Source organism: Nycticebus coucang, chromosome X (genome assembly GCF_027406575.1).
Source record: "Nycticebus coucang isolate mNycCou1 chromosome X, mNycCou1.pri, whole genome shotgun sequence".
Classification (NCBI taxonomy): domain Eukaryota; kingdom Metazoa; phylum Chordata; class Mammalia; order Primates; family Lorisidae; genus Nycticebus; species Nycticebus coucang.
In genome coordinates, this window is record NC_069804.1 from 14,871,058 (window position 1) to 14,992,953 (window position 121,896).

The following is a 121,896-nucleotide window of genomic DNA, read 5'->3' on the forward strand; positions in this document are numbered from 1 at the left end:
TAACTATGTTATCGGTAAGGCTTCTGGTCCACAGTAGGCTCTTAGTAGTTAAGTTTGAGGGAGTCAAAAGTGGTACACAGATTTTCAACTGCTTGCAGGAATGACACTCCTAATCCCTGAGTTGTTCAAAGGTTATCTGTATTTCCACATATTTATTAGATTTTTAGCTGTATTTCTAAGACTGTGTCACTGGTGTTTAGCTAAAGAATTTAATTTTAATCTGGTTTATTGTTTTAACTTATTTTTTCACAAAATTGGCTGCAGTTTTCTTTAAAGTTGCATTTTTGTGGTTGATGATTTAAAATTGTCAACACATCAATCAACTATCTCCAAACCATCATTTTTTTTTTTTTGTCAGTTTTTGGCTAGGGTTGGGTTTGAACCCGCCGCCTCCAGCACATGGGGCTGGTGCCCTACTCCTTTGAGCCACAGGCACCACCCAACCATCATATTTTTAAAGGAAAATTTACTCTACAGATTTTGAGCAAATTCTGCTAACTGGGGAATATTTTCATCTATAATGTGTAAGTATTTAAGCCCAAATAATTTTTTATATATAGTATCACTTTGCCTCCAACTAGCTCTCTTCAGCAACTTTACATGACAAAATTCATCCAAAAATGGTCTCTTATTATTTTGAATGCATCACCAAATTTAGATGCTGCAAAATTAGACTTTATCAATTTCAATCCATGAAAAAACATAGGAATGTATCCAAGTAGTAGTGTCATCCAAAGGTTCTCTTCACAAGTCAAGATATCCTAAAGCACAGTAATAGAAAGTCAAAATTAAATCACGTATGTATATGATTTGAGTTCTAATCATTTATTTTGTTTGGTTTCTGTCTTACATTTGCATAGATATGATTTAATGATCCATCTGTAGACTGTATTTCATTACAATTGGTATTAAAAGCTTAAATATTTTAGTTCTCTATTTGTTGAATATATTGACTAAAGATGTTCAATAGGTTTGGGGGAAATGCAACCAAAATTGAGAGGACTCTGTACACAAAGAAAAATCCTATACCCTAGGAAGACTCAAAAGCTCAAACATTCCTACAGTTTGATAGATGAAGGTAGCAAAGAAAGAAATCATGTGCTGCCAGGCTGACTTTGTTTTTGCATTCAACATTGTTTTTTTCACAAAAAATGTTGTAGTTCAGTTACTCTGAGTATAAGTAATGATAGAAACATAGCTGAAATTTTGACCACTTCAGCTTTTATTTTGATTGTTGAAGAATTCCTGCTTGTTTGAGCACGATCATGAACAACGTATGTAGCAAGCCAATTCCAAGAACACACCTTCTCAACACACTTCCTAGTGAAAGAATTCTATAACTTGTACCACATCACTGTCCTCCATGAAACATATATATGAACTATATGTCAAATATTTACATATTCACATAAAACCAAATTATCCTCCAAGTTGAACTTTATAATCAAATTTGCAATAACATGCACAATATCATGTGTTTCACTTGCACCAAAAGCTTTACTTTGATCTCATGAAACAGATGGAGAAATAAAATCATGGTTGGTATTAGCTGACTTTCCATGTTAAATATCTAAAATCTTTTGATATAAATCTAGCTTCTTTTAACTGTCTGTGAACTTCTCTGTTAATTGACCTGACACATGAACTGAAACGCTATGTGCATCAAAACATTTGGAATTGGAAATGAGGAAATGAAGAGTAGTTACTTGGTCAGAATAAATAGCCTTGCTCAGCCTTTATACCTTTGGCAGCTGTTTGTGTAACGAACATTGATATCTTTGACTACAGACTTAAAAATAACAACTAAACTTTGAAATAGATACATATCTTCATTAGCTTTCGTCTTCTGGTTGATGTAATGGTCTAATTAGAATGTATATATAATTGTAACTTAAATCTATATAACCTAAATATAATTATTATTTCATTATAATTTTAGTGAAATAATGTCATTGTTTATTCCACGAGGCTAATATAATTGTATTAAAATAACAAGAGCTTTGATGCCATCATACGAGAAGCAGAGGAGATATTCAATTTTAACTCAGCACAAAAGATCCTTTCTTTTTTCTCTCTTCTTTTTTGCCTGTTATCTTTAGAGAGCAGGTTTGGATGTTATGTCATTATGTTTATTACATTTCTCATTCCTTCCCACTATGCTCAAGGAAAGTTTCTCACTCCTGAGTACCTGAAGGCTCTTCTTGTGATGATTGCTAAGGATACTTGCCCTTGGCTGCTGAAGACCCTGTAGCTTCCTTTCCCAAGTGTTCACCCCAGGTTTGATCCACTCAACCTGATTATTTGGATCAAGCCCTGCATTGGCAAAGCCGATTACAGAAAGCCAACAGCTGTTCCTTACATTCCTTCTTTCTTTCTTCTCCCTCTCCCAGCCCCTGCCCTTCCAATGATGTACCACAGTAAGCTAAAAAGCAATGAAACCTTTTTGTCATTGAATTATAAATAGGAAAATGTCCTTAAATATTTAGTGGTTTTTGAGCCGAAATTTTTTACAGTCACTTTGGTTATTATCTGTGTTTGTTCTTATGGAGGCCCCCCTTCAATTCTTTCCCAGCAAGTGGATAGCTGCTGCATAGTATTTTGTAAATGGTCTGGCACAGATCACTAAAATGGAAAAAGCCAGGGATGCCTTCATGCTTTCAATGTTTCTATTTTTACTATTACTGTTACTAATATTTCTATCTTCTTACTATTGTAATGATCATTTATACATTTCTATCGTTTCAGTTCTAGACTGTTTCCATTTTCTATGCAATGCCTTAGTGAGGGCAACACTCGTTGCCCTGAAATCTGAGTGGTTTAAACAATCAAAGTCGATTGCTCTCTAAAATAAAGTCCAGTAGGCTGGGCATTGAGGAAGTGGATTGCTTCTCTGCTCCATAGAGTATGCCAGGGACCCAGGCTAACTGAAACTTTGCCACCTTAGAGGATCATGGAGCACCAGAAGACTTTGACCTGCATGCTATTAGCCAGTGTTGAGCTACACCTAACTGTACTTAACTGCAAGCAAAGCTGGGAAATGTAGCCCAGCTGTGCAGAAAGGACTGGAAACAAGTGTGGTAGATAGCCCAATAATCTTCACTGCAAACTAATTACACGTAGTCACTGGGCTTGCAAAACAGTCTGAATGAAAGCCTTCTGGAGAACAAATCTTAAAGTGTAAATTCACTGCCAAATACACATTGCAAGTGCTTGTTAAGTGCTTCAAATTGCCTTCAATTACTAGAGAAAATGGTAATTCCATTTTAAGAAGTAGGAACAAAACTTGCAAATTACGTTGAGAGACTAAAGAATTTTGTCTCTTAAAAGAAGGTATGATTCAGATAGATTCTCCATTGTCTTACTACTTTTGAGCATTTATTTGGGTAAGCCTATATATCTTGACAGCCCATTTGAAAGCAATTGGCAAGGCCAGGCATTGTGACTCATGCCTGTAATCCTAGCACTCTGGGAGGCCAAGGCAGGAGAATCCCTTAAGCTTGGGAATTGGAGACCAACCTGAGCAATAGTGAGACCACTGTCTCTATTAAAAAAAAATTTAAAAACTAGCCAGATGTGGTGGCCAGCGTCTGTATTCTCAGCTACTCAGGTAGCTGAGGCAAGAGGATTGCTCGAGCCCAAGAGTTTGAGGTTGCTGGGAGCTACAAGGACATGATGCCAATACACTCTACCCAGGGCATGGAGTGAGACTCTGTTTCCCCCCCCCCAAAAAAAAAAAAAAACAGAAAAGAAAAGAATTGGCAAGCTTATGAACCAACGCATCAGCCTTGCTGAACTTGAACTTCTGGAACAAATTCTAGCTTCAAAATCTGGTGCTCTTTGGAATTATTTATCTACAACTCCACAGCAAAATGGAGTTCTTTAACATAAGTTTGAAACTGCTTGCTGCTGCCATGATCATTTCACAGCATCTATTTGTATAGATGGAAGAGCCAGTCATAGCTCTTCCCTCACAATCTTTGACAGTTTCCAGTCTCATCGTACAAGTGAGGCCGCAAACAGAGGCCATTTATTTGCAGTCCTAAGCAGGCCTCTTGCCTCCAAGTCTGCATCTGCAGTTTCATCACAGATGAACATGTATTAAGCTACATTCTAAGTGGCATTTAAAAATTAATAGCATTTGTTTTCATCAATCTCTGTTCTAATAAATGATAATCATATTGGTGAGCATATTTCCAAAACTGTCTTCATAAAAGCTCCACATGATGGCAAAGGAAAATCATATTACCCAAACACTCTTTTAAAATTAATTTCTTAGCCAAGTTTATTTACCTGCTTATTAGCCCATTTGCTCCTTCATTTTTTTCACTCTTCCATTCATTCCTTCAGTCAGTCATTCTCAAATATAATCAATTTTATCCTTTTAGTTAACTTGAAAATAGCTACATGGTGTTCTTTGCAGAGGGCACATTTTGAGGAACATGATAGGATTCAAGATCCACGGCCACAAAGCCATAAGCAGAGAGCCCTTGTGACTCTTTGAGTAGTTGTATTCATGATGTATACTTGCACATGCTGCTGACATATTCCAGTTCATTCATTCATTTATGGATCCATTTTTCACGTAATTGTCAAACATGTACCACGTACTGAGCACTGTCTTAGGTCCTGAGGATCCTGTGATGGATAAGATACACAAATTCTCTCCCCTTGGGAACTAACATTCCAGTGGAACAGACACTCAGTAAGCAGGCAAATATGTACAATGAGATACATTTTATCACTGCGGCAAAAGCCAATTTTGTGATTTTTCCTGCCTCAACGGTAACCCTATGCAAACGCTTGCACACTACCATCACCCTTGTGATATTTGGCAGTTTGGAAAACTCCTACTGTGGGTGGACAAAAAAGGCTGTAAAAGAGTAAAAAGTAAGAAAGATAAAGCTGACTAATGATTGGGACACCAATCCAAGCATTGCATTTTGCCATTATTTTATTGTATTATCTTATTTTAACATTGCATGCCTCCTCATCTCCCTGATCGAAATAAGACTCGGGGTCCCAGGTTGTGGCTATCAAGTTATTTCTTCTCTTCCCAGTACACGAACACAAATTTTTAGAATCCTAAAGGCCCAGAGATATTATCTTCCTTAGCCCCATAATTTTATGAATGAGGTGAGTTAGGTTTAGAAAGAAAATTTGCAGATTGCAGAAGTAGTTGGGGGAAGGGCTGGAACTGGATTCCAGTTCAAGTTTTGTATCCTCAGGAAAGCACAACAGAGAACTCCAGCAGACTTGGGTACACGTAAAGCACAACTTTGAAGTTGTAAACTAAAAGTTGAAAAGTCTATTTGCAAGTCCTTTTTGTTCTTTCTCTCCAAGCTTCTTTTAAAGAAGGAGTTAGGTTTTCCTCATGAGGTCGAATATCTTTCTGACATCTGAACTGAATTGGAAAAGCAAGGCACCTGAAAAACAGAAATTCAAATCAGTGCCATCCCCTAAACACAGGTCAGCTAACACCTTTTTAAACACTGCTTTCATAAGATGAAAACATCCAACAATCTACAAGTTAGGGAAGAAGAAATAAACAAAAAGAAATCTAAATTTGCCAGCAACACATGGGAACATGTTACTGAAGATCAAAATGCAAATTAAAATTTCAGGATATCATTTTTTAAAACCTGTATACACACCTGGAGTTTTTCTAAGGATAATCCACATAGCTTATGAGAGTTGATAACATAGGAATACCCATGCACTACTGGCTAGTGGGCATGTATATTTGTACAACCATTCCAGAAGGCATTTTGTCAGAAAAATATTCCAGGAGCCCTGCGATGTTCATGTCTTTTGACTCAGAAATGCACATCTAGGAATTGGTCTTAAGGAAGTAATCAAAGATTCGATCAGTTGAAAAACCAGTTGAGATGAATAAAACAGGGTACAATACCATGAATGTAGATTGATCTCAAATTTTAAGGGAGAAAAACAAGGGTGTCACTTGGTGATAGGATTATGGACGATATTTGTTTTCTTCTTTATACTTTCCTAAATATTCTACCATTAAACATGTGTTATTTGTATAGTTGATTTGAAAATTTTTTAAATAATCCTTCAAAAGCTCTCTGCAGCTTCCTGCACCATATGAAACTCCTTACCTCCGCCCTCGGGATCCTGAGGGTCTGACCTATGAAATCTTTACTCTTCCCTACTTTGCATCAAGAACTCTCCACTTTAATTAAACCAACCTCTCCTGTATCCCTGAGCACACTCTTGCTCATTTGCTCATCTTCTTGATTATCTGTGACACAAGGATAATTGCCCATCTTACTGGATTGTTGAGAGTCAAATGAGGTAAAATGTGCAATAGTTAATAACTGCCACGTCCACAAATGTCAGTTGCCACTCTCTGTGGCCATGCCTACCTTTTCTCCAGCTGAACTAAACCTACCCATGATTCAACTCCTAACCCAGAATCTCTTTTTCTATGAAGTCCATCCTGACTTTGGGGGGACCAGTGAACCCTACAACTCTAATAAGAGAAAGGCTGAGGTTGAAGCACAGGTTTCTTTGGAACACCAATTCCATGTAATATTAGATCAAAGTTATGCCAGGAAAAAAATAGTGTATATGAATTGGGCAATTCAAGGAAAGTTTAATAATGGGCCATTCACAAAGAGGTGGGCACAGTGTAGGGAAATCACAACAGACAGTGCAGTACTCCAGGTGTACATGGTTACCATCCCTGAGCCTGAAGGAGAACCCAGAACCAAGAAGTAAAGAATCCTAAGGAGATGGCTCCAGATAAGAACTATGACTTTGGTCCACAGACACAGCCAATCATGGATGACCTAGCAGAGTGTAACCCGGGGAATAAATACCCTAACTCCTTCCTCCTTCTGATAATAAGATCAGATCCCACTGGCCAAACTAACCCAGAAGTTAAAGAATATATCACTTAGGGTTCTCCAGAGAAAAGGAACCAATATTTACAGAAAGAAAGGCAGGAAGATGGGAGAAGGGGAGAATGAAAAAGATTTTAAAGGGTTGGCTCATTTGGTTGGGGGAGGCTGGGTAAGGAGCTGACAAGTCCAAAATCCATAGGGCAGGCCAACAGGCTAAAAACTCAGGCAGAAGTTGATGTTGCCTTCTTGAACTTGAACAGTTCTCAAGATTGAAAACTGAGGAAACCTTAGTTTTCACTCTTAAGGCCTTCAAATAATTGAATGTGGCTCATCCACATGATGAAAGGTAATCTGCTTTACTTCAAGTGTATTGAGTATAGATGTTAACCACATCTACAACATACCTTCACGGTAACATCTAGATTAGTGTTTGATTAAATAACTGGGTAATGTAGCTAGTCGAGTTGACACATAAAACTAACCATGACAGAAGTCAAGGGGAACCCGTGGATGTGGTCCTTATGGGTCTGCCTCCCTCACAAGGTACAGAGCAGAATGGAAGAGGGGTGAGAGTAGGGCAAAGAGAAGACAGAAGGTATCCAGTACACTTTCAATCGCTATCTTGTGAGTAAGTGTTCTGTGGTAAAATAAATTTCAGAGGGTGGCACCTGTGGCTCAAAGGAGTAAGGTGCCGGCCCCATATACCAGAGATGGCGGGTTCAAACCCAGCCCCAGCCAAAAAAAGAAAAAAAAAATTTTTTTGAGAAATAGTGAGTTAAACAAAGTTAAACCAATGATTTTCCTAGTAAAATGAAGAGGGGAGGCATTCTGAACAAGAAAGGTATGATGTTCAAAGGCTTTCTTACAGGTTCATTGGCAGGCAGCATTGGTGGACTTATGGAGCCTGGAGTAAGATTACCAAGTACAGTGGAGGCAAGAAGGCCATTAAGTGAAGGAAGTTCCAGGCTAAGAGTATATAATTAGGAGGTTAAATTTTATTCTAGAGGTAAGTGAGAGTTATTCTAGGCCTCTAAGAATGGGAGTGGCCTGCTCCAAGTAATAAAGAAAGTATTCAAGCTGCTATGTGTAGGATGCATTGGAATAAAGATAAGAAAAGGAGAAGCCAGAGAGAAGACAGACGATGCACTGTGGGTCTAAGATGGCCATGAATTATTATGAGATGAGGGTGGGAAACAAAAGGAATCCTGAGAGCCAAGAAAAGTTGGAGAGGAAGAAATGCTTAGTGGCAGGCTAGAAGTAGAAAGTGAATATTTATTTCATCATAATTAAGGATCTACGGTATTGGGCAGCGCCTGTGGCTCAGTGAGTAGGGTGCCGGCCCCATATACCAAGGGTGGCAGGATCGAACCCAGCCCTGGCCAAACTGCAACAACAACAACAAAAAAAACAGGATCTACAGTACTTATTCAGTCCATGTAACTCTAATCAGCAACCAACTTTTTCATCCCAAACAAAAATTAGAGGATGCTTTATGTGAGAGATCTAAATGACATAATCCCCATCCATTCCATTGTACCACTAGAGGGCCACTTATTTCAATCATATAGTAATAGGAGATGAAATTGCAAATGCTTCTCAAGGAAAAGGCTCAGAAAAGAAGAAATTCATAATGGTAAATAATCAGTGTCATTGAAGAAAACTGTAGAGGGGCTATGTTAATAGGTGTAATAAAAGAACGTCTTTCATTACCACAATCAACACACTCCAGTAAGCAAAGAATCAGGAATCATGGAAGAAATACCATGTACATTTTCTTCCAGGAAGTGTTAGTCTCCCATCTTGGCAACCAAGCCCTTCATGGAAACACATACGGCTGTGTCCTGGCCTCCATTATAGCCTCCAAAAAGGACATGGGTAAAATCTTGTTCTCTCCAACCACGCAATCTGCCACAGTGGATGGAGCACACCATCTAACACATACCATGGACCAAAACAATGGCCACTGGGCTTAAAGAGTTGGATGATACAGGCACTGACCCTGCCACTTGACCCTAGCAAACAGTTTCACCTTTCTGAATATGCTTCCTCACCTTTAGAATGGAGACAACTTATCTTAGAGCAAAGTTAACATGAATGAAATTATGTTAATAAAAACATTTTGTGAACTAGAAAATATAACCCAAATCTATGGTTTTATTATTCCTAGGAGCAGTCACTGTCAGCTCTGCCTTGGGTAGAAAGGGTTGTACAGAGCCCTAAATATGGGATTGGCTGAGAACGATGGCAAGGATATCTCCAGCCAACCCCATACCTGAACCTCAAATATGGGAACCCCTAGAGTCCCCAGGAAGTGGGAAAAAAGCACCTAAATCCCATATCACATTCTCTTCCACCATCCTGTTGCCATGCAAACCTCTAGACATTCTTTTAAGGATTCTTTTGGCCTGCCATTTTGACTGCATTAGAGACAGAAAATGTGGCTTTAATATAGTTTCCCATGAATTGCTTTAAGAGAAGAATGTTTCTGCCATTTAATGAAGAAGAAAGCAAACAACAGTGAATTTCCCAAAAGGTCAGGGAATGGGAACATACAGGTAATTTCTCCTCTCAGAATAGCTTGGTCTTACCTAAAAAAATTACATCTCTCCTGAGTAATAAGTTACTGTTCTCCCAGATGTGGCAGAAAATTGGAAAACGCCGGCTGAGATGGCAGTTCCCTTTACAGAGAGCCTGAAATTAACAAGGAATTGTTAGCCATGGCCACCTGCCACATCAGTTATTAAAGATCAGCAGGGATCCAAGACCCAGAAATTACTAAAACTATTAAGGTAATCTGGTCAGTGGACCATGTTAGCAATCCAAGGATTCTGTGAAATGGATAGTATATACTTCAAAGACTATGCATATGACAATGACACAATGATAGCGCCCATTTATTGAGCACTTACCATATAGGCTGAGCACTAGGCATCAGCCCATTAAAGCCCCTCACAAAATCTTATAATGTACATACTACTATTTCTGCATTCATTGGGTTAAACAGCCCAAGCCCACTAAGAGAAGAAAAAGCAAAACCACCATACTTTTAAAGAAAAATCCAAAATAGTAGGAAGAATTATAGAGAAGAAAGACCTTTTCCTGAAAGGGTGGCATTTCTAATCTTTGTACTTCTGTATCAGACCAGGGATTAACAGTTTTGGCAGCAGCAGCAGCGGTTTTTTTTTTTTTTTTGTCACATACACAATAGATCAGAAGAAATAATTCAATGCTGAAATGGTCTCGTGTTCCATGAAAACTTAAAGAAGGATATGAGAGTGGCTCAAACACAATCTTTTGTGACAATAAGCAGCCAACCGCTCTTAGCAGAAGCCGAAGGACTTACAGGTTAACTCTGGGTGTTCCATTACAGCTACTAGTTCATCGATATCAGTTTCTGGAAAGCTACTTGGGCAAAGGAAGACAAGGGTTAACCTACGGTGTGAAAGAGAGGTCTAATAAAAATAATAAAAACCACAGAGCTCCCCAGATTTCAACATACTGATTTCTTATATTCAGGTATAAAGTTATCTTGATAAGAGGGGTTCCCCCCTTTATTCTTTACTTTTTCTTTCTTTATAAAAAATATTTGCTGATTTTAGAAAATTGTTTCCTGTGAATGAAACTCTGTGCTTTAGGGCTGATATGTTGTGACTTATGAAAATTTGAAATACCTGTTATGGATCAGCTCTCACTTAGCAAAGCTGTATTTCTCAGGTGATGATTGAAGTTGTAAATCAGTATTCTTGGATCTGGATTTCCTATAGTGAAGCAAATCGCCACAAACATCAGCTATAAGAATAAAATAAAATGAAACAAGCAGTAATAATAATAATTTAAAAAACCTTGACAGGCAAAAAAAAAAAAAAAACATCATACTGGTGTGTACAGAAGTAACAAGACTTCCAAGGCCTCAGCCTATGGACTTGAATTCAAGGTGATCATCACCAGCATCTCAGACTTTTGGCATTTAACTCTTCCTGCCTCACACAGGCCTTCCAAAGATTCCCCTAACCCAAAATAGTATTAAAAGTCTTCCAAGGATGCTTCTCCTGTGCCCATGGACCAGCTTGTTAGCTACAGTCACTATGTGACATCTTCACTGTCCTTTCTCCCCCTCCCGCTCCTCCTGTTCATGCAGCCACTTGGAGGAGCCACAGGGAATACTTTTGATCATGTTTCCTCACGGTCCCAGAGTTCCCAGTTTTGAAAATTCCGGACTGGTCCTGGACGCCACAGAGAAGCAGAGACACTGGCTCTCATCCTTTCACACTGACATCCATTGTCACCTGAATCCTCAAGCAGCTCGTTCAGTGTCTGCTTCTGCCTTCCCTCGTGAAGGCTCAAAATGTGACCCTCCTTTCCTAGTTTTCCCTGGTCCTCCTCCCCTTGCCTCAGTTTATGCCAGAGTATTTTGTGGAACACTTTTCACGATTCAAAATTTATATATTTATATATATATATATATTTTTTTTTTAAGAGACAGTCTCACTTTGTCACCCTCAGTAGAGTGCTGTAGCATCACAGCTCACAGCAACCCCCAACTCTTGGGCTTAAGCGATTCTCTTGCCTCAGTCTCCCGAGTACCTGGGACTACAGGTGCCCACCACAACACCCGGCTATTTTTTTATTGCAGTTTGGCCAGGGCTGGGTTCAAACCTACCACCCTCGGTATATGAGGCCAGCACCCTACCCACTGAGCCTCAGGTGCAGCCCCAAAATTGATATAATTTAAGAATAATTTTCCCAGAAGACTGACAAAGAATAGTAGCAGGTAGTTTTGCTTATCAGCTACCATAGCAATGGCACAAATAGAGTTTCTAATTCACTCAGTCCACCAGCTTTGAACATACGTGATATCAGTGATCTGCTTTCTCATTTGAGGAGATTCATATTATTCTAAATTTTATTTCAGAAAAGATACTTCACTAGCATTTATATTACATTATTTCATATTTATATGATCCAAATTCACATAAGGTTATATTAACATATGACTACATCAGCCCTTTCCACCTCAGCCCCCATTTCTTCTTTTTTTTTTTTAACACTCAAAAACCCCAGCCCCCATTTCTAAGGGGGAATGAATCTTACTTGAGAGATTCTATGGCGCATGGAATCTGGATAATGAGATGATTCTCAGGGAAATGAAACCAGATTACCCACCGCACCCAGAGGCCTGAGTATATCACAGAGGACCAAATGCCAGGAGCACTCACTCTGAGAAGGGAGCACCCTGCAGGAACAACATGGGGATAGAAAAGAGGAAGCAAATGACAGAGTGTCATGGTGCTGAGTGGGGAGTTTAGCTAAGAGGAAAAAGAAAGGTTTTTAGTGATATGCTCAAGTGGGCATGATGGTCAAGAGACAGAACAGCCATGCATTTTGGTTTCAGGGAAGACTTTACTTTTGATCAAGAGACAATGGGACGACATTTCATATTTTCATGAGCCTCTTCCAGAGAGAGAGTTTTCAGAAGTGCCACTCCTGGGCATCCTAGAAAGACTGAGAATAATAAAGATGTCTAAAGGGGATGCTCTGTTCAGTTTCACTGGCATTGAGAATGTACTTCCCCGTTGGCTTTTTTTTTTTTCCAAGAGACAGAGTACAGATGGGGATGGCTGTCAATTCTGTTTTCTGCCACAATGTCGCTTCTTTGAGAGCGACACTTTCCAGAGACTGCACTGAAGTTATACAAAGGACCTCAGACACATTCAACCTATGAACAGATAACCTAGTGAGGTCACCGACCTCTCAATCTTTGTTTCAGCTGAACTGGCATATAGTGCCACAAAAGTTGAGTGCTGCTAGAATCAGGGCTGTCTTCCTCCGTGTTGGGGGGCATATTCAAAATATGAACACCAACAGCCGGAAGGAATTCCGAGGAGCAAGCAGCCATCAGAGGTGAAAAACTAGGGACCGATGGGGATGATTGTCAAGAAAGAGGCTTTCCTTAAAAAAGGCACGAGGGGGATGCAAAGTTCCTCCCACTACTCACAGAGTGGCAAAACCAGTACTGGTAGCCTCAGAAGGTCTCTAAAAAGGTCTAACCTTGTATTCTGGGTGGTTTTAAACAGTGACTTAGCTGGGTAATGTTTTTAAACAGAAGCTTCTTTGAATAATATTTTGCATAGCCCTTTGACTACTTAGTGTATTCCCTCCAAAATGTGTCTGTCATATTCATATTTGTGTCATCCACAACCTCAACAACATTGTCCCTCTGTGACAGAGTAAGAAGACCATATATAGCTTGCAGGCTCTCTTAGAAACAGAGATGAGAAGTGTCAAAATTTTACAAGGTAAAACTTGTAGCCGTTATTTTCTTCCTCTGCCTATGCAATGTAATGACATTATAAAAATACCATGACATACACAGTGCCATCCAAAGTTAATTTAAATAAATGGGATATTGTTCATTTAATTACACAGCAGTCCCACATCTGACTTTGGATTGAGAATCCACTTGATTTAGTCTGAAATTATATATTTTAGAAATAGTTATTCCAAACTTACATCAAAGTAAAGAAATTAATGAAATTGACTTTTTTTAAAATGTAAAACCTGCCCATCTTGTATTGCCCTTCTGCAGATTCTACCATTGATAGTACAATTTATTATTTTATTTCAATTCAATATTCAAGGAAAGCTTTTGAAAACATTTTGATTACTCTGACAGCTGAAATGAAAGTTTTACAAAGACAGCATATCTGGAGCCAAAGATCTGGTTGACACAGTGAATGTGATGATGAAAATAATTTTACATCAGCCCAGCTTAGCATATTGGCTTCATTTAAAATTTATATCAGACAGGTTTTTAACACTTTTTTCCTAAAAGAAAACAGTAGCTTTCAACTCCTTCTGTTGGCCAAGAAAAGTTCTAAAGCTTTAGAGATTTGGATAGTTCTGAGTCCCAGAAACCTATTTCTCAGCATCTTATCTTAGAATGTTTTTCAGAGTTTTTGGAAAGGAAAGAAATACTAAGAGCTACCAATTAAGAAATTAATCCATTTTCAAAATAACAGTATACCCCTGCAGAGACTTAGGAAGTTGTGCTTGAACATGTGAAAAATGCTGGTGATAAAATATCCACCCTCTCAAAACTGTGTTATTAATAATTTAACACAGCAGTGGTTATAGATTCAAACTGGCAAGCCAATTCATGACCTATTACTGGCTTTAATTTCCCTTCACTTGGCTTTGTGGACAGAGAACAGGAAATTGTATACTTCATTTTTCCAAGACAATTGTAGTAGGCAGAATCATGATCCCCCAAAGATACCCACACCCTGATCCCCAGAACCTGTGAATATGTTACATTATATAGCAAAGGGTAATTAAGGTTACAGATAGAATTATAGCTGACAAATCAGCTGGCCTTAAAATAGGGAAATTATTCTGGATTATCCAGATGGGCCTAAAGTAATCACAAGCATCCTTAAAAGTAGAAGAAGGGCCAGGCACCGTGACTCATGCCTGTAATCCCAGCACTTTGGGAGGCGAAAGCAGGAGGAATGCTTCAGACGATGAGTTTGAGACCAGCCTGGGCAACATGGCAAGATCTCATCACTACAAAAAATGTCAAAATTAGCTGGGCATGGTGGCATGTGCCTGTGGTCCCAGATCCTCAGGAGGCTAAGGCACGAGGATCATTTGAGCCTAGGAATTCAAGATTATAATGAGCTATGATTGGGCCATTGCATTGCAGCCTAGGTGACAGAGTGAGAAAGCCTGTCTCAAACAAACAAACAAACAAAATGGGTATAGAGGGAAGTGGGAGGCAGAAGAGGAGGCCAGAGTGATACAATGTGAGAAGCACTCAATCCACCATTGCTGGCTTTGACAATGGAGGAAGGTGCCACGAGTCAAGGGTATGGCTGCACCTAGAGGCCAGAAAAGCCAAGGGAACAGATTCTCCTGGAGAGCCACAGAAAGGAACATAGCCCTGCTGACACCTTGACCCTAGCTTGGTGAGGCTATGTCGAGACTTTTGTCCCTCAGAACTATAAAGTGATAATTCTATGTTGCTTTAAGCCACTACGTTTGTGGTGGTTTGTTACAGCAGTGACAGGAAACTAACACAACACCCAACAGCTTCCCATGTGCAGAGCTTCTTTTGCCCCTGCACCCATGCACGAAATGCCAGACTGCCACAGGATGGCACCCAAGGTGTGGGGGAATCACTTGACATTGAGAAGACACAGCTTCCCAACAATCTTTTATATGGTTGTGGTGACACGAGCCCAAAACCTGCGTGCCAGCCCCAGCACCCTCAGCCTAGGAACAGTCCCACAGAGCAGGCTTCAAAGCCAATAGACCAGGTATAACATTCCATTCCTGCTGATCGCTGCAGTTTCCAGAGAAACAGGACTCTGTGGTCAGCCCAGATCAGCCCAATGCCAAGGACGGACCCTTAACTCACAGTTGTAATCCCAATGTCATAATACCTAGAGATGCACGTTATACATTTGAGGAATCAATCATTGTTTGAATCTTGGGTGCAAGAAGGCTCCCTCCCCATAGAAGCCAAAGGCCAAGTACTGGCACTGTGGGTCCAACTGCTTCTCTCACAGGGCACTCACATACCCAAATCCCCAAACTCCACTGAACCTTGGTTTTCAGCTCAAACCATTCTTCCTCCCCTGTCTGGTGAGAAGACCTTATCTGAAGACCCCATAACTCTCTTTCCTTGTAAGAGTTACCTTACACAAGGAAAACTATATTAATTCACAGTCCTTGAGCCCCCAGGGAAAGGAAAACCAGGCAGAGCCTTAAAGAAGGACCCTGAAATTCTTCACAAAAATATATTGGGAATCTTCTTCCTACTCTGTCCCAAAGAGACATATGACTATTTACCAAAGAAACAGTGTATTAGACAAAGGGAAATGCCCAGCCTTTTCGTAGATTATTGAACACCAGATCTGAGTAAACAACACTGCCACTCACTAATCAGAGTAGAGATTTACAGGATTCAAGCAATAAATGAACTTGAAGTCCAAGTCCAAGTTTGATTTAAAGTGGATATGACACTCTGAACTCAACCCATGATAGTTTATCTGTTTTCTGAGGATTTACGTCAACTAGCTAAGCATAGCCACTGGTAGAATTCCCACATTGTCTCTGATCCACAGGTAAAATGAGATAAATAGAAGCCCCCAATGTTAACCCCTTTCATTCAAAATGAAAAAGAAAAAGCAATACCATATCTGAAGGAATTATAGCAATCAGTGTCACCATGAAAACCTTAAGGAATGCATTTCTACTTAACTTTCCAGTTTGTCCAGTGCAGAAGATGGGGGGTTTCTTGGAGAATGATGGTGGATAGGCATAAGCCTTATCAAGGAGTGATTTCACTTGCAGACGCATTTCCAGATGTGGCTTACTTACCATGGCAACTGAAATGGCTTCTGGCATTTATTCGTTCTTCAGTGAATTGAGCACCTACTGTGTTCTAGGTGCTGCAGTGTATGAAATAAACAAAAATGTCTATCCTTGTAGTTATATGTCTGCCAAATGTCTTTGTCTCTTGTCAGATAAATACCATAAGCATTTTGCTTTTACCTGGCAGGGAAAGAACGTGTCACAGGACTTTTCTAGTTCTGTTCCATAATTTGGTACACAAGAACCTTGACTTTCCCTGGTCCCACAAAGCATTCCTGAATACTATTAATATATCAAACTGAGAGAATATGGAAAGTAGGAGCCAGGTTGGCTGGGTTCTAATCCTATCTCTATCACTTTATGTGATTGCAAACAGGTTACTTAATCTCTCTGTGCTTCTTTTTCCCTGTCTGTAATATGTAAAATCTCGTAGTATTTGGGGGAGGATTAAAGGAGTTAATATCTGTAAAATATTTTAGTCCCTAAAGAAGTAAAATTTCCCCAACAACGGTTTGCATTTAGTGAGAAGCCAAGACTTCACATTACCATGTCAACTTCTACTTTCCCCTAAGAACAAAAGGTTAAAAAAGAGAAAGAAAGGAAGGGGCAGGGTTGAAGTTGAGTTGATGCTACTCAATATGGGCAGGGATAAGTATGAAAAAAATTGTGCATGTCCCATGGTCCCTCCTGTTACCATGTTCGGTAATAAAAGTTAATGAAATGTTAATACAGGACAATCCAGGCAGGACCACTAAAGGTTTAATTTCCTTAGGAATGAAAAACGGGTAGCTCTACTAAGTAAAATACATTGAGCCTCTGAGGTACAGGCTGCAGAAGAAGGAAGCCTAGAACATGTAGGAGAGGACTGGAGTTATAAATACCAGCTATTGCCTTGTGGACAGAAGTATTAATGAGGACAGCAGACTACACATTTCCTTAATTGTTGTGACATAAAAATATGAGAGGATAAGTACATGTAGATATTGAATAGCCAATCGATTCTTTTAGGAGGGGCCTCTCAGGATCTGGATGTCATCCCAGATTTGGAGAATTTGCCATTGTATGAGCCTTGTAGGAAGCAGGTCCTCCCTCCTGCTAAAGAAGAGAAAAGGTCAGATCCTGGCTTCTCCTGAGTGCTGGCTGCTGGGCCAGATTACACAGTCTAAGCGTGGCCAAACAGATTCTCCTACCCAGCTCTTTGAATTTTGAGTTAGCAATGCAAAAGAGCAAGATCAGGTGAAATTCGTTCTGGTGGTGCTGAAAGGGCTTCCGGTATCCAGTGCAACAGCATTTATGTCCCATAGTGACAACAGAGAAGCCCAAATCAGATTGCTCCACTAGAGGGCCTTCGAAAGAAATTCTGTTCTCCCAGTTTAAAATGGATTCATTCCAAGTCAGGTTCTCCAAGATTCTCATATTGGACTCTAGAGATGACTGCAATAAGAAAGAGTAGAAGGTACCTACCATTTGAGCCTGCAATCCCATTACCAGGCATCTACTCAAAAGAATAAATTACATTTTACCACAAGGACATTTGCACTTAAATGTTTCTAGCAGCTCAGTTCACAATTGCAAAGATGTGGAAACAAACCAAGTGCCTTTCAACACCTGAATGGAATATGCATATGTATATGTATTCCATGGTACATGTAGATGTATACCATGGAATACTATTCAGCCATATAAAAGAAAGAGATTTTGCATCTTTTGTAACAACCTGGATGGGGACTTGGAGAACATCCTCCTAAGGAAAGTATCACAGGAATGGAAAGACAACCATCACATGTACTCAGTACTACATTGAAACTAGTAGATTAACAACTACAGGCTCATACAAAAGAAAAACTCAGTTGGATTCAACTAAAGGAAAGAGAGGTAGGGGTACAATACACAGAAATACGGCACACTTCCTGGATGAAGGACACAGCTACAACTCAGCCTTTCACCTTACAAAGGCAAACTATGTGACCTAATTGTATGTTCCCTCATATTAATATAAAATTTTAAAAAAGAAGTGTGAAGAAAAAAGAAAAGAGTAGAAGGTGGTAAAGTCTGATGGCAAGAGGTACGAGGCTACAGAATTTTGGGAGGGAGGAAGAAATTTCTGGAAAAAAATCAATGAGAAGCGATTAAAGAATCAATGAGAATTAATATCAGAAATGTGAGACACCAAGGGTAGGTTTGTGAAAGAAATCTTTTCTTGGTTCTTGACTGGTATTAAACCTCAGCATGGTATTCATCACCCCTCCTCCTCCCTGGCGTGGGAGCCCTAATTCTCCCCTCCCCACACAGCTACAGTAGCAGGTCAACTCGCCTCTATACCTCCACATTTGAGGAAAGAAAAGAACAGCAGCACAGTATGGAAGCATAATTCTGCTTTACAATTCAATATATTACAAAACGTAAATCCATTTTCCTTTGCTGTTTCTACATAAACACTTCTATTATGCCCATAGAGGACAAAGGTTACCTTTTGAGGGAAATTATTCATGAGGGAAAAAAAATCTAGAATTTTGAACAAGCCATTTAGGTGACCTGTAGAGATATATGAAAATAGGACTTCAATCTGTGTCTGATGACTAATCTGAAAAGATGAAAACATAATCAAACCGTGTTAGAACTCCTCGGTTTAATTTAACCTTTGAGGGGCCTGGTTAATGTTTTATTTCTTTCTTTTCTTTTCTTTTTTTTTTTTTTGAGACAGTCTCATTATGTCGCCCTCGGTAGAGTGTCGTAGCCATCACAGCTCACAGCAACCTCCAACTCTTGAGCTCAAGCCATTCTCTTGCTTCAGCCTCCCAAGTAGCTGGGATTACAGGTGCCTGCCACATGCCCAGATATTTTCTTCTCACAGTTGTCATTGTTGTTTTAGCTGGCCAGCGCTGGGCTCGAACCTGCCAGCCTCAGTGCATGTGGCTGGTGCCCTAACCACTGTGCTACAGGCACCCAGCCAATGTTTTCTTAAAATTAATTTCATCTAGTAACTCTCCAGGGAATAGAGAGAAATAAAACTCATAACTAAATATATAATACACATTTATAAACAACTGTAGTTTATTTACCTTTATGTTTTTTCTCCCAACAAAGAGTTATAGATTGCTTATTAAGGCTTCTAGCCTTAAGAAAAAAAAAAACTTTGAAAAAGAGACCCCATTCTGAAAAACTCAAGGATTAATGCACCATCTTGAAGTATATCTGAAAAAGAAAATTGACAAAAAATGTAAAATTTGCTCTGCCCTCATAATTAAGCTAACTTACAATGAGTTTTCTTTAGGGTTTTCACAATTATGAGATTATGAGATTCTTGATCAGCAATTCACCAAAAAAGTAATATACAATAAGTTAAAAAAAATTCAGAACTTGCTTCTCCACACTTATTTTGGGTTTATCCCTTCATTCCTTTTAAACTATTAAAGAAGTAGAAATTAAATAACATACTGGCTTGATAAGACCTTTACACCTTTAGGAACAGGAAAAATGTAATAGATTATCAGCACTAGCAAGAAATGATTGAATATATAATTTGCCTAAAGTTTAATGGAATAGCTGGGGGAAAGAGAGGTGTTTTATTAAGAAAAAAATAGACTAATTCATATAAGAATTATTTTAAAGACAATACTTGAAACTGCTGCTTGATTAAGGTTAAGAAAGAGAATATTGCCATAGCTGGCAAAGTAGAGGGAAGCAGGCACTCTTGTGTACAGCCGGCAGCAATATAAGTCAGGTTTAACTTTCTGGAAGGCAATTTGGCAATATATATCAAAAGCCATAATAATAGATGCCCCCATTGACCAAGACTTTCACTTTTCTTGGAATATATCTCTAGAAAATAAATGAAGGATGTAACAGAATTTTGCACAACACTGATTATTCCATTGTTTAAAATTTAAGAAAACTGGGACCTTACCTGACAAACACAAAGATTGTAACCTAATCATTTGTACCCTCATATTAATCTGAAATTAAAAAATCAAAGTAAACTGGAGACAATGAAAATGCTTAACAATAAAGAATCATTGAAATAAATGGGCTTTCCTTCTCCCATCCTCACCCTTCAGTGTATTCTTAATGCAGTGGCCAGTGTTATCCAATTGACAAGCAATAACTTGATAGTTACATCACTTCCGTGCTCAAAGCTGAATCTTTATCATGGTCTAGAGCCATATTTTGCATGGTATAGAGTTGCCATTTAAGTGGCTCTTCCATACAAGTGTACATGATCCAGGAGACTCGTGGTCTCCACTTTAGACACAGAAGAACCTGGAATTTTAAAAAGTAGCTCCCTCTCAAAGGACATTCCATATGATATTAGCCTTGACAGACACCCTCCTACATAAATTCTTATACTTTCTCCAAAATTGTGATTATATTTGAGATATTGGACAGAAAGCTGTTTTTCCCAGTCACCATCAAGTGACTTTCTGTCCAATATCTCAAATATAATTCACAATTTTGGAGAAAGTATAAAAATTTATGTAGGAGCCAATAACCAACAACCAGATGGAAAGATAACATTAGTCACTAGAAAATAAATGCCACTTCACAACCATTGGAATGGTTATAATTAAAAAGACAATAACAAGTGTAGGTGAGACTATGAAGAAACTGGAAATCTTTGTACATCACTGGTATGGTTGTGCAATGATATACCAGCTTTGAAAAACAGTCTTGCAGTTTCTCAAAATATTAAACAGAGAGTCACCTTATGACCCAAAAATTTCACTCCTGGGTATCTACCTTAGAGAAATGAATGAAGATGTATGTTTAGATAAGAGAGATGTTTCCACAAGACTGGTAGAAGCAACCCAAATGTTCTTCAATGAATAAACAAAATGTGTTTAAGCCATACAATCCAATACCTCTCAGCAACAAAAAGGAGCAAAGTACTGAAACACGCTACAACATACGTGAACCTCAGAAACACTATGCTAAGTAAAAGCCAGACACAAAAGACTACTTTTAGGTCAGTGGCTTACTCGTGAGCCCAGCTCCACTAATCACTATCCATATGACCTTGACCAGCTGCTATACCCTTCTAAGATTGTACCATCCTTGCAGAAGTCAGTTGAATAACTGCCCTTTCAAGCTTGCCAAGCAACCCTGCACATCAAGACAGGCAGCATATTCTTAAGAACATTCTCTTCAAATGGCTTTCATCAAAAACATAAAAGGGAAAAAGTGTTGCTGAGGATGTGGAGAAAAGGGAATCCTTGCATATTTTTGGAAGAAATGTTAACTAGTATAGCCATCATGGAAAACCATATGGAGGTTCCTCAAAAAGCCAGAACTATAACTACCATATGATCCAGCAATTCATTGCTGGGTATATATCCAAAGGAATTGAAATCAATATGCCCAAGGGATATCTGCACTCCCATATTTACTGCAGTGCTATTCACACTATCCAAGATAGGGAACCAACCTAAGTGTTCATCAAGGACTGAATGGACAAAGAAAATGTGATGCATATACATAATGGAATACTATTCAGCCATAAAAAAGAAATTCTGCCATTTGTGACAATGTAGATAAACTGGGGGGACATTACTCTAAGCAAAAGAATACCACATGGTCTCCCTTATATGTAGCATCTAAAGGGAGAGAATGGTGCTCACCAGGGGTAGGGGAAAAGAAGGGAAGGGAGAGTTGTTGGTCAAAAGATACAATGCTTCAGATACAAATGAGGTCTAAGTTTTGAGAACTATTGCACATCAGAATGACCATAGTCAGCAATAATATATTATGTTTCAAAATAAGAATAAATTTCAAATGTGTCACTACAAAAATTAAGTGAGGCAATGGATATGTAATTAGCTTGATTTAATCATTCCACATTGCATAAATGTATCAAAACATCACATTGTACCCCATAAATACTATGTTTACAATTATGATCTGTCCACTAAAAAATATTCATTTTATAATAATAATTTTTAGAAGAACGTTCTCTTTGGTTAAAAATGTTCCATGGGTCAGGAGTTGCCAGTCATCACTTTCCTTTCTGGTTTTCTTTTGCACTTTGCCCTAGTGTTTAATTTAGTCCATTGGTATCTGCAAATTATCCCCCCTTTGCTGTAGGTCAAGGAACTACTTGATCCCTTTCAATTCAATTGAAGAAATGTACACTGAGCAGAGTCTATATAAAGCGCTCCACATGACTGAGCACTTGGTATATTTATTTCCTGAGTATCTTGAATGACCTTTCTCCAACAACTGATCATAGTAGCCTGATTTAAAATGTGTTATTGCTGAAGTTGACACAAAATCTAAGGAATGACATTTATTCTCTTCTTTATAGTATTTTTTCTCAATTTTCTACAAAGAACATACATTGCTATTATATGTAGAGGAGACTGGTGTTCAAAAAGAAAAAACTTGAATGCTGATTCTATTTTTAGACCAGCCATATATCACCAGTACTTTCTTTTTTTTTTTTTTTTTTTTTGTAGAGACAGAGTTTCACTTTATTGCCCTTGGCAGAGTGCTGTGGCATCACACAGCTCACAGCAATCTCCAGCTCCTGGGCTTAGGTGATTCTCTTGCCTCAGCTTCCCCAGTAGCTGGGACTACAGGCGCCCGCCACAACACCCGGCTATTTTTTGTTGCAGTTTGGCCGGGGCTGGGTTTGAACCCGGCACCCTCGGTATATGGGGTCGGCACCCTACTCACTGAGCCACAGGCGCTGCCCCCAGTACTTTCAAAATACTTACAAAGCAGTAGGCTCTATTGTAAGAAATATGTATATACTAATCACCTCAACAATTCTACAAGGTAAGTACTATGATTACTCCTTTTTGAGGTAGAGACACAAAGAACCTACTAGAGGCACGTGTCTAGTAAGTGATGGATTTGAACCCAAGTACTTTGGTTTCCACATTCATGCTTTTAACTAGTATTCCATGGAATTGGGGGGGTGGTGAGTGACTGCTATTACTGTCTAGTGTCAACATGAATAATGAGATTCAGGCAATATGATTAAAGATTTAGTCTATTTGAGTGCAAAGTTTGAGGATGGCCTCCTAGGAGGACAAAAAGTCCAAAAAGATGAGGTCAGTGCTCTGAAGTCTTATCAGACTGGGGGATCCTGAAGGCAAGAACTATGTCTTAGCCATTTGCATTTGTTAGCGGTGCCCCACAACAAACCACCCTAAAACTTGGTTTCCTAAAAACTACAACCATCTACATCATCCACATTTCTATGGGTTGCAGTTTTGGCTCGGCTCTTCTTTTGCTGGTCTTTTGCTGTACTTAGCTGAGCTGTGTCAGCTGCTGATAGTTAGCTGGCTAACATCTGGGCAATAATATGTATAGATCAATCACCTCAACAATTCTACAATGTAGGTAGACCTGGGCCACAGGTCTCTCTCATCATCCAGCAGGTTATCCTGGGCTTCTTCACATGACAGCAGTGGCAGGCTCCCAAGAACCTCAAGAGTGGATAAGCCCCAATGAGCAAGAGCTTTTCAGGTGTCTGCTTACATGGCTTTTGCTATGGATCCATTGGCCAAAGCAAATCACACGGCTGTGCCCAGACTCAGTGTGGAAGGTGAGATACCCAAAGGCACAGATACACAGGTAAATCACTGTGGCCATTATGCTATCTACCAATACCCTCAACCAAACACAGAACTTAGAAACAGACACAAGGTGAATGCTTATGGAACTGAATGCTATTTGCTCTTCATGAAAAAACAAGATACAACCAATCTCTTCTCTCTCTGAATTAAGAGCACCACATCAAGCAGACAGATGACACTGACTGACCCACCCTCATAGAGGGACATCTCACCCTGGGGGTGATGGAGTCTATCACTTGACGGTCAGTCGCCTGATAACCATGGTCTAATCAGCTCCTGGGTGAGGGCTATGTTCTTACCCATAGCTATTTCCCTAAAGCTCTTAGAATGACAGGACTTGCTCTTATCAATAGTTCCATCAGGCTCTCAAGGGAACCTCTTCTCCCCCAGCTTCTGCCAGGTTCCCTGTGACACCTCTATAGAGCTCAAATTATCAGCCCTGTTCGCCCTCTAGTGACTTCTTAAGGCTGTGCAGCCCTGTGAAGAAAAGTGTTCGAGCCCTTGTACATCTTCACCAGAAGCAGCAATTGTGTGTGCTTTATGTTAGTGGTTTTCAACAAAGGGTGATATTTTCCCTCAGTGGACATTTGACAGTGTCTGGAGACATTTGTGGATGTCACCACTAGGGGAAGATGTTGGCATCTAATGGGTAGTGGCCAGGAATGCTGCTAAACATCCTACATTGCACAGAACAGCCCCCTCATGAAACAAAATTATCTGGTCCAAAATGTCAACAGTGTCACAGTTGAGAAACCCTGCCTTAGATTCAGAGTGACACCTCCTTTATGCCAAGGATGCACCCAAAGGCCCACTCGAGGTTGTTAGCTGGATGGATCACTCCCTCTGGAGTGAGTCAATCTTTAGGAAACAACCCTAAATTCTCAATGTACAACTTACATCTCAGGAACACTTTCGGGAGCATCCCACAATTCCCCAAACTGAGCTCTAAATGGGAGCTTGGTTACATGCAAGATGATCTTATTCTCTCTTTCTGTTATCTCTGCTCAATCCTGCTGATTATGAGAGTAATTTTCTCAGGAAGGAGAAGTGCTTAAAAGTTTTTGTTGTAAGCCAATTAACAGCCCCAGGAAATAAAAATGGCTTCCAATGGAGCTTTATGGGACTTCCGTGAGAGGCCTCAGAAACCTTGAATTAAATGCGTATTAGTCACAAAGAATAAATGACAAGCATCCAGTTTTAACAAAATAACACTTGTTCCATAGACCAAGAGAATTTCTTAATGTCAGGGAGAACACCAAGAGCACAGGGAATGAAATCCAGGCAGACGTTGATTGCCGCGACAGCTCCGTGTACAAAAGCGTGTACAAAGCGACAGGAAATGAAAGCCTTCACTCTAGGCTTTTAGCAATGCTAATTAGAGGAGAGTGGCTGACATTTCTCTAGCATGCAAGATAAACTAAAATTTGCCCAAGAATTTTACTTCTGAAATTTTTTGAGAACAATTCAATGGTAAAGGTGTATTTTATTAACCCCGGCCTTTATTCCTTACCTGCTCACTTTCTTTAGCTGCTTTATGCTACTAGCTAGGAAATCCTCCTTGCTCATTACTTTGAGTTCCTCATTCAAGAGTGGGCCTGGGCGGGTGGGAAGGAAACAAAGGGCCTATGGCTCCTCCGGCTCTTTGCTTTACTACTTGATACCCTTTCTCCACTCCTTGCCAGGTCCCGAGGCTTCTGAATACCCCTCCCCCTCACCTCCCTGCTGTCCATTTCCATCTCCTTTCTTCCTCCTGTTTTCCTCACCCTTGCTGCTGGACCCCAGAGCTCCTAGGCAGACTGATGAGGAATGGCAGGAACCCACTGCATGGCATGGAGATAGGGTCTGCCTTGGAGGGAAAGGTACATGGCTACCTCCACACGCCCCAGGGTTTGTTGTGTGGCCCCAAATAAGATTTGGGGCAAAAAGTCCTCTGCTGTGGTCATTCTCCCGATGCAAGACCATTTCTGGGATTTGGACCCCTCCAAGGAAGATCTAGGAGTCTGTCCCTAGCTCCTGATATTATGAGCCTAGCTTCCTATATGCCACCCACCCTCTAGTATCTGCTTGTGACCAGTGAAACTTCTACAAGGTTTTCCAGACTTTGCCAAAGTAAGCCAAGGAGCAGCGGAAAAGTAGCACCCGGGATCAGACCTTAGGGGGGGAATTTCTCAAGAAAATGTCCCTATTTCATCTTGATTCGGATACCTCTACTACTGGTTCTTATTACAGAGGCTTCCTACTTGAAAGATTTTAAGAGAACAGCTAGACTGTTTGGGTGAACCACCTTTGGGTGAAGGTCATTAATTTCCAGGCTGTGTGAGTGGTAGCTATGGAGTGGAAAGGATAAAAACAGCTGACATGCTCAGATAAAAGAGTGACCTGAATGTACACTGAAAACAACAGGAGCTTTTGAGTCATAAAAAGCTCTTTATTAAGAGCTTATTCTGTACTAGACCCTGCACTGAGCACTTGATAAACATTTTCTCTTTATAAACCATGTGACCTTTGGCAAAGTGGTTAGCCTCTCTGTTTCTGTTTCCTTTACCAGGTAGAATTGCAGAGCTGTTCTGAGAATTAGTTGAAACAACATATGGAAAGTTCCTGGCACAGGATAGGTGGCATAATCAATTGGGCTGCCATAATAAAATACTGTAGACTGGGTGGCTTCAACATCAGAAATATATTTTCTCATAGTTTGGAAGCTGAATGTCCAAGATCAAGGTGCCATTCGATTCAGTTCCTAGTGAGGTCTCTCTCCTTGGGGTGCAGACAGCCACCTTCTTGCTGTATCCTCACATATGTTTCCCTCAGTGCATGCTTGGGGAAAGAGGTATCTCTACACCTCTTCCTATAAGGACATTCCATCTTGAGGGCCCCACCCTCATGACTTCATCCAACCCTAATTACCACTCAAAGGCTCCCATCTCCAAATATCACTATGATGGGGGTCAGGCCTTTAACATGTGAATTTCAGAGGATGCAAACATTCAGTCCATAATAGAAGATGGTAAGCAAATAGTAGCTATCATTACTACTAATTTTTCAATCATCTTTTCCCTGATTTTCAAAAATATATTTCCTCATGGAAAGATAAGAGGCTGTAATATTTTAAGAAATTTAGTTAAAGAGGAATAAACATCCTCATCTGTTTTTCTCATGGAATGTAGAATTTGGTTTTTCATACAATATGGGCTCTTTTAGGCTCTTTGAGGCCATCTAATCTGTACATCTCATCTGTACCCAGATGAAATATTAAGTTTTCTTTCTCTCAGTCAATTACACCCTTTGCCCCACCATGTGCCAGCAGCATGTTTTGCGAAAAGAATATCAAGTTAGGCCTCAGGAGATCTGAGCTCTGGACCAAACTCACTTGCTATTTGGGGTTTCAGCTTCTCTATCTCTAAGGCTCCTTCCACCCTTAACATTCTATATTGCTTTAAGTAACAAGATCAGGAACTCCAAAGTGGTTGCAACATTCCTCTTAACATGGTATCTATTCTAGAGTGAGCCCCCTTTCCAAATGTCCATCATAGTTCAAAGGGTAGCAAGACCCATCGCTAACCACTGAGTCCAGCAAACACCGATAGAACTCCAGCAGTGTTCAACTATTTCAAAATTCCTTGAGCACTCATTGGTTTGTGCCTTTAACCAAGCTTATGTATTATTATATACATTCCTCTCATTTACCACTGCTTCTTAGGCCTGCGTCTTAGCACTATTGAACCACACAGGAAAAGGGATAAAATTTCATCATAAGTAGGGCAGCGCCTGGGGCTCAGTCGGTAAGGTGCCAGCCGCATATACCAAGGGTGGCGGGTTCAAATCCGGCCCTGGCCAAACTGCAACAAAAAAAAAGCCGGGCATTGTGGCGGGCGCCTGTAGTCCCAGCTACTCTGGAGGCTGAGGCAAGAGAATCGCTTAAGCCCAGGAGTTGGAGGTTGCTGTGAGCTGTGTGATGCCATAGCACTCTACCAAGGGCCATAAAGTGAGACTCTGTCTTTACCAAAAAAAAAAAAAAAAAATAGCTGGGCGTTGTGGCGGGCGCCTGTGGTCCCAGCTACTTGGGAGGCTGAGGCAGGAGAAGTGCCTAAGCCCAAGACCTGGAGGTTGCTGTGAGCTGTGATGCCACAACACTCTACCGAGGGTGGCAAAGTGAAACTCTGTCTCTAAAAAAAAAAAAAAAAAATTTAATCAGAAGTAGATGGAAGTCTGCTTCCTTAGAGCCAAATATGACCTCTCATTTATTACTCAGACATAATATATCATTTTTGTGCTGAAAAGCAAAAACAAGACACAAAAGAGAAAGTCGCGTGGCTGAAATAAGCCTTGTGCATTCACGCTTATATTAATATAATGTATAAAGAAAAGATGATATCTGAAATAAACCTTCTAACACCTCTCCTGCAAGATGCAAGAATCTGGGGAGAAGTATAGCTCTTCAGGGTCTCAGTTTTCAGATCTGGAAAATGGGGATAAAATTGTGGGCCTCAAAAGGAAGATGTAAAAACTACAGATACATTTGAATCAAAAGTATTTGCTGAGCACCTAGCCTGTGTCCCAACAAGCTGGGCCAAGAAAGAGCCAAAAAAGCCCTGTGTCCAGTGTCACAGATGGCAGCCTCTGTCCTCTCACCACAAGCAGGACTTTGCAATCTTTTCAGACACCATCGCAAATCCATTTGCACCAGAGGATTTGTGAAAATTTACTGACCGTGTGCTGAAGAGACAAATGAGGAATTTACATGGCACAGCACACATGTCTCAAAAAAATTCATATAGCCTGGAGTCCCAGCTACTCGGGAGGCTGAGGCAAGAAAATCGCCTAAGCCCAGGAGTTGGAGGTTGCTGTGAGCTGTAACGCCACGGCACTCTACCCAGGGCAATAAAGTGAGACTCTGTCTCTACAAAAAAAAAAAAAAAAAAAAAATCCATATAAATCCCTCTCCTCAAGTCTTTGCTCTGAGCCTTGCAAGTCCCCACTCTTTTTTTTTTATAGTTTTTGGCCGGAGCTAGGTTTGAACCTGCCACCTCTGGCATATGGGACCGGCACCCTACTCCTTGAGCCACAGGCACCGTCCAAATTTTTTTTTTTTTTTTCAGTTTTTGACCGGAGCTGGGTTTGAACCCACTACCTCCAGTATATGGGGCCGGTGCCCTACTCCTTGAGCCACAGGCGCCACCCCCCCCACTCCCTTTTTATATTCCACCTCAGATGCTACCTCCCACCCTGCTTTATGGGGAAGGTTTTCACCCCGTCCTGACTTCTGGCATCATTCTTGTGGAGCCCCACCCAATAATGAGATCAGAAGCTTCTTGAAAGGAGGAATCATGTTTTATATGTAAGAAGCACAACAAAAAGTACCTTTACAAAAATCCTGCATCCTGTCTGTAACAGCAGACTGCGGTGGGAGATGCAGAGCGGGGGGCACCCCATGCCTTGCCCTCGGCACTGTGGCATCTAAGGAAGGCTGTTTAGTATACAGGACTGGAGAAAGAGGCTGGAACAAGGCTGAAATCTTCCCCAGAAGGGAGGGGAGGAGGCTGGAGAGATAAGTGGGGGCTGGGCTAAAGCTGGGGAATTGAGCGGCTGAGAGGGAAAGAGGCCTTATAGAGATTTTTAGAGAGACACAAGTGTGTCACATGATGCACTTAAGGCCTGCCATAGAGTGCAGATTTTACATACAATGAGAGGTAGCAGAAGTGACAGCACTTGCCAAAATGTGAATGGTGAGGACCTACACAAGGGTGGCAGCAGGCAGGAGTCTGAAATAAGGTGTCACTTTTCAAATGTCTTTTTGAACATGACTGGATAACAATTCATAAATGTTCCCATTCTTGAACAACTCTCACCCCACCCCCCAAAAAGCCTGTGCCCCTTTCAAGGCTCAAATCATTCTCCCCTCCACGAAGCCAACTCAGACCTTCTGGCCACAGTGACACTTACCCTGTCTCAATTTCCAGGTATAATCTGCATGGCGGAAGTGCCATCACTGGGTTCTCCACTCCTACCACCCATTCAGTAAGCACCATGCATAGTGCCACGATGGCGATGCATGCTGCCAACTGTGTCATTAGGCAACCTTGTGGCTGAGGGAACATGGCAGAGTGTACTTGCACAAGCCTGGACAGCACAGCCTACTGCACACCTAAGCTGTATGACTGTAGGGTACAGCCTGAAAGCTCCTTCCTAGATTATGCGCCTGGACAGCATGTGACTGTACTGAATACTGGTAAAGCATACCAGGATGGTGAGTGCTCCTGCACCTAAACACAGAGAAGGCACAGCAGAAACATGGCATGATGACCTCATGGCACCACTGTATGTGAGGTTCATCGTCGACTGAAACATTATGAGGCATGTGGTTGCCATTATTATCAAAGTAATCGTTAACAGTTTTCATCACATCATACCTCTACTCAAAAAATTTGACTGGCTCCTCTCTGCCAACAGGATTTTTTTTTATTGAAAGAAATATGTCATTTCTGAGCATGAAATGTATTTGGCAGATACTGGCTCAGTACCTCCCCTGTAAATGCATTTTCCCAGAGGGGGAGTGAAATTGGCAAGCTGTCACACTTCACGCCTTCTTTCTACTCTTTCACAGCTTTGGGTGCCAATTCAGTGCAGCTTCCAAAACTCCAGAGCCACAGGGGCAAAAACTTCAGGCTACATATTAGCCTTTTTCAAAGCCTAATATACACCTGCAATCAACCACATAAGTACACAAATGTTATGAACAGTATTCTAAACCCTCTTTGGAAGGAATGGTTCTGTAGCTTCCATTGTTGGACCTCTATAACTGCCATTTCAACCTTCCCAAACCTGTTGACTCAATCTAGTCACACACTCCCAACATAAGGTTTTCCTGAAAGTTTATCCTAACATTGGGTGAAAATTCAAAGGGGCTAGAACCAAATTACAACTGATTAAATAATTGGGATATTTTTTGAGACAGTCTCACTCTGTCACCCTGGGTAGAGTGTCGTGGCATCATAGCTCACAGCAACCTCAAACCCTCGGGCTTAAGTGATCCTCCTGCCTCAGTCTTCCAAGTAGCTGGGACTATAGGCATGCACCAAAATGCCCAGCTAGTTTTTTCTATTTTTTAGTAGAGACAGTGTCTCACTTTTGCTAGGGCCAGTCTTAAACTCCTGAGTTCAAGTGATCCATCTACCTCAGCCTCCCAGAGTGCTAGGATTACAGGGGTGAGCCACCACTCCTGGCCTAAAACAATAATTTTTAACCCTAACTGTACATCAGAATCTCCAGTGCCCTCTCTGGGGCAGTTCAGGATCTCTGGGAATGGGCCTGGACATCAGCATTCAGATTCTAAAGTGCAGCCAGGGTTGGAAATGCTTGCATTAAAGCAGCTGCTTCTTGCTGTCTCAGTAGAAAGAAGGCATACCCAGGCCAACTGGAGGGACTTTGTCAGCCATGTAAGCATACCAGGTCCTGAGAGAGCTGGCAAGAGCAAGAAAGGATGCCAGCCCCAAAGAATCCAAGCACCACACCTTGAGGACTGAAACAGGGACACACCATGTGCACCTGCAGGAATGCAGGCACCCCAGCCACACACACTGCCTCCTGGAGGAGCCCACATTTCTACAGTGAGATAAACACTCCGATTCTTTGTGATGTGAAGAGAATCAGGCAACAGCAAGGGGAATTGATTACACTTCCCTACAACATAATCTTGCTCAAAAGAAAAATCTATATAATCTGTAATTCTGCAGGGAAGCCCTGGTGTTCTCTGACCTAATTTAAACCATTATTAAATTATTTCTTCTCAATTGAGGTTGAAAACAGGAAAGACTTTGCTGAATGGCCATGTCTTAGCATTGATTTTTTTTATACCAACCACTCCTGACTCTGGGGCCAAGTTCCCAGCCTGCATTTTCAAGGAGATGCTGGGCAAACATCAAAGAACAAACACAACCCTAAATGGTGATATTGAAACTATTTGTCAAGCTTTAGCTTAGCTCAATACTCTAGGTGACATTAGGCAGGAGACCAAAGATGACTCAGCTCTGAGAATTAAAAACAGCTGCAATTGTCAGAAAACAGTATATTTTAATCCCATTATAGTAACACTCTCTTTTTCCAACATTTAAATAGTTTTTACATCATACAGAGATTTCTAAAACTTGAATCCAGTTGTTGACAAAGTACAATGGAACCTTTATATTACTGAGGGCTATGAATCTTCAAATGGTTAAACACTACACGAATTCTAATTTTCTTCATAACATACAACAAAAAACGCCTGGGTGATGTTAAACATACTGGCTTCCATGCCTAAGAGAGAAAAACAAAATATTGTGGTTCGCCTTGTCCTTCAAACTTGGGGTCTGGGACCATCAATCTCTTTTATTTCTGTCCTATTCTCTTAAACACCAGGAACACACCCCACATGCTCACTGTGCTAGCGTGTCCTCTCCACTCAGCTAGAAGTCCATCCTGGAGCACAACCTGCCTCCCACATTATCCCTGATTTTCTTGCTCTCATATTTAACTATATTCTCCCAAATGGTGAAATGCCCCTTTTCCTTTTCGGCTCTTCAGAGGAGATCAGCATTGGGCATTTGAAATAGGGGTGTGCCATACTTCACAGGGCCACTTTGTCACATCTACTCTCTCACTGTGTCCATTCTCTTGCCTACCGGCTGCAGAACAAACATTAGATATTCATATATATACATCACATACCTGCACGTAGGTATGTACAGATACACCTGTGTGCATGTGTATGTATGTGCATCACCATGGTTGGTGAAGGAAAATAGAGGCTCCTCCTTCCCCACAGCTTTTCCATCCCCTCAACCCATCACTAGTGCATGGTTGTGACAAAAAGTTAACAGGAACAAACATATGTTCACAAACAAAACAGGACACCACATTCCAGTACCATGCATCAACTAACTAGCCAATGGCTTTTGAAACCCCAAGACACCAGAGACAAATAATTTGAACTCTTATGGCCCCAAACACTAGATTGTCAGCTCCCCATTGTGCAGAACATGCAAGGGTGACTGGCAAGTATGCAGGAAACAAGTCCCAGAAACCCAAAGCAGAAGGCAATCCCCTCTCTGCCTCCACTGGCCTTAGCAGGCAAAAGATGGACAGTTTGTCCATAGCTTTCCTCAATTTATGTGATTCTCCTGCTTGGAACCTCAGCATTACCAGATCAAACTTTTCACATTGCTATCTTGAAAATGAATGTTGGGATTAGGGACAAAGTTGAGGTGAGCCCAGAGAGAAAGAAAAAAGGTCCTTCCTCAGGACTCAGTGACATTAAGGCAAAAGGTGCTTAATGGATTTTTGTGGTTCACAAAGACCTCAAATAAGTGGATAGTCACCCTACTATCAATGCCTTCTGAAGCAGCCCATTCTATTTTATGACAATTTTAATCATCAGACACTTGAAGAAAAGTCTCTAGAGGGCTGTGCCTGTGGCTCAAAGGAGTAAGGCACCGGCCCCATATGCCGGAGGTGGCGGGTTCAAACCCAGCCCTGGCCAAAAACTGCAAAAAAAAAAAAAAAGTCTTTAGACTGTAAGCTCCGCAAAGGCAAGGATCTTAGCCTGTGTTGTTTACGGCTCCATGTCAAAAACCCAAACGGTACCTGGCACAGTAACCACTCCAAAAAATTGTCAAATGAATAAGTGCTTCCCAGGGGCTTCCCACAATGATTCTATTTCTACTCTAGAAAAGTCAAAAGAAATCTGCTTTTCTTCACTATGACAGCCCAACAAGTATTTTAAGACAGCTATCACGTTCACCCCTCTCCAAACCTCACTGTAAGTGTTTTCTTTTTTCTTTTCTGAGTTTAACATCTGTGGTACATTCAACCATTTCTTACAGAATGGATCTCCAATCCTCCCAGCCAAGATTTACTGGATGTCTGTTATATAGTCCCACTGGGGAGAGGTGAGACCATCTAAGACTTCTAGGTAATGTCTACTCCATTTATCAGAGCCTGGTTCTGTCATCCACTGCACTGTCCTAATTTGTCCACCAGGACAGTTATGAAAGGCTTTGGCAAATGGCTGGCAGAAATCCAGGTGAATGCTAGCTACTATTTTGCCCCCAACAAAGTCGTGGGGCTACCTCATCCAAAAGGAGGAGGAGGAGGAAGAGAAGGGTGAGAAAAGGGAAGGAAAGAAGGGGTAAGGGGGGGGCAGGGAATAACAGCTGGAAAGGTCAGAATTATTTTTTAAAAAACAGGGAACATATAAACAATAGTGCCTTGATTCTTTAAGAGAAAAGTCATGAATTTCCCAAACTACAGACTGATGAATGTAATATTGATTCCAAGCCAGAGGTCAGCAAACTTTTTCTCTAAAATGCCAGAAAGTAACTGTTAGAGGGGCTTTTCAGGGGAAAGAAATAAGGCTAACCTGGCACTACTCCATTGCGAGTGACCCTTGTCTTCACATCCTAATCACGTAGGGATCCTCTAGAAAAGATGAACTCCTGGGGCCCTGCCCCAGGGATCAGTTATAATTGGTCTGGGATGTAGAGTGGGCACCAGAATCTTTCAAGTTGCCCCAAGTGATTCTAATGTGCAGTCAGGGCTGAGGACCACCACAATCATGCACATTTCTCGGGAATCAACACATCTCTTTCTAAGGGCTCACAATCTTTTTCTTTCTTTTAAGCCCACCCTAGAATATTGCATCTGGCCCTTCATTCATTTTTGAAAATCCAGTTTTGTTGGCACACAGCCACGCTAGTTCACCTACATACTGTCTAGGGCTGCATTAGCACTTCTGCAGCAGCACGGAGTGTCAGGGCGGAAACCACATGGCGTGCAAAGGCTCTAACAGTTACTCTCTGGCACAATCAAGAAAAAGGTTGCCGACCTCTAGCTTAGAATCAATATCAAATTCACTAGCCTATAGTTTGGGGAATTCATGGCCTTTCTCTTAAAGAAGCAAGGCACAATTGTTTTTAGATGTTAGTTTTTTGAATATTTATACCTTCCCACCTTTTATCCTCCTTGACCCACTCTTTCTCCCCATGATTACTTTAAAAACCCTGGCAATTAACTTCAAGAACTTGCCACCATGTGCTTACATTTACAGCACTGTACAAACAACTCCATAAGGTTTCATAATCTTAGTACACCAGACCCTCACAGCTGTGTTCATGTCGATGTGGGGCAGTGTCTTGCTGAGTGGCATTCATTACTGTTGTCGTGAGTCTTTGTGTGCCAAACAATGACACTTATAATACATACACTCCTTCTGGTCAATAATCTTATGTACTTGACAATTATTAGATGCCATTGTAGGCAACCTTAAAAAGTTTTCTGTTACATGCGAGATTGGACAATTAAGTTCACAAACCATCCTGGAAAAAGTGCTACATACCTAATTGCTGAGTATTACTATGGTGCCAGTGCCTAGTCCACCCTTCAAAGCAATTTGGGAACTCTTTTTCTGTAATGACCATGAGAGCTGTCCTATAAAAATGAATGGAGGGTCAGATGCAATATTCTAGGATAGGATTAAAAGAAAAGAAAAAGATTGTGAGCCTTATAAAGAGATGTGTTGATCCCCAAGAAATGTGCATGATTGTGGTGGTCCTCAGCCCTGACTACACATTACAATCACTTGAAAGATTCTAGTGCCCAGCCTACATCCCAGACCAATTATATCTGATCCCTGGAGTGGGACCTCAGGAATTCATCTTTTCTAGAGGATCCCTAACTGATTAGGATGTGAAGACAAGATTGCCACATATAACACATAGGATTTGTATGTATTATGTCTACTGTTTAGTATATACTATATGGTATTGCTATAGTTTGGATGCTTGTCCTCTCCAGATTTCATGCTGAAAATCTAATCCCTAATGTTGGAGGTGGGGCCAAGTAGGAGGTGTTTGGGTCATGGGGAGGGAGGGGTGTTGTGGATCCCTCATGAATTGCTTTGTGCCCTCCCTGGAGTAATGAGTGAGTTCTCCCTCTATTAGTCACTCAAAACCTGGTTGTTTATCATTCATGTGAATGTATCAGTGTTTATATATTGGTTTCATAATAGCATGAAGTACACTGGATACTTTTTTCCCCATTCTTGAGATACTTTACTAAGAAAAATATGTTCAAAAGAAACAGGACAGAGGAGGGGGAGGGGAGGGGAAAGGGGAGGGCAGGTGGAGGGAGAGTATTTGGTGGGATCTCACCTAAAACACAATGCAAGGGTACATTTAAATCAGCTAACACTATAATATAAATGTCTTACCACAAAAATAGGTAAGTGAGGCAGTGCCTGTAGCTCAGTGGGTAGGGTGCCAGCCACATACACCCAGGCTGGCGAGTTCAAAGCTGGCATGGGCCAGCTAAAACAACAATGACAACTGCAACAACAACAAAAAAATAGCCAGGCATTCTGGAGGGCGGCTATAGTCCCAACTACTTCGGAGGCTGAGGCAAGAGAATCGCTTAAGCCCAGGAATTTGAGGTTGCTGTGAGCTATGATGCCACAGCTCTCTACCCAGGACGACAGCTTGAGACTCTATCTCCAAAAATAAATAAATAATAAATAAATAAATAAGGTGATCGTTATGTTAGTTTGATTTAAGCATTCCACATTGTATATCAAATCATCACAGTATACCCCACAAATGTATATAATTATGATTTAATAAAAATTAAGTTAAAAAATAAAAAGGGCTGGGCGAAGTGGTTCACGTCTGTAAATCCTAGCACTTGGGAGGCCGAGGTGGGTAGATTGCCTGAGCGGACGGGTTCGAAACCAGCCTCAGCCAGAGTACACCTCATTTATAAAAAATAGCCAAGCAACAGAGGAGCAGGATGGTGGCCGAATAACAGCTTCCCTGCAACTGGGCACCGTGAGTCTGGGGAGATAAGACTCTAGGCATCTCTGGCTGGTCAGATCTGCCTATAATCATCCCTTTGAGGATACAGGAAGTCAGCAAGAGACTTCTGGACCCCAAGAGGAGGACAAAAAAAACAACAAGTGGTTGCATGTGTTCTATCAGTCTACTTGCACAGGCAGCTGTAAGTACAGCAGCAGCGAGACTGCAAACCAGAAAGACCTTACCTGTGAACTGTTTTGGTGTTGTTGGACTTGGCACTCAGTTGAACTGCCTTGGGGAGAGCTTGAGCAGGAGTGCAGAGAACTTTGGGCGCTGTCTAGGGCCCCAGATTGAGCCACTGAGCTGGATGGAGCTAATAGCGTTTGGCTGTGGGCCGCAGAGAGCCATTGTGAGAGAACTGCCCTGGCAAGCTCCGCACTCAGGGATAGAGCAGGAGACAGTAACCTAGTCTGAGCAGCCTAAAGTGGGGACTGAGCTGCCTTACAGCCTTAACCCTTAGGGGCAGAGTGAGACAGGTTTTGGCACACTGGGTAAGTGGATTGCCACTTCAGCAGTGATCCCTGCGACAAGCACTTTCCTGGGAAAGCTTCTGCTTAGCCAAATTTAGAAGTTTAAAGTGCCTTTTAAGAGGGCTGAGGAGAGATTTAGGGTCTCCACCTCTGGGGTTTGAGAAATCAGCAGAGGCATCCAGTCATATCAGCATTGTGATTAACATCTCATACCCCAGAAGACCACCTATTGCCCAGACAATATTCAACAAGATATATATACTGCTTTGTTTTTGGTTGGGTTTTTGTTTGTTTTTTTGCTGTTATTGTTGTTTCGTTTTTTAATTTCAACCTTTTCTGTACAGATTTTTTCTTTTCTTTTTTTCTTTCTTTTCTTTCTCCATTTTTCTAGTTTAAATACAATTTCCCATTGCTGCCTTTTTCAATAATTACAACTTCATTTATGGTAGTGTTTCTACCCCTATTATTTGGTTTTTCACCCAATTTTATCCCGTAAAGTTTTCTGTTTGCTTGTTTTGGTTTGATTTATAGCATTTTTGTCTTTCCTCTCTACTTGGTGGAGGTGGGATACTGTGTCTCATCAAGTTAGCAAAGAGCTGCTGACCTCAAGGGAACCACCCAAGTCAGCACCGCCAGAGGTTGGGGTTTTTTTTAAGGTTGGGTCAAAGTACCCTACTGTACACCTATACTGCTCCTATCTCCCTCTTTCTGTGCCTCTCTTCCTTTGCTCAATACTCCCTTTTACACACCCCCTCTCCTTTCTCTATTTTCTTTTCATTCTTTCTTTTTTTTTCTTTCTTTTATCCCTTCTTGCTCTTCAACCGTCTCATCCTTCTGGTCCTATAACCAAAAGGACTCATAAAAACCTTCGTGCACAAGCATGGGAACTTAAAGAGCAAGAGGAAGTGAAAGGAAAATTAGGGCAAGGAAACAGATACAAGAAATCACTTGTGAGGAAGAATCAGCAGAAAACTCCTGGAAACATGAAGAACCAGTCCAGAGCAACCCCTCCAAGGGACCAAGAGGTAGCTACTGTAGAGGATTCCATCTATAAGGAAATGTTAGGAATGACAGAAAGGGAATTTAGAATATACATGACGAAAACAATGAAGGAAATGATGGAAACAATGAAGGAAACTGCTAATAAAGTGGAAAATAACCAAAAGGAAATCCAAAAACAGAATCAAATAAGAGATGAACGATATGAAGAATATAGAAAGGATATAGCAGAGCAGAAGGAACTCAAGCAGTCAATTAGGGAACTTAAAGATGCAATGGAAAGTATCAGCAACAGGTTAGACCATGCAGAAGAAAGAATTTCGGAGGTAAAGGACAAAGTTCTTGAGATAACTCAGATAGTTAAAGAGGCAGAAAAGAAGAGAGAGAAAGCAGAACATTCACTGTCAGAATTATGGGACTTTATGAAGCGTTCCAACATACGAGTTATAGGAATTCCAGAAGGGGAAGAAGAATGCCCCAGAGAAATGGAAGCCATACTAGAGAATATTATAAATGAAAATTTCCCAAATATCACCAAAGATTCTGACACACTGCTTTCAGAAGGATATCGGACCCAGGTCGCCTCAACTCTAACCGAGCTTCTCCAAGACACATTGTGATGAACATGTCCAAAGTCAAGACAAAAGAAAAGATTCTGCAAGCTGGCAGGAGTAAGCGCCAATTGACCTACAGGGGCAAATTCATCAGAGTGACTGCAGACTTCTCTAATGAAACTTTCCAAGCAAGAAGACAATGGTCATCTATGTTTAATTTACTTAAACAGAACGATTTCCAGCCCAGAATTCTATACCCTGCTAAGCTAAGCTTTAAATTGATGGAGAAATAAAATCATTTACGGATATACAAACATTGAGGAAATTTGCCACAATAAGACTAGCTCTACAGGAAATACTTCAACCTGTTCTACACACTGACCATCACAATGGATCAGCAGCAAAGTAAGAATTCAGAAATTAAAGGACAGAACCTAACTTCCTGATGCTCTGATGCAAAAGATAAAACTAAGCAATGGTCTCTCACAAAATAAGATGAATAGAATACAACTACCACACTTATCAATTATCTCAATAAATGTTAATGGCTTGAATTCCCCACTGAAGAGACATAGATTGGCTGACTGGATTAAAAAACACAAGCCATCCATTTGTTGTCTGCAAGAAACAAACCTGGCTTCAAAAGACAAATTAAAACTCCAAGTCAAGGGTTGGAAGACAATTTTTCAGGCAAATGGAATTCAGAAGAAAAGAGGAGTTGCAATCTTATTTTCAGATACATATGGATTTAAAGCAACTAAAGTCAAAAAAGACAAAGAGGGTCACTTTATATTGGTCAAGGGAAAAATACAACAAGAAGACGTTTCGATTCTAAATATTTATGCACCCAATTTAAATGCTCCCAGATTCTTGAAACAGACCTTACTCAGTCTCAGCAATATGATATCCGATAATACCATAACAACAGGGGACTTTAACACTCCTCTTACAGAGCTGGACAGATCCTCTAAACAGAAATTAAACAGATGGTGAGAGACAAGATGGCGGACTGAAGCCAGCTTTCAACAAAGGCTCCCGTCCAGAAGGAGAGTTAAGGGACAGGAATTTAGTAAGTATCCTGGTGGACTTGAGCCTCACCAAGAGAGAAGGCTGAAGAACGCACATCAACACCGCTGAGGCAAGTTGTGATCACAAGGACGCAAACAAAAGGTACAAAATCCACCACCAAGCGGACGGGAGTCCCCCTCCCCCATGAGACCGGCTCTGTAGCCCCACAATTGAACAAGTGGGCAGAAATTAAAGCCCCTCCCACTACACTCCACGGGAGAGACCTTCTAAAAACTGGACCTACCTCCCCTACTGGGGTGCCGTGGCGTTCTCCTGCCGGACATAGGGCTGAATAAAACTTTGGGAATCCTTTGCCGGCAACCCTGAATCCCCGGCGCTCCCCTCCCGCCCACTGAGGTCTGGAGGCCTGTCCCCCAGGACTTCGGATCCTTGGGTGATTTCTCAAGGGGAGTGGACAGTCCCCGAGTTGCGTCTGGTCAGCATTGACTCTGAGGCGCGCCGAGTGAGGAGAGGGCACCGGGCTGAGGGGGAGTCACGCCTCGCGGCACTTCCCTGCGGTGCAGTGCACCAACCCTCCCCGGGCATACGGGGCCCAAGACTGAATCAGACTCTGGCCTCCCCGCTGAGAGCTGAGAACCCCTACTCTCACTCGGGATCTGAGGGCCTATCCCCCAGGAGTTCGGCTCCTTGGGTGATTTCTCGAGGGGAGTGCACAGTGCCTGAGCTGCGTCAGGTCAGCGCTGACTCTGGGATACGTGAGCGAGGAGAGGGCACTCCGCTGAGGGGAAATCAAGCCTTGGCGGCACTTCCCTGCAGTGCAGTGCAGGAGCCCTCCCCGGGCACAAGACTGAATAAGACTCTGGTCTCCCCGCTGAGAGCTGAGAGCCCCTACTCTCACTCGGGGTCTGAGGGCCTATCCCTCCGGAGTTCGGCTCCTTGGGTGATTTCTCGAGGGGAGTGCACAGTGCCTGAGCTGCGTCAGGTCAGCGCTGACTCTGGGACACGTGAGCGAGGAGAGGGCACTCCGCTGAGGGGAAATCAAGCCTTGGCGGCACTTCCCTGCGGTGCAGTGCAGGAGCCCTCCCCGGGCACAAGACTGAATAAGACTCTGGCCTCCCCGCTGAGAGCTGAGAGCCCCTACTCTCACTCGGGGTCTGAGGGCCTATCCCTCCGGAGTTCGGCTCCTTGGGTGATTTCTCGAGGGGAGTGCACAGTGCCGGAGCTGCGTCAGGTCAGCGCTGACTCTGGGATACGTGAGCGAGGAGAGGGCACTCCGCTGAGGGGAAATCAAGCCTTGGCGGCACTTCCCTGCGGTGCAGTGCAGGAGCCCTCCCCGGACCGTAGTATTGCGTGAAACTGAATGAAACTCTAGCTTCCCCCCGCCCCACTCCCAATCCGGGTCTGGGCGCCCATCCCCCAAGAGTTCTGATTTTTGGGGGATCTCTTAAGGGGTGTGGACCCAGCACAAACTGCGGCCGCTCAGTGCTGACTCTGGGGCGCGGGACAGAGGAGAAAAGGGTCGCCTGAGTGCCCACACCAGAGCAGCAGTTCCCTGGAGGTAGATCAACAGCCGTTTTTTCTTTAACGGCAGAACGCTCACTTCTGGATATTCTGAGGCCACACCCCCTGTCTCCCTGGGCAACCAGAGGAGGCCACCTGTGTCACGACTCACAAACCCAGAAGCCTCCAGGGCGGGGCCGACCCAGAGAGGTGTTCAGACGCAATTCTCCAGCAGCAAAGACGTTTGAACTCAAAACAGCCCGTCTCCTGTAGGCGACGACAGGAACAGAGACAGAACCTCACAAAGTTGTCTGTTCTGTTCTGTTCTGTTAGCAGCATCCATCAGGGACGGGGCTAAGCCTGAGTGAACACCTCCTTCCCATCACCTGCATCAAACACTCAAAGATGTCAGGCCCCATCTCCTCCTGCTAGATAGCGGCAGTCTGCGGGGGCCTGGCAGACTTCCTCGCGATTCAGGCAGGTGCAAACCCCTGGAGTGTCTGTTCACTGCAGGCAACTGGGTTAGCCATCTGCAGAGATACCAGTGACTGGGTCCGACGGAGGGGCAAAGTGGGGAAGGAGACGTCAACCTTCCCAGACTGCTCTGTTTGCGGGGTGGCTCCTCCTGACTCCACGCTGCACTGGAGTGAGCTGTCTCAGAGGAGTCACCAGGCCCCTGTGATCCAGTTCCCAGAGACCTCTTGAACCCTTCCACCTGAGACAAGTGCCGATTGAGACAGTTGATTCGGACCTTTTGAACTGGGCTAATAGACTGAGGACTTTTCAGGTGGTACCCTGGGTGTGCGATTGTAGGAAGGTTTGATTCTCCTTTTCCAACTGGGGCCAGAGGTGGGCAGGCGGGGTGACTTAATTGCTGATTTTTCCACACAGCTGAGACTTCAAGCCAGAGTAGAAGTTGCAATAGGATAGAACAGAAACCAGCTGAAAACAAGACAGAACCACTTTGCTCCACCACACCAGACAGGGCCCCAGTTTCTCAGGCCACAACACTGTACGGGCCCTCGATAAAACCCCAGGGGAAAAACCAAAGGGAGTAAACCATGGGGCGGAATCAGCGGAAAAACTCTGGTAACATGAATAACCAGAATAGATCAACCCCCCCAAGAAAAGATACGGCAGATGTGATTGAAGATCCCATTCATAAACAACTGGCTGAGATGTCAGAAGTCGAATTCAGAATTTGGTTTGCAGACAAGATTAATAAAATGGAATTAGGAATTCGTGGAGAAATTCAAAAACTGTCTCAAGAATTTAACGAATTTAAAGACAAAACCACCAAAGACTTAGACACACTGAAACAAGAACTTACAGCCCTCAAAGATATGAAAAATACAGTAGAATCCCTCAGTAACAGAATGGAGCAAGCAGAAGAAAGGATTTCTGACATTGAAGATAAAGTCTTCGAACGCTCCCAATCTCTCAAAGAGGAAGAGAAATGGAGAGCAAAAACGGATCACTCACTCAGAGAGCTCTCAGATAATTCGAAAAAACATAACATAAGGGTTATAGGAATTTCGGAGGCTGATGACGTGGCAGCCAAGGGCACAGAGGCCCTTCTACATGAAATTATGAAAGAAAATTTTCCAGACATGCCTAGAGAATCTGAAATTCAGATAGCAGACAGCTTCAGAACCCCAGCACGATTCAACCCCAAAAAGCCATCTCCCAGACATATCATAATTAGCTTCACTAAAGTTAACATGAAAGAGAAGATTCTCAAAGCAGCCCGGCGAAAGAAAACTATAACGTACAAAGGTAAGAATATTAGAATAACTGCAGATCTCTCTGCTGAAACTTTTCAAGCAAGAAGAGGCTGGTCATCAACTTTTAATCTCCTAAAGCAAAAAAACTTTCAACCCAGGATCTTGTATCCAGCTAAACTGAGTTTCATCTATGATGGAGAAATTAAATACTTCAATGACATTCATATGTTGAAAAAATTTGCCATAAGTAAACCAGCTCTTCAGGATGTTCTCAGACCTATCCTCCACAATGACCAACCCAATCCTATACCACAAAAGTAAACTCACTCAGAAACTTCGGATCAAACTCCAACTTCCACACTGGCGAAAGGATTAAAAATGTCCACTGGACCTTTGAAAAACTCGATACCCAAAATTCCACCAGACTTATCCTTACTCTCCATCAATGTGAATGGCTTAAACTGTCCTCTAAAGAGGCATAGGTTAGCTGACTGGATACAAAAACTTAAGCCAGATATTTGTTGCATACAAGAGTCACATCTCAACTTAAAAGACAAATACAGACTCAGGGTGAAAGGATGGTCATCCATATTTCAGGCAAATGGTAATCAGAAAAAAGCAGGTGTTGCAATTTTATTTGCAGATACAGTAGGCTTTAAACCATCAAAAGTAAGGAAGGACAAGAATGGTCACTTCATATTTGTTAAGGGTAATACTCAATATGACGAGATCTCAATTATTAATATCTATGCACCCAACCAGAATGCACCTCAATTTATAAGAGAAACTCTAACAGACATGAGTAACTTGATTTCCTCCAGCTCCATAATCGTTGGAGATTTCAACACTCCCTTGGCAGTGTTGGATCGATCCTCCAGAAAGAAGCTGAGCAAAGAAATCTTAGATTTAAACCTAACCATCCAATATTTAGATTTAGCAGACATCTACAGAACATTTCATCCCAACAAAACTGAATACACATACTTCTCATCAGCCCACGGAACTTACTCCAAAATTGATCACATTTTAGGTCACAAGTCTAACCTCAGTAAATTTAAAGGAATAGAAATTATTCCGTGCATCTTCTCGGACCATCATGGAATAAAACTTGAATTGAGTAACAACAGGAATCTGCATACCCATACAAAAACATGGAAGTTAAATAACCTTATGCTGAATGATAGCTGGGTCAGAGATGAGATTAAGAAAGAAATCACCAATTTTTTGGAACAAAATGACAATGAAGACACAAGCTATCAGAACCTCTGGGACACTGCAAAGGCAGTTCTAAGAGGGAAATTTATAGCACTGCAAGCCTTCCTCAAGAGAACGGAAAGAGAGGAAGTTAACAACTTAATGGGACATCTCACGCAACTGGAAAAGGAAGAACATTCCAACCCCAAACCCAGTAGAAGAAAAGAAATAACCAAAATTAGAGCAGAATTAAATGAAATTGAAAACAAAAGAATAATACAACAGATCAATAAATCAAAAAGCTGGTTTTTTGAAAAGGTCAATAAAATAGATAAACCTCTGGCCAACCTAATCAGGAAAAAAAGAGTAAAATCTCTAATATCATCAATCAGAAACAACAAAGACAAAATAACCACAGACTCATCAGAAATCCAAAAAATCCTTAATGAATATTACAAGAAACTTTATTCTCAGAAATATGAAAATCTGAAGGAAATAGACCGATACTTGGAAGCACGCCACCTTCCAAGACTTAACCAGAATCAAGTGGAAATGTTGAACAGACCCATATCAAGTTCAGAAATAGCATCAACTATACAAAACCTCCCTAAAAAGAAAAGCCCGGGACCAGATGGTTTCACGTCAGAATTCTACCAAACCTTTAAAGAGGAATTAGTACCTATATTACTCAACCTGTTCCAAAATGTAGAAAAAGAAGGAAGACTACCCAACACGTTCTATGAAGCAAATATCACCCTGATCCCCAAACCAGGAAAAGACCCAACAAGAAAAGAAAATTATAGACCAATATCACTAATGAATATAGATGCAAAAATATTCAACAAGATCCTAACAAACAGAATCCAGCAACACATCAAACAAATTATACATCATGACCAAGTTGGTTTTATCCCAGGGTCTCAAGGCTGGTTCAATATACGTAAATCTATAAATGTAATTCAGCACATAAACAAATTAAAAAACAAAGACCATATGATTCTCTCAATTGATGCAGAAAAAGCTTTTGATAATATCCAGCATCCCTTCATGATCAGAACACTCAAGAAAATTGGTCTAGAAGGGACTTTTCTTAAACTGATAGAGGCTATCTACAGCAAACCCACAGCCAATATCATATTGAATGGAGTTAAATTGGAATCATTTCCACTCAGATCAGGAACCAGACAAGGCTGCCCATTGTCTCCATTGCTTTTCAACATTGTAATGGAAGTTTTAGCCACCGCAATTAGGGAAGAAAAGGCGATCAAGGGTATCCATATAGGGTCAGAAGAGATCAAACTCTCGCTCTTCGCAGATGATATGATTGTGTATCTGGAAAACACTAGGGACTCTACTACAAAACTCCTAGAAGTGATCAAGGAATACAGCAGCGTCTCAGGTTACAAAATCAACATTCATAAATCGGTAGCCTTTATATACACCAACAACAGTCAAATTGAAAAAGCAGTTAAGGACTCTATCCCATTCACAGTAGTGCCAAAGAAGATGAAATATTTGGGAATTTACCTAACAAAAGACGTGAAAGATCTCTATAAAGAGAACTATGAAACTCTAAGAAAAGAAATAGCTGAAAATGTTAACAAATGGAAAAACATACCATGCTCATGGCTAGGAAGAATCAACATTATCAAAATGTCCATACTACCCAAAGCAATATATACTTTCAACGCACTCCCTATTAAAGCTCCACTGTCATATTTTAAAGATCTTGAAAAAACATTACTTCGTTTTATATGGAATCAGAAAAAACCTCGAATAGCCAAGACATTACTCAGAAATAAAAACAAAACAGGAGGAATCACACTACCAGACCTCAGACTTTACTACAAATCGATAGTGATCAAAACAGCATGGTATTGGCACAAAAACAGAGAAGTAGATATCTGGAATAGAATAGAGAACCAAGAGATGAATCCAGCTACTTACCGCTATTTGATTTTTGACAAGCCAATTAAAAACATTCAGTGGGGAAAAGATTCCCTATTTAACAAATGGTGCTGGGTGAACTGGCTGGCAACCTGCAGAAGACTGAAATTAGACCCACACCTTTCACCATTAACTAAGATAGACTCTCATTGGATTAAAGATTTAAACTTAAGACATGAAACTATAAAAATACTAGAGGAGAATGCAGGGAAAACCCTTGAAGAAATTGGTCTGGGTGAGTATTTCATGAGGAAAACCCCCCGGGCAATTGAAGCAGCTTCAAAAATACACTACTGGGACTTGATCAAACTAAAAAGCTTCTGCACAGCTAAGAACACAGTAAGCAGAGCAAGCAGACAGCCCTCAGAATGGGAGAAGATATTTGCAGGGTATAACTCTGACAAAGGTTTAATAACCAGAATCCACAGAGAACTCAAACGCATCAGCAAGAAAAAAACAAGGGATCCCATCGCAGGCTGGGCAAGGGATTTGAAGAGAAACTTCTCTGAAGAAGACAGGCGCACGGCCTTCAGACATATGAAAAAATGCTCATCATCTTTAATCATCAGAGAAATGCAAATCAAAACTACTTTGAGATATCATCTAACTCCAATGAGACTAGCCTATATCACAAAATCTCAAGACCAGAGATGTTGGCGTGGATGCGGAGAAAAGGGAACACTTCTGCACTGCTGGTGGGAATGCAAATTAATACATTCCTTTTGGAGGGATATATGGAGAACACTCAGAGATCTAAAAATAGATCTGCCATTCAATCCTGTAATTCCTCTGCTGGGCATATACCCAGAAGACCAAAAATCACAACATAACAAAGATATTTGTACCAGAATGTTTATTGCAGCCCAATTCATAATTGCTAAGTCATGGAAAAAGCCCAAGTGCCCATCGATCCACGAATGGATTAATAAATTGTGGTATATGTATACCATGGAATACTATGCAGCCTTAAAGAAAGATGGAGACTTTACCTCTTTCATGTTTACATGGATGGAGCTGGAACATATTCTTCTTAGTAAAGTATCCCAAGAATGGAAGAAAAAATATCCAATGTACACAGCCCTACTATGAAACTAATTTGGGACTCTCACATGAAAGCTATAACCCAGCTACAACTTAACAATAGGGGGAAGTGGGAAAGGGGGGGGTGGGTAGAGGGAGGGGAATCGGTGGGATCACACCTGTGGTGCATATTACAGGGGTATTTGCGAAACTTGGTAAATGTAGAATATAAATGTTTTGGCACAGTAACTGAGATAACGCCGGAAAGGCTATGTTAACCACTGGGATAAAAATGTGTCAAATGGTTTATGAAGTGAGTGTATGATGCCCCATAATCATATCATTGTATACACTTATGATTTAATAAAAAAATTAAAAAAAAAAAAAAAAAAAAAAAAAAAAAAAAAAAGAAATTAAACAAAGATATAAGGGATTTAAATGAGACCCTAGAACAACTGTGCTTGATAGATGCACATAGAACACTCCATCCCAAAGATAAAGAATATACATTCTTTTCATCACACCATGGAACATTCTCCAAAATTGATCATATCTTGGGACACAAAACAAATATCAACAGAATCAAAAGAATTGAAATTTTACATTGTATCTTCTCAGACTAAGGCACTAAAGATGGAACTCAACTCTAACGAAAATGTTCAACCCCACACAAAGGCATAGAAATTAAACAACCTTCTGTTGAATAACAGATGCGTGCAGGAAGAAATACAACAGGAAATCATTAACTTCCTTGAGCATAACAACAATGAAGACACAAGCTACCAAAACCTGTGGGATACTGCAAAAGCAGTTTTGGGGGAAAATTTATCACTTTAGATGCCTACATTCGAAAAATAGAAAGAGAGCGCATCAACCAACTCACAAGCCATCTTATGGAATTAGAAAAAGAAGAACAATCTAAGCAAACCCAGTAGAAGAAAAGATATATCCAAAATCAAATCAGAGATCAATGAAATTGAAAACAAAAGAATCATTCACAAAATTAATGAAACAAGGAGTCGGTTTTTTGAAAAAATAAATAAAATAGATAAACCATTGGCCAGACTAACGAGGAATAGAAAAGTAAAATCTCTAGTAACCTCAATCACAAATGATAAAGGAGAAATAACAATTGATCCCACAGAGATACAAGAGATCATCTCTGAATACTACCAGAAACTCTATGCCCAGAAATTTGACAATGTGAAGGAAATAGATCAATATTTGGAATCACACCCTCTCCCTAGACTTAGCCAGGAAGAAATAGAGCTCCTGAACAGACCAATTTCAAGCACTGAGATTAAAGAAACAATAAAAAAAGCTTCCAAGCAAAAAATGCCCTGGTCCACATGGCTTCACACCAGAATTCTATTAAACCTTCAAGGAAGAGCTTATTCCTGTACTGCAGAAATTATTCCAAAAAGTCGAGGAGGAAGGAATCTTCCCCTACATGTTCTATGAAGCGAACATCACCCTGATACCAAAACCAGGAAAAGACCTAACAAAAAGGAGAATTTCAGACCAATTTCACTCAGGAATATAGATGCAAAAATTCTCAGCAAAATACTAGACAATAGATTACAGCTTATCATCAAAAAAGTCATACATCACGATCAAGTAGGTTTCATCCCAGGGATGCAAGGCTGGTTTAACATATGCAACTCCATAAACGTTATCCACCGTATTAACAGAGGCAAAAATAAAGATCGTATGATCCTCTCAATAGATGCAGAAAAAGCATTTGGTAAAATCCAGCATCCTTTTCTAATTAGAACACTGAAGAGTATAGGCATAGGTGGCACATTTCTAAAACTGATTGAAGCTATCTATGACAAACCCACAGCCAATATTTTACTGAATGGAGTAAAACTGAAAGCTTTTCCTCTTAGAACTGGAACCAGACAAGGTTGTCCTCTGTCATCTTTACTCTCCAACATAGTGCTAGAAGTTCTAGCCAATATAATTAGGCAAGACAAGGAAATAAAGGGAATCCAAATGGGAGCAGAGGAGGTCAAACTCTCCCTCTTTGCTGATGACATGATCTTATACTTGGAGAATCCCAAAGACTCAACCACAAGACTCCTAGAAGTCATCAACAAATACAGTAATGTTTCAGGATATAAAATCAATGTCCACAAGTCAATAGCCTTTGTGTACACCAATAACAGTCAAGATGAGAAGCTAATTAAGGACACAACTCCCTTCACCATAGTTTCAAAGAAAATGAAATACCTAGGAGTATACCTAACGAAGGAGGTGAAGGACCTTTATAAAGAAAACTATGAAATCCTTAGAAAGGAAATAGCAGAGGATATTAACAAATGGAAGAACATACCATGCTCATGGCTTGGAAGAATCAACATTGTTAAAATGTCTATACTTCCCAAAGCAATCTACCTATTCAACGCCATTCCTATCAAAATACCAACATCGTACTTTCAAGATTTGGAAAAAATGATTCTGCGTTTTGTACGGCATCAGAAAAAAACCCGTATAGCTAAGGCAGCTCTTAGTAATAAAAATAAAGCTGGGGGCATCAGGATGCCAGATTTTAGTCTGTACTACAAAGCCATAGTGGTCAAGACAGCATGGCACTGGCACAAAAATAGAGACATAGATACTTGGAATCGAATAGAAAACCAAGAAATGAAACTGACATCTTACAACCACCTACTCTTCGATAAATCAAATAAGAACATACCTTGGGGGAAAGACTCCCTATTCAATAAATGGTGCTGGGACAACTGGATATCCACATGTAAAAGACTAAAACTGGACCCACACCTTTCCCCACTCACAAAAATTGATTCAAGATGGATAAAGGACTTAAATTTAAGGCATGAAACAATAAAAATCCTCAAAGAAAGCATAGGAAAAACACTGGAAGATATTGGCCTGGGGAAAGACTTCATGAAGAAGACTGCCATGGCAATTGCAACAACAACAAAAATAAACAAATGGGACTTCATTAAACTGAAAAGCTTCTGTACAGCCAAGGAGATAACAACCAAAGCAAAGAGACAACCTACACAATGGGAAAGGATATCTGCATATTTTGAATCAGACAAAAGCTTGATAACTGGGATCTATAGAGAACTCAAATTAATCCACATGAAAAAAGCCAATAATCCCATATATCAATGGGCAAGAGACATGAATAGAACCTTCTCTAAAGAAGACAGACGAATGGCTAACAAACATATGAAAAAATGTTCATCATCCCTATCAATTAGAGAAATGCAAATCAAAACCACCCTGAGATACCATCTAACCCCAGCGAGAATGGCCCACATCACAAAATCTCAAAACTGCAGATGCTGGCGTGGATGTGGAGAGAAGGGAACACTTTTACACTGCTGGTGGGACTGCAAACTAGTACAACCTTTTTGGAAGGAAGTATGGAGAAACCTCAAAGCACTCAAGCTAGACCTCCCATTTGATCCTGCAATCCCATTACTGGGCACCTACCCATAAGGAAAAAAATCCTTTTATCATAAGGACACTTGTACTAGACTGTTTATTGCAGCTCAATTTACAATCGCCAAAATGTGGAAACAGCCTAAATGCCCACCAACCCAGGAATAGATTAACAAACTGTGGTATATGTATACCACAGAATACTATTCAGCCATTAAAAAAAAAAAAATGGAGACTTTACATCCTTCGTATTAACCTGGATGGCAGTGGAAGACATTATTCTTAGTAAAGCATCACAAGAATGGAGAAGCATGAATCCTATGTACTCAATTTTTATATGAGGACAATTAACGACAATTAAGGTCACGGTGTGGGTGGGGAAAGGGGAGAGCAGAGAGAGAAAGAAGGAGGGAGGGGTGGGGAAAGGAAGAGCAGAGAGAGGGAAGGAGGGAGTGGGGTGGACCTTGGTGTGTGCCACACCTTTTGGGGGCAAGACACAATTGCAAGAGGGACTTTACCTAACAAATTCAATCAGTGTAACCTGGTTTATTGCACCCTCAATGAATCCCCAACAATAAAAATAAAAAAAATAGCCAAGCATTGTGGCAGGTGCCTATGGTCTCAGGTATTCGGGAGGCTGAGGCAAGAGAATTGCTTGAGGCCAAGAGTTTGAAGTTGCTGTGAGCTATGATGCCAGAGCACTCTACTGACAAAGTAAGACTGTTTCTAAAAATAAAAAAAGAGTTGGTTGTTGAAAAGAGTCTGGCACCTCCACCTGTCCCTCTTGTCCTCCTCTCTTGCCATGTGACACGCCTCCTCCCCTTCACCCCCAGCTATGAGCAGAGGCTTCCTGAGGCCCTCACCCGAGGCTGATGCTTATGCCATGCTTCTCATACTGCCCCAGAGCCATGCGCTAAATAAACCTCTTTTCTTTATAAATTACCCAGCCTCAGGTGTTCCTTTACAGGAATGAAAGCCAACTAAGACAGGTATATAAGAGGCATATGTTTATGAGGCAGATATTGTTATCGTCATACTGTCTCTGGGGCACTTTTGGATTTCCCTCTGCAAGTGTTTCTAAAGCTTATGATCGGGGTGGCACTTGTGGCTCAATGGATTAAGGCACCGGCCCCATATGCCAGAGGTGGTGGGTTCAAATCCAGCCCCAGCCAAAAACTGCAAAAAAACAATAATAATTAAATAAATAAAATAATAAAGCTTATGATCAATGATCCACGAAAAATGAACCCTAAGACAAACCTGTATTTTACTGACCCTTTAGCAATGACGAATATATGGGAAAACATCTGTGTGAATATCCACCCCACCTGCCTTTATCTAGATTGTTCCCATACTGCATAATAATCTGAATTTCTGAGATGATTCCATATGATCTGTTGGTAGCATAGACGGTGCAAATGGGTCAGATGTGTCCAGAGCATTTGTAATTATGTGTAATTCACACACGTGCACCTGTACCCCAGGTGAATGAGAACTAGTGATAGTTTTCTCTATCCCCTGCACAGTGCTGGCTTTGATATAGACTATTTTCCATGGGATGTTGATAAGCCCTAGAAATTTCCACAGCTGGAGAAACTGCATCAGAACATGGACCTGCTTCAATCACAGACTTGCTGGCTCCCAATAGCTTGCAGTTCAGAGGACAGAACACTGAGCGAGGCTGCTGAGAGCCCTCAGGTATGAAGTATGTGATTGTTCCTCCCAGGTGAGAATCACTCTCGTTTCAATCACCCTGTGAAGAAAATGGAATCATTAACTGGAATAGTAAAATTAGAAAAAGCATTTTAATGTATTTACTGTATGAAATGTTTTCACCATTAGAAAACCCTTTCATTGAGGGGAAGAAAATTGCTGAGAATTTACAAAGGCTAAATGACCTTCAGAGATAATGGCCTAAACCTTTTACTAGCTTGATTTAATCACAAGTAATGAATGACTATACAGTGGAGTCCAACGTAACATTTATGCAAGTTATTAATGTATATATTTTTTTGAGACAGAGTCGTATTTTGTCACCCTCGGTAGAGAGCTGTAGGGTCATAGCTCACAGCAACTTCAAACTCTTGAGCTCAAGTGATCTTCTTGTCTGGGACTACAGGTGCCCACCACAACACCCTGCTATTTTTAGCAACAGAGTCCTACTCTGGCTCAGGTTGGTCTCAAACTCTTGAGCTCAAGCAATCCACCCACCTCAGCCTCCCAGAGGGCTAGGATTACTGGTGTGAGTGACTTCGCCCTGCCCTGGAATTATTAATGTATGTTCTGACAAAAAGATATAGGAACCCATTTTGATTACCTGAAAGTCACAAATACAGGAGAACCTCCATAGTTGACCACCTCCTTACGTTGGTCTAATGTTCACAGACTGGACATGCAGCACATGTACGTATCAGTACAGTAGGCTTAGCTCCTTATGTAACCACCACAGTATGTAACTAACCCTAGTTATTTATAGTCCTTTGAGTGGTCAACTTACAGAGGTTCTGCTGTATTCAAAATACCCAATGGCACATGTGTCTGGTCTTGGTGGGGCTGAGAAGGCTTCTTTCAGCACCACTTCATCTCAATGTCCATCGCATTGAGTAGTGGTGTCTGCCCCGGCTTCCTGGTACCTCAAGTTGTAACAGACTACACATCATTGTCCACTTCTGGAAATCAACTTCAAATGATTACAAAAGGCTATTGATTGACTTGGTGTGGTGGCTCACGCCAAGGTGAGTGGATTGCTTGAGCTCACGAGTTTGAGACCAGCCTGAGCAAAAGTGAGACTCCGTCTCTACTAAAAATAGAAAAACTGAGGCAAGAAGATCACTTGAGCCCGAGTTAGAGGTTCCTGTGAGCTATGACACAACAGCACTCTACCCAGAGTGACAGCTTGAGAATCTGTCATGGGGTGGGGGGAAGGCTATTGATGTACTCTCATTGCTGAGTGAGCGTTTTTGTGATCAATTCTTTTCAAAATGAAAATCCATTCCTGGTGGATCTGTGGTATTTTTCTCTCAGCCAAAATATATAATTAACCAGAAACCCTATTTCCACATGTAGCACAACAAAGCTTAGTATATGAGTCACAGAAAAAGAATTGTTTTGATTCCATCCCTGAGCAGGGACAATCGTATTCTGTTCTCTCCCCTATCAGAATGTGTTATATCCAAGATGACAATGCTGATGGGAGGATTTGACCCAGCCCATCAGGTAAAATTGGCAAAGGTGGAATTTGACCTTGGCCTACCTGGCTCCAAAGCATACCTTATCTTCACTTCATAATAATGTTTCAGATTATGTTTTAAAAGCACCAAAGATGCTTACTAATTAAAATATGTCTGGGATACGTCTTTTAATAAAACAACCAATCACCTGATACTCTCTTCAGTCAAATCCAGAGTTAAACAGAGTCACCATGTGCCCCAGCAATTTCACTTAGGTTTATATCCAAGAGAAACGAAAACATACATCCATACCAAAACTTATAATAGCAGCATTATTCACAATAACCAAAAAAAGTGGAAATAACCCAAATTTCCATCAACTAATGAATGGATAAACAAAATTTGGGGGCTGGGCACAGTGGCCTATGCCTGTAATCCCAGGACTTTCAGAGGCCAAGGTAGCAGGATCACTTGCGGCCAAGAGTTCAAGACCAGCCTGGGCAACATATAAAAACCCTGTTTCTACAAAAAATATAAAATTGTAGTATATCCATACACTGGAGCATTTTTCAGCCACAAACAAGAATGCAATCTTTATATGTCCTACAACATGCATAAACCTTGAAAATATTATGCTAAGAGAAAGATGCCTGACACCAAAAAACCACATACTTATGACTACATTTACATGAACTGTCCAGAAAAGGTAAATCACTAGAGGCAGAAGTGGGTTAGTGGTTGTCAGGAGCTGGGGGTGACATGGAGGATGGGAAATGGGGAGTGACTACTAATGGATACAGGGTCTTTTTTTTGGACTGACGAAAAACTTCTAGATTACATTGTGGTGATAGTTGCACAATTTTGAGAATATACTAAAAAACACTGAATTGTAAACTTTGAAAGGGTAAATTTTATGGTATGTGAATTGCATCGCAAATAAGAAAAAGAGGAGGGAGAGAGAAAAAAGAAAGGAGAGAGAAAGAAAAGAAGGAGGGAGGGAAGAAGGAAGAGAGGGAGGGAGGGAAAGAGGAAGGGAAGGAAGGAAGGAAGGAAGGACAGCCCACCTGCCCTAGAGCTAAGGGAGAACATCTGAAGAAGAAATGAACTTAAAATGGAGTGGGGGAGAGGTCTTCCCAAGGCTAGGATTCAGCCCTCATTGGGAAGGGTGTGGCTGCAACCACTGGGTGGCAGAGAAATTTGCCAGATTGTCCAGGGATTGCCATGGACCAGAGTTCGTCTGCATACTGAGAGCCATGGACAGGAGCTGTGGGCCACAGGTAGAAAGCTGTAAATCCCCCCACAGGGGGCCAGAAGGCCAAGGATGGTGGGAAGGAAACTGCCCACTGGGGTACTAATGAAATTCAGTAGAAAGCTTCACTTGGGGGATACTGTTGAAATTTACTGGCAACCTGGCATGGCTGTACTCTGCAGAAAGCTGCAAGGGTGTCATTTGAAGGGGGTGCTGCTGAAGTCATAGAGAAACCAACCAAGGCACCCATGAAAGGGGTTGTGACTGAGCCCACCACAACTGGGGAACTTGCAAAACTTGCCACAAAGTCACCCATGAGGGGGATGCTGCTGAAACTTGCTGGGGTGAGCTCCACTGGGTGTCCCATATGCCCAAGAGCGAGGAGAAGCAAAGCACACCAACACTAGGAGAGAAAGGCCTCCCTCCAGAGTCTACCCAGCAGCCTCTGCCAGTAAGCTTAGCATTGTGCCAGCAGACAGCAGGGAAACATCCCAGCACCACAGCGCAACAAAGGCTGGATTTGGAGCTAAGGGGCAAGAGATTGATATTAACAGCTGTTCTGTAAATAAGAAATAAGTGTGTGTTGAAGGAATTTTGGAAAACCCTGTTTACACACACCCTCATAAGACATGTTGTTAGCAGTGCTAAGATGTCCACTGGAAATGAACCCTATTTATTTAACTCTACTCGGCATAGCATTTCTGAAACTCACTTGATCCTTCCTCCTGATCACTAACACACCACAGAATAGTCTCTGGGAAGCCCCTCTGAGTGTGGTACCATGACACTGGCACACAATAGCTGGGACAGGAGAGAAGCCACAGTGCTTGGAGAGCAGCTTGTGTGCCTTCACTGAATCACATGGAACCCGTCTGCTGTTTAAAGGATCCCTCTGGAACAGAATGCACACAAATGGAGTCAGCTGGCCGGGCTCCCCCATGGCATCCTATCATTTTATTTACTGCACATAAACCGTAAGTTCTGCAGACATTGTGGAAATACAGTTTATTTAGGTAACTAAAAATATCCCCCAAATGGCATTTAGCCATTGCTGCATTTCCCAACTCTTCCTGGTTGCCCAGGCCCTGCTTTAAATTACCTATTACTGGTAACAATGAGAAGAGGCTAGGATTTAAAAACCAGAATGAATGGTTTAAGGGTCAGGGTCCTTGGAATGCCATAATCCTGCCTGGCCGCTCATTCTATTTTCCCTTTTGAGGTTCTTAAGGGAGCTAGAAGCACAAAAAAATAACAGATAAAAATCAAAACAGTGTTTCCCTGTCTGCCTGCTGGAAGGGAAAAAAATGCAGCTAAGAAAAGGGTGATGGGCTGTGTGGGGAGAGAACCCCTGCCTCATTCAGTTGTGGCTTTAAAATCCAGTTCATCCCATTTCTGGGCAGCTCACCTCCGGATCCAACTGCTCATATGCAAAATGATATATCTACAACTTGACTCACTGAAGCAGAGCTTTTAAAAGCAGAAGAATGGAAATAACCTAAGAAGTGTCCATAGAAAGGGGACCGGTTGGGTAAGTCATGATCCATCATGCAGAGGAAAACTATGCAACTGTAAACAGAGAATAAGGAAGGCTCCCACCTACTGGGACAGAGAGAATCCTAGGAAATATCATTAGATGGCAAGGGCAAGGTGAACAGGAGTGTAAAGCATGTTCTTGTCTGTAAGAAGGGCGAATATAAGAAAATACATTCATAATTGCTTGTATTGGGCAAAACTTGTTTTTAAATCTGATAAAAGAGGTTACCATAGGGAACAAGAAGGAACAAAACTTATTGTCTCAAATCAAAACCACCTTGAGATATTATGTAACCCCAATGAGAACAGCCCACATCACAAAGTCCCAAAGCTGCAGATGCTGGCACAGATGTGGAGAGAAGGGAAAACTTTTACACTACTGGTGGGACTGCAAACTAATATAGCCTCTTTGGAAACAAGTATGGAGAATTCTCAAAGAACTCAAAATAGACCTTCTAATTGATCCTGCAATCCCATTACTAGGTATCTACCCAGAAGAAAAATAAATTATCATAAGGATATTTGCACTAGATTATTTACCACAGCTCCATTTTGCCAAAATGTAGAATCAACCCACGTGCCCCATCAACCCATAAATGGATTCATAAACTGTGGTATACGTATACCATAGAATACTATTCAGCCATAAAAAGGATGGAGACTTTACATCTTTTGTATTATCCTGGATAGAGTTGGAGAATATTTTCTTTAGTAAGGTAGCACAAGAATGGAAAAGCAGGCTCAGCAACTGTGGCTCAAGCGGCTAAGGCTCCAGCCACATACACCAGGGTTGGCAGGTTTGAATTCAGCCCAGGACCGCCAAACAACAATGACAACTGCAACCAAAAAATAGCAGGGCGTTGTGGCAGGCATCTGTGGTCCCAGCTACTTGGGCAGTTGAGGCAAGAGAATTGCTTGAGCCCAGGAGTTTGAGGTTGCTGTGAGCTACGATGTCACAGCACTCTACGCAGGGGGACAGCTTGAGGCGCTGTCTCAAAAAAATAAAAAAAAAGAATAGAAAAGCAGGTATCCAATGTATTCAATACTAATATGAAGCCAATAGACAAACTAATACATCCCCGTACAAGAGAAAACCCCAATTTAATTCAAGTTGGGGGGGAGCGGGAACACAGAGGATTGGTGTGTTCTCACCTAATGGGCACAATATAAGGGGTATATGGCACGCCTCTTGGGCGAGGGGCACAACTATAACAGGGACCTTACCTAACAAATGCAAACATTGTAACCTAATCGTTTATACCCTCATATTAACCTGGAATTGTAAAAGTTTAAAATTCAACTTAGTTTTTGAACTATGAAACCTATTATTACCAGTTTGAAAGACTAAAACTGCCTCCTCCAAAAACAAAGTCTGCCTCTTCCTAGGTACATGGTCTTGGCCAAGTCATTTAACTCCTGCATATGTAAAATGTCAGCAGTGATATATACCTTGCACAGTTGCTGTCAAATGTAATACTGTCAGTGAAAGGGCTCTGCAATGGGCATTTCTTGAACTCACTCCTGAGCCTACACCTATATTTTTATTAATCGGAGGCAATTTTCAAGGGCAATGAATTAAGTGGAGGTTCACAACATAGTCATTCATATTCATTCAGCGTAAGTATTTTGGAGGATATACACATGCCTCTCTAAATGTGGTTCCTTTTACTAACAAAGTATAAAGCACTGTCTTTCTGTATTCAAAAAAAGGTACATTTCCGAACATATACCTCCATTCCCATGATTCTCTCCGCTAACATTATCTACTTCACCTTTTCATTGTGACCTATTAGAAGTCTGATACTCTAAACCTCATAAATTATCATTTTTGACATAATAATAATTATTATTATCAAGGAGTCCAATACATAAAATATTCCTTTTAAGCAAAATACACATACTTTCTTAGATTCCAAATGGAAAGTCATTATTACAAGAAAGTACACCCTATGCTATGTCCTCATAACACTGCTCAACTGTTAGAAAAGAACTGCAAGAGTCCAGAAGAGATGAGTAACAGGTGAAGTGCATCTGACCATGCAGCCCTCTCTCACCTGGAGAAGAGAAGAGGGAGGGGGAGAGGGCAGGGAAGAGGGCACATTTAGCGACATAGTATCACAAACTAAAAAGTGACAAATGTGGTAGAGTCTCCACTTTCCTGTTTCCTGTGAACTCTCCATGGAGTCAGTTGTGGATTTTGGTGAGTCACATCTCACTCATGAGGTAAGAAAGTTTCTCACTGATTTAAGAAAACTTTACTATAAATTCCATATTGATCTTCAAAAGTACATTTAAATGAACATTTTTGCAATCTTATTTGAATACTAAATGTAATTGGTAGCAAGCACATGCTTCATTGGCTGTTGTTTGTTTAAAATGACAAGCTTTGGCTCGGCCCCCACAGCTCATGGGTTAGGGCACCGGCCAAATACACTGGGGCTGGTGGGTTCGAACCTGGCCCAGGTCTGCTAAAAACAACAAAGACAACTACAACCAAAAAATAGCCGGGTGTTGTGGCAGGCATCTGTAGTCCCAGCTACTTGGGAGGCTGAGGCAAGAGAATCCCTTAAGCCCAAGAGGCTGAGGTTGCTGTGAGCTGTGACACCACAGCAACTACTGACAGTGACATAGTGAGACTCTGTCTCAAAAATAAATAAATAAATAAAAAATAAAATGGCAACCTTAGAGTAAAGTTTCATGGTAGTTTAAAAAAATGTCCACAAGCCTTTGATATGCCTCCCTTCCAGAGGTAAAACCTAAATCTCTTCATGTAAGCTGGACTTGTGACCCACCTGTAACAAATTCAATGTCTGAGGTGACTATGTGTAGCAACTTTAGAGATTAGGTGCTGTGGCTTCCGTCTTGGCCTCTCCAATTCCAGCCCTCTCTCTTGGATCACTTCTCTAGGAGAAGCCCACTGCCATAAAATGAGCTGGCCTGTGGAGAAAAACAAATGGTAAAGAACTGCGGGAAGGATCCGGCCAATAGCCATGAGGATGTAAGGCCTCTTGCCAAGAGCCACGTGAGCATGCCATCTTGAAAGCAAATCCTTCAGCCTCAGGCAAGCCTTCAGATGACAAACAGTCCCAGCTGACGGCTTGGCCACAACCCCATGAGAGAGACCCTGACCCAGAAGCACCACCTAAAATACTTCCAGATACCTGCCCCTCAGAAACTATGAAATAATAAATTTTTGTTGTTGTAAACCACTAAACTTGGGGGTAATTTGTTATAAAGCAGTAGATAACTAATGTAGATTCTCAAAATGTAATTCTGAGTAAATGATTCTGAACTGCAATTCCACCTGATCTCTATACTCACACATGCACACACAACAGCCTTGATCACGGTATCTGATAAAACCAGGATTAAGATCTCCAAATTCACTGGGCATGGTGACTCATGCCTGTAATCCCAGCACTTCAGGAGGCTGAGGAAGGAGAATCGCTTGAGGCCCCAGGAGTTTGAGAACAGCCTGGCCAACATAAAAAGACCCTGTCTCTGCAAAAAAAAAAAAAAATTTTAAAGAAATATCTGGTGTCCAAAGACATTTGCACTAGAATGCTTATTGTGGCTCAATTCATAATTGCCAAGTCGAGGAAGCAACCTAAGTGCCCATCAACCCATGAATGGATCAACAGACTGTGGTGTATGTACACCATGGAATATTATTCAGCCATTAAAAAATGATGAAGACTTTACATCTTTTACATTTACCTGGATAGAGTTGAAAAACATTCTTCTTAGTAAAGTATTGCAAGAATGTAAAAATAAATATCCAATGTACTCCACACTAATATGAAATCAATTTATAAACAATTACATGCTCATAAGAACAATAAAACATGAATATAGTCCAGTTTGGAGGTAGGGAAGAGGAGGAAGGGGGAGGGGAGGACGTCTGACAGAAGGAGGGAGGCTTCAGGTGGTATCTCACTAATGTGCACATTGTAAGGGTGTATAATAGGTCCCCTGGGTGAGGGGCTCTTCTACAAATGGAACTTTACCCTTGAAGTGAGAAGAAGGTAAACTAAAAATTATACCCTCATATTAATTGGAAAAATAACTCCAAAAAAAATTTGATTGCATATTGAATAATAAACAAGCTTACCTTTTTAAAAAGAAAAATCTGGTGTGTTGTGGTACACACCTGGAGTCCCACGCTACTTGGGAGGCTAAAGCAGGAGAATTGCTTACGGCCAGGAGTTTGAAGCTGCAGTGAGCTGTGATCACGCCACTGCACACCTGGGTGACAGAGCAAGACTGTCTCAAAAAAAGAAAAAAAAAAAAGAAGTCTCCAAATTAATTCCACCATATCACAATTATATCCTGGCATTTATTCCCTCATTCATTAACAAACATTAGCAAGCACTTACTCAGTGCCATGCAGTATTGAGACCCTGGGATGCAGCAGCAAGCAAAACAGACCCAAATCTCTGCCCACGTAGGACCTAAATACTAGTGGAGGGAAAATAAACAACAGTATGTAGTTTGCTGTTTAGCTTATTGCTAAATAGCAATAAGAGCCAAAGAGCTCAAACAAAGCAATGACTCAGAGCAATCAAACTTCATTTCTGGCTCTCAGAATAGTCAAGACAGTTTCCCTCCTTGCAGTGATTCAAAAACAGGCTCCTTCCATCTTGGGGCCTCACCTTGCCAGAGTCTCAGAGTCCTCTGACAATGGTCAGTAGATGAGGAACGTGAGGAAGGAGAATGTCTGCCTGATTCTCGGTCACTTCCAACCAAGAGTGACACACGTTCCTTCTACTCACAAGCCATAGCAATAAAATATGTAACCCCACTGCCACACAAAGCAATCTGGGAAATGTAGCCCCACCAATAGCTCTATGCTAGAAAGGGGAGCAGAATGTTTGGTGGCAGTGATTTTCCTCTGTGACAGTCTCATTGATCTCTGCTTGTTTACCTGTTGGGCCAGACATAAGCCCAGGCACGGTCATGTCAAGGGGAACAAATATCTCTCACTTTGATATCTAAAATCCCTTCACAAAAATTTCAATCATTTTTCTAAATCATTTCCTTGGTTTTTATTTAGCACTTTGGGCCAAAAACGCAGTCACCGGTAGGGGTGACATACAGAGTTCTCAATCCTTCAAGAAGTTTATCAGATTTAATTTTTCATTCCCTGAGATAAGAAATGCCAGCTTACCTGGTAACTCATTGAGCTTTAATAGGGGGATAGAAGGGAGGCCTAGTGGGCTTGCGCTGATAACCCCTCACAGCTTTGCTAAGGGTGAGTGGTTGGGTTCTCCATCACAGACTTAAAATTACTCCAGGTACCATTTTAACTACTTATCCATAGCCACTCTGCATATTAGCTGCACACAGTCCTTCTCCAAGAGAAAAGAAGGGCCCCAGTTAATTGTACAAGCAGTTAAATGTCAGGAGTAATCACTGAGATGAGAGTGGCTCATCAAAGTAAGTCAGGAAAGAGGAATCTGTTTAAAAGCTAAATGGGGTTCTGAAAGGCAGACCCTGAAAAGAGCGATTTCCAGGCTGATTTTATTTTAATGCAAAGATCCACTCTTTCCTGTCACACTCTGATTATTTTACACAAATTGCATTACATCAATCCCTTGGGAAATACAGGTGTAAGCTGCATTTCCATTTCCTAGGATTGAAAATGACTTTGGAGAGGCTGAATTGGAATTTTTTAAATCTTCTTTAAACATTCATATGTTGTGTAGGCAATACATGCAAATGCAGAGACACACTGCCTTGCTCGACAGTTTCAGAGTCTATAAAGTCAACCTGTAACCTTATAAGCTAAAGAAATCTGTTTGCCCAAAAATCTTTAGTAACTTCCCCTTGGAAAGGCAAAATCATCAGCATATTTATATAAAAGTGAATTAATTTGTTAAACTACAAGGCAGAAAAACTACCCTGGGTTTTTATTAGTAGTCACATCTGTTCCAATTCTGTCTTTAAAACTGAATGTGTAAAGTGTCACTACGCAGAACATCAAGGTCATTTTAACTCAGGAAAATGCTAAAATACACGCTAGTCTTGGCATTTTTATCTATGATGTTAGCACTGAACACATCAAGGACAATATTCTCATCTCACTTATGTTCTTTAAAGCTATTTGAGGGTTCCTTGTTAGAAACTAATTTGCAACTTGGTCAGAACTATGTTTAAAGCTATTTGAGGGTTCCTTGTTGGAAACTAATTTGCAACTTGGTCAGAACTATGTTTCCCATTAACAAATGCTGCAAGATCATCTTCTGGCAGCTCCAGAAACATCTTTGATGTTTTACATCAAAGGTGTATTACAGGCAGTCCCCAGGTTATGAATGAGATAGGTTCTGTAGGTTTGTTCTTAAGCTGAATTTGTATGTAAGTTGGAACAGGTACATTTACCTATTATGTGTAATAGCCTCCACTCATTGTACATCAGTTGGATGTCTGTCACTCAGAGACTGACTATAGTTTTGTAGGGCTGCTGTAACAAAATACTATAAACTCAGGGGCTTTAAACAACTGAAATAAATTTTCTCCCAGTTCTGAAGGCCAGAAGTCCAAAATCAAGGTGTTGGCAGAGCCATGCCCCCTCCCAAGTCTGGGGCAGGGTGTGTGGGGTTGGGGGGGAATCCTTGCCTATTCCAATTTCTGGTAGCCCCAGGCATTCCTTGGCTTGTGGTGGCCTCACTCCAATGTCTGCTCCATCTTCATGCAGCCATCTTCTCTCTATGTGTCTTTTGTCTTCACATAGCGTTTTTCTCTTCTTGTAAAAAACATTAGTCATATTGGACTAAGGCTCACTCAAACAACCCATCTTAACTTGAATATATCGGTGAAAACCTTATTTCAAAAAAGGTCACAGTCAGAAGTACTTGGGGTTTAGGACTTAAACTTACCTTTTGGGGAGGACCCAATTCAATGCATAACAGAAGGTAACCAGAGAAGGGGTTCAAAACATCATTGTATTTCTTTCACCAGAGGCTTGCAGTATTTCTTATGTAGATCATATACATATATTATTAAATTAATCCCTATGCATTTCATTTTTGTGAGTGCCAAATATAAATTCTATTATTATTATCAAATGCAAATTGATCATTGCTAGAATATAAAAAAGCAATTTGATTTTTGTATATTAACCTTACATTCTGCAAATTTGATATAATTGCTTATTAATTCAGGAATGTTTAACTTTTTTGTTGATTCTTCAAATTTTCTACATAATCAGGTTCAAAGATAGTTTTATTTGATCCTTCCCAAAGTGCATACATTTGATTTCCCTTTCTGCTCACATTGCATTTGCGAGACCATCCAATATGCTGCTGAATTTTTCAATAACAGTGGTGAGAGCAGGGATTCCTGCCTTGTTTTGTTTGGTTGGTTGTTTTACAGGTTTTCTTTTTTTTCATCAAATTGAGAAGGTTCCCCACAATTCCTCATTTGATGAAAGGTTGGATTTTTTTCAAGAATGAGTGTTGAACTTTGTCAATTTTTTAAAAATTTACTATTAATAAGATTGTATTGCTTTTGTTCCCTAGGCTATTGACTTGATAGATTGTAATACTTGATTATGAATTATTGAACCAGCTTTACAAACCAATAATAAATCTGTCTTGGTTGTGGTATATACAAAAAAATCATTGTGAGTATCATAAAACCCTCAAAGCTACTACAGCAGCTTTGCAAGTAACATTCACAGAGCCAAAAGCATCCATCCAAATAGAGGACCACATACCTTGTCTAAACATAGAACTTACAAACCAAGCTACCCTAACAGCTTGGGGCATGTTCCCATACAACACCCCACAGCCTGGGGACCACCATTTCCTTGGACAGGCCAAAGGAACCTAGGATTATCCCAGGTCAGCCTTACTGTCTGTAACTCTAATGCCAGAATGGATCTCATGGACCCAAGTCTAGGAAAATCCGGGGCAGTGTCTGGGTGGCTGGATCTACTTCAAATCCACCAGGTCAAGCTCCTCAAGGAGCCAAGGAGGACACTTCACAGAAGCATGTCCCAAAACTATACCACTAAGCAGAGGAGAAAGAAAGAATGCATTACCTGGGGCACACCATTTGCCTAATCATGCACGATGGGTGATTTAGAATAGCCAGCTTTAGAGGAAAGCAGCCACCATTCCTCTGGTTTCTTGTGGCAGAGGCAGTGCTTCCCTCCCTCACACATGCCTTTATAACTTCTCAGCCTAGAACTCTGGCCTGGGAGCCTAGAGCAGCAAGTGTATCTCTCTCCCATAATTCCCAATCAATCAGTTATCACACTTTTTGAAGTATTTTTAAAACTATAAAACTTCATGAAACTTCTAAAAAATTCCAGAAGCCTTGGCTTTTCATTGCTTCTTGGTATGGGAGTCTTCTAAGATGCGGTACCCGGCTGGGGCAGGAGCCCCTGGTGTTCTTGTCTGAGGGCTAGTTGTGATGCATCTGTTGAAGAGATGATCTTTCTGTTCCTTTGTAAGCCCCAGGAGGACATACAATTTCCTCAGGACCCAAATCTTGGACAAAAGTCAGCCCAAATCATCTCTCCACTAGGGGACAGAAAGGTTACTGAGGCAAGTCTGACCCCACCCACTGAACTGCCAGTGGCCAACTCTACCCAAGTCTTCTGAGTCCCTACAAGCAAGACACCAGTTATGCTTGATGCCTGGGCAGGGCAACCCATGTTGAAACACTTTAGTGGAGGCAGAAAAGTTCAGAAAGCCCAAAGAAGCCAGGAGGGATTCTGAAGTCTCAACATAAGAATGAGTCCCAAACTTGAAACTAAAGGATACCAGTTTTAGCCCACACCCTACGTACTTCCTCCCTTAGCCATGTGAACTTGGGCAAGGCATTTATACTCTCTGGACATCAATTTCCTCATCTTTAAAATGGGAATAATACACCATAATATCTATCCAGCATAATCCATACAGGGTTGCTCTCAGATCAGCTGTACAACTGGAAATACAAGTTTATTAGATAAGAACAATTGATTCTGTTCTCGTACTATCCATTCGGTTTGTTAGGCCACAACATCTTACAGCTGTCATTAAGGAGATAAAACTTTCTCTAAGGAGTTAGAGTCCAAGAATGGCTTACTCTCCAGGCCCAATAAATTCAAGCTTATATGACAATAAGAGCAACATAGGCAATTAATATTTTATGCAAATATTGAAATAATACTAATGAAACAAGGGAAGGTTTTGTTTGGTGGAGAGGTTAATGCTGAATGTGATATGAAGGCAGAGATCCTGCTAAAATCCCTGACATCAATGTAATACTACTCCTATAATGATGTCTACAATTCAGTTCTAAGACATTCTTTTCCTTTGGGTTGAGCATTGGCCCTCTTCCCACACCCACTTTAAAAGCCAACAATAAGCCCAGCGCAGTGGCTCACACCAGTAATCCTAGCACTCTGGGAGGCTGAGGCAGGTGGATTGCCTGAGCTCACAAGTTCGAGACCAGTCTAAACCAGAGCAAGACCTCATCTCTGAAAATATCCAGGCATTGTGGTGGCACCTGTAGTCCCAGCTACATGGGAAGCTGAGACTAGAGAATCACTTAAGCACAAGAGTTTTAGGTTGCTGTGAGCTGTGACATAACAGCATTCTACCGAGGGCAACAAAGTGAGACTCTGTCTCAAAAAAAAAAAAAAAAAACAAAGCCAATAAGAAAGATACACACCAGGCAGCGCCTAAGGCCTAGTGGGTAGGGCACCAGCCCCATATACCAAGGGTGGCAGGTTCAAATCCAGCCCCAACCAAACTGCAACAAAAAAATAGCTGGGTGTTGTGGCAGACATCTATAGTCCCATCCCAGCTACTCGGAAGGCTGAGGCAAGAGAATCGCCTAAGCCCAGGAGTTGGAGGTTGCTGTGAGCTGTGACACTACAGCACTCTACCAAGGGCAATAAAGTGAGACTCTGTCTCTACCAAAAAAAAAAAATAAATAATAATAATAAATAAATAAATAAATAAAGAGATCTGAAGAAAGATACACACCTATAATCCCAGCTACTAAGAAAGCTGAAGAGGGTTGATCCCTTGAGGCCAGAAGTTTGAGAACCGCCTGAGCAACATAGAGGACCTTATCACCAAAAAAAAAAATTTTTTAATAAAAATAAGAGCTTCTTTAGGTAGCTTACTATTTATTACCTGCACTGGTAAAATAAAGAATTTCTTCTCCAAAAATGAAATTAATTAATTAAATAAAAGCCAATAATTTTGAAAAGAAAAATGTATAAATTTAGTACTAACATGTCAATGCAAATGTATTTATCAGACAGTATAATTTCCAACGAGGAGGTGACAATCCCAAAAGTTTTGGGAAGGAGTGGGGAGTTGTGGGAGAAGAAATAAGTTGGAGGGCAGAAAGCAGGATGGGGGCTAGTTAAAAGACAGATGAAAGGAAAACAGAAAAGTCCCCCAAAGGTCATTTCTACCAGCCTCATATTTTACAACCTCATAACCTGGCCCAGATCTCTCATGTACCTCTGGAATGTCCCAGTCTCAGGACAAATTATTAATAAATATACAGTAGAACTTCTGTAAGTTGACCACCCAAGTGACTATAGCCATCTGGTCAACATTTGGAGGTGGTCAACATAAGGAAGTAGGCCTCCTGTATTGATAGGTACATGTACTTTACTTTCTTGTATAGCTTTTATTAGAGAACATACGAAATCATACACAATCAAAACACAATAAAATCATACATACGGTATCATACAAAATGAATACATTTCCTGTATTCTCGTGGTTTAATCATTCTTTTTGCAAAAAGAGTCAAACTTTGTCTGTTTCTTATTCTTATTACAAAAGTAAATGGACACAGCATTTTCAGCACTGGCTACACATTCAGCACATCTGAGCATTTTATTTTTTCACAGCAAATGACTTCAGCTGCATTATCAGATGCCTGACATCCTCTTCTTTTAGAGTTTCTGCAATTTCTGTGTCATCCTCACTTGCTTCTTCCACTTCATCAGCTGCTTCATGCACTTTTACACTTGTCTGTAATTAAGTCAATATTGCTTGGAAAATTGTTTCTGGGTCAGGTCCATTATAGATTGCTACCTTATCATCCATTGCAACAAAACCTTCAAATTACACTCCTTTGAATTCTACACTCCTTCGAATGGCAGATGGACCGTCTGATGGGGCCAAAACATTATGTTCTTAGGTTGTGATAAATCCAACTTTCTTGAAACACTTCTGTATCATTTCTGGTTGAACTTTATTCCAGGCAGAACTGATCCAGAGGACAGTATCCAGAGCATTAACTGATAAAGCAGATGAAGTTGTCTCCACAGGTAGACACAGGTTTGTATTTAACAGTGACAACTGCAGGAACTGGGCTCAGTAGTACATTTTAAATGTTTCATGTTTTGAGAATGACTTGATCAAGAGGTTAGATTCTTGAGGTCATATTTGGAGGCAGAAATATCAGTGAGATGATTCACTCAGGAGTGGCCAGAACAGTCATCTACTGTCAGTAGAATAGCCTAGTTCTTCTTCATCTCTCAGTTGCTACTCCTTACTCATCCCTCAAATAGGGTACCAGTCATCCGATCACATCTGTTTGATCTCCAAGTGACAGGGAGGAGAGTTCCGACTTGTCAATCACTCAGGGCTTTAGTTTCACTCCAATTGAACCGGAGCAGAGTAGAACTGTGAAACATTCTTTGTAAAGTTTTCCAGCTCTTATACTTGTCACTTTTCGTGACAAGGCTCCTGTCAGGCATCACCTTGAAAAGAAGTCTGCACTTGTCAGTGTTAAAGATGTTGTCATCTTTGAAGCCTGTGTTGAAGCCTGCGAACTTTTTCATGAACTCTGCTCCAACTTCTACCAGCATTTCACTGGATTCAACCCAAGACTTTGTGGGAGATCTTGTGTCCCAGTTTAAACTTCTTGAACCAACTGCTTGATGTTTAGAAATCTGCCACCTGAATTCCTGTGGAAATTTTTTAGCAACTGATTAGATCACTGGCCCAAACATTTGGGCTTTAACTGCCCCCATTTGTTTGAACCAGCTTAATGTGGCTTCACTGACTTCCTTGAGAGAAGTTTTCTTACTTTTCCCCTGTAGGTCTCTGCTTTCCTTACCACATCTCTCAAAGTACTCATGTTTACATTTTTGAATGTTACTAACCATGGTCTCGCTAACACCAAGATGTTCCATGATCTTTCTTTACCTGCTGCTTTCCAGAAAATGTAGAAGATCAACCTTTACCTTCAATGTCAGCTCTTTGAGTTCTTGTCTTTGGGCCACGTTATCTTAACTATAAAACTGTTCAGTAACTGTAAAATGCACTTACAATTTAGTCCAGTCCTTCACATCAAAAAAATCTTCCACAACACATGGTAAATAGGACGTTAGGCCTAATCCAACACTTATATTGAAGAAAAAAATAATACAACTAAGGGGCAAAGCCTACACCTTCTGCCCCTTGATATAGAGTGGATTCAACTGGGCAATTTATATGGGGTAAATTAATATAATGTGTCACTATCCAAGTACTCAAGATACAACTTCCAGAGGTGGTCAATATATAGAGGTCAGTCTTCCATTGAGTACATGTCCAGTCTATGAAAATTAGGTCAACTTAAGGAGGTGGTCAATATAGGGAGGTGATCAACTATAGAGACTTAACTGTATCTATATTCTCCTAGCATACAGATGTTATGGGAGAAATGAAAACTATGATGTAAGTATGTTATGACCTAAAAAGTAGACATCACAAGTGAGCAATCTAGACAAGATTCTCAGGTAGCTAATCATACATCACAAAGGAATTGAGATGTCCTCTTGCCCTTAATCTGAAGAAAAAGGCTTTCCAGCTATAATAAACTTACACAATCCAGAAGAGTTCTCCAGCTTTGTTAGTGAAAATCCACCCATCTTTAAGTGCCCCAGGCCATACCCTCTTTTCTCATCTCAAATACTCTGAGACAATCAGAAAAACTAATCTTTTTTTTTTTTTTTTTTAAGAGACAGACTCTCACTTTGTCGCCCTGGGTAGAGTACTGTGGCGTCACAGCTCACAGCAACTTCCAACTCCTGGCTTAGGAGATTCTCTTGCCTCAGCCTTCCGAGCAGCTGGGACTACAGGCTATATGAATTTTTTTGAGACACATGTGGTGTGCTGTGCCAGCTATTTGTTGTTTTTGCAGTTTGGCCAGGGTCAGGCTCGAACCTGCCACTCTCAGTATATGGGACAAGCGCCCTACCCACTGAGCCACAGATGCTGCCCAGAAAAGCTAATCTGCATCTGATAACTTTTCTGACAAAAAAGAAAGAAATGTCAGAGTAGCTTGCCAGGAGCCCTTTACAGAATAGTTCACTTAGACATGGAAAATGGGGAGAAGTGACTGTCATTTGACAGACATTAATTTAGACCAGCCACAAATGAAACTTCAGCTGCTCCTGAAAGATATGTGTAGCTTATAGCACCTTTGGCCTTATGACTGGAGTCTCTGGTAGACTGATGTACCATTCTCCACCTGTCCTTATGTCCAGATCTTTTGGCACATAATTTTGCCATTCATTTCACTAACAGAGCCGTCTGCCTCCTCACTCCTTCAGTCTGATCTCACCCATGTGCTTTGGCCAAGCGATGAGGCTACAGCCACAGAAGCCTCACATGTTCCTGCTTGCTCTTTCAAACACCTCTGAATTGCCACAAGAATATGCCCAGGACAGCCTGTGAAAGACACATGGCAGAGCCTCATCAACTGGCGACTGCCAACCTAGATCAGCCAACAGCAGCTGGCCCCCATACCATAAAATAGGAGACACTCAGACATATGAGCCAAGATCAGCAGAACCAGCTAGCTAAGCAATAGGTATTTTCATTGTATAAGACTAAGGTTTGTGTCTGTTTGTCACACAGCATTATTGAGGCAATAGATAACTGGTACAGAGTCTTAGCTTTTTGAATCCCCTCTTGTCTTAGAAATATTCAGAAAGCCAAAGATAGCTTCATTCTATCTGACCACTCAACAGTTTTATAGGACAATCAACCAATTTGCTTTTTGTAGCATCTTCCCATTGTCCCTGAAAGGATGAAAACATGGGTTACTCTGTAAATAACCTCCTTTGGCATCTTTCCATAGTAGAATAGCTCTGAACACACGAATTATGAAAATACCCCCCAAACAAGGAAAGTATATGCCTATGGAAGATATTTGGTGGCAGTAGAGTATGGTTTCATTTATGTAAAAAAAATAATAATAATAATAATAAAATGTGTACATACACACAGAAAAAGACCTCAGAGAATAAATATTGAGGCACCAAAAAGGTTTTCTCCTAGGAATCAAAGTGTGATTATAGGTTAATTCTCTTCTTTTACTTGTCTATAATATCTGATTCTCCTGAAATGAGCATGAATGTCTTTGTCATTTTAAAAGGTGAGAAACATCAACCCAAGAATGGATTAACAAATTGTGACATATGTATACTATGGAATACTCGTCAGCCATAAAACATGATGGAGACTTTACATCTTTTATATTAACCTGGATGGAGGTGGAACACACTTTTCTTAGTAAAATAGCACAAGAATGGGAAAAAAAAAATCCAGTGTCATCAATACTAATATGAAACCAGTATACAAACAACTAAACACCCACAAGAACAGTGAAACACAAATATTGTCTAACAAGGGGGAAGAGTGAGGCAGGAGAGGGTAGGAGGGAAGGAAGGGTGCTTTGCAGGAGGAGGGAGGTTAACTGGTGGGATCTCACCTGATGTGCACAATGTGAGGGTGTTCAGCATGCCCTCTGGGTGAAGGACTCAACTACCACTTGAACTTTTATTTAAAATTGAAAACAATGTAACCTAAAAATTTGTACCCTCATACTAATTTGAAATTTTTTATAATGAAAAATAAAATAAAAATAAAAAGTGAAGAACATAAACATTAAAAGGAACAATGAAAGCTCGGCACATGTGGCTTAAGCGGCTTAGGCGCCGGCCGGCCACATATACCTGAGCTGGCGGGTTCAAATCCAGCCCGGGCCCGCCAAACAACAATGACGGCTGTAACCAAAAAATAGCCAGGCATTGTGGCAGGTGCCTATAGTCCCAGCTACTTGGGAGGCGGAGGCAGGAGAATCGCTTGAGCTCCGGAGTTGGAGATTGCTGTGAGCTGTGATGCCATGGCTTTCTACCCAGGGTGACAGCTTGAGGCTCTGTCTCAAAAAAAAGAAAAAAATAAATAAAAAGGAACAACGAAATAAAAAAAGAACAAATATTTAAATTTATTTTCAGGGATTGAGCCAGTTATCATTTGTAGTTTAAGTCAAATATACAGAACTACTGGATGAAAATTAATTAGCTCAAATTTGAAAAGCAGAAAACAAAGGGAAATCCTCAAAAAATGATGAAATTGCTTACAGATATATAAATAGCTGCGAGGTGCACCCAAATTAGCAATGCTCTAGAACAAAACAAAACAAAAACAGGGACTAGGTGTAAGCATTTTCTAATAAATTGTTTCGTAGAGCACGGGTTGGCAAACTTGTTTCTGTAAAAGGCCTGATTATAAATAGTTGAGACTTTACAGGCCAAACTACCTCTGTTGCAACTACTCCATTCTGCTATTGTAGTACAAAAGTGGCCAAAGATAATATGTGAATAAATGGGCATGGATGTATTTAAATAGAACTTTATTTACAAAAAAAGATGGCAGGCCAGGTATGGCGCACTGCTATAGTTTAACTGCCTCTAGCATAGACAAATTGCAACCATAGCAACAATAGCTAATGATCGTATTGACAAGAACTTACATCATAGTGATGTAATATTCCCTACACCCTGCAAGTCCTGCCCACCTTTGCCTGCCATCAAAATCCTTTGTCTTTTTTATGTGTCAGCCTCTTTTTCCAAAAAGCCAGAGAAGGGTGCTTACCTAAGAAGTGTGTTCCTTCAAGTCCCCCATTTACGAGTCCTTCTCTTCCAGCAGGCTAAGAACACCTAAGAGCAAGATAATATCTTAATTGCTTTTATATACCTAGAATCTTGTGGAGAATTTGGACCACAAAAGATGAACCCAGACTCAATAAATGAACGTGAAGTAAATCATTCAAGGATTTACTTCACTTAAAGAGAATAAGAAGGCAAGCCACAGACCAGGAAAAAATATTTATAAAAGACAATCTGATAAAGGACTGATAAAGGACTACACATTATCTAAAATACACAAAGAATGCTTAAAACTCAGCAGTATGGCTCAGCACCTGTAGCTCAGCGGCTAGGGCACCAGCCACATACACTGAAGCTGGTGGGTTCGAATCTAGCCTGGGCCTGCCAAACGATGACAACTACAACCAAAAAATTGCTGGGCATTGTGGCAGGTGCCTGTAATCCCAGCTACTTGGGAGGCTGAGGTAAGAGAATCTCTAGAGTCCAAGAGTTTGAGGTTGCTGTGAGCTGTGATGCCACAGCATTCTACCCAGGACAACGCAGTGAGACTCTGTCTCAAAAACAAACAAACAAAAAAACACTCAACAGTATGAAAATGAACAACTTAATTCAAATATGGCCAAGATATTTGAACAGATAGCTCACCAAAGACAATATACAGGTGGCAAATAAGCACTTGAAAACATGCTTCACATCATCTGTCATTAGGAAAAGGTGAATTAAAATGAGATACTGCAATACGCCTGTTACTATGGTGAAAATCCAAAACACTGACAGCACCAAATACAGGCAAGGATGTGAAATAATAGGAACTCATATTTATTGATGGTAAAAATGCAAAATGGTGCAAAAACCTTGAAAGACAATTTGGTGGTTTCTTTTTCTTTTTTTCATTCTTGTCTTATTTTGAGACAGTCTCACTCTGTCGCCCTAGGTAGAGTGCCATGGTGTCATAGTTTACAACAAGAACTCTTGGGCTCAAGTGATGCTCCTGCCTCACCCTCCCAGAATGCTAAGATTACATTTGTGAGCCACCAAGCCCAGGTGACAATTTGGTGATTTCTTACAAAATTAAACATAATCCTTTTGTGTAACTCAGCAGTCATGCTCCTTAATATTTACCCAAATTAGTTGAAAATTTATGTCCACACAAAAACCTTTACACGGATACTTATATCAATTATATTGATAATTGTCAAAACTTGGAAATAGGCTCAGCGCCCACAGCACAGTGGTTACAGTGCTGGCCACATACACCGAGGCTGGCAGGTTCAAACCCGACCCTGGCCAGATAAACAACAGTGAAAACTGCAACAATAACAAAAAAAAAAAAAAAGAAAAAAACTTGGAGGGTGGCGCCTGTGGCTCAAAGGGGTAGGGCGCCAGCCACATATGCCAGAGGTGGCGGGTTCAAACCCAGCCCTGGCCCAAAAAAAAAAAAAAACTGAAATAACCAAGATATCCCTCAGAAGGCGAATGGATAAACAAACTGTGGTACATCCAGACAAGGAAATATTATTCAGAACCAAAAAGAAATGAGCTGTTAAGCCAGAAAAGAACAAAGGAGAAGCTTAAGTGCATATTACTAAGTGGAAGAAGCCAATGTGAAAAGACTACATATGGGTCCAATTATATGACAATTTGAAGAAGGCAAAATTATAGAGACAGTAAAAACATCAGTGGTTGCCAGGGGTTGTGGAGAGGGAAGGCTGGACAAAAAGGCAGAGCACAGAGGATTTTTGCATGACATTGTAATGGTGGATATATGTCATTATGTACTTTCCAAATCTATATAATGTACAAAATCAAGAGTGAACTGTGGGCTTTGGGCTATAGTGATGTGCCAGGTTCATTGACTGTAACGACTAAACTACACTAGTTTGGAATGATAATGGGGGAAGGTACGCATGTGTGGGAGCAGGGGGCATATGGGAGTTCTGTGTACTTTCTGTTCAATTTGGCTGTAAATCTAAAACTACTCTAAAAAACAGTCTGTTTTAAAACACACTCACATACATGGAATCACAGATCATTATTGAAAGTACTTACTCAGTCTCTTCTATGACCCTTCTTAGGAGATATTAAAAGCTAATTACCTGAATAGAAAATGATTTCTTAGACCTTACACCAAAAACATAAGCAAACAAACAAAAAAAATAGATAAACTGGGCTTCATCAAAATGAAATATCCTTTGTACTGCAAATGTCATCATCAAGAAAATCAAGGCCAGACATAGTGGCTCACACCTGTAATTCTAGCACTCTGAGAGGCCGAGGAGGGTGGATTGCTTGTTCTCAGGAGTTTGAGTTCAGCATGAACAAGAGCGAGACCCCTCATCTCTAAAGCTAGCTGGGCGTTGTCGTGGGTGCCTGTAGTCCCAGCTACTTGGGAGGCTGGGGCAAGAGAATCACTTCAGCCCAACAGTGAGGTTGCCGTGAGCTAGGACACCACCAGAGTGAGACAGCCTCAACAAAAGAAAGAAAGAATACTTACAACTCAATAATTAAAAGACAAATACGGTGGTACCCGTGGCTCAGTGGGTAGGGCGCCAGCCCCATATATGCACGGTGGCAGGTTCAAACCTGGCCCGGGCCAAACTATAACAAAAAATAGCTGGGCGTTGTGGAGGCACCTATAGTCCCAGCTACTTGGGAGGCTGAAGCAAGAGAATCGCCTAAGCCCAGGAGTTGGAGGTTGCTGTGTCTACCGAGGGTGACAAAATGAAACTCTGTCTCAAAAAAAAAAGAAAAAAGAAAAGGCTCGGTGCCTGTAGCTCAAGCGGCTAAGGCGCCAGCCACATACACCAAAGTTAGCGGGTTCATATCTAGCCTGGGCCTGCCAAACAACAAGTACAACCAAAGAATATCCGGGTTGGGCGGCGCCTGTGGCTCAAGGAGTAGGGTGCTGGCCCCATATACTGGAGCTGGTGGGTTCAAACCCGGCCCCAGCCAAAAACTGCAAAAAAAAAAAAAAAAAAAAAAAGAATAGCACCTGTAGTCCCAGATACTTAGGAGGCTGAGGAAAGAGAATCGCTTAAGCCCAGGAGCTAGAGGTTGCTGTTAACTGTGACATCAAGGAACTCTACCCAGGGCAACAGCTTGAGGCTCTGTCTCCAAAAAAAAAAATGGGCAAAGGATTTGAATAGACATTTCACCAAAGATATACAAATACAGAGGGTGCAAAAAAATACACATTTTAAGAAAAACTGTATTAAATTTATAAAATTCAAGTCATGTTTGACTTCTACAATTATAAGAGGTGCTCAATATGACTCATATACATCTTTTGTCATTAGCGTATTTTGAGTATTAGAATTTTAATACAGTCATTTTCCTTTCTTTAAAATGTATAGGCATTTTTGGCACCCTATGTATATATTTTTAATGAAAGAGTAAAATGGTAAATAATAATTATGACAATTGTTAATAGTATGTTTATAAAAGCAATTATTAAAATCTTTCAAGTAGGCTCGGTGTCCATAGCTCAGTGGTTAGGTTGCCGGCCATAAACACGAGGATTAGCAGGTTCTAATCTGGCCAGCTAAACAACAATGACAACTACAACAACAACAAATAAAATAGCCAGGCACTGTGGCAGGCACCTGTAGTCCCAGCTACTTGGGAGGCTGAGGCAAGAGGATCACTTAAGCCCAAGAGTCTGAGCTGTGAAGTGACGGCACTCTACCCAAGGTGATTAGTGAGACTCTCTCCCAAAAAAATATTTCACGGAATTAAATAGGAAAAAAAATGACAGAAAAAATGACTAACTGACTATTAAAAGAAAAAGCATTGAGTTGATACTTTTAAAGAAAACCTTATAATTTCTTATCCCCACCGTTATATGTCTTAGACATATACTATACAGCATTAGATGTACAGTATACATGTAATGCTAATTTTTGCAGAACTGTTAGGTGTGCTCAGTCATAGCAGTCAGCAAAATAAGCTTTGATAATTGTATTTAATTTTTTGTTAAACTATGCCTCAAAAACAAATGAAAACAAATAGCCGGGCGTTGTGGTGGGCGCCTGTAGTCCCAGCTACTCGGGAGGCTGAGGCAAGAGAATCGCTTAAGCCCAAGAGCTGGAGGTTGCTGTGAGCCGTGTGACGCCACGGCACTCTACCCGAGGGCGGTACAGTGAGACTCTGTCTCTACAAAAAAAAAAAAAAAAAAAAAAAAAAAACAAATGAAAACACAGTGGGGAACTTGCAGCCCAATTTCTGGATGAAAGCCTGACCCTACAGGGCTAAGAAGAAAAGCAAACCCTCAAAGCTTCTGGAATCCTCTGCACCCTCATCAATAACATAAACACTTGCCCTCAATTTCATGGCCTCACTGGGCCAGAGGAACTGATACTGGAGTCCAGGGCACAGAGAAAATGGGGGTGGGGTGGGGGTAGGGGCGAAGGGGTTGTCTTAGGCTAAGGGCAGGACCAGATCTGCTTACCCTGTCCTAAATATCGGATCAAGCATGGAACAGTTAACTTTGAGGAACAGACATCTACTTAAAATTTTGGATGTTTTCAAACAAGATTTCAAACAAAAGTTATCACTGTAATCCTTTTTCGACCATTTTTAATACTGCTGGTGGGACTGGAAACTAATACAGCCTTTTGGAGAAAAGTATGGAGAATCCTCAAATATTTAAAAATACACCTTCCACTTAACCCTGCAATCCCATTACTAGGTATCTACCCAGAAGGACAAAAATCCTTTTACCACAAAGACATTTACACTAGAATGTTTATTGTGGCTCAATTCATAATTGCCAAGTCGTGGAAGGAACCTAAGTGCCCATCAACCGATGAATGGATCAACAGACTGTGGTGTACATATACCATGGAATATTATTCAGCCATTAAAAAAAGATGGAGACTTTACATCTTTTACATTTACCTGGATGAAGTTGAAATACATTCTTCTTAGCAAAGTAATACAAGAATGGAAAAATATCAAAAATACACTATTGGGATTTGATCAAACTAAAAAGCTTCTGCACAGCCAAGAACACAGTAAGTAAAGCAAGCAAACAGCCCTCAGAATGGGAGAAGATATTTGCAGGTTATGTCTCCGACAAAGGTTTAATAACCAGAATCCACAGAGAACTCAAACGCATTAGCAAGAAAAGAACAAGGGATCCCATCGCAGGCTAGGCAAGGGACTTGAAGAGAAACTGCTCTGAAGAAGACAGGCACACGGCCTTCAGACATATGAAAAAATGCTCATCATCTTTAATCATCAGAGAAATGCAAATCAAAACTACTTTGAGATATCATCTAACTCCAGTGAGACTAGCCTATATCACAAAATCCCAAGACCAGAGATGTGAGCGTGGATGTGGAGAAAAGGGAACACTTTTGCACTGCTGGTGGGAATGCAAATTAATACATTCCTTTTGGAAAGAGATATGGAGAACACTTAGAGATCTAAAATTAGATCTGCCATTCAATCCTGTAATCCCTCTACTGGGCATATACCCAGAAGACCAAAAATCACACCATAACAAAGATATCTGTATCAGAATATTTATTGCAGCCCTATCCATAATTGCTAAGTCATGGAAAAAGCCCAAGTGCCCATCGATCCATGAATGGATTAATAAATTGTGGTATATGTACACCATGGAATATTATGCAGCCTTAAAAAAAGATGGAGACTTTACCTCTTTCATGTTTACATGGATGGAGCTGGAACATATTCATCTTAGTAAAGTGTCTCAAGAATAGAAGAAAAAGTACCCAATGTACTCACCCTTATTATGAAACTAATGTAGGACCTCCACATGAAAGCTATAACCCAGTTACAACCTAAGAATAGGGAGAAGGGGGAAAGGGAGGGGAGGGAGGGGGGAGGTAGGTGGAGGGAGGGGGATTAATGGGATTACACCTGTGGTGCATCTTACAAGGGTATATGTGTATCCTAGTAAATGTGGAATGTAAAGGTCTTAGCAAAATAACTAAGAAAATGCTACGAAAGCTATGTTAACTAGTGTGATGAAAATGTGTCAAACGATCTATGAACCAAGTGTATGGTGCCCCATGATCATACTAATGTACACAGCTATGATTTAATAAAAATAAATAAAAAAAAGAATGGAAAAATAAATATCCAATGTACTCCACCCTGAAATCAATTTATAAACAATTACATGCTCACAAGAACAAAACACTAATATAGTCCAGTTCAGGGGTACAGGGAAGCAGGAGGGGGGAAGAGGAGGACATTTGACAGAAGGAGGGAGGGCTTGAGGTGGGATCTTACCTAATGTGCATATTTGTGAGGGTGTATAACATGCCCCCTGGGTGAGAGGCTCTTCTACAAATGGAACTTTACCCTGGAGGTGAGAAGAAAGTAACTTAAAAATTGTACCCTCTGTAGAAGAAAAAAAAAAGAAAAAAAAGAAGAGAAAAAAAGAAAAAAAAATTGTACCCTTATATTAATTTGAAAAAAAAAAAGAAGAAGAAGAAAAGAGGGACTTTCTCTAACAAATGCAATCAGTGTAACCTAATTCTTCATACCCTCAATGAATCCCAAACAATAAATTTTTTTAATGGAGATATTTTATATCTTTTCTTCATATACTGTCTTCTAAATCCAGAGTGTATTCCACATTTACAGCACATCCATTTGAATTCATACTAGCCACCATCTACATGTTCAACAGATACATGTGGCTGTTGGCTACCACATTCAACAGTGTAATTATAGATTTTTCTTTCTCTATCTAGGTCTGAGTAATTTAACAATTACATCCCCCCTTATAGTTATTTGTTAAAACATTTTTGGTATTAACCCTAGATATCTCTTCAGTACCTACTACGTTCCTGGCTGTTTGCTACTTACTAGGACAGATGCAGAAACTGTAACAGAGGTTTGACACCTGTAGCTTAGCAGCTAGGGCGCCAGCCACATACACTGGAGCTGGCGGGTTCAAATCCAGCCCGGGCCAGCAAGACAACAATGACAACCACAACCAAAAAATAGCCAGGCATTGTGGCGGGCACTTGTAGTTCCAGCTACGTGGGAGGCTGAGGTAAGAGAATCGCTTAAGCCCAAGAGTTTGAGGTGTGATGCCATTGCACTCTACCCAGGGTGACATAGTGAGACTGTCTCAAAAAACAACCAAAAAAAAAAAAAAAACTGTAATAGAAAACAAGGCAACGTGTAAATAAATTCTCAAATTTAGTGAAGAATAGAGAAGCAAAAAAAAAAAAATGCAGATAGGCACATTCAAGGAGAAAGAGATTTGGGAGGGAAGAGACCAGGATCCAAGAATTTTCACAGCTTAAAAAGCAGGACCAGGCAGGGCACAGTGGCTCACGCCTATAATCCTAGCAAGCACTTTAGGAGACCGAGGTGGGAGAACTGCTTTAAGTCAGGAGTTCCAGACCAATCTGAGCAAGAGCAAAACCCGGTCTCTACGAAAAATAGAAAACTTAGCCAGGCATGGTGGTGAGTACCTGTATGCTAGCTACTCAGAAGGCTGAAGCAGAAGGACCACTGGAGTCCAGGAGTCTGAGGCTGCTCTGAGCTATGATGACACCACTGCACTCTAGCCCAGATAACAGAGTGAGACCCTGTCTCAAAAAAGAAAAGAAAAAAAGGAGGACAAGGAAGGAAAGGGATAATTTCATGATTAGAGAAAACAAGAAGTTACTAGCCTGATTTTATTTTTTTATTTATTTAGCCCAATTTTATCAAAGATTCCATTTCTTTGGCTCACATCATGGTTTTCAAAACATATGGCTGCGTTAATTAAAATAACTTTAAACGGAATATAGGTCTTGTCTGTTGTCTGTTATAGTATCTCAATTCAGTTCTAAAAATGCATTTCTGAAGACAGGAAGAACACACTTAAAAATGGCCCAGATAACTGGATTAATAGGGGAGGGGATAAAGAAGGATCCTGACTCTTTACAGTTTCCTAAGGTCATTCATCTTTTTTGAATAATCACATAACATTTTTATAATTATAAAAAATATATACTGTTGATAATATATGTAAAGAAGTTGCATTTATCTAATGGTTCCAGAAATTCTGAAATGATGTTAAACAAATTGATACGTCTGATCTCTTCATGTTTTAAATACCAGAGCCAAGAGTCCAGGACTTTTTATATATCATGTATTGCAGAACCACAGGTTATTGGACTCATAAACTGTCCAGTAAGCTTTCACTCGTTTTCCATGACTTTTGTCCTACAACTGTGAGAAGGGTCAAGTCTTGTTCCAGTTAATAAGTGGCCAACTTGGGCTGATTTTACTTTGGGCAAAGTAGCTTGCTGAATGTGACTGTCTCGTTGTTAAGAAAGGTTCATGGCTAATGGTTTTGACAAGTAAAGCTCTTCAGCCGCCCAACGTGGTTCATTTAATCACTCATCCTGTTAGTCACGGAGCTGATGGGAATTTTAAACACAGCTTTCATCTTTGACCTTTGTCTTTATGACTTAAACTCATAGAGCAAACTGTTGTCATATTTTCCAGTTAACTTGACCACGCAAACCTTAACAAATCATTGGATCCTTTACTTTCACGTTGCCTGCTCTACCTCTCACACAATCGTTAGGCATATCTTAAACTTATTTGCTTTTGATATTTACTTATAACTATTACCCATTGCCCTTTGTCTACTTCATTCTTTCATTGTGACTCTTTTTCCACCTACTCAGCTATTTCTCATTTTCTTCCACACATTCTCCTGATTTAGCCCCGTAGTTTCAAGTTGACATCTTGAAATAAGTCTGGCACACTTTCAAAATGCTAGAACACTTAGTAGATTTATAAAGAGATGACTCTGTGTGATAAAACCTTATCAATCAGTAAAGTTTGCAACTTCTGTTGACCAATTGCAGTATTTATGGATTTATGAAGCTATGGCGATCATTTTTATAAGCAAGGGTGGACCTAATAAATCCTAAAGAGCTTGTTTGTATTCATTGAGTCAGAGAGTGATGGGGGAAAAGAACATACAAATAGATATGAGTAAGGATAGCTACCACAGTCTTCTTTACACTAATGAAAATTCTAACAACCACCTGAATGACCAGAAGGGGAATGATGGGGGAAATACTGTGTAGCTATTTAAATACTTATTATAATATTATTTGAGTAAAAAGTTACTAAGAATGACCTCTTAAGCATCACTCACTCTTACCTATATGATTCCACTCACTGTCCTGTCTGAGTATTTGATAATCCTCTGTTATCTTTTTTTTCCTCAGTAGAGGGCTGTGGTGTCCTCAGTAGAGTGCTGTCACGTCACAGCTCACAGCAACCTCGAACTCTTTGGGCTTAAGCAATTCTCTTGCTTCAGCCTCTCAAGTAGGTGGGACTACAGGTACCTGCCACAACACCCAGCTATTTTTTTGTCGCAGTTCTCATTGTTACTTAGCAGGCCCAGGCTGGGTTCGAACCTACCAGCCTCGGAATATGTGGCCAGCGCCCTAACCACTGAACTACAGGCACTGAGCTGATCCTCTGTTATCTCAATGAGATACCTTTTCTACCTTCTCTTTATCCCCATCCAATCTCCATCATTTTCAAATTTGCAGTGATACATCACTTCTTGATTGTGGTATCCACGTGTTCATTTTGCACAATGTTTCCTTCATCAAGAAATTTGAAATGTTGTGGTAGAAGGCAGAAGGGATTTCAGAAAACTTTTGGAGAAAAAAAGTTGTTCATACCACTGAGAACCTGTGTCAAAGCACTGATGTCATTAGGTTAACTCAACTTTGCAGGAAACTGTCAACAGATTTCCATACAAATAACCTGTTTATGTCCCTACATTCACAGCCTCCTCTCTCCACTGCTGGCCACACCTAACTCCCATTCCAGATACAAGGTCCAATCAATGTAGCTGGAGGATTTATGGAAGGTTCCATAAAATCAGAAAGACCTGAGTGGGGCCTTGAAGACTGGGAACCCCTTAGGAAGCAGGCCTATGAAGGGGAGTTCAGTACACTAGTGCCAAGCATAGAACTGAGGAGTGTGAGGTGTGAGGTGCCCCTGAGGTCTGGGAAACTGTGCAGTTCAGCTGGGGGGCAAGATGGAGGGATGGTCTAAGAAGCCACATCAAGAAAGTCCATGAATGTTCAATGCAACAGTTTAAATGTTATGCTGTAGGCCCTACTCAGAGGCTCACACACATAATCCTACCACTCTGGGAGGCCGAGGCAGGAGAATCCCTGGAGCTCAGGAATTGAGACCAGCCTGAGCAACAGCAAAACCCTGTCTCAACTAAATATAGAAAAACTGAATCAGATTCTCTCCTACGACTTCCAGAAGGAGCATAGCCCTGCTGACCCTTGACTTTATGACTTCTGACCTTTACAATGCTTTGCTAGAAAGTCAGATGAAATCTTCTACATGAATATAAAGAATTCTAGGAAGATGGCTGACTGGTAGCAACCCTCGGCAGAGGCTCCTGAGCAAAGGAAGAAAAGCTGGACGGAATCAGACTCTAAGAAGCCAAAGGTGGGGAGCTGAGCCAAGAAAGAAGTTCGGCAAGCTGTAACTCCAAGGAAGAACATTCAAGAAAACAAATTTCAGGTATAAAGCCTATCGACTGGGAGACCCCTCCCAAGCAGGAGGCTATCTGTGAACAAGCAGGCTACAAAGACCTCTCATTTTACCTCACTGGAGAGAGCCACTAAACTCCAGGTCTCTTTCTCCAGGGAGGTACCACTTATGTACCTATATACCACCCCGCCAGGCATAAAATTGAACAGATATTTTCCCCCACTAATCCGAACTCCTAGTCTACCCTTCCCCCTCGCATGGCAGTCTAAAAATAGAAAAACTAGCTGGGCTTACAGTGGGCATCTGTTATCCAGGCTAGTCTAGAGGCTGAGGCAGGAGGATCGCTTGAACCCAAGAGTTTGATGTTATGGTGAGCTGTGATGACAACAGGGCACTCTACCCAGGATGACAGAGCCAGACTCTGTCTCAATAAAAATAGAAAAAATAAACACTATACTGTAGCAGGTGGAGAACCCTTGGTGCAAGCCTCGTCAATTGGGTGTGAAGGGAGAGAAAGAGCAGGGTCAGCATCAGACATGGAATGCTTCCCAGCTATAAGTGGCCTCCCCTGCTGCAACTGAGAACCATTGATTGCTATAAGAAAGCACACAGATAAACCCAGGCAGAGAAAATGGCAGAGGAAAGCTCTTGACTAGAATTTAACAGCAGCAGAGTGATAGCTGCAGTAAGGACTAACCCTCTCACCCTTGAGCTGTGTATTCACCTTTCTGTTCTCACATTTCCATGGCCTCTGTGCCTTCCCCGAAGATATTCTTTCTCTTACATTCTAGCTGAACAACTCAGAGGAAATCATTTTCTTTGTGTTTCCATGGCAGAGTAGAGGCTGACTGACATTTTCCAAAATTACATTATAAACCACCAAGAGAAATAAAGCAAGAAGATAAGAATAGCACAAAGAGTGAATTTTCCCAAGTTAAGATTTGAGGTCCAAAATTCCCTAAGATAGATAACGTCATCGAAGCAGTGAGCCTGACAGAGGCCATTACTGCTAAAGAAGCACCATCCAAACAGGAGTTTCAATCCCTGCATACAGGATCCAGTTACACAGAGCACATGACTCTCGCTAAAATCCTCTTTCCTCTCCAACGCTCAGGCATCCCAAAATTCCAAGCAGTTTTCCCTATCGTACCCTAGAGTTTACTTTCTCATGCATGCTATACAATGCCACCACCTTGTTCCCTGATTATTTCTCTTCCACAAATCATCTTGTATGTCACTTCCAAAAATATCACAAAGTCTGTGCCACAAACCACTATTGTCATTCTCTCTCTCTCTCTCTCACCCTCCACCCCATTCCCTCATTAATCTGGGCCATTCCTGAACGCTCTGTTGTAAGCAGGGAATGACCAAAGACTGGGAATGTATAAATGTCGCACTTTCATCTGGCAGCCAGCCATTCTTCCCAATTTCTCATCTGCCCCTAAGCTAGATGATCACCAAACTCTGCCTTTCAGCACCCAGAAAAAAATGGCAATGGGTTCACAAAACCAATCTTGTTCATTTTCAAACCTCCCTTATCTACTTGGGACCTGTTGCTCAGTTCCAGGTTCCTAAAGCAGGCAGTGGTGACCATCACTCTTGAGCACCCAATGAATGAAACAGCCAGGCCCAGATCAAGTCCCTCAAACCAGCTGCTCTGCCACCCTTGAAATAATTCTATCAAAAGACTTCTCTTCCTCTGCCCTCAGCCCTCCCAGCACTCATATACATGTAACTGGAAAAGATGTACTTACGGAATTGTTATACCATGAAATTCTACAACTTGATTAGAAAACTAAGATTCTAGGGCGGCGCCTGTGGCTCAAGGAGTAGGGCGCCGGTCCCATATGCCGGAGGTGGCAGGTTCAAACCTAGCCCCGGCCAAAAAAAAAGAAAACTAAGATTCTAAAAGAAAACCTGCAGACATAAGAAGCAGAAAAAGGAGAGAGAAACTTAGGTAACCACTAGCGCAAAGGTCTCTTTTAAGAAGACCCTAAATATGTTTATGGGCTTCCCTTTCAGTAGACTTCATCAGCAAAATATATCAGAAAGTTATAGGAGTTTCAATGCCATCAAGAACTCTTAGTATTCACCTCAAAGTGAAAACCAAGTATAGTATCCTACTCAGTGTTCCCCAGGGAAAAAAACCATAGCACTTGCAGGCAAGTAGAAAATGAAAATCATCTCTCATGGTAGATTATTTCCAAAGGTGGCCACCAACAAACCTTCCTTCCCTGTACACACGACACTTCTCCCCTCAAGAGGCGGAACTTCATTCTTCTTAGTAAAATATCTCAAGAATGGAAAAAAAGTATCCAATGTACTCAGTACTAATATGAAACCAAAATATAAACACACACTCATACAAATGATAAAACACAAATATAGTCTAGGGAGAGGGGAGGGGGAAAGGTGAGGGCAATTGGTGGGAGGAGAGAGGGCATTTGGTGGGATCTCACCTAATGTGCACAATGCAAGGGTATTCAGCAAGCCACCCTGGGTCAGGGGCTCTCAGACAACTTGAAAGTGAGAGCAATGTAACCTAAAATTTTCATATTAATTTGAAATAAAAAGTGAAAGAAATTTAAAAATTCAAAAAATAAAATAACATCTAAAAAAAAAAAAAAGGACGTGGAACCTATTTTCTTGTAGACTGGACCCGTGACTTGCTTTGGCCAATCAAACAAGGCTAAGAGCTACAAGACCTTAAGAACACTTGTAGTTACAACTTTTGTGTTTCTGGAATCAGATGAGAGGTTAAAAAGCTCAGGCTAGGCCAGCAAATGACAAGAGAGAAGTCCAACCAGTCCCTAAGCTGTTCCAGCTGAGGCCAGATGTGTACATGTGCAATTTTGGACATCCCAACCCCACCTGCTCCCAGCTGAATACATCCAACACCACATCTAGAAGATCTACCCAGGTGAGCCCTGCCAATCCACAGAGTCCCAGAGTCCCTGAGAAACAATAAATATTATTTTTTTAAGCCACTAAGGTTTGAGGACGTTTGTTACATGGCAATAGATAACAGACAATTCAGTTTATTAATTGAACCAATCTCAGTCAAGGATATCAACAAACACGAACCCCAGACAACCTCTTCATTTTCCTCGTTTTTAATGTTTGAACTGTCCTTTTTTTTTTTTACTTGATTATTCCATACTGATCTCAACCATGTATTCCAGTTTCAACTTCAAACATTATGCCCCATAATTCCCATAAAAACAATTAAAGTTATTAGTGTTACTTTGGGTTCAGAAACTGACCACCTTATCCATTTTACTCCCTTAATATAGTTAATACCTGGACTTCCTCTTGGATTCTCAAGATACTTTGGATTTTATTACTGGCCTAAATTTAAAATTTTTACTTTCAAAACGTCCTGTGTCTGTATTTGCTGTGATCATTTCCTTTTGAATGTGCTCTGCAAGTTTATTCATGCTTTTCAAATGTAAATTCAGCAATGTGACAGCAATTTGTATTCAGACAATAGCATTTATGAGATGTCACTGCTGAACTGGAAGGATTCTCTAGGGTTTTAGCTCTAATCTTTCTCTCTTCCTTGCTGTACAAAATCTGTGTAACTTTATCAGTGTCAATGACTTCAGTTAACATCTGTAAACAATGATTTCCAAATTTAGACTACCCATTTGGACTTTCCCCCTAAAATATAAATACAATTCCAACTGCCCATGGGGTATCATTTCTTAAATGCTATAGGATTAACTCTACATCTCCAAAATGGAATTCATTGCCCTCCAAAACTTGATCTTCTTCCCTAAATCCTTTGCTCAATAATGGTAGCAGCAGCATCGACCCAGAAATCTTTCATTTGAGTCTCCCCACCAGATCAGGAGCCCTGGGTCCCATTCATCTTTATATCCCCAAATCTTAGCGCAGGAACTAGTACACAGTAATGCTAAGTGTTTTTTAATTAATAATTGAATGAAACACATAGCTATGCCTACCCCAATAAGAAATATCAGCCCTTGTCTAATCTAGTTAAATGTGCCAGTACATTAAACACCATCTATCTAGTCATCTGAGCAAAGCATGTCACCTTACTAGCCATTCATATTGCCATGCGCCCAAAATATTCTTGTATGTCACAACGGTGCTCTACCTTATGGGAAACAAGCTTTTAACATTTTTTTCCCCCAGTTACAAATTTCCAGCCAGGTCCAAGTAATTCAATGTCAATTCAGTTCAAACCTGTGGTTTCTTTAAGGCACAGTGCTACAAATATGAATTCTTCTTTATTTCTGGATCATAAGTGCAGACTGAAGTCCTAACTAGTTCATCGTGCCCCACTTCCTCTCTGGATAGCTAGAGGTTCAACCTACTACAAATCCAAAACAATCTAAGTGACGGACATTTTGAGTTTGTCTTTGTAGCCTAAATATCATTCATTCTCTTGGTAGGATCATGACTGATAGCTTTGTGAACAATATTTTTAAGATTTATGTCTGCAATAACTGCTTTTGTTAATTCCAGATTAATTTATTGCATCTTCAATAATAAATTATTTGATCTGGAAACTTCTTTATGAAAGCAAACATAATCCCACATATGAGTGAAATCCTCTGCGTTTACAATTCCAGATCCTTAAAAGGAACTTTACTTTTTTTCATTGAAAGACATTTGCTTTTCTTTAGTTTGGGGTGATTATAATGGTTCATTCAAAATACTTTTTAGCAAAATCGCACTTCACAATTTCATAATATCTCAATAAAAAAACAATTTAAGGGTGGCACCTGTAGCTCAGTGAGTAGGGCGCCAGCCACATACACCCAGCTAAGGGATTCGAACCCAGCAGGGGCCAGCTAAACAACAATGACAACTGCAACAACAACAGCAACAAAAAATAGCTGGACGTTGTGCCTATAATCTCAACTACTTAGGAGGCTGAGGCAAGAGAATTAATCACTTAAGCCCAAGAGTTTGAGGTTGCTGTGAGCTGTGACGGCACAACACTCCACCAAGGGCAACATAGTGAGACTCTTGTCTCAAAAAAATAAATAAATAAATTAGGCAATTTAATCTCCCTGAAAACATTTTTGGTATTAAAATTCATCATATCCATTTACATAATGATGAGGAAAACTCAATGAAACTACCAATCTATTTAACATCTTATGCCTGATTAAGTATATTCAAACATGCATATACACTCAAAAAACAGGATCTTCCTCCCAGGCCAAGTTATACTATTTCTCTAACAAATTTTTATCACCCACTTCCTATCCTTTGCCTTACTAGACAGTCTATACAACTACACTTTTACAAACCAGATCAACAGCGGAGGGGGCAGATTTAACATACCCTGTTTCCCCGAAAATAAGACCCACTTATAGGACAGATAAGACGTCCCCTGAAAATAAGACCTAGCACATCTTTGGGAACACACCTTAAAATAAGACAGTCTTATTTTCAGGGAAACCGGGTATTAGAGAAATGTGGGTTATGAATAAATCAATGCCAATATGTTATCAACAAAGGTCCTAACTGATCTACTTTGCTTATAGGGTAAAATAAACATACAATATTAACAGTTATGGCTCAGCGCCTGTAGCTCAGTGGCTAGGGCGCCAGCCACATACACTATAGTTGGCAGGTTTGAATCCAGCCTGGGCCTGCCAAACAATGACAACTACAAACAAAAAATAGACGGGCGTTGTGGCAGGCACCTGTAGTCCCAGCTGCTTGGGAGGTTGAGGCAAGAGAATCACTTAAGCCCAAGAGTTTGAGGTTGCTGTGGGCTGTGATGCCATGGCACTCTACCCAGGGGAACAGCTTGAGACTGTCTCAAAAAGAAAATAAATAAATAAAAAGTTTATGTGAGAATCAGTGAAGCTAAAGCACCCCAAAACAACAATTCACTTTAGCAATTTTTTCCATATAAGTCTAAAAGTAATCTTTGGATCCATAGACTAAATGGGACCCTTATTAAATCGTAGGTGGCATTTTTCTTTTCTTTTTTTTGCAAATATTGACAAGCTAATCTTAAAATTCATATAGAAATGAAGAGACTCGGGCGGCGCCTGTGGCTCAGTGAGTAGGGCGCCGGCCCCATATGCCGAGGGTGGCGGGTTCAAACCCAGCCCCGGCCAAACTGCAACAAAAAATAGCCGGGCGTTGTGGCGGGCGCCTGTAGTCCCAGCTGCTCCGGAGGCTGAGGCAAGAGAATCGCTTAAGCCCAGGAATTAGAGGTTGCTGTGAGCGTGTGACGCCACGGCACTCTACCAGACGGCGGTACAGTGAGACTCTGTCTCTACAAAAAAAAATAAATAAATAAAAAAATAAAAAAATAAAAAAAAGAAATGAAGAGACTCATAATATTCAAATGAATCTAAAAAAGAATAAAGTTGGAAAACTCACATTTCCCAATTTCAAAACTTCTATAAAGTTATAAGGATAGACACATAGACCAATGGAATAGAATTGAAATAAACCCTTACATTTATGGTCAATTGATTTTTGACAAGGGTACCAAGACAATTCAAAGGAGAAAATAGTCTTTTCAACAAATGGTGCTAAGACAACTGGGAAAAGAGGCAAATGAATGAAGTTGGACCCTTTCCCCACACTATATGGAAAAGATTAACTTAATATGAATCCCTAAATGTAAGAACTAAAATTATAAAACAACTAGACAAAAGGATAGGAGTACATCTTCATGACCCTAAGTTAGGCAATAATTTCTCAGATATGACACCAAAATAACAAGGGACAAAAAAGTAGATAAATTATACTTTATCAAGATTAACAACTGTTATGCTACAAAGGAAAGCATCAAAAAAGTGAAAAGACAACCCCCAAAATAGAAGAAAAAATTTGCAAATCATGTATCTGACTGGTATCCTGAATACATAAAGAACTCTATCACAGTTACACAATTTTAAAATGCGTAAAGAATTTGAATAGACATTTCCCCAAAGAAGATATACCAACGGCCAGTAAGCACATGAAAAGATGTTCAACAGCATTTGCCGTCAGGGAAATGCAAATCAAACTGTAACAAGATAGTACTTCACACTCACTAGAATGGCTACAATCAAAAAGATAAATAATAATAACAAGTGTCGGCAAAGATGTAGAGAAATTGGAACCCTAATACATTCCTAAGTGGAAATATAAAGTGGTGTGCCTGCTTTTGGAAACAGTTTGGTACTTCTTCAAAATGCTAAACATGGTGTTATATAACTCAGCAATTCTACACCTAAGTATACACCCAGGAAAAATGAAAACATACATCCATACAAACACTCATATACAAATGTTCATAGCAGGACTATTCATAATAGCAATAAAGTAGAAATAGCCTCCTGACAAGCTAAATAAGAAGTAGTATATCCTTACAATGAAACATTATTTGGCAATAAATGTGAATAAATGGTACTAATGTGTGAATATTGAAAATATTATGCTTAGCACTAATTGAAAGAATCTAGTCACAAAAAAACATACTATCCATTTTAGAAATATCTAAAATAGGCAAATCTATAAAAACAGAATGAAGGCCAGGTAGAGTGGCTCATGCCTTTAATCCTAGCACTCTGGGAGGCCAAGGCAGGAGGATCACCTGAGCTTAGGATTTCAAGACCAGCCTTAGCAAGAGTAAGACCCTTGTCTCTACCAAAAATAGAAAAACTGGAAGATGGTTGACTGAAATCAGAAAAAAGCAGGGGTTGCAATTTTATTTGCAGATACAATTGGCTTTAAACCAACAAAGATAAAGAAAGATAAGGATGGTCACTATATATTTGTCAAGGGAAACACTCAACATGAAGAGATTTTGATAATTAACATTTATGCACCCTACCAGAATGCTCCTCAATTTATAAAGCAAACCCTAATGGAAATAAACAACTTGACATCTTCCAGCACTAAAATAGTTGGAGATTTTAACACCCTTTGACAATTTTGGATAGATCGTCCAAAAAGAAACTAAACAAAGAAATATTAGACTTAAACCTGACCCTAGAACAAATGGACTTTACAGACCTCTACAGAACATTTAATTCCTAATAAAACTGAATATACATTCTTCTCATCAGCCCATGGATCATCCTCCAAAATTGATCATATCTTAGGACACAAGTCTAACCTCAGCAAATTTAAAAGAATAGAAATTATTCCTTGTATCTTCTCAGACCATCATGGAATAAAAGTTGAACTCAACAGCAACAGGAACGCAACACCACCTTCCATTAATAAAGTCGTGGAAACTAAATAATCTTAGACTGAATGATAGCTGGGTCAAAGAAGGAAATCACAAAATTTTTGGAACAAAATGATAATGAACAAAATGATAATGAAGACACAAATTATCAAAACCTGTGGGATACTACAAAGGCAGTACTACGAAGGAAATTTATAGTATTAGAAGCCTTCATTAAGTAAACAGAAAGTGAGGAAGCCAACAATGTAATGGGTCATCTCAAGCAACTGGAAAAGGAAAAACTTTCCAACCCCAAACCCAACAGAAGAAAAGAAGTAACCAAAATTAGGGTAAAATTAATTGAAATTGAAAACAAACAAACAAATCATTCAGAAAATCAATGAAACAAAAAGTTTTTTTTAAAAAGATTAATAAAATTGGGAAGGCCTGTGGCTCAGTGAGTGGGACACCGGCACCATATACCAGAGGTGGCAGGTTCAAACCCAGCCCCTGCCAAAAACTGCAAAAGAAGTAAAAAAAAAAAAAGATTAATAAAATTGATAAACCTTTGGCCGACCTAACCAGAAACAGAAAAGTAAAATCTCTAATATCATCTATCAGAAACAATAGAGGAGAAATAACAACAGATACCTCAGAAATTCAAAAAATCCTCAATGATTACTACCAAAAACTCTATTCTCAGAAATATAAAAATCCGAAATAAATGGGCCAATACCTGGAAGCACACCACCTTCCTAGACTCAATCAGAAAGAATTAGAAATTTTGAACAGACCTTTATCAATCACTGAAATAGCATCAACTATACAAAATCTCTCAAAAAAGAAAAGTCCGGGACTAGATGGATTCACGTCAGAATTCTACCAAATCTTTAAAGAGGAACTAGTACCTATATTATACAACCTTTTTCAAAGCATAGAAAAAGAAGGAATACTTCCCAACACATTCTATAAAGCAAATATCACCCTGATCCCCAAACCAGGAAAGGATCCAACATAGAAAGAAAATTATGAACCATTATCATTAATGAATATCAATGCAAAAATATTCAGTAAGATGTTAGCAAACAGAATTCAACAACACATCAAAAAAAATCATACACCATCATCAAGTTGGTTTTATCCCAGGGTTACAAGGTTGATTCAACATACGCAAATGTATAAATATAATACATCACATAAATAAAATAAAAAACAAAGACCATATAATTCTCTCAATTGACGCAGAAAAAGCTTTTGATAATATCCAGCATCCTTTTGTGATCACAACACTTAAGAAAATAGGCATAGCCTTTCGGCCGGAGACGCCATCTTCCAGTAATTCACCAAAATGACAAACACAAAGGGAAAGAGGAGAGGCACCCGATACATGTCCTCTAGGCCTTTTAGAAAACATGGAGCTGTTCCTTTGGCCACATATATGCGAATCTACAAGAAAGGTGATATTGTAGACATCAAGGGAATGGGTACTGTTCAAAAAGGCATGCCACACAAATGTCATCATAGCAAAATTGGAAGAGTCTACAATGTTACCCAGCATGCTGTTGGCATTGTTGTAAATAAACAAATTAAGGGCAAAATCCTCACAAAGAGGATTAATGTTCGTATTGAGCATATTAAGCACTCTAAGAGCCAAGATAGCTTCCTGAAACGTGTGAAAGAAAATGATCAGAAAAAGAAGGAAGCCAAAGAGAAAGGGACCTGGGTTCAACTGAAGCGCCAGCCTGCGCCACCCAGAGAAGTCCACTTTGTAAGAACTAACGGAAAGGAGCCTGAGCTCCTGGAACCCATTCCCTATGAATTCATGGCATAATAAGCATATAACACAGCACGCAGGAGTACCAGTGGACCCATGTTTTGAGGTGCAAGAACCTATTTATTCCCCATGAGCTCATGGCATAATAGATGTACAGCATAGCAAACAGAATAACCAATAGTCCCCATGTAACAGTGATACAAGGTGCTGGAAACTATTTCCCATGAATTCAAAAGTCAATCAACACTTTGTCACATTCAATGGCAAGGTGCCTCCCTGAGCTAGTGGAACTTCTTCCCCTATGAATTCATGGCATGGTAGATACAAATAATAGCGTAAAAATGTCTCTTGTTCATTCACTACAAGTGTGATTTTTTTTTCCCAAAGAAGTATTAAAGCAAATTTTAATGTGTCCTAAAAAAAGAAAAGAAAAGAAAATAGGCATAGATGGGACATTGCTTAAACTGATAGAGGTCATCTACAGCAAACCCACAGCCAATATCATATTGAATGGTGTAAAATTGAAAACATTTCCACTCAGATCAAGAACTAGGCAAGGGGCAGCACCTGTAGCTCAGTGAGTAGGGTGCCGGCCACATACACGGAAGCTGGCGGGTTCGAACCCATCCCGAGCCAACTAAACAACAATGACAACAGCAACAACAACAAAAAGTAGCCGGGCCTTGTGGTGGGTGCCTGGAGTCGCAGCTACTTGGGAGGCTGAGGCAAGAGAATTGCTTAAGCCCAGGAGTTTGAGATTGCTGTGAGCTGTGACGCCACAGCACTCTACCCAGGGTGACATAGTGAAAATCTGTCAAAAAAAAAAAAAAAAGTACTAGGGAAGGATGCCCATTGTCTCCACTGCTATTCAACATAGGTAATAATGGAAGTCTTAGCCATCACAATCAGGCAAGAGAAGGTGATCAACGGTATCCAAATAGGATCAGAGGAGAAAACCTCTAACTATTCGCAGACCATATGATCCTATACCTGGCAAATGCCAGGGACTCAACTACAAAACTCTTAAAAGTGATCAAGGAATACAGCAGCATCTCAGGATACAAAATCGATATTTACAAATCAGTAGCTTTCATATATGCCAACAATAGTCAAGCTAAAAATATAGTCAAGGACTCTATTCCTTTTACAGTAGTGCCAAAGAAGATGAAATATCTGGGAATTTACCTAACAAAGGAAGTAAAAGATGTCTATAAAAGAATTATAAAACTCCGAGAAAAGAAATAGCTGAAGATATTAACAAATGGAAAAACATACCATGCTTATGACTGGGAAGAATCAACATTGTTAAAAAGTCCATACTACCCAAAGCAATCTACAGATTTAATGCAATCCCTATTAAAGCACCATTGCTGTATTTTAAAGAGCTTGAAAGAACAGTGCTTCGTTTTATATGGAATAAAAAAAAAACACTGAATAGCCAATACATTACTCAGAAATAAAGACAAATCAGGAGGTATCACGTTACCAGACTTCAGGCTATACTATAAATAGTGATCAAAATAGCATAGTAAAGGCACAAAGACAGAGAGGTAGATTTATGGAACAGAATAGAGAACCAAGAGATGAACCCAACTACTTATCGTCATTTGATCTTTGATAAGCCTATCAAAAACATTCAGTGGGGGAAAGACTCCCTATTTAAGGAATGGTGCTGGGTGATCTGCCTGGCAACCTGTAGAAGACTGAAACTGGACCCACACCTTTCACCATTAACAAAAATTGAATCTCACTTGATAAATATTTAAACTTAAGACATAAAAATCCTAAAAGAGGATCAGCACCTGTAGCTCAAGCGGCTAAGGAGCCAGCCACATACACCAGAGCTGGTGGGTTCGAATCCAGCCCAGGCCTGCCAAACAACAAAGACAATTACAACTAAAAAATAGCAGGGCATTGTGGCAGGTGCCTGCAGTCCCAGCTACTTGGCAGGCTGAGACAAGAGAATCGCTGAAGCCCAGGAGGAGTTGGAGGTTGCTGTGAGAGTTGTGATGCCACCGCACTCTACCCAGGGCAAAAGCTTGAGGCTCTGTCTCAAAAAAAAAAAAAAAAATCCTAGAAGAGAGTGCTGGAAAAACACTTTGAAATCAGCCTGGGAGAGTATTTTATGAGAAGGACCTCCGGGCAATTGAAGCAACAACAAAAATACATTACTGGGATCTGATCGAACTAAAAATCTTCTGCACAGCCAAGAGCACAGTAAGTAAACCAAACAATCTTCAGAATGCGAGAATATTTTTGCAGGCTATGCTTCCAACAAAGAAATCCACAGAGAACTCAAACTAATCAATAAGAAAAGAACAAATAACCCCATTTCTATGTGGGCAAGAGACTTGAACAGACACTTCTCTGAAGAAGACAGGCGCATGGCCTACAAACACATGAAAAAATGCTCATCATCCTTAATCATCAGAGAAATGCAAATCAAACCACTCTGAGATATCATCTAACGCCAGTAAGATTAGCCCATATAACAAAATCCCAAAATTACAGTTGTTGGCCTGGATGCGGAGAGAAGGAATGTTTCTACACTGCTGGTGGGAATGCAAGCTAATAAAACTTTTTTGGAATGAAGTTTGGAGACTACTTAAGGAACTAAAAGTAGACCTACCGTTCGATCCTTTAATTCCTCTACTAGGTATATACCCAGATGATCAAAAATCATTTTACAACAACGACATTTGCACTAGAATGTTTACTGCAGCCCAACTCATAATTGCCAAGACATGGAAACAGCCCGAGTGCCCATCAACCCATGAATGGATTAACAAATTTTGGTATATGTACACCATGGAATACTAAGCAGCGATAAAAAAGATGGAGACTTCACATCTTTTATGTTTACCTGGATGGAGCTGGAACATATTCTTCTTAGTAAAGTATCTCAAGAATGGGGGGAAAAAAGTATCCAATGTACTCAATACTACTATGAAATCAATATATAATCACCTACACATTCATACGAATGGTAAAACATAACTATAGTCCAGAAAGTAGAAGGGAAGAGGTGGGAGGAGAGAGGGTACTTGGGAGGACATCACCTAATATGCATAATGCAATGATACATTTCAAAACTATTCAGAAAAGAGTATAATTGTATTGCCAAAACAAATAAGTAAGCAAGGTGATGGATGTGTTAATCAGTTCAATGTAAGCATTTGACAGTGTGTATCAAATCACTACACTGAACTCCATAAATGCATCAGTGTGCACAGTTATGATTTAATAAAAAAATTTTTTTTAAATAGAAAAACTTAGGTAGGCATGGCCCCAGGTGCCTGTATTCCCAGCTACTCAGGAATGTGAGGCAGAAGGATCACTTGGACCTAGAAATTTGAGGCTGCAATGAACTACAATGCACTCTACCCAGGGCAAAAGAAAGAGACTCTGTCTCAAAAACAGAAACAAAAAACCAGAGTGAAGATCAGTGACTTCCTAGGAGTAGGGGTTGAAGGAGTGACTGTTAATGGGGTAAATGAAAACATTCTCAAAGTAGATTGTGATCATGGTTCTACATCCTGTAAAACTAACAAAAAAATTAACTATGCACCTTTAAATAGACGAACTGTATGTGAATTATATCTTGATATGACTATTAAAAAATAAAAGTAATTTCTCTCCCACTTCATGTTAACATTCATTATGAAATTTGAATTAGGAAGTCTGAATTAAGAATGTTTTCTGAAATTCCTTTTTTTCCCTCAATAGTTTTGATTTGTAACTGAACATTTTATAACTGAAATGTCTGTGAAATTGATCTTGTTCCTCTTCCTAGGGCAAATTTCATTAAATTTCTCTTTAATTGTTCTTTACCCAATATAGATCAGTACTCTTGTACTTAAAAGATGCAGTTTCAAATGACTCTTCACTTATCTCCTGGGTAGCAAGCAATGTGCCACAGAAACAATTTTTCTTCTGATTCAAAGACTTGGCCAATCTGCAATCTACATTCTGCTTCCTAATGGACCACTCAGAAAACATTTCCTTACTTCTGAGAGGAAAACTTACGAAAGATTGAAATAGACCAAAAAAAATATTTTCTGGGTGTCCTGTCTGATAATACTTTTCTAGGTAATCTGATTTTATAGGGCTTGTGCCTTTCAATGTCTTCAAGCTATTTTACAACTCTGTAAATTGCAGAAAAAGATGATGTAAATGATTCATCTGTACAGAAATGCAAATGAATTGTGTTAATGGAATGGAACAGATATCTGTTTTGCATCTATTTCTGAATATATGGAAGCATTCTTGGTGTGTACTTTTTTTTTCCTGGAGTGTACTTTTAATTCTCCTTTGACCTAGTTGTAATGTCTTACTGGTTCCCTTAGTAATAAATGAGATAAATAAGATATTTTATATGGGTTCATTTTATATTCATATACAAGTTCCGGTTTTAACATCTTTTTAGAAAACTATATCGTAGTTCAAGCTGCTATAACAAAAATACCATAAACTTGGTTTAAAAAACAAACTATTTCTCACAGTTCTAGAGACTAGAAAGTTCAAGATCAAGGTGCAGGCAGATCTGATGCCTAGAAAGGATTCTTCCTAGTTTGCAGACAGCCTATCTTCTCATTGTTTCCTCACATGGTAAGAGGATAGAGAAGAGCAAGCTCTCATAGCTCCACTTTTTTTTTTTTTTTTAATAGAGACAGGGGCTCACTATGTTGTGCCAAGGCTGGACTCAAACTCCTGGGCTCAAGTGGTTTTCCTGCCTTAGCCTCCTGAGTGTCTGGGACTACAAGTGTGTGCCACCACACCAGACTGCTCTCTCTTATAAGAGCACTAATGTCATTTATGAAACCTCCACTCTCATTATCTCATCTAAACGCATCCCAAAGTCTCCTCCTCATAATACCATCACATTGAGTTAGGATTTCAACATATGAAGGGGGGGAGGAGACATAAACATTCCATCTATATAGCAGCAACCTTTAATACTTCTACTTTACACACAGCATAGTGAGATTTGGTTTCCCCAAAGAAAGTGACAGATAATAAATAAACAAATTAACTAACTAATAATCCCTAGTTCCGTACCAATGCAGTTTTATTGGTTTGGAGCTAGGCACCATAGTAGTGGCACAATGCCTAATGTATAGCTGGTACTTGATACATTTTCATTTATTACATAGTCCCACTTCTGTTTTGTTATATATCTGGAAGACGTGCTTCTGGCCAGTGGAGCCACCTCAGAGATATTTAGCTCACATCTTCCTAAACAGACTTTTTCTACAATGCGGGCACTGCCTTTCACCAAGGTCTTCACACTCTGCAGATCTTGCAGTGTAATTTGAGAAATCACAGCCTACTCCCCCACCCCCAACTTATTACAAATTAGCCTCCTACTACCCACAGGCCTACTGCCTGCTATGAAATTCTCACCAAGATAACCATCCCTTTGGGTTAAGATATCATTCTCAGAGTAAAAAGGAACCAAAACTAGGTACAAAAGACGTCAAAACAACTTTATAAGTGAAAAACAGACATGTCAGCCATCTCCCAACTCCCCAACCCTTACTATCAGGGATGGGAGGAGTAGTAGTTCTCACCTAAGAACTTCATCCTGCCTTTGCAAGTCAATTTCTAGTCTACATAGAGCTAAAGAACTTGCTATTAATGGGATCAGTGATTCACCCTTTTCTCATACCTGGCAGGGATAAAGGGAGAAAAGAGGGCAAAGGAGGTGGACATATTCATATTGCAAGGTGCTAACTTTATTAAAACAGGACCAGCCTTACAATTATGAGGCAGTTAAGGAACTCTATCTTCCTCCTCAAGTTTATAGTCTGAGAACTAAAGCCTATCCTTAAATGGTGTGAATTTGCTCATTCATCCAATGAATATCAAGCACTCACTATGAGTCTGGAGCCAAGGGCCACGTAGAAGATGCTGAAGGTGTCTTGCCCATACTCTTGGGAACTTCCCAAAAGCCATTTACAGATAATTCCCTAATTAGCTAATGGAATCCCTCTGAGGACGTTCAGTAACCACTAAGGGAGTGTGCTTATCCAGCTGGGGACAGAATTGAAGTGCCAGGATGGCTCAGCGCCTGTAGCTCAAGCTGGCGGGTTCAAATCCGGTCCTAGACCTGCCAAAACAACGACAACTTCAAACAAAAAATAGCCGGGTATTGTGGCGGGCGCCTGTAGTCCCAGCTACTTGGGAGGCTGAGACAAGAGAATCGCTTAAGCCCAGGAGTTGGAGGTTGCTGTGAGCTGTGATGCCATGGCACTCTACCCAGGGCAACAGCTTCAGGCTCTGTCTCAGAAAAAAAAAAAAGGAAGTGCCAGGATGAGAGTGGATAATAACCCTAGCTTACTATTCCTCAAGGGGATATCCCAAAACCTTTCAGAAGCCTATAGTCACGTCCTAAATAAATCACCTGCAACCAAATATTTACCTCTGAATCTGTTTTGGGGGGAAACACTAGGACAAGCAATGTTTATGGGTACATGTGGTGAGTTCATGTGCACTCTACAGATTATCTGTAGGAGTGCTCAAGACTACCCTTCTGAAGCCCTGCAAACTAAGTGACTCAGGTCAGGGTCAAGTCCTGCTGTGGGTCAGAACTGCATCATCCAGACACACACGGCTTACTGTCAGCATTTACAAGGCTTCTGCTTTCAGCCCGCTTCACTAACATCACTCTGCTATTTCACTATCTTTGAATAATTCTTACCTATGAAGATAAAACTTACAGGTAACTTTATCTTTCCAGAAACCTTTTCCAAGAAAATTGTTTAAATAAAAATCAACGGTTCGATTCTCCAATACACAGCATCGACCACTGTTTATTCCACAAGACTCTTTAAAACATTTACCTCACAGTCTCCCCTTGCTGTGTCCAACAATGCTAAGCTATTATGTCATGATTCTTCTGTGTGTGTACACATTTGGTTTGATTGTAACAAAGCAACTTGTAGACTTTTAACATTTAAAACTGAGCATCATCTTTCCTCTACAATGTTGCTACTGCCTTTTACCAAGGTCTTGGTGAAAAAAAAGAAAATTTAAAAATAAACAGGAACAAAATTACAACCTGTGGCTCAGTCGGTAAGGCGCCGGCCCCATATACCAAGGGTGGCGGGTTCAAACCCGGCCCCGGCTGAAATGCAACAAAAAAATAGCCGGGTGTTATGGCGGGTGCCTATACTCCCAGCTACTCGGGAGGCTGAGGCAAGAGAATCGCTTAAGCCCAGGAGTTGGAGGTTGCTGTGAGCTGTGTGATGCCATGGCACTCTACCGAGGGCCATAAAGTGAAACTCTGTCTCTACAAAAAAAAAAAAAAAAAGAGAGAGAATGTCAATTTAAAATAAGATCCTAGAGGTTCTGCTGAATCTCCCATTTCAGTGGCAGGGCTCAAGTCATCATTAGGAGAGGATTTATTTTAAAAGTGTCATCTTAAACTGCAAGGATGTCCGTTTAACGTCACAATTAAACATGCCAAAGGAGAAGAAGCCAGGTTGTAAAAATGCCCACTTAATCCACCCAAACATCGCAAACCCACCCTCTGCTGTCTTTCTATACCCCATTTTTTGAAGTTTGTTTTTTTTTTTTTTAAACAAGAGAAATTAGACAGATACATGTTAGTAAATGCTAACTGGCCATATTCACATAAAAACAGTGTAATCTCTGAGCCCAATATACAGAGAAAGGAAAAAAAAAGCTAGAATTCTATGTATTACTACACAGGGGGTTAGCACCCCCCAGCTTCCAGCAAAGAGAAGGGAACAGGTTTTTCTTTTTTCCCACAGAGCTCGGTGGTGTTGATTCCATACCGTTTTTGTTGAGAAAGGAAGGGATAAAAATGAATTTGGAACAGAAATGGGTAGAGATTCTTTTCCCATTGCATTCTGCTCATGGTATTTACCCCCTCCAAAGTTAAGTTCAGAACCACGGTATAAAGAGACTTCAAAACAGGGCGATTGAGGAAGAAAAGAAAAAAAAGACTACAACTTGCTCCCAGGGACTGCAGAAATGTTTTAAAAAGGTTGGAATTCTCGCGATGACGAGGAGGTGGAGGAGGAGGCGGCTGGTGAGAACAAACAGTGAGCAAGAAAGCCCAGCCGCCAGTCGCCCGCCGCAGCCTCCCCTACGTAAGCAGGAGCCCCGGTCGCGCCGGCACGCCGCCCAAGCCCCTCCCACGTCGTCAGGCCGTGACAACAGCGCGTGCGCGAGCGAGCCAGGGAGCGGAGCCGAGCCGACCACCGCCCACCGCCCGCAGCCCGCAACCCGCAACCCGCAACCCGCAGCCGCCTGCCGCCGCCACCGTCTGCCACCGCCTACCCTCCGTAAGCAGGAGCACCGGCCGGGCCCGCACGCCTACCAAGCCCCTCCCTCGTCGTCAGACCGTGAGAGCAGCGCGTGCGCGAGCGAGGGGGAGGGAGAGCAACCGAGAGAGCGCCGGGAGGAAGAGACCGGGCCTAGCAAGCGCCGGCGCGTGTGGCGTGAGTGGCCTAAGGGGAAGCCGCCTGCCCGCCCCTTTCGCCTTCCCTTCTCTCCCTCTCTCCGCTCCTCCCACCCCAACCGCGGCACAGCAGCATGTCTGAGCCCGCGGCCAAAGTCGATCAACAGGAGCTTGGCTCCAAACAAGACAAGGCCGTGAACACCTCAGACACAGAATCGGAACATCAGGAAGTAATTGAACGTGCTGATGAAGTACAAAGTGAAATAGACAAACTTAATGAACAAGCCGCTAAGGAGATTTTGAAAGTAGAACAGAAATACAACGAACTGCGCCAACCATTTTTTGACAAGAGGTCAGAAATGATCTCCAAAATCCCACGTTTTTGGGGAAAAGCATTTGTCAACCATCCACAAGTGTCCAAGCTGCTTGGGGAGGAGGAAGAAGAGGCACTGCATTATTTGACCAGAGTTGAATTGACAGAATATGATGAAATTACATCAGCTTACAGAATAGATTTTTATTTTGATGAAAACCCTTACTTTGAAAATAAAGTTCTCTCCAAAGAATTTCGTCTGAACGAGAATGGTGATGAAACTACAAAGTCCACTGAAATCAAATGGAAATCTGGAAAGGACTTGACGAAACGTCCCAGTCAAACGCAGAATAAAGCCACCAGGAAGAGGAAGCGTCAGGAACCAGAGACCTTCTTTGCCTGGTTTACTGACCAAACTGATGCAAGTCCAGATGAATTAGGAGAGCTCATCAAAGATGATATTTGGCCAAATCCATTACAGTACTACTTGTCTCCTGGTGTGAAACGTGAAGAAAAAGAAGAAGAAGAAGATGATGATGATGACGACGACGAGGACGACGATGACGATGATGATGAAGGGGATGAGGATGAAGGTGAAGAAGATGATGATGATGAACTGGACGATGAAGACGAGTATGAAGAAGACTTTATCACAATTCTTATCCAATACTGATCAAGCCTCTGCACAAAAGGCCCGCTTGAAACTGGCCTCAAAAATCTCATGAACATCCCAACTTAGCCATTTCCCCTAAGAAAGCTACTAAGACTCTGTCAAGGTAATGCTTGCCCTTACTACAGTAAGAATAAACTCGAGCTTTGTCTTGTTAACAGGTTGTTTTGGTGGTGTTCTCAGGATCCAGCATTCAAAGGGAACAAGGGAAGAGGGCTGGGGACAGAAATCTTTGGATAAAATATGAGTAGATACCTGTGAGTAGATGGTGGAATTCATATGAATAGCAGACTATCATGAGAGGTATTTTCAAAGGGGGGGGGTCTCCCTAAGAGGTAAAGACTCAAGGTAAGAAAAACAAGGTTAAAGATAGAACTATGTGGCATCCCCAAAGAGATCTCCTGTGAAGGGCTTAAATCCATGAGTACATTTTTTATGACCACGGAAGTAAGGCCCAATCAATACATGGTTTGAAAGTCCTTCCCTCATAGGTTATAATTCTCTTTAGTATCCTTTGACCTTTCCATAAAGCCCAAATTACCTACAAATATTTGTGAGAGGGTGCTGTGAAGGGAAGTGAGGGACAAGGTCGTGGAGGGAAGTGAGTCCTGTATAGGCCCCCTCCTGCCCTCTGAGGATACTTCTCATCAGAACCACAGTTTAGTGCAGGTCTAGAACCCAGGCCATGCCCAGCTGTAGGCCAATAACATGGCCTTGGAGGATGATAGGAGAGACCAAAGGAGCCCCCTCTCTTGTACCTGAATAAGCACAGTTTAAAAGAAATATAACATGAGCCACAAATACAAACAACACATATAATTTAAATTTCTTATAGCCACATATTAAAAAAGCAAAAAGAAACAGATGAAATTGATACAAGTGTTTTATTTAGGCCAGGGGTGGTGGCTCACGCCTGTTATCCCAGCACTTGGGAGGCAGAGGTGGGTGGACTGCCTGAGCTCATAGGTTCAAGACCAGCCTGAGCCAGAGTGAGACCTCTTCTCTAAAAACAGCCTGGTGTTGTGGCAGATTCCTGTAGTCCCAGCTACTTGGGAGCTGAGACTTAACACTTAAGCCTAGGGAGTTTGAGGTAGCTGTGAGCTATGACGCCACAGTACTCTACCAAAGGTAACAAATTGAGACTCTGTGTCTCTCTCTCTCTCTCTCTCTCTCTCTCTCTCTCTCTCTATATATATATATATATATATATATATATATATAAAATTTAAATACATCCAGCTATGATCACACAGTGTACTGCAGCCTGAGTGACACAATGAGACCCTTCCTCTTAGAAAAAGGAAACAAATTAATAAATAAATAATATATCCACGTCACTTCAACATGTAATCAATATTAAAGGCATTAATGAGATTTTCTTTTGGGGGGGGCTAAGTCTCTGAAGTTTAGTGAATATTTTGAATTTACAGCACATTTTAATTCAGACTAGCTACATTTCAGGGGCCCCACAGCCACATGTAGCTCTTGGCTACAGTATTGAATGGCATAAGACAACAGAAAGGTGCCCCTGGGAAAAAACAGACCTTTGGATAATAACCCCTCATACACTGTTTCATTTAGTAGTGGAACTAGTGCTCTCTATAGAAATCCCTGATCCAAGGGTTTTGTATCTTCTGCCAGTGTCCATGAAACTGTGGCAAGCTAACTTGGTAACTTGCAAGCAGGGTCAAATCCCAGACCTTTCACACTTCTTGACATTATCATCCTATCCTTCAATGCCTAACCAAAGTCTAACCTCTCCAAGGCACCTTTACAACATAGAATATTTCATTATGATTTTGTATGGGTCTACATTTTAACATCTCCAATCCCCCTCATTGTTCCATTCATAATACTCATTAAAATGTTTGCTGTTTGATTCACTGAGTTCTGTCCCATACATGTGAAATATCAGAGACTTTCACACCATGTGAACACAGAGTCCTATCCACCCCTTTCCCACCTTCAGATGTGCTGATGGTGGATGGTGTACATACCCCACTCCTCCTTGCACTATCCTCCCTCCTCAAGCCCCACTCTCGAGTTTCCCTTTCTTCTGCTCCACACTTTCACCTTTTTTTTCCACACTTTGACCTAATTTAAAACATCAAACCAGATTAACTCAGTGAAATCAAAGCTCTTTAACCTGGAGTTACCGTATGCAGAAGCTAAAGATCACTTTTTAATGAAATCAATGAATGTCCTAATCACACTGGCCTTCAGATTGCCACAAGCAGAAAATTCTTTCTTTCTAGACAGGCTTTTCATTAAGAGGAGCTGGGAAAACTGAACATCCACAAGCAGAAAAATGAAACTAGACCTGTATCTCTCACCATATACAAAAATCAAATCAAATGGACTAAAGACTTAAACCTAAGACCTGAAACTATGATACTACTAAAAGAAAACATTGGGGAAATGCTTCAGGACATTAGTCAAAAAATAGCAATTATTTTAACCTACCCACTAGATAACACTTGAAAAGACACAGAAATAATCACTTATTTCCTAATTATGAGTTATTTTTCTTCTCTCGTTCTTCCCTTCTTACCTTCTTTTTCTTGATGTTTTTCCTTCCTTTCTTCTACTTCTTTATCTCTTGCTTTCAAGTCCATAGCACCAAACATGCATTTTTGACAGCTTTTCTTGGTGGGGTACATGGTAAGTAGCTCAAATTAACCTACAATATCAGAAAATTACAGGTTATCTTAGAAGTACAGAATTACTCTCAGACCACCAGATGTGTCTCTAACTTCACTGAAAATAACTAAAGCTTCTCTTCCACATGCCTCTTCTATGATCAGAGTTAGGGGCAAGAAGAACCCTGAACTTTGGAGAAGAACAACTTCACTGTGGTTGTCCAATAGCATGGGGAAGTTACATAATGAAACTCAAGATGTTGACAGGAATTGCTACAAAGCCATGTTGATTCTACTATGCAGTTTTGTTTTTCTTGAGACAGTCAAGTTGTCGCCCTCGGTAGAGTGCCGGGGCAGCAGCTCACAGCAACCTCAAACTCTTGGGCTTAAGCGATTCTCTTGCCTCAGCCTCCCGAGTAGCTGGGACTACAGGCACCTGCCCCAACACCCAGCTATCTTTTCTGTTGTATTTGTCATTGTTGTTTTAGCTAGCCCGGGCTGGGTTCGAACCTGCCAACCTCAATGTATGTGGCCTGCACCCTGCTGACTGAGCTACGGACACTGCCCATACTATGCAGTTTATAAGTAATCTGTGGAAGGCAGTTCCTCCCCTAAATGGTGAGTGGTGTTCAATTTTAAGGAATTAAAAAGGTTTTTTCCTCCACTCCATTCCTAAGACCAGAGCTTCCCATACTGTAGTACCAGATATTGTGTGTGTGGGGGGGAGCTCTTTACATCTTTACATCCAGGCTTACTGAGGAGTTTGAATTCAAAAGTCTCAGGAATAGAAAGGGACTTTATTATTTTATAGGAAGGGTTAGCTACCCCTAGGGAGGTGCTGGAGAAAGCACTCCACAGGGAAGATCTTGAGAGAACCGAAGGACCAGTAGAAGAGTGGAACATCCACATGAGCATGTGCTTCAATGGCTTTCACAAGGGACGATTTCCTCTATGTAGAATACAGAGGACCAAGGAAGCCATCAAACCAGAGTCACGACCTCAATCATTCCCCTTCTCACACCATCCCCCAACTCTATTGTGATTATTTCCTGAACCACTGAGTGAAGAATCACTCTATAAGAGTGCTATGAATATTTGGCTTGTGGAAGCCAGAAAGGGAAGGACTTAGAATGTACAGATGATTACCATCCTCCAAGTTCATCAGAAAGTCATTGGCCCACCTTCAAAGTAAGAAGTCTCAAACAGCCAATTTAGATGAACATAAAACTGTCTTCTCCAACCTTTCCATTCCCAAGAGGGGTAGCTACAGACCTGCTCTTGGATAAGAAAGTAGTGAAAAAGTCAAACTCACCATGCCCAACCAAACACCAGCCAGGTGAGGCGATGTCTAGATACAAGTAACTCACATATTCCTGATGACAGGTGTGTCTCTGTGTGGAAAAGTAGGCATCAGGCTTACTCAGCCTGATCTCATTTGTGCTGTGTATTTGTTAGGGTTTTTTACGGCACAGATTGCAAAAACTCTTCCTTTTGTGGGGAACCCTCTACCGTCAGACCCTAGCTCCCATGATGAAGTCTAGGAAGTGTCGATATATTTAGTGGCATGCTGTTTAACTAAAATAACACTTTTTCAATAGCAAAGCTTTTTCAGTAGAAAAAGCACTAACTAAAAATGATCACTTCATAGCCTGGCACAAGCCTACAAAACTACACTTTGAGAAGTGCAGGTCTTGGGCCATGTATTCCCTCTCCATAGTTAGCATCCTGATAGCTGTATAGATGCACATGACCTGAACTCAGCAACCAGATGCTCCTACACAGGTCTTTAGATCTGGAAGTAGAGAAACAAAGCTGAAAGGACAGTTGAGAAGTGGTGTGTGATGGTGTGAGCATTTCCAAAAGACCTGCAGTAGCCTAAGCATTGAGAATCCACAAGTAGCAGCAGCATCAACTGTTCCAAGTTGGTGCAGCAGTGGTATACTGAACGGACGATAGCATGCCGTATCATTCACAACCTCTCTTGGTTCCTATTGCCTTCTGAGCCTGGTTATCCAGCCTATCTTTTCTTGACTTGTCCAAAAAGTGACAACAAATTCCTTTTCCTTTTACATGCAGGCAACAAAATTCTTTGTTGCCTACACCTAAGAAACTTGACCAACAAACTCTTCAATAGTCTGCACAGATGACTAATGATTCCTGTTCAGGTTCCAAGCTCACCAAACAACTTTATGATGGCAATTTGGCTTCTCATATATTTTTTTTGGACAAGAACTTTATTTAAAAATAGTGGAAATAAAAGGCAAATAAACATCTATATTCACCTCATTTTAGAAAATATAGGCTTTAAAGATAAAAAGTAAGCTTCCAAACTCAAAGCCAGAATTGAAATTCCATCTCACAGCAATGTTTAATAACATCCAACCAACAGATTGAATATTGTTATCATTATTGAATATTGAACAGATTTTAAAGTTGTACAATAAATTTTTAAAAACTTTTTCTAGTTTCTCCTCTTCACCAGAAAACAAAAAATATAAACTGATGAATTAACAATAGAAAGTTAATAATAATTTCAGAAAAAAAGGCACATCCAAGCAAAACAGTAAAGGCAACTTGTAAAATACAGTGTTACAGTTCTACTGTGAATAATGAATTGACTACAAATAAATTGCTCTGAAAAATTTCACAGTATAAGAGGAATATTCTGAAAAGCCAGGAAACACCATGTCTTTGCTAGAGTGTTATTCTGTTCCTAACGAATAAGGTCCTAAGGACTGGGTAACTGGAAGAGCTCACTTTACACCAAGTTCCCATCCCAAGGTCCACTGTGGCTTCTCATATATAAACTAGAGAGTCTGGGTTTCTTGTAACTATGTTTCTCATTGAAAATTCCTTAATTGGCATTTGGTTCTTAAACTTTAGTGATAAGCAGGGATAATATGACTTTACTCCAGAGAAAAAGATTTACTCTCTATGTGCTGACAAAACTGGATTTCACGTGCTACAGTGCTAACACCCAGAACATGGGGATTGTGGCTAATTCACCACAGTATAGATACCCTATGGGAAGGACCGGATAGCCACATGGCCCTTCCCAGGTGAGTTTTTCTGCATATTTAGAACTCCTATATTACCCTTTGACACCTGGGCTCACTTAGCCCTATGGCTTCCTTATAGAGTTGTTGGAGGCTAAATCAAACTTATTTACAGTATTCTAAGTCCAAAACAGGAAATGGATTGAGTAGGTTCGAATGAAGCTCTTAGGAGTTTGTAGCTTGCCAGCTAGGCAAGCTATGAATCTTGAAATACACTCGTGCACATGTGACACATTTATATTGTTTCCCATTTGTCACCCATAAGCATCCCATAACAAAGCCATATGGAACAAAATCATTATCAAAAGCAATCTGCATCTCCTTATTGACTACACCTCATTAATTTCTCACTTGAGTCTCTCTAAATTGTGTCATTGAATATTTATTTGTTTGCTTTTCTTTAAACATGAGTCATGATAATAATTATATCATCTTATATTTATGGAATTATTTATAGTTTTCAGAGAATAGTCCCACCCAATGTCTCATTTCATCCTCACAATTACCTATCTCTAGAAGTACGTCTAGCCTTAGCCGGGCATTGTGGCGGGCGCCTGTAGTCCCAGCTGCTCGGGAGGCTGAGGCAGGAGAATCGCAGAAGCCCAAGAGCTAGAGGCTGTGAGTCCTGTGACATCATGGCACTCTACTGAAGGCGGTAAAGTGAGACTCTGTCTCTACAAAAAAAAAAAGAAGTACGTCTAGCCTTTAAAAAAAAAAAAAAAAGAATAGCCCCAGGTCACATGGTTATTGCGCAGCTGAATGTGGTTTTGAACCTGAATCTTATAAAACCCAACAATCCAACACGGTGCAGTTTCCTGCCATTATCTGGAAAATTCATGGCAATTCTAAATTGCGTAAGGATTACCTTAAAATACCGGGATAAAAGTGCTCCAAAATATTAAAATATTACCCCTCCACTGTCAACATAGTCACTAGATAAATTATCAGTGTTGGCATCATCTTACTTTTAAAAACAAATAAATCATCAAACAATCTTCTTACAAATCTTAAATCTCTAAATAAATAAATTTAGGATCCCCAACAATGCTATTAAGCAGTCAGCCCTTAGTTTGATATTTTATATTCTCATGAAGCTACAGATTATCTCTTCGTTGTCAGTGCAATGTCAGCATGTAGTCTATGTACAGTACTTTGCACCCCACAGTGCTTTTATGTGCATTTTGTTAAATTCTTACAACCACCCCCAAATGGTGTTCTCTCATGCAAGTGTTTTTATTTCCATTTTGCAGAGGAGGAAAGTGGAGCTGGTGACAATAAGAGAAACTTTCTCAAAATGACTCATCCCAGAACTGCCACGGTCAAGACTAGTTCCAACCTCAATGATCCCCATCCCTTTCACCTGCGCAGCATAAAAAGAAATGAACCCCATGGGCACATTATATTTTCCCTAAGCAAACAAAAGGCATGACTTCACAGCCTTGGCAGACAGCATCTTATTTTTCTCTCCATTTCCTTCACATTTGCCTCCACCAAAGGGTTAATACAAACCTGTTCTTAACAGATCTTTTTCTTCCAGCTCACTTTATGGTATAGTATGAGGATTACATTTTTGAATGTATTTAAAAGTACTTTGTAATCATATACAGCATGAGCTTATTATCTAGTAACGTGTCATTATAAAAATTACAAGTTATTCAGAAGCCAAGTATAGTTTCTTTGCTCCTCCCTTCTCCCCTCTCCCCCCTCCTTTTTCCCTCTCCCACCCTCTATCCTAAAACATTCAGAGCAAAAAGCACTAATCCCTAGAATCAACAGCCAACATAGATACCATAGGACAAAAAAGGCCAACACAAAATACCAAAGTGCCCCAAGGCACATAAACAATCCTGAGATTGGCCTAACCGCAGGACAGGGCCCTGGCTGAGTCCATATTTCCTCGTCATAAAGCTGAGTCCATATTTCCAACCCTGATTATCTGTGGGATAAGTTAAGTGATGAAAGACAGTAAAATCAATGCAATATTTTGCATTGTTCCACTACCCCTCACAATCACATATGTAATCCATTAAACTCAGATAAAATACTAACAAAAAAAAAACAACAGAACTTTCTTTTAGAAGACAAACTCAGCCTCTACCTACACATTTCAGCTTTATGGGATCCCAGAAAGAGATGGTCTCCAAGATCTTTTGGCATTGCTGAGGGAAAACCAAGTATGGCAATAGAAAAAATACTAGCCTTTCTCAAACACAGGTTATGACATGGGCTTGTCCATGTGTTAATTCATTCCTCAATACAAACAACAGTCCTAAAAGGATATTATAATTCTAACCTACAGATTAGAAAAATTGATGTTCCAAAAAGGAAATAATGGGCAGCACCTGTGGCTCAAAGGAGTAGGGCCCGGCCCCATATACTGGAGATGGTGGGTTCAAACCCAAACATGGCCAACCAAAAACTGCAAAAAAAAAAAGTTAGTAACTTTCCACAGATCTTTGTTTTGTTTTGTTTTGCTTTGTTTTCTTGAGACAGAGTCTCATTATGTCGTCCTTGGTAGACTGCCCTGGCATCATCACAGCTCACAGCAATCTCGAACTCCTGGGCTTAAGTGATTCTCTTCCCTCAGCCTCCCAGGCAGCTGGGACTACAGGCACCCGACACAACGCCCAGCCATTTTTTTGTTGCAGTTGCCATTGTTGTTTTAGCTGGACTGGGTTCTAACCTGCCAGCATCAGTGTATGTGGCACCAAGCCTTTCCACAGGTCTTCACCACCAAAGCTAAGAAAAGATGGGGTGATGGAAGGAGTGAAGTGGAAAGACAAAGATGAAGGTTAACAGACAATGGAACCCGAAACAGAGAAGGAGTGATGAAAGGAGTTTTCAAGTGCCAGTCCAGCAAGGAAATCCATTACATAACCAAGACAAAGTCAAACACTAGAACTACCAAGCTAGAAGACCCTCCATGTCAAAGTCATAGCAGACACTGACCGCAGCACAACCCACACTTACCATTTTCATGCACGTCAACCTGGCTTCTAACAGCAAGCACCTGCATGTCTCTGCCCTTGGACTTTCTCTGGCTACTCTCTCTGCTACAAACACTAGGGGTTTGATATCCCCCTGGGAATAGCACTCAACCAATTCCTGCAGAGAATGAATGGATATATACCTAGACTCTCAAGTGACATGACTCTGAACTGAAGGTTCTACAATGTTTTCCCCCCCATTCTCCCCACCCCCACCCCCATGAGACTGCAGAGTCCAGTTAGCCACAGCAGCACTTGGTTTAATAACCCAGCTATCTTCTTATCTCTGCCTCACTTTCTCACACCCTTACCAGTGTTTCTTGGGACTAATTTACCAATGATCTATTTGCACGTAATCTTGTCTCAAGATTTTCTTTTTGGACGCACACACACTAAGAAAACAGCCTATCCTACGAATTGAGAACAGTGGCAAATTTGTGTTAGCATCAAATATCTACTTCCAATAAATCCATGCAATAGAATTCATTCACAAACTAGTCTGCAAAAGATGAGTTACTATGTAACCAACTGCCTGGACTGCACTTGCTGGTAGTTAATCTGCAGAACATGAGCCACTTCCCATTTTCTCCTGGCCGAACATTGCATTTTCAGAAATCCCCAAATGTGTCTCACATAACTTGCAATCTCTGCCACATGAACTGGCCTCTGTCCCCTGTCTACGGCTTCCAGTGAGGGCTGCCATCACTTCCTCAGAGTTCTTACACTGATGTCACACCTAGTGCCAAAGTGAGGGAGAATAATGTCCCCTTAACCACCTTGGTCACAATTCCTCAGATGGATGCCAACGTGGTAATGTTAGTGCTGTTGTGTCACATAAACCCTTTGTGGAAAAGCTTCTCTCACCTCTGCTTTCTACAACCCCTTTAATCACAGAGTTCCAACATGAGCCCATGTGGCCACTTTGGGTTTTTTTTTTTGAGACAGAGTCTCATTTTATCACCCTCGGTAGAGTGCCATGGCGTCACAGCTCACAGTAACCTCCAGCTCTTGGGCTTAGGCGATTCTCTTGCCTCAACTTCCTGAGTAGCTGGGACTACAGGCACCCGCCGCAACGCCCGGCTATTTTTTTTGTTGCAGTTTGGCCAGGAGCAGGTTTGAACCCTCCGCCCTTGGTATATGGGGCTAGCGCCCTATTCACTGAGCCACAGGCGACACCAGATGTGGCTACTTTGGATGGCATATCCAAGATAGACCCCATGCTGTCCTCTCCAAAGTCCTTTTCCATAATCAACCTTGAGCTCTCTTATTCTTATTCCTCCTCAAACCTGCCTGCTTCCAGACCTTTGGTGCCCCAATAATCATCCTTTCTCAGGTATGTGTGAATTGCAGGGCTGGTTACAGCCTAGACATAAGCAGGAATCATCACATCACTTACTATCTAACACAGACATGCTTTATTTTTACCTGGCTAACCTAAAAATAAGAGCCAAAGTGATTCTGAACAATGAAGTCAATTGGATACAGTGATGAATTTAATAATTCCCATGATAAAGACAACTCTGTAATGTGTACTCACAGACTCAGTGACTTTCATTCTCTTCTGCCCGAAACCCTATAACCTTTTCTAAAGAACATAATGTACCTCCACTTTGCCCTGGAAATTTTGCAAAGGTTTTTGGTCCAAACTCAAACTTCTGACCTGATTATAGACTTGGGTAGCTGATGGGAGAAATCAGAGATCCAGGAGTTTTGAAGTGTTTCAAACAGAGTGTAATTGGAATGTTAAGAAAAAATCAAGATGTAACAAATTGAACACAGAAAGACATGAAACCAGAAAGATAGAAATCTAATGCCACATTCTCTTTTAAATCCCTGCACACACACATGCATGCACACTCATGCATGAGCACACAGAATCACTCTCTCATTTGAATAGGTATATGACTTAAGCAATGTAGCTAAGTTGTAGAACTAGACTCTCTGGATCAAGTGGATCAAACTGAGATCTGCCATTTACTACTTGGGTAATGAGGAAAAGCTACTTACCTTCTATGTGGCTCAGTTTTCTCATGTGAAAATGGAGGTAATAAAAATTGTTTAATGTTTTAATGACTACCTATTTTTAAAGTGCTTAAAAGAGTGACTGGATGGGCGGCGCCTGTGGCTCAGTCAGTAAGGCGCCGGCCCCATATACCGAGGGTGGCGGGTTCAAACCCGGCCCCGGCCAAACTGCAACCAAAAAATAGCCGGGCGTTGTGGTGGGCGCCTGTAGTCCCAGCTACTCGGGAGGCTGAGGCAGGAGAATCGCTTAAGCCCAGGAGTTGGAGGTTGCTGTGAGCTGTGTGAGGCCACGGCACTCTACCGAGGGCCATAAAGTGAGACTCTGTCTCTACAAAAAAAAAAAAAAAAAAAAGAGTGACTGGCACAAAGTAAGCACTTTATGTAATGGTATGTATTTTGCCTTCTTCTGTGTTATTTTAGCTACCTGTACATTCTCTCTTATCTTTTCTAATAAATTTTAGATGTGAGATAACAGGGATTCTAGCTTCACCCTGACACTCCTCCTCAAGGGCCTTCACATTTGCATGATGTCTAACACAAAAGGGCTATAGAATTTTATATAATTTAGCGTCCACCAACTGACATGTCCTCTAGCTCCACAGGGAATATTCTTATCATGATACAAAGTCACAAAAACAAATTAATTCAGTAAAACAAAATTAGATAAAAAAGGAACTTGAAATGATATGCAGATGTACAACTAAGATGAGGGCTCTACTGTAGCTTATGTAATGGTAGGGACCATGTCTGATACCACAAAGATTCCCTTACCCATTTCAATGATGCCTGAGAAGATCCTGTTTCCTTGTATTTCTGCCAAGGTAAGCTCAGAATATTCTAATCGAATACTGACTACAAAACTAAGTAGAAATGAAAAATCCAAAATCCATTAAAGGCCGGGAGCAGTGGCTCATGCCTGCAATTCCAGCATTCTGGGAGGCCAAAGCGAGTGGAATGCCTGAGTTCACAGGTTCAAGATGAGCCTGAGCCAGAGGGAGACCCAGCCTCTAAAAATAACCCAAAGTTGGGCAGTGCCTATGGCTGAGTAGGGCCTCATATATCGAGGGTGGAGAGTTCAAACCTGGCCCTGGCCAAACTGCAACAAAACAGCCAGGCGTTGTGGCGGGCACCTGTGGTCCCAGCTACTCCGGAGGATGAGGCAAGAGAATCGCCTAAGCCCAGGAGTTGGAGGTTGCTGTGAGCTGTGACACCACAGCACTCTACCAAGGGCAATAAAGTGAGACTCTTGTCTCAATAGCCTGGTGTTGTGGCGGGAGGCTGAGACAAAAGAATCACTTGAGTCCAAGAGTTAGAGGTTGCTATGAACTATGACCACAAGGCACTCTCCGGAGGGCTACAAAGTGAGACTCTGTCTCAAAACAAAACAAAAGTAAAAATCCATTAAGGTGGTTGGGTGCCTTGGCTCATGCCTGTAATCCTAGCCCTTTGGGGCATCTATGCAGGGGTATCACTTGAACTCAGGAGTTGGAGACCAGCCTGAGCAAGACCAAGACCTCAGTCTCTACTAAAAAAAAAAAAAAAAAAAAAAGAAAAATAAGTCGGGTGTGGTGGCAAGCACCTATAGTTCCAGCTACTTGGGAAGTTGAGGCAAGAGGATCACTTAAGTCCAAGAGTTTGAGGTTGCTGTGAGCTGTGACACAACAGCACCCTATCAAGGGAGACAGAGTGAGACCCTGTCTCAGAAACAAAAAAGATCCATTAAGTAACGAAATAATGTGTTCAGTTTACATGTACCAAGTGGAATAAGCTCATCTAAATTTATCAAAAGTACAATCTCATAGAAACGAATAAAATACATTAGTTGATTCCTAATGCTCTACCACCCTTCTCCTCACAATGATAAAAGCTACTACCATTTACTGTGTACATAATCTGGGCTACACACTTTAAATATGTAACAGTCCCTTCCAAGTTAAAATTACAAACTAAGAGTGCATCTACTTTTGTTCCCTCCCCAAACCATGCCAAAATTATCAAAAAGTGATTTAAGTGGGGGAAGGGGAAATAAAAGGGTAAACAACATCAAACTTTTGGAAACTGGGGGAAACAGCACTCAAAGTTCTGGAGGAGCTCTTGGAAAACAATACTATGACTAGTGAATTTTACTGAACAGGCTAGATAACCTAATATTTTCCATTTCAGGCTTCACGTGCAATGAAATGGTCTATGGTAAAGAACAAAATCTTCAATGCCTGAACAGAGAAGTAAGATTTGATGACTTGTCAGAAAATGTTAATTCGATCATGACTGAAAGTAATTATTTTCCTGTCAGTATTAATACACCACTCAGATATCTTTAGACATTTGTGTATTGCACACACAAGTTTTATAGCTTTAAAAACTATTTGCAAAATTCTCCTGGCCAAGGATCTATTCTACTAATATACTATGTCCAGCAAACTTAAGTAACCACAAAGACTGGATTGTAACTCTCAACTGTATCTATATACAATGAAACATAGTTTCTAAAATACCTTAACTGGTTCCGTGCCCGTTACTCATTGGCTAGAGCGCCACCGCATTGCTCATTGGCTAGGGTACCACCACATACATCGGGCTGGTGGATTTCAACCTGGCCCTGGCCTGGTAAACAACGACAACTACAAAGAAAAAAAGAAAAATAGTCCCAGCTACTTGGGAGGCTGAGGCAAGAGAATCGTTTAAGCCCAAGAGTTTGAGGTAGCTGTGAACAGTGACGCCACAGAACTCTACTGAGGGCAACCGAGTAAGACTTTGTCTAAATAAATAAACAAATAAATAAATAAATAAAATATCAGAACTAATTTATCCCCTTATGTTTAAAACCTGTAGCTCAAGCAGATAGGGCACCAACCACATACACCAGAGCTGGTGGGTTCGAATCCAGCCCAGGCCTGCTGAACAACAATGACAACTTCAACCAAAAAAAAAAAAAAAATAGCTGGGTATTGGGGCGGACGCCTGTAGTCCCAGCTACTTGGGAGGCTGAGGCAAGAGAATTGCTTAAGCCCAAGAGTTTGAAGTTGCTGTGAGCTGTGATGCCACAGGACTCTACCCAGGGCGACAGCTTGAGACTCTGTTTCAAAAAATAAATAAATAAAATCAAAAATAAAAATAAAACCTACACATGATCATGGCCATTAACCTAAATCTGAGAAATACATTATCCATGAATTAACTTAGTCACACATTTATATGCAAACATGGCAGGAAATATTCCCTCTCCTTGAAAGATACATTTGTAAAAAATATTTTACATTCTAGAAAGCAAGTTGCTATGTTTATAAATATATGTCTATTTTCTTAGGTACTAACACCATTTGCCTATATAAATTGTCCACATGTAAGACTTCAAGATATTATTTATTAAACATGTATGTGTTGGACCAGTCAGGAAATTTCTGATTGCAAGTGACAGTAAAACCAACTCAAACTCCCTTAAACTAAATATGGAATTTACTGGCTAGATTAGCTGAATAGTCCACAGAACAAATTCTAGTTGCAGTCACTGTTATATCAGACAATGTCGATGTCTTATATTCAAGACATCTGTGTGATATCTCCCAGATAACTCAAAATGTAGCTCCTGGTTGTTTGGAAGTCCATGATAAGTTATTTAACTATCACTAACAGATCCAGTGTACAAAGTTGGGGAGACGGGGCTATAGAAAACAGGACTACCCTAAAAACAAACCAGCTCCCAGCCAGGCATGATGGCTCATGCCTATAATCCTAGCACTGTGGGAGGCCCAGATGGGTGGATTGCTTAAGCTCAGGAGTTCAGAGCAAGATCCTGTCACTACTAAAAATAGAAAAACTACAGCCTTCTGTAGTCCCAGCTACTGAAAAGGCTGAGGCAAGAGGATCTCTTGAGCCCAAAAATTTGAGACTGTCTCAAAAAAAAAAAAAAATTATCTTTTCCAATACTGCATGGGTCATGATTTCCTGACACTCATACAGCTTGGATTGCTGGCTATAGGCAAAGGAAATTCTAACAGTAAAGTTCCAAAATACCCCCAAGTTGAGATGATTTTCTCTTTCTTATAAAGCTGTTAGTGACCACAGAAAGTCGCTAACTAGCAGATTCCAACATCTTTGCTTATTTTCCTACAAACTCCCCCGACAGCTTTAGCCTCAGGAGATATGATATCTTGGCTCCAAGATGCCATGGGTGACAGTTTAATCAACTTCTTTGCTACTAAAGAATAGAAACTTCCAACTTCCCAGCCAGGGGTGGGCAATCCCCACTGCCCCACACTCATCTTAATTACCCAGTTCCACATCTTGGCTCTGTTACCTGCTTACTAAGTTAACACTGAGTCTGAACAGTGTACTCTACCAGGCTAATCAGAAACCTCCTGACATGCTAAGTCCCTTAGGCACCACCACAAGCACTTTCCTTTTTATTCAGTTTTCCCCTCATTTTCCTATTTCAAAGAAACACAAGGAGAGCCCAAGGCAGGCCCTTTAAGCCCAACTTGCTTTTTCCTTGCAAGAACTCGGATTTTCTCATGCTAGGTCTGTGACCCCCTGGTTAAGGAAAGATCCATAACTGGATCTTTCTCAGCCCTACAACACAGCAATTTTGGCATTGTGTCTTGGAAAGACAGATTTTATACAAAAAATAAAATTCCATCATGATGTCGTTGCCCGAATTGCTGTACCAGGTGCTTGTCTTCAGAAGTTAAAGAATGAATTCCCAGACAGAGAGAACCGGCAGAATTTGTTTAGGGGCAAGTAGGGCAATTTATTTATTGAGAGATGAGAAAAGAAAACAAAGCCTCTGGCACAGTGGAGAGGGGTCCTGAGCAAGTTGTCACTGACAACTAAGTGTTAAAGTGATTATATATGTTTTCCAACCGTATCTATCTTTCTCATGAACTGGGGAATGGAACATATGTTCTGTTTTAACTTCTGGTGCCAGGAGCCTAACTTTTTTTTTTTCTTTTTTAAGACAGAATCACACTCTGTCGCCCTGGGTGGAGTGCCATGGCATCATGACGCACAGCAAATTCAAACTCTTGGACTTGAACAATCAACCTGTCTCAGCCTCCCAAGTAGCTAGGACTAAGACAGACGCCATGACGCCCAGCTAATTTTTCTACTTTTAGTAGAGATGGGGTATTCACTCTTGCTCAGGCTGGTCTTCAACTCCTGAGCTTAAACAATCCTCCCCACTTGGCCTCCCAGAGTGCTGGGATTAGAGATGTGAGTTACTATACCCAGCCAAACTAAAATTTAAAGTTAAAACTTAATCTACTACTGGTTCGGCAACTGAAGCTCAACGGCTAGGGCACCAGCCACATACCTGGGGATGAAGGGTTCGATCCCAGCCCACAGCCAGCCAAACAACGACAACTATAACAAAAAAAAAAAAAAAAGGCGGGTGTTGTGGCAGGTGCCTGTAGTCACAGCTACTTGGGAGGCTGAGGCAAGAGAATTGCTTAAGCCCAAGAGTTAGAGGTTGCTGTGACCTGTGACGCCAAGGCACTCTACAGAGGGCAACATGGTGTTGAGACTCTGTCTCAAAAACAAAAAAAAACTTAATCTACTATATATGTCGTAAGACTTATATAAACGACAGGCCACAAGCCTCTCTGGTCATTTATGACTGATGAAATACCTTGATGTGGTTCAAAACATATACACTCCTACCTCTGTCATCAAGGCTGCTTAGGGCAGGTGTTCCTTTAACCCCGGCTGCCTCAACTTCCCTGTGCTACTATTCTTGTGTCAATGTTGAGGTCTTACATGGGCACAAACAACTCAAAGCATTTCACCTAGAATGCAGAAGTGCTGTCTTCACATCATTTCATTCAACGTTCACTGAACACATGTTGAACACCACGCTATATGCATCCTCTTTTGAAGGACATAGAAATGAACAAGATATGGTTCCTGTCTTCTGGCAATTTACAATCAAACAGTAAATGTACTCCATTTTAGGGGACCTGCCATACTTCATGAAGGAAGTAATGTGTGAAAGACAGACAAGGAGTTTTGCAAAGGATTTGAGAAGAAACATAAGGAGTACTTTCAGACTGGGAGAAAGAGCATTTGTAAAGGTACAGAGAATGGTAGATTTAGCATGTGATTAGGAAGTGGTGTGTTATTTGGTTTGACTGCATGTAGGATTCATAAGTAAGAGGTGGCAAATATGTAAGTAGGACCAATGGTGGAGATGTGGGGAGTTTGAGCCCTCCTTTGTATGTAAAATGGACTCAGTGAAAGACATGTCTCAAGATCCTAGTTTCTGTAAAGTATGAGATGGCATGGTAGTGAAATATATGTCCACAAATTCTCTAATATGTATTTTGCACATATCAAAGGAAGGGAGGAAGAGAAATAATTTTCCAGAGAACAGACTGTGGTGGTTTCAGGGATACATTCACAAATTCTTCCATACTCTATCCTTGAGAAAAGGAACTTACTTCCCCTTTTCCTGTCAGTCATACTTAGTGACTCTCTATTAATGAATACAATATGGCAGAAAAGATGAACTGTCACTTTCAAGATTAGATTATAAAAAAACCTGCAACTTTCATCTGGAGATTGTCATGCTTTCTCTTGGATCACTTTCTAAAGATGAAGCCAGCATCCACACGCAAAGACAGCCCTGTGGAGAGGCTCACGTGGCAAGAAACTGAGGCTTACTACAAGCCATGTGAGAGGTCTGACAAGGTGGCTCATGCCCGTAATCCTAGTATTCTAGGAGGCCGAAGCAGGAGTAACCCTTGTGCTCAGGAGTTTTGACACCAGCCTGAGCAAGAGCAAGACCCTGTCTATACTAAAAATAGAAAAATTAGCCGGGGGCTATGGTAGGCGCCTATAGTCCCAGCTACTTGGGAGGCTGAGGCAAGAGGATCACTTGGGCCCAGGAGTTGGAGGTTGTGAACTCACAGCCCATAGCTGTAAGCTTTGATGATGCCATGGCACTCTAGCCTGGGGGACAGAGCGAGAAATCCTGTCTCCAAAAAAGAATGAATAAATAAATAAAGCCATAAATAAAAATCATGTGAGTGACCTTGGAAACAGATCTTTCCCCAGCAAAGCTCAGATAACTGCAGCCCAGGCTAACACCCTGATTGCAGCCTCATGACAGATCCTGATCCAGAATCACCCAACTAAGCTTTTCCTGGGCTTCTGGACTATGGAAGCTGTGATTTTGTCATTTTAAGGTGTTAAATTTGGGGTCAAATTTGTTATGCAGCAATGGATAGCTAATACAAATGCCCTACAAGGAATAGAAACCGGAGAAGGCAAAGAGATAAGTTAGGAAAGCTGGCATTAGGCAAAGCAACCAATAATGAAAATGTAAATCAGAACAGTAACAATGACTACAAAAGAAGAGATCTATGCCCAGGGCTTGACAGAAATGTAATTCACAGGATTTATGGGCTAATTAAATTGGAAGTAGTATGGAGAAAAAGAAATATTATAATGCTCTCTCCATGCCCAGCTGAGATGACTATGAAGATGGTAATGTCATCAGTGAAAAATGGAATACAGAAAATGAAGGACATGAAGCAGATAATGGTAAATGGATTGTATGTTGCCATAACTGTGTCTTTTTTTTTTAAGCATGTTAACTCTGATGCACTAGGTGACATCCACACAGAGAAATCCATAAAGCTATCGCAAAATAATATCTGGTACAGTTAGAACACAGTTGATTAAGAATAGAGATCAAGGGTGGTGCCTGTGGCTCAAGTAGGACGGCGGCCCCATATACCAGGGATGGCAGGTTCAAGCCTAGCCCCAGCCAAAACTGAAAAAAAAAAAAAAAGAATAGAGATCAAGACCTGGTGCAGTGGCTCATGCCTATAATCCTAGCACTCTGGGAGGCCCAGGCAGGTGTACTACTTGAGCTCAGGAATTTGAAACCAGTTTAAGCCACAGCGAGACCTCGTCTCTACTAAAAATAGGAAAATTAGCTTGGTATTGTGGCAGGCACCTGTAGTCCTAGCTATTTGGGAGGTTGAGGCAAGAGGATTTCTTGAGCCGAAGTGTTTGAGGTTACTGTGAGCTATGATGACACCATGGCACTCTACCCAAGGTGACAACGTGAGACTCTGTCTCAAAAAAAAAAAAAAAAAAAAAAAAAAAAAAAATATATATATATATATATATATATATATATATAGATCACGATTCAGTCATTAAGTGAGATGGGGTAGCAAGGCTATAAAGTACCTTCCATACTTTCAACTCTGTATATGCATGAATATAAGGAAGAACATTCACAATCAAAGAAAAGTTCAGGAGGTCAGAGAAAGGGAATTTAGAAGATAAAAGACTGAGATCAGACTGGTTGAGGCAGGAGGATCACTTGAGGCCAGAAGCTCAAGACCAGCCCAGGCAAAGTAGTAAGACTATATCTTTGCAAGAGAATTGCCTAACCCCACAAGCTGGAAGTTGTGACGCCACAGCACTCTACCAAGGGTGACAAAGTGAGACTCTGTTTCAAAAAAAAAAAAGAAAGAAAGAAAAGAGATGGGTAAAATGAAATTGTAGAAGAAGGTCTTTTGTCATTGGGATCATTACAACTGAAGAAATCCTTCCTATATATATGTCAACAGGGTATTCTTTTTAAAATTAGCTTGTATATGATAAGGAGAATAATGAAAACAAAAAAAGGAATATTTTGGGATACTTAGTTCCACTGTTAACAAGGTAATGAAATAAGCAAATGATTCAACAATAATGTAATCAAGAAGCCAGAAATCTGAAAGTAAATAAATATTCAAAACCTTCTTATGACACCTTATATGATGAACACCTACCTATGGAAGTTTGTCTTATTTGCATAAAAATATACATTCGTATATGAAATAGGATACATCAAGACAGCCAATTTATTCATTTAAATAAATAACAACCTGAGATGCCTTAAGCAAACATTTGAAAACACATCAAAGC

General features: G+C 40.8%; 2 protein-coding genes and 1 long non-coding RNA gene across 3 annotated transcripts; 2 read left to right on the top strand and 1 right to left on the bottom strand.

The window, feature by feature from the left end:
* Positions 1–51,218: 51,218 nt before the first annotated feature.
* LOC128577606 (uncharacterized) lies at positions 51,219–108,587 on the bottom strand. Its single transcript, XR_008377597.1, has 4 exons — positions 108,475–108,587; positions 104,825–104,953; positions 59,295–59,439; positions 51,219–52,303 (listed from the first exon to the last, which is right to left on the bottom strand). It is a non-coding gene; the product is annotated as an uncharacterized LOC128577606 (long non-coding RNA).
* Positions 92,408–92,919, top strand: LOC128577604 (60S ribosomal protein L21-like). The gene has a single exon (XM_053579864.1). The coding sequence runs from the start codon at positions 92,437–92,439 to the stop codon at positions 92,917–92,919; it is 483 nt and encodes a 160-aa protein (XP_053435839.1). The 5' UTR covers positions 92,408–92,436.
* LOC128577603 (protein SET-like) lies at positions 101,023–102,431 on the top strand. The gene has a single exon (XM_053579863.1). It carries the CDS (start codon positions 101,425–101,427, stop codon positions 102,274–102,276), a length of 852 nt encoding a protein of 283 aa, XP_053435838.1. The 5' UTR covers positions 101,023–101,424; the 3' UTR covers positions 102,277–102,431.
* Positions 108,588–121,896: the final 13,309 nt, after the last annotated feature.

Coding starts and splice junctions, on each gene's coding strand:
- LOC128577603 (XM_053579863.1), top strand. CDS start 101,425: ATGTCTGAGCCCGCGGCCAAAGTCGATCAACAGGAGCTTGGCTCCAAA.
- LOC128577604 (XM_053579864.1), top strand. CDS start 92,437: ATGACAAACACAAAGGGAAAGAGGAGAGGCACCCGATACATGTCCTCT.